This window comes from Leopardus geoffroyi, chromosome B4, assembly GCF_018350155.1.
Source record: "Leopardus geoffroyi isolate Oge1 chromosome B4, O.geoffroyi_Oge1_pat1.0, whole genome shotgun sequence".
In the NCBI taxonomy this organism is placed as follows: Eukaryota; Metazoa; Chordata; class Mammalia; order Carnivora; family Felidae; genus Leopardus; species Leopardus geoffroyi.
The window spans coordinates 27,321,747-27,465,551 of NC_059341.1; the positions used below are offsets into that span (position 1 = coordinate 27,321,747).

Consider the following 143,805-nt stretch of genomic DNA (forward strand, 5'->3'; position numbering starts at 1 on the left):
GTCGGACACTTAACTGACTGAGCCATCTGGGTGCCCCTAAAATGGAGACATTTTAAAAATATTTATTTATTAATTCATTTGAAAATAAACACAACCTATATTTTCAAAAATAAAGATAATTAGAAGAAGAGTAGCATTGCTTTACATTTTTTCAACCCCCCTTCATGCCTGGCTTATAGAAGACACTGGATATTTGCTAGAATAGCTTGAATAGGGAAGAACATTTTACTAGCCTTTTCAGATAATTATGGATATTCTTATTTGTTACTACATCGAAATTTAACCAGTGGCATTTTCTTAAAGATCGGTTGCAATGTAGAATCCAAAATCATATCCATGATCTATTAATACTCTGTTACTTAAAGTCTGTTGGTCTTTCTTATACTCTGGATAGAACTTTCCTTAGGCTTTTTGTTTGAAACATAATAAAATTAGTAATTTTACTGCTTTATCTAAGGTATTTTCAATTGAGGTTTTTCTTCACCCTCTGAGTTTGTGATGGTGAAGATTTTAATGGCTACTGGTAAAGCTGGTTTGTGCTAAGACATCAACAGTGGTACCCACCATTGCTTCTGTATGAATGTCAAGAGAGTGGAAAAGGTAAATAGTATTTTGGTATCATTCAGAAGGTAGTTTTGACTCCATGCACTCTCTGGAAAGGTCTCAGCGACCCCCAGAGGTTCATGGACCACAGCTTGAGAACCACTATGCTAGGAGACTGAGGTAAGAGCTATACCCTACATTTTTATCTTGCTGGCTCTTTGATCCTTTCATCTTTCAGTGTGATTAATAAAGAAAACCCCAAAATCACATTAAAACTCTTCTAATTTATTCATGACATCTAATTACAAGGCAAAACAAATGACCAAAAAAAAAAAAAAAATTGGAAAGTCTCTGGAATGCAATAAAAATAGTAATTAGTAACCCAATGGGGAGTTACCCTCCTGGCAGTCAGATAATGAAATACAGTATAGTCTAGAATATGTGGGAAAATATAAGCTTGAACTTGCTGTAAACTTATGGGAACTATCATGAGAAACTTAAGAAAAGTGGAATTCAATCATGTCTGCTAGATTTTTGTTCTTTCTGTTTGGTGGAAGTAATGGGTATGACTGGAACCTCTGAAAATCCCATGGTGCAGTGGGGGAGAGGCCAAGCACAGAACTAGGGGTTTGAGGAAGACCTCTAGGGAAGGGGTGGGTAGGAGGAACGCTTAAATGTAAGAAGCCCCGACATTGAGCCTAGGTACCCCTGACCCTGAGCTGTGTGCTCTGTTCCTCCCCAGCCACCTGCTGAACTGGATCTGGCCACTCCAGACTCTGCAGAGATCAAAGAGCAGCAGTCTAGCCTCTGAGTCAATTCCGAGGTAGCAGTCATTTTGCATCCATATCCTACACCATCTTAGATCCTTGCCTTCCCCTGACACAGAGGCTTGGCACTCCTTGTCTTGACTTCTTGTCCTGCAGACCTCTAACTTGCCCTTGATTCTATGGCTTTAGAAAAAGCATTCCCCAGGTTTGACTTGGCTCTTGGGGATTGTGGCTCTTTTCTCACCCGTCTCCCCACATAAGCCTGGTCCCTGGTCTCAGACCTGAATTGAAAGCCTTGGCCTTGACCCCCACCTGACTCTCTGGACTATTGGTATTTTGATACAGATATCCAGTCAACAAATTTTCAGGGCCAATGGGATTCCTCGGGAAGCTCAAGAAACCAAGAGAACAATCTGTGGTGTCGGTATGGCCATGATAGTTAATGAATTGTCTCCTCTTAGAGAGTTTCCTTCAAAAAAAGTCTCCTCTTAGAGAGTGTGTTGGCACTGTCTGTGCTGTTGACATGTAGAACCAAGGAAACTCAGGCCATCCGGTTGCTCACCAGCCCCACCCCAACAAAACAAAAGTAGCCATCAGGATTCTTTCAGAGGATTAAATTCAGAGTTTGACCCTTCACACACAGATTGAAATGATTGGAAATGAATGAGTCACTAGCCAAGGGAAACTTTTATAAGAACCTCAAAACTATTCATGATGGAAGCACAACCCTCCAATGACTTGCAAAGGAACTCCAGAGATCACTGAATGCAGCTCCAAGGTGGCATAAATGTTGTTTGCCCACCACTTCATCTTCAGAGCCCATCCAAATGTTTAGCACATAGTAAAGGCTCACTAAAGATCTAACAAGTAAAGGAATGAATTAATGGAACGTCTGGACAAGAGCAAGGGGACCTTGGACATAAGGAAGAGGGATCTCCTGTCTCCCTAGATCTTCTTCCCATGAGTTTGGATTTCGAGGTTCCTAAGCATGATCAATGATACTTCCAGGCAACGAAGATGGCCTTGGCCCTTTGGAGACCAGTAGGGAGTAAGAAAAAGAAGCAGGCATCCTAGAAAGGAGGAGATGACAGTATTTTGATGACACATGGTCTGATTCTGTTAGTTTCTTTGTTTATTTCTCTTTCGTTATCTACAAACTTTTAATTTATTATTCCAGTGCTGTTGCAAATGCATTGTAGGGAATAGATGCAAGAGTTTCTGTCCACATTTAGGTCAAAGCTTTAATAAGGGCAGACCGTTGGGGCGCCTGGGTGGCTTAGTCGGTTGAGCGTCTGACTTCGGCTCAGGTCATGATGTCGCAGTTTGTGAGTTCGAGCTCCGCATCGGACTCTGTGCTGTCAGCTCGGAGCCTGGAGCCTGCTTCCGATTCTGTGTCTCCCTCTCTCTCTGCCCCTCCCCTGCTCATGCTCATGCTCTCTCTCTCTCTCTCTCTCTCTCTCTCTGTCAAAAATAAATAAACATTAAAAAAATAAAAAAGGGCAGACCCTTGTAGGCAGGCTTATAGTAGCCCTAAAAGGAAGGGTCTCCAGGGAGGCAGGCGTCAGAATTACAAGCGCCCAGCTGATCTTCCTTGGAGGTTCTTACTTCATTGATTCTATTTTTTTTTTCTTTTTTTAAGAAAGTCAAAGTTTTGCCCGCCATATTATCTTTGACCAACCTGGCTCTATTACTCTCCACTGCTTGGCATGAACAGAGGATTTGTGGGAGGCAGCGGCTAGAGCACATGCACATGGCATTAACCTGTGAACTACCTCTAACATCTGACTGTGGATCACAGGGTTGTCCCCACTGGATCACCAGTGTCAGCATGGGGGTGGAGGTGACGGGAGTCCCGTCCCAAGTGACGGGAGCAAATGACTACAACTGCTTCGGAAACATGTCACACGAGTGTGTACTGTTGACATCAGCATTGTTGGGCAACCACGCTGATAACACAGAGTGTCCGTTGAGGGCAAGACAGTCTCATGGGCAGCTTTCTGACACGAGTGCTTTTAAGTTTTAGAGACTTAACCATGTAGCTGGATGCTCCAATGAATAGATATTTTTCAGACAAGTGGCCTTCACAAATAGAAGGTGAGCTCTCCTTTTTTTTTTTTTTTTTTTTTTTTTTAACATTTATTTACTTTGAGAAAGAGAGAGAGTGGGGGAGGGACAGAGAGAGAGAATCCCAAGCAAGCTCTGGGCTGTCCGCGTGGAGCCCGACATGGGGCTCGATCCCACCAACTGTGAGATCATGACCTGAGCCAAAATCAAAAGTTGGATGATTAAACAATTGAGCCACCCAGCACCCTAAAGGTGAGCTGTTTCTAGTTCCTGATTAAAACAGCAGTGAGGAGCTCTAGGGCCAATTCAGTTCTGTAGCTGGGTGTCTACGCTTAGATCTCTACAAAGGCAGCCTGATGTGAAAACCCTCTGAGAAACTGGTGGTTGCGGCTGCCATGTTTCGTTTCGCAACTCAGCCTATGATAATATATTTTTAAAGTTTGTACCAGATTTACTTAGAAACAAATGTGATACTGCATTCATCTGTTTGCCCTCACTCCCTAGAGTCCACTGGTGCATTTTGTCACAGATCTTCTTCTCCAGGGCGGTCAAAATCTCCCAACGCAGCAGAAGTATAGTTCCGAGGTTAAGAACATGGGCTCTGGAGGTGGATAGACACGCCCGAGTCCCGCTTTTACTGTTTGTGCCACCTCCCGGGGGATCCATCTGCACAATAAAGATGGTGGCACCCACTCATCAAGCACCCGGAAGGATTAGTGGTAATCTACGTAATGCACTCATAACAGTAAATGCCTGACCAATAATAATAAAAGCTTTGGGAAAATAAATATTAACATTTATGTCATCAATACACAGTTCCAATCCCCTAGGTTACTTCTACTTTAAAATGTTCTGTTCCCTTATCAGGCCAGGTGAGGGAACATGGGTTCAGGAGACGTGCCCACGGTCACTTCTCGCTACCCTCCTCCCGGACATACCTCATGCCTCCTTCAGGCAGCCGGTCAGCGTGGCCCACGTCCTGGGCTGGAAGAAGCGGGTTTGTAAGAGCGTGTCCCTGGGGCTGACAGGAGACTGGGAACTCTTCCAAATACGTCCTCCTGGAAGAGTCCATGGTGCTGTCCGCTGGGCTGCGCCCTGCAGGGAACAAGCTGGGGGCGGGTGTCTGCTGGCCTTAAGGACCATCCATGTGGAGGACTCTGCTCCTCCAGAGTAGGCTGCATGGGTGCGGTGTGGGATGGGTGTGCATGTCACGGGTGTGGCACGTGTCCGTGGTGTGGCGTGGCGTGCGTGTGATGTGTGTGTGTGTGTGCGCACGTGTGTACGTGTGTGACGTCGTTGGCTTCGTAAAGAAGGGGCATTTCCTGGGGGGGGGGGTCTCAACGCGTGCCCGTGTGGGCCAGTCACCCCACGTCGGCATCCGGCCAGCCTTGCTGAAGTACTTCAGGCCCTGGCACCTGTGCCTTCTGGATCGCTGGCCAGCCTCTTGGAGAGAAGGAAGACTGTGCCCCAAGATGGGGCGATGCCAGCCGCGTTCCTTTGCTTCCAAGCAAACCAGCCTTTCCTGAGCTCCACAATGACAGCCCCGCCTTTTTCCTGGCCCGAGAGTTGGCTCCTTTTCCTCCAGCATCCAGGGACCTCAGCGGAGCTGCCTCGCTCCCACCTCCTTGCAGCTGCCTGGGGCGGGCGGCATGCCCAGCTTTGCTCCCCGCCCCCAGCCGTCCCTGCTCCCGGAGACTGGGTGGGGTCTGCTGTGCGGGCCGAGGTGGGGTCCGCAGGTGAACCCGACCCCAGCTCTTGCCTGCTGCCTCAGAGTCTCCAGATTGAACCTTCCCGGGTCATCCGGGGATCAGTAGAGCCTTCAGGAACGTTGTCTCCACAAGGTGTCGTTTGCCACGTGGGAGGGCCCTACAGACCCACAGCTGGGACGGTTGGAGTCAAATTTTCTCTAGGTGGGGGACCCAGAATAAAAACACCGCGGGGAACCCTCGATGCTAGGCCAGGGGTCTGAGGTTAAACTGGCTGCAGTGAGGTGCTTCTGGTCTTTCCGTGGGGGATTTTGTCCCCACGGTTACTTTCAAGGTAGGAAAATAGCAGATTTAGAATGAATGCTTCAGGACTAAATGCATGTTGGTTGTTTTTTGTTTTTTTAATGTTTATTTATTTGTTTATTTTGAAGGGGGGGGGTAGGGGCAGAGAGATAGAGGGAGAGAATCCCAAGCAGGTGTCCAGGGTCAGTGAGGAGCCCAACGAGGGGCTCGATCTCACAAACCTTGGGCTCATGACTTCAGTTGAAACCAAGAGTCTGACACTTGACCAACTGAGCCACCCAGGCGCCCCCCAAATTAATCTGTCTTACAGTGAGCAAAATCACTCCTCCCTGCTGTCAGCAGGAATGAGACAGGCCGAACCCATTTGATGCCGAAGTCAAGGCTTGAGGAAGACAGATCACTCACAGGGACAGGCAGAAGGCATATGGCTTAGAATGAAGGAAAGAGGAGGGCAATAATCCGTTAAAAACATGCTGAGGCACCTGGGTGGCTCAGTCGGTTAAGTGTCTGATTCTTGGTTTCGGCTCAGGTCATGATCTCAAGGTTTGTGAGTTTGAGCCCCACGTGGGGCCCTGTGCTGACAGCACGGAGCATGCTTGGGATTCTCTCTTTCTCTCCCTGTCTCTCTGACCCTCCCTGGCTTGCTCTCTTTCTCAAAATAAATAAATAAACTTTAAAAAAAGAAAAAGAAAAAGATAGATTAATTTAGTTTCAGCCTGAAACTGTTTTGTAAGTACTTATAGTCTGAGGCTATCACTGCTGAATCTGCATCTAGAAAACCACAGACATAAAATCCTAACTACCTGGAAACTTAGAAAGTGAACATCCCATACCCTCACCACAGAGTGAGAGGGGTGCTTTGCCTTCTTTCCTTCCGTCCCCTCCACTTCCCTGCCTTTCTCTTCCATCCTCCACCCCCACCATCCCACCCCCACCCAGTCTCTTAACACCCTGGTGTCTAATTGTCTTAAAAACAAAGAGAGGATGGCTTGTCCTGATGGATGCCCTCAAGGGAAGACTTAATTACTCAAACAGGAACTTCCTTGGTGCCTGTGGTTTTGGGATAATCCCCATGGAGCCTGGTGGGGTGGGACTGGGGACGTAGTTACCAAAATGCTGGGAAGAATCTCCTTTCACATTTTCCCTTTTCATTTGCCCTCCTGGCAAAATGTGAGGCGGGGCTGCAGTGAGGTTCTCAGGTATTTCTATCCCATCAGCGTGTCCTTTATTGGTTATAGAGCGGAGTTTTGTGTTGCTTATGCTTCTGTGTGATGTCAGATTGCCTTAGGACCCTAGGTTTCCTCACCACCCCCCTCCCCATCCAGGCCTCACCCCAGGGTGCATGCCTGTTCTCTGCCATGGCCATCCCTCACCCAACAATTGTGACAAACGGGAGGCTTGCCCTGATCGTGAGTCTGGTGGCTCCTGTCACCTCTGGGGGCTGCCGGAGACAATGTCTCACTCTCAAGCCCTGACCAATCTCATGGTCAATGTGTGGGTGGTTGGACTTTGACAGGACCGAATTCTAGCTAATATATTCTGAGCACTTGTTCGGCTAAAGCACCTTCTCATTTAACCTTCAAATAATCTCACACTGTAGGCACTGCTATTATCCCCCATTTTTCTGATGAGGGAACTAGGGCTCAGACAGGTTAAATGCCTTGGCTAAAGTCACACAGCTCATTGACGCAAGCCAGGTCTGTCACCAGCACCAGAGTATTCTACTCCTGCTAGGGTTACAAGACGGGACAGTAAGCATTTGAGGAAGGAGGGCTGACAGAGACAACCCCAAACCTCTGCCTGCCTTCCCAGGGACAGTGTATCCGACCCTTGGGGCCGGGAATCTTCACTGGGGCTCTTGTTTATGTCCACAGCTGAGCTTCAGGGAGCCCCTGAAAACCCGCCTGAACCTGTGTGCAAGATGTGGTGGGTAACGTCTGGTATGTTTTTTTTTCCTGAAGAAAGAATGCATAATTTCAGTGACCCTTGAAAGGTGGGTGTCCCCCAAATGTTGAGAACCCCTGACATTGTGACCGGGTCACATCAGTTTACCACACTGTCTGCCCCTCTTTTATGCTTTCTCTTGCCCCACCTCATCATCCCTGCTGATCATGAAGAATCCAATGCAGACCTTATTTGATGGTGATGTGAGGTGAATGGCCACAAAGGCGGTCAAGCCTGACTCTCACCTGCCCAGCTGCCACATTCCTCCTGAAGTCTGCCCAAACTCCATGGATTCTGGACCAACTCTGGGTGGAGACTTTGGACACAGAGCCCAGGGAGGCTCCTGGCCAGCCCACTTGGAGGTGTTACAATAGGGTGTGAGGGTCTGGTTTCACTGGTGTGAGGGGCAGTGGGCCAGCATACCAGCTGAGCCAGGGTCCCTGCCTCTGTGTGCTGGGCCCTCACTGGAAGCTTCACTTGGTATCATAGGTGGCCTCACCCCCACTTCCGGCAGGGTCTTGCACTTGAGGGACCCTCCCATGACGAGACTAGTACTGCTGTGCTGAGCAGAGAGAAGTTATGAGAGTCAGGAGACAGACCCCTGGTACTTTTGACTCATTTTCTTAAAGTAGGAGCTTCAAGATGAATTTCACATGCAGCAAACTTCAGCGGGGCAAAGGGTACAGAAACGAAAGCGTCAAACACCAAACATTCCTAAACAATAAATAGTTTTCTTCTGAATAGAGGTCATGTCAGAAATAAAACCCTGTGAATTATGAACAATCACAAGCATGCTGGACCCTGATAATTGCGGTCCAAGTTAAGAGCAGCCTTGACAACAATCTGGCCTTCACTTCCTACGAACTCTTTTTCTGAAACTTCCCCGAAAACCATGACACCTCCATTTAGTTTTGCCAGTTGTTTTTGGTTGAAGAAAACTGGCCTTAATAATGGGGGAACAAATTTCTTTTCATTCTTCCTTCATTCCCACCCTGTTCTCCAACCTGAAAACAGCCTGCCTTTGATGAATTAAGACGATCTTTCACTCCACAAAAATGACCACGATAAACGTGTTTTGTTCTTGAGGCACCTGGGTGGCTCGGTCAGTTGAGCGTCTGACTCTTGGTCTGACTCTTGATCTCGGCTCAGGTCATGATCTCATGGTTCGTGAGTTCTGAGCCGACAGCACGGAGCCTGCTTGGGATTCTTTCTCTCCCTCTCTCTGCCTCTCCCCTGCTCATTCAGTCTCTCTCTGTGTCTCAAAAATTAAAAACAAACAAACAAAAAAGGGGTATTTTGTTCTTTTCCTTAACTTGTGTGATTGATGTATCCTGAAACTGGATAAGAGCTGAGTTTTCCACCAAATCTGGTTAACAGCAGGTAAATATATCTGAAAGTCCTGTGGGCATTGATTTGCTTGAAACCAACAATTGATTTTAGCCCTGAGCTGCCTTAAATCATTTTGGAAAGAAAGCATGTGCAGATATATTAATAAAGGATTTGGACCCTGATTCATAACCAGGATGTGGGTCCCCAGCTGGACCAGGAAGTGAGCCAAGGGTGCTGGGTCACCCCTTTGTTGCCTGTTTACTGTTTGGATGGAAGAGAAAGGTCCTGGGGAAAGGCCCGATGTTAAAAGAATTTCTTCCCTCAACCACAAGTTTTATAATTTATAGAGAATAGAATACAGTGCAAATAAAGTACTTTTTATTCTGGCCTTTTGGGAGAACGGAGTCAGAGATAGGAATGAGGATTGCTTGTTTGGAGCCACCGGGGAGAGGCAGGTTCCCAGGATGGGTTAGCTCAGGTCATTCAGAAACTGACTGCTGGGCCCCTGTCCCTCCCGAGGTGTGACCTTGAAGAAGCAGCTTAACCTCCTTGCCCACCTATTTCCTTATCTGTAATATGCAGATAGTAACTGGCTTCCTGGGGTTGTCTTGAGGATGAAAGGAGTTAACATATAAACTGGCTCCTGGAAAGCACTAGATAAAAGCTACCTGTGATTTTTGCCCATGTAACAAATAATGTAAAAATCACCTTCATTCTAGAGGATGCCAGAGCCTGACTGGTCGGACTTATAAGGGTCCGACCTCACCACCTCTTCTGTCCCCTGCCGGAATTCTACTGTTCCAGACAAAAATCTGTTTCTCCTCATCTTAAAGGTCTTTTGGAAAGGAGAGTCCACCAATTCCCCAGTTATCTGATCTGTAACAATCCTTCCAGTCAGAAAGTTTTCCTTATAAGTAAATTAACCTCTCTTCTTGAAATTAAAGCCATTTCCTCTCATTTAAACCCCTTTAAGATGGAGAAGTGTTCTCTCCTTAAAATAACTCTCCTATATTTAATTGCTTGATGAAATCCCGTTTCTGGCTTTTCTTCTCCTGAAAAGAATTGGAATCATTTAACTTTTCCCTAGGGTTCATTTCCATTACCTACTTGAATTGTTCTTGTTCTTGCCTTCCTGTTTTCTGTACCTCCCTCTTAAAAACCAAAGCCACGGCTGAAAAGAGTCAATTATGACAATTCTTGCTGATGCCGCGAGGGAGGGAGAGATTACTTCATACGTCTTGTCCATTCTATTCCTTTTGTCTTGGTATCAGACTTGTTTTCATGGCCACGGTTAGACATACTAATGAATGACCCCTACACTTCAACTGAGGGGACCCTCCTTGAACTTCTTCAAGGTCTCACCCCTTTCTTCTTGTCGTTCACTATTTTCAATTCTTTCTGTGCCTGTTAAAGTGCTAGACTCACCTCCAAATGTGGACTTAAATCTATTGAGTGAGAAGGTGATAGAGAACAAACTGAGGGTTGACAGAGGGAAGGTGGGCGGGGAATGGGCTAGATGGGTGATGGGTATTAAGGAGGGCGCTTGTACTGAGCATTGGGTGCTATATGTAAGTGATGAATCACTGAATTCTACTCCTGAAGCCGATATTGCACTGTATGCTAACTAAAATTTAAATTAAAAATGGAAAGAAAAAAAAAGAAATTACTCAAAAAAAAAAATAGGTGAGCTCCTTGAGGTAGAATATTTGATGCTCTATCCCTGTACTCATCATGATTGATGCCTGGCTCACAGTAGATCTTCAGAATACATTGCTAGATGTCTTTTCTAAGCCATGCTAGCTATGTGAGGTCTTGTTAGGACTAAGGCTGGTCCTGAAGACTAATGTGGCATTCCTTGATAGACTTCCTCTCTCCCACATTCCCACATGGACATGGCTGGGAAGTGTATATAGATGTGACTTTCCTCAAGCAGTGTGTACCCATATGGAGATGTGGTGCACAGATTTTTTTTTTTTTTTTTTTTTTAACCCAAGCGCTATTTTATCTCAGAGTTGGATGTTCTCAAGAAGCATTTGCAAAACCTCACAAAGGGAAAACCTGATATACTTAGGGTCTGGATTCCATTCTGATGAGCTCTTTGGAGAGATATGGAGGGAAAAAGCCGGACATTGTGAAATCAAACCAACAATTACAATGTCTTATAACTCCAACTTGGTTGGGAATTATTGGTTAAAGTCACACTTTCCACAGGGTCACTGTCTCAGAATAGTGTTCTTCAAAGAGAACTACATAGCCACTTGTTAAATATACATAAACCAGATTTATTTCCATCTATTCCAATATGTGTCCCCTCCACCCTCGTCAGCTGGCCCTAATCCCTGCTCCTGGCTTAGTCTCTTTCCATGGCTTTGCTAATTCTGTTTTGTTTTTGTTTTTACCAGGGATGCCCTGCCCCTTCTCCAGTCCAGGGACATCTCATGTAGCATTTAAATCGACCCTGAGCCCTCCTTTCTCACCGTCAGTATTCTCTCTTTGTTCATATGTGCAAGTTTTGTCTTCCCAATTACTCATCCCTGAAGATGAACCAGGGGATGCACTTCTTTTCCAATTTTAGCTCCCAGCAGAGTTTAGTACAGAAGACAGAGCACTAGATCAGTAGACTTCAAACCCAGTCAATTTCCAGAGTTACCTGAGAAGTTCTTAAAAATATCTACCGAATCAAAATCTCTGGAGGTGAAGCCCAACAATCAGCTTTTCACTTTTTTTTTTTAATTAAAATTTTTTTTTTAATGTTTCAGACAGTAAGTCTGATGATAGGTCAAGTCTGAGAACTACCATGGTGTGAGAGGAATCTGTGCCAGGTCAACGTTTTTGGTACTTAGGTGATACAGCTGCTGAGACTTTGACGTGGTCCCACAAAACCAAAAAGGCTTTCTTCCTAAGAGGTGCTCTTGAGTAATTACCACTGGAGTCCCTGAGAACATTTGGCTGCTATGACACTGTATACATCGAGATACTGGCTTTTCCTTTCCTACAGATATTTATGTACTTACTCATTTTGCATCGCATCCACCTCCAAACTAAATACCACTGGCCTAACTAGCTAATCGATTTTGCATCAAGATGAACAAGGCTTTGCTGGTCAACTATCATTTTTCATCCCTCCTACCGTGAAAGATGGCTTCTCCTTGGCAGACATACAGGATAAATTCTGTTCAGCTTAGCGCTTATTAGTAATGGTTTTGTTCATGACATGCTTGTTCGTTCTCAGAAGGTACAGTCCCAACCACTGTCATTACCACATTCACCATGCTTTTCTAGACGTGCCTACTTACATGTGGCAGTGGGCCATTCATTTGTTCAAGAATAGTCCAGACTGCAGGCTCTAACCTTTAGACACACGCAGCCAGCTTTGCTCAGATGTTTGACTGTAGCCTTTATAAGCTCTGGCTTGGACTCTCCCATAAGCTTAGGATATGCTTTATTTATTTATTTATTTATTTTGATTTGAGACAGTTTTATTTTTATTTTTTTTTCAATATATGAAATTTATTGTCAAATTGGTTTCCATACAACACCCAGTGCTCATCCCAAAAAAATATGGAACGCTTCACGAATTTGTGTGTCATCCTTGCGCAGGGGCCATGCTAATCTTCTCTGTATCATTCCAATTTTAGTATATGTGCTGCCGAAGCGAGCACAGGATATGCTTTAATATGTTGACATGAAAAACTTTCTGAATCTGGAGGCATCAAATTTCACTTCCCATGTGCTATCCATTTATTTTATCTTAAATTACCATAATATCAGTATTAATAAAACCATTTATTGAGAACCTAATACGTGTAGGACAATGTACTAGGTAGGTGTTGGGACTTCAAAGATTAATAAGATAAGGTCTTTGCTCTTTAGAGGACCATACTCTGATGGGAGATATAGGATACCATTCATAAAAAAAACAATTTAGAAAGCCACACAGAAGATATCAAGTATCAGATGAATGGCTCAGGATTCACTAACCACCCTTAGGTTTTGAAGGAAGGCTTGACCATCGAGTACTTGAAAGTTTCGTGGGGAACTTACTACCACATGGAGACTGGCGTATACCAAGCACTCAGTAATCCCTGCCAAATGAATGAATGAATGAATGAGTGGATGGCGCTAAGATAGGAGCTGTGCCTTGGAATATAGGTAGGGAATGTTCAAGAGAAGAAGAAGCACGCACAAACACACACACACACACACACACACACACACACAGCTTCTTTATCAATGGAGCATGAACTTATTTTCAGGGAGTAACAGGAGTGAGAAATTTAGGAAAATACAGCTCTTGTTAAGGTTCACCTTTTTTTATTGGTGGTAAGCACCTACTGAGCGGTAACTACATTAATAGCACTTACTAAATATTGTTCATTTAGTAAGTAAATTATCGGTAAGCAAATTCTTAGTGCTTGAAGAAGTAAATTATCTTCAGTATATAAACACTCACTGTGCAAATTCTTTGATTCACCATAGAACAGGGAGACAAAGAGATACCTATTCAATCAGCTGAGCAATGTATAGTCACTACCTGGTTTATTTTATAATCAATTAATTTCTATTCTACCTCTTTCCAAAACACATTTAATATCGAACAATGTATAAAACCTAAGATAGGAGTCTTCTTGCAGTTTGGGCTAAAAGGAAAGCACATGAGTGACTTAGAACGAGAATCAAATAAGTTTCTGGGAGAAGAAAGAAAAAAAAAAAAAAACCTTTCTCCTTGCTCCTAATTTCTGAAGAAAACTTTTTCATAGGGCTATTTTTATTCCTAATCCCTGGTTAATTGCTGCTATTCCCATTTTTACTAGTAGTGGCTCTCTTCCTACCAGCTAGTTAGCCAACTTTTTATGTGCCTGGCACTATTCTAAACACAATAAAAAAAGGTCTTCCTACAATCGCCCTGTGAGTAGGTCCTCACCTCTTGCCAGCAACTCTTTTTATGTGCAGTCCTTCCTAAAAGCAGCCGGATACTCTCTGTGAGTAGGTCTTCTCGAGCCTGGGAATCCACAGAGGGTGAGCAGACTACGGCCGGCAGGAAACCTGCCCAATGGGAGATAAGAAGATCCCACTGTGGAGACAACTTTGATCTCCAGTGAGGAATAGGCACACAACTATGTCTCATCTGAGCAGCTCAGGGAGATTCAGGAGGAGGTCTCGAGGCTCAACAAGAGAAGAAGCACCTCTGGTTGTCAGGGACACTGGATTGCTCAACCTCCGTCTTAGTTGTTTGGAAGAAACCATGTGTGGAGGCCGATGCCCTGAAGTTGGAGTCGAAGAAGACGTTTCCAGCTGTGCTCATCAGAGCAGGCCACTCCACATCTCTTAGCTCCAGTTTCTCCTGTTAACTGAGGCAGGGGAGGAGGTCTGCCCTCTCTTCCGGGGAAACAGATGAGGAAGTGTGTGTAAAGCATTGAATATGAAAGCTACAACATATGATCCAGCCCCAATCTAAAAATTGATGCGTTCTTGTTTCTACATAAGACCTAAGAGTCACTAAAAGTCCTTATTATCTTCTTTTATTCTCTTTCTTACCTTTGTGTCCCCTTCAATATGCCCCAAGTCCTGGTAGCTGGCTGCCTTTCTGCCCTGCCTGTCCTCTTCCGATCCTCACTTAGGGTGACATGACCCACCGTAGATAGGAAAGGAACAAAAAAGAGAGGAAAAGGAAGAATATTTATTGTTGTACGAACATCCTTATTTAAAAAAACAAAAAGGCAATTGTGGAACAAATAATCCACCCATCAGGTGTCACCCTAACCTGGCAACTCAGTCTTCCCCACACCGATTCTAATTTATTTATATGCATTAATGATTTTCAGATGTCTGTGATCACAGAGAGGGTACATTTTGTGACTCTGTAAGTTCTACTTACTGCACACTGCTATTGACAGTTCCCAAGTTGCTACATCACTTTCATAATTATTTTTGCTACTGGTTGTAAACTATCTCATGGGGCAAAGCATCTCATGATGAAAATCCCAATTTTATTACGGTTGGACATTTAGGTTTGTTTTAATAAATAATGCCATAATGAATACATTGTGTATGTAGCCTTTTTTTTTCTCCTAATGAATTAGAGGAAAAAGTGTTTATAATCTATTTTTTCTAAAAGCCAGGCAGAGTTTTCTAAATTCTCCACACACGTATTTATCAGCCTTCGCTGACCTATTCTGCTTTATCTTGCTTAATCCTCATGGGATCTTCTGGTCAGGGAGGCAAGGAATTAGCTGCTGTTTCTAATCATGATTTTGTTTCTATCAACAAGCCTCTTAGAATGCTGTTTCTTGTTCTCTGAAAAGGACAGAAGAGTTATGTAGATAGCCTGATAGCACTTGCTTCATGGTCACCAACTTTGGAGACATGACCCTATCCAAAGAATAAAAAGGAAGTCTACCCAACAGCATGAACGTGCTGTGCAGAGTCCCACTCAGGCTCCTGGCAGGTGCTGGTTCTTTGACCTAAAGCAGAAATGGCATGGATAGCTGTATCACTAAGGGTCTGACCAGGAAAATGAGAGCAATTATAAGCATTTACAGCAGGGTAGTGACCACAGATAATGGAAAAGCCAAGAAGCCAAATGGGGGTGGGGAGGCAATTGAAAGATCAGCCAAGGTGGAAGCCATACTACCCCCGGGCTGAAGGACAGAGACAGAATGATCTGGTAGAAGTTGGGCCCAGGGACCCTGGCCCCACAGAGCCAAAGTCATGGGGGCAGAGATGTGGCCCTGCTGGCAAAATGATCAGAGGCAGACAGAGAGAGAAGGAGAAATACCCTGGCTTTTCCTCCCTCCAGCTTTCCAACCAATGCCTGTCCTTGGTTGAACCCAGCTGGAAACCAGGTGTCTTGAGAGTCTGTGACATACAACTTGCAGGGGTGAGCATCCCTGCCTCCCCCTTGATACCGAGTGAAGTAGGGAAAGGATGAGGAATGAGCCCACGGGCAAACAAGCTAAGAACAAGCACAGAATCACATTGGCAAATACTCATTCAAAATGGCGCTGAGGCGAGAAAGGAAGATCCTCTGCAAGTGCTGGGCAAGAAAGCAAAAGGTACTAATGGTTTGGTTTTAAGTCACCGTGTCAGCCACACACAAGAGCATTGTTAGTTATAAATGGTACCTCTAGCTACTGGGAGCCAAAAAATTATTTATTGAAGACCATCAGTAGGTCACAGAACCTCCAGGAGACCCAGGTCAGGCAGAGAAGCTGCACGACCAGGAGGGAGCACAATACAAGTTTTGTTAGGGGGCTGTGGGCTTTTGCTACAGAGGCAGGGCCAGGCCCCTGAGCTCACCCAACAGACACCCAATAGACACGATGACTGGCCTTCCTTGGGGCTGCCTCCGAGAGCTGATGACTCCCTGCCAAATGGCACTGACCTCCTGTAGAATGGATTCAACCCTTTCCTGCCTCTTCCTGGTCTTTACGAAGTTGAAGGCAGCTGAACACCCAGCCTGTGACATACACCTGCGCCCCAGCTGCAAAGGAGTCTGGAAGAGAAAGCCTGGTTTCTGCTCTGAGAAAGGGTGACAACCATGGAGTGAGTTGTGTTCACCTCACCCTACAAAAAATTCATATGTTGAAGGCCTAACCCCCAGTATGACTGTTTTTGAAAGCAGGGCTTTTAGGAGATAAGTAAGGTAAAATGAGGTTATAAGAGTAGGTCCTAATCTGATAGGATTTGTGGCCTTATAAGAAGAAGAAAAGAGAGAGAAAGAGAGAGATGTTCCCATACGTGCAAAGGCCTTTGGAGAAGGTGGATGACAGTTTGCAAGCCGGGCACTGAGTTCTCATTGAACCTGAGGCTGCTGGCACTCTGATCTCAGAATTTTAGCTTCCAGAACCATGAGAAAATACATGTCTGTTGTTTCAGCTACCCAGGCCATGTTATTTTGTTATGGAAGCCTGAGCAGACTTAGACAAGGACTCAATGTGAGAAGTCCACGTTCACCAAAGGAAGACTGTTCACAAGCCGTGGAGTGGCCACGCATATGCTAAATGTCCAGCACATCCACATAACCCTCTTTTGTTTACTGCAGAATATCATCAAGGTCTTGCCACCTTTGTGACCATTAGAAAGGATGCAAATAAGAGGAGGCGTAGCGGCACATCTACTGAGAAGGTGCAGCGCTACTGACCCCACAATGCAAGAAATCTGGCTCCTTTTGTGCCCCAGACCCACAGAGGGGACATCTGCATCCTTTGGCCATGCGATAGCTCTGTTCTGATGGGCTCACACCAGGGAAACTAGTCTTTACCAGAACTTAGCATGAGAAGTGAGCTTAGAGAATACACAGATTCTTTTCCACCTGGTGCCAGATCTTTCCAGGTCTTCTGACTGCTCTAGTTGTTACAAAGATTGTCTTTTTCTAACTGCTGTTGATCTTTCTGCAAGGAGACTCTTCCTCCACAAATTCCAAATTAAAGGACCAGCTAACGGGGCGCCTGGGTGGCTCAGTCAGTTAAGCATCTGACTCTTGATGTCGGCTCAGGTCATGATCTTATGGTTTGTGAGCTCGAGCCCTGCATCAGGCTCTCTGCTGACAGCGTGGAGCCTGCCTGAGATTCTCTCTTTCCCTCTCTCTCTGCCCCTCCCCTGCTCTCTCTCTCTCTCTCTCTCTCTCAAAATAAATAAACTTAAAACATTTTTAAAAAAGGACCAGCTAACAAAGGATGTGTAAAAGTCAGCCCAACTCAGGGGCAGTGTTAGAAGGACAGACCCAGCGTCATCCCCAGGAAGGCTATTTCAAGAACACCTCATGTTAAGGGAGTGTCAGACAATCCTTTTGTTCATTTCCTTTAAGACTGTGCTCCTGTGGAGTAAGACTGACTGAGTTATGTTTGTAGAAAACCCCTAACAGAGTGTCCACTTTACATGTCTTTTACAGTATTAGGTTCTGGGGATAAAAAGTTGAATAAGAGGTCATGATCTCGCAGTTCATGAGTTCAAGCCCCGCGTTGGGCTCTGTGCTGACAGCTCAGAGCCTGGAGCCTGCTTCAGATTCTGTGTCTCCTTCTCTCTCTGCCCCTCCCCCACTCAGGTGCGCACGCTCTCTCTCTCTCTCTCTTTTTATCTATTTATCTCTCTCTCCCCCATCCCCCCAAAATAAATAAAACATTAAAAAAATTTTTTTAGAAGTTGAATAAGATATCATTCTTACTCTCAGAAAATGCATAGTGTGCTAAGGAAGGCAAACAGAGAGATAATTGGGGTAGAGCTACAAGAAATGCAAGAGAAAAATAAACAAAACATGATGAAATCCTGCAGGAGGGAGCAGCTAACTCTTTTGGAGAGACCCAGAGAGGGTTTCAAAGACAAGGTGCACTTGGGGATGATATGGAGAGGGCCTGAGGGTGCTTCCAAGGCTGCTGTTTGAGAGAACAGTTGGATGCAGCCACTGTAGTTTCTTGGGGATGAAACTAGGTAAGCTGAGGCAGTGTGCTAGGTAATGCCTGAGCGAGAGTTTCTCTGATGAAAGAATAATTGAAATGGAGACTCAGGGCCTGAATACGGGTTTGGTGGTATGAGTAGGTGCGTCTTCCATATTGAAAGAGACTCCTTGTTCGTTTTTTCTACCTCTAAGACAAGACACCCTAACTCCAATCTCTGCCGCATCCACTCCACCCCGCTGTGGTAGTACCAAAGCAGCCATAGACAGTCCATAGATGAGTGAGTGTGGCTGTATATCAATAAAACTTTATTTACAAAGCGTCTGGATTTGGCCCAAGGGTCATGCTTTGCCAAGCCCACTTCTATAAGATGAGATCTGAAAATGAAGTCATCACTGACTCCTGGTTTGTGATTTTTTAACGTTTATTTTTGAGAGAGAGAGAGAGAGAGAGAGAGCGAGCCTGAGTGGGGAAGGGGCAGAGAGAGAGAGGGAGACACAGAATCCGAAGCAGGCTTCAGGCTCTGAGCTGTCAGCACAGAGCCCGATGCGGGGCTCGAACTCTTGAGCTGTGAGATCAAGACCTGGGCCGAAGTTGGAAACTTAACTGATTGAGCCATCCAGGGGCCACCCTGGTTGGTGATGTTGAGGTCCGTTTTGAGGTTGTATATGCAGGTACTGGGGAAGGGCGCTGGGGGACTCGGGAAGGAAAGCCACGTGCAGATCAGAGAGGTCCTGGCCCCAGGGAGGAAAGGGCCACGTCAGGAGCACGGGTCCCGCACATTCTTCCTCGCCGAGCACCTCTTGGCCTTCTATCTCACTGCCGCTCCAAACTGACTGCCTACGTCCGGGCCAGCTGCTGCTAGGCAGGAGCTGTGGTTCGTCCCCGAGGTGACTGTGCACAGGATAATTTATATTTTGGTGTAAACCCACCTCGAGCTCCTTTGAGATGAAAGAGTCTATATAAAACTGAATTATGACCCTGCTTAATGGGAGCACTGCTGAGTTTTTCCAAAAGTGGAGTTAAACCCCTCTGGCATCTGGGAAGGGCTGGCTGTAAAGGACTGTTGGCCATTTCAGCGGCTCTAGTTTCTGCTGTTGATCTGCGAACGATAAATCATTCTCCTCCTCCGAGTCCAAAGTGGCATTTCTATTTGCCAAGATACTGAGGAGGAAGATCTCCAACTGGTCTCAGCCGAGGCTGGATCTTTGCTTTTTCAGTTGTTTGGGAAGTGAGAACACACACGCACACACGCACACACACACACACACACACACTCACACATGTTAATCTTCCAGAATAACCTATTCCAGAATAGCTATTCCCTTACCCCATAACTTCATATGGCTTGTTCGTGATACCGGTTTTGTTTTTACACAAAAGGTGTGATTTGGTCCTCCTCCTGTGTCATTCCGTACTTTTAACCCCCAGAAGACTCCTTTATTCGTGTGGAGCAAAGCTGTCTCCAGGTGTCACGGTCTCCTATCGGTGGCCCAGGGCTCCTGAGGCCAGCTCCATGCTGGACTTCCCTTCAGACAGTATCAGACAGGGCATACCAACGTGTCTTTTTTTAGAAAAGACCATAAGTGTCTTATCTTACTCCTTTGGAATTTTCCGCAGCTATTTAACCTCTAGTTTAGGAAAAGTTGGTTTGAGGGTTCTTCAAATGTCCCTGAGCTCTTACATCAGATCGGCGAGCTCATTTCACTCGAGGTGGATGGTGCTTCTGCTTGCCAACGTACCTCATTTCCATCTCTCCTCCCTTCTGACTAGAAACCTTGTGGTTAAAATAACACACAGCCTCTATTCACGGCTCAAACTCAGAGCTGCCATCGGAGGCAGATTGGGGATTTCAGGAAGTCTCAGAAGACGATTCTGAGTGGCTTTCTCCATATTCAGTTGTAGACCCTCATGAAGACTTCAGGGATCTGGTCAGGTAAACGGTTTCTTTTCTTTTTCACTGTTTTATTGAAAGGGAAATATGATTAAGAAAATTGTGTCAGTAAGCGTTGGAAGAAGCCAGCTGATTTCTAGCTTTTGACTCTTGAACGGGGCTTGTGTCTGTTTCTCTGAAAGGGGAATCGAGTAAGAATCTCCTGGAGAGGAAAGTGCAGGGGCGATTCTTTTCCCGGAGAGAGGGCTGGGGGTTTGAGGGAGAGATGTGCCTCGGTGGGTCAACAAACCGCATTTGGGTGTGTGCAGGTCGTGAAAATAGGAAACAATAGTTGGGTTGGTCTTACTGTGTGCAGCTTTTGGAGATTGGTCACGTGACCAGGGCACAGGGGAGTGAGTCCCAGCCCTATCTTGTGATCACATCTTTTTATGGAATAAAACTAAACAGATTCTCCTTCCCTTGCTGATTTCTCCTCCACTAGTTGGGTGCCACCATAATCTATCTATCTGTCTGTCTATCTGTTTGTCTATCTATCTATCTATCTATCTATCATCTCCCACTTCTAGAAATCTGTGAAATGTATCTCTACTATCTTATTTTTAAATATTTTAAACTCATGCCTTTCTCCAGTGATAGTACATTAAAGATTTATCTTATGTCTATTTGTCAAATGCATTAACATTTACTTTGAACACCTGTAACTATGGCATCTTGAAACAAAGTAACAATTCAGGGGCACTGGTGGCTCTGTTGGTTAAGCATCCAACTTCTACTCAGGTCATGATCTCACAGTTCATGATTTTGAGCCCCACATTGGGCTCTCTGCTGTCAGCACAAAGCCCTCTTCAGACCCTCTGTCCCCCCCGCCCCCCACCGCCCTTCCCTTGCTTGTGCTCACTCTCTCTCTCTCAAAAACAAACATTAAAAAAATTAATAAAACAATAAAATAATTCATTTGTAGAGTGAGCCATTTTTCTGAAAAATTTTCCACCACCCCTCCAAGTCTTTCTTCAACTATGCATTTTTTTTTTTTTTGCAAACATTTATGCCTATGGAATATTTCAATATATCTCACCCTGGCTGGGTCAGGTTCTGTTTACTTGCTGATTTTCCCTCCCTCTCTCTCTTCCCTTCCCCTGCCCAGACATCTTGTTTCCCTTTATATTTTAATTTGAAGAAAATTCCATTCTTATTTGGTGATAGAGCCAAATCAATCAATCAACCAACCAACCATTGGTCAATTAAACATTTATTCAAGTGTGATCTATATGCTCTGTATTGAAATAGTTACCAGAGTTGGAGGAAGGTTATCTCAAAGTCTATAAATACCATCACTATGTTTATCATGTATTCTGACTCCTCCATACATTCAATCAATAATTACTAAATATTATCAGTACAAAATGAAGTGGGAAATTTCAAACTTGGGATTATAGGAAATGCTGAAGCAGTGACCCGACCACCATTCCTGAGAGTTCATTACATACCAAGTACTAAGCTCAGCACTTTGGTCATCTTGTTTTATTCTCTTAATAGCCCACCTTCGATGCGGCAGGAAACTGAAGCCCAGGGAGGGGTCAGATGCCCAGCCTCACATGGCTGATAAGCAGCAGACTCAACGCTCAGAGCCTCAGTCTAGCAGGTGTTCATGCTCTGGCAGGCATCAGAAAATGTGTCCCAAGAAAAGGGCTTAGTGGGCTGGGCCCTAAAAGTGGCCAAGTGGCCAGAAGGAGCAATTCTGAGGGCGAGGCAGTGTGGGGGGAAGCGTAGGTGTGTCTGGGGGACAGTGCAGGGGTGCGGTGATGGGAGGCGGCAGGGAAGTGCTGGGAGGAGAGAGGCAGAGGTGTGGGCACAGAAGGAGCATTGTGCCCGACTGTGGAGTGAAATGAAGAAAGGGGGTCAGATCACCAGGAATATTGTACGGAGCCCCCGGCATGCTTTTCTAGTCCCTGACTTTCCTGGTAATTGCAGGGCATGAACCCTCCTGCCCCAGGTCTGTGACAGAGGCTTCTCAACTTAGCTGAGAGGTTTCCTGGACTCTGCTGTTCAAGGAGCACCCTGTGGCCACCCCCATTTGCTGTTCTTGCTGTGGTAAAACGCACATAACACAAAAATAGTCTTTTTGAACCATTTTTACAGTGTGCAATTAAGTGGTGTTCAGTAGGTTCACAACATGGTGCAACCATCTAATTCCAGACAAGTTTTCCATCATCACAAAGGGATATCTTACACCCTCTAAATCCTACACTCAGTCCCCACTCTTCCAGCCCCTGACAACCAACCACTGATCTGCTTTCTGTCTCTATGGATTGGCCCATTCTGGACATTTCAGAGAGATGGGATCATACGATATGTGGCCTTTGGTACCCGGTTTCTTCATCTTGGCACCAAGTTTTAAAGTTCATCCGCGACGTAGCATGAATCAATACTTCATTCCTTGGCACGACTGAATGATATTCCGTGGTGTGCGTCCATCACGTTTTGCTCATCCAGTCATCACTCGATGGACGTTTGAGTCGTTCTCGCCTTTCAGCTGCTGCGAACAGTGCTGCGGTGACATTCATGGGCAAGTTTTTGTTGGAGCTCATGTTTTCAGTTCTTTTGGATGAAAGCACAGGAGTGGGATTGCGGGGTCATTTAACTCCACGTTAAACTTTGTGAGGCGTTGCCACACTGCGTTCCACAGGGTCTGCGTCACTTCACGGTCCCGCCAGCATGTGCGAGTGCTTCGGTGCCCTCACGCCCTCGCCAACGTTGGTTACTTCCCGTTTTTATTTTATTACATCCATTCTGGTGGGTGTGAAACACTGTGTCGTTGTGGTTTCGATTTGCATTTCCCTCATGACACCGAGCATCTTTTCACTCGTTTGTTGACCATTTGCTCAGTTCACATTTTATTCCCTTTATTCAGCTCTATTCTTTTTTTTTTTTTTTAAATAAATGCTTTTATTTGTTTTTGAGAGAGAGAGAGAGCATGAATGGGGCAGGGGCAGAGAGAAAGGGAGAGAGAGAACCACAAGCAGGCTCTGTGCTGACAGCAGTGAGCCCGACGTGGGGCTCAAATCCACGAACCATGAGATCGTGACCTGAGCCGAAGTTGGACGCTCAATAGACTGAGCCACCCAGGTGCCCCTCGGCTCTATTCTTGATACATAAGTCCTGTGATTTACCACTTCTTGTCACATTACATGTTTATTTATCTATCTCTCCTGTGACTAGGTGATCTCCAGGGTCAGGGACTCTGTTTTGTTCATGGTTGTGTCTCAGTACCTGGGACAGGGTTTGGTACTGCAGGGACTTGGTATGTATTTGCAGAATAACTAAAGATCAAATTATGCTTATTCCCCACAGCCCTGAGCCTGAGGCCTCACCTTCCTGCTGATGGGTCAGCAGAAGGGCAGCATTGTGAAGGGAGAGCCAGAGCTGGTCGGTACATCAGTCCTGACCATGCTCCCACCCTCCCTACCCTCAGCTCAGGTTGCTAGAGCCATAGTGCCCTTCTGCCATCCACCCACCCTTTGGATTTTGGGGAGAGAAGTGGGAACAGCAAAGTACTTATAGAGATAGTCAAGGTTTGAAGTCATGAGAGCCAGAGCTAAGGCGGCAGCAGCAAGAACAGAGTGGGAGGAATACCTAGCAGGGGGATATTTAAGGAAAAATCAGTAAAACTAGATGACTGGCTGAAGTGTCAATCAAAGTAACTTCAAATTTTGAACTTGGAAGGTTGAGAAATCAGTGGCACCATTAGCCATGAAAGGAAGTTGGGAGAAAGAGTGTCTGGGAACAGGGGAAGGGAAGCTTGCTTTACATTGAGTTTGAGAAGAAAACAAAGAGATGGGAATGTGCATGCTGAGGTGGCAGTGGCAGACACAGCCCTTGACTCGAGGAGACCAGAAGGAAGATCCTCTTGATAAGGGAAGGTCAAGCATCCAGGACATCTATGAGATGTCCAACTCAGAGAATGGACAGAGCTCCAGAGAGAAGGGAGAGAGGCATAAAGAGGGAGGGAATTGCGTAAGTGTTGCTCTGGTGAGTGTGGGTAGTAGAAGAGGGGGGAGCAAAGGAAAGAGGGACAGGGGGCAGAGTACAGGGAGAAACCTAGAGTTGGGCAATGTTGATGCAGAAGAGAGGAAAGTGAGGGGAGGTAGGACACAGATGAGGGAGCACAACAAAGGAAGTGGGGAGGGAGAGAGGAGAGGGAGAGGTGGGTTAGGAAGAGGAGGAGGCAGTGAAGGGTTGGTATTCCAGAATACTTTCCACCTGTTCAGAAGCAAGAGAGAGAGAGTGAGAGATGGGGAACAGAGAGAGATTTGGCAATTGACTTGTGGGTCCACCTTTTTCCCTGCCCCCTCTGCCCCCTCAGTCTCTCCAAACACTGTAAAACTAGCCTCGCCTGACCACCTGCAGCCCAGGACCTTCCAGATGAAAGGCTGGTAATGAGTAAAGTCCGGACTTTTCATTCAGAGAGTTTATAAGAACATTCCTGAGACAGGGAGCCTTTGAGGCTTCACATGGCTTCTTTGTCCCATGGAGCAAAGTTCTGCCCTGCACATGGGTATTCTCTGCACTCTGTGGAACCATGGTAGAGAATGACCTCAGTACACACGACGGAAGTATCTAAAGATCCCTGAGCACAGGGGCATGTGAGAAAAGCAGCCTGGGGAAGAATGAAGGAGCTCGGCCCTTGGAGGATGGTGGGGAGCAGCTCCAAGGGTCTCGGTCTACAGCTCTGGTTCATGTATTTCAACCGGCTAAGTTGGGCCAAGGACTCCAAGCTCAGCTGCATCCAGATGCAGGGGTGGAGACAATCTACTCCCAAAGTGTTTAGTGGGGAGCGTGTTTATGGGAACTTGCCAAAAACATGTGTGAGCTAATTTTTTTTTTTTTAATATGAAGGACATGGAGGTTTTCTCTTCCATCAAAATGTAGGCTGACCTATATTTATGAAGAAGGCACTTACTACTTAGGATGGAAACTTTGACTTGGGAAAGAGTATTTAGTGGCAGAAATCTCCTCTCACAGACTCCATGGAGACTCCAATGAGGGGATGGTCCCTGCTGTCCTTCCTTGCTGGCTAAGGACACCGAGGAGGGTGCTTGGTGTCACCGGGGATGATGGGGATGATGAGCCTCTCACTTTGTGTCCCTGTTCTGAAGTCTTAATAAAGGGTCTTCTGAAAAGAGATTATAGAAGAGAAGTGCAAAGAAACCAGGTGCTGTGGGGGCCAGTGTGTAGGGCTTCTTACATACAGCTCTGGTCTCCCTACCTCCCTAACACACCCAGCCAGGAGGATAATAACTGAGAAATTAAACGGGAGAACGGGCACCTTGTGAGTTATCCAAGCTTAAAGATGTATAGCCCAATGTGTTGATCCAAATTAACCCTCTGTGCTACTGCAGGCTTTGCAGTGATAAAATTCCAGAGAATGTACTCGCTTTTACATGATGCACCCTTCCCTGTTGTAAAACATCTGTTTAAAATAATAGATGATGTTTAAGGCATCATCTATAATAATGGTTTTAATGTTCTGGCATTGTGTTTGAGCAGAAACACTGGTAGGGGTCTTAGTGCCATAGGATGTTTTATCCTAGATACTGCGGCTTCCTAGATATTGCCTCAAGGATATGAGTGATTACATGGGTTAGCACAGTTGGATTAAAGCTGGGTCTGAGCCATTTCAGGATTTAAGATGTAAAACCACCATTGTGGACTTTTGCACACAAACTGTAAAAATCAGCCTTTGATCTTTTATGTTTATCAAAAGCAGTAATGCCAGTTAATGCCAAAGCTAATTTATAATGGCAGATGATGAAAATAAAACAGCTACCCCACTGGCTTAATTTAGGCTTTGAAAAGTATTTTTTTAACGTTTATTTATTTATTTTGAGAGACAGAGAGAGAGAAAGAGAGAGAGAGAGCATGATAGGGGAGGGAGAGAGAGAGAAGGAGAGGGAGAATCCCAACTGGGACTCCACACTCAGCCCTGGAGGCCAATCTCCATCTCATGACGGCCAGATCATGACCTGAGCCAAAATCAAGAGTCAGATGCTTAACCAACTGAGCCACCCAGGGCATGTAGGCTTTAAAAAGTATACGATGAATTATTTTCTAATAGCCTTACCTTGCTGATTCTTAACTTTCTTAAATTAATACTGAAGTCATGTTTACATTTCAGCACACACAAACTGAAGATGAGGAATTGGGCCAGAAAACTGGCAGAAGGAGCCCCTTCGGGGTTAGATGTCACCCACCACGAGACAGGGCTTCGGAGAAGCATTGTGAAGCTCAGCTTTTGTCTTCTTGTCATCCTTTTCGATGCCAGCCGTAAAAGGGTGTCTAAAAATTAGTTTCACCTCTCCCCTGGGTACTCTCCTAAGCGAAATCATTGCCAACTAGACTTAGCAAAGCAGGGCAATATGGCACCACAGTTAAGAGGGTAGAGTTAGAAATCGAACCCACTAGGTTGGCTCCCCAGTCTGCCTCTTTCCTAGAACCTTAACTTCCCTAAGCTTCAGTTTCCTGATCTGTAAAATCAAAATAATAAAAGCTCCTAGCCCTCAGGAATGTTATGACAATTAAGTAAGTTAATGTATGCAAAGCTTTTAGCACATTCAATCCGAGTTAACTATTATTATCTCAGGTAACCTGTGAATAACAGAAGTGAGCTGCAATCTTTCAGCCAACCGCCAGCCTGCCTCTTTTTTTTTCCCTCCTGTGAGTTTAGTTATAAAGCACAGCTCTGATGAAGTTACTCCCCTGCTCAAAACTGGGGGTGGGGGTGGGGGTGGGGGCTGGAATTAAGTCCAAACCCCTACAGCTGCCATGAGGGGCCTCTCCTGAAGGTGTTTCTCTCTTCCTTCCCACCAGCAACCCTCTCCAGCCCTGTGAGCCCTACATTCCAGCACCCCTAAAATCATAGCCCTTTCCTGCAAAAGCCCTATGCCCCAAGCCCTCTCTCTGTGAGTTAGCTCCCAATTCCCTCATTCTTGGTGCCCTTTCCTCCCCATCTCTGCCTGCCGGCTAGTCCCCATCAGAACCAGTCAAGCTGGAGTTAATTCCTTCTGGTGGGTTTCCATACTTTGTGCCTTTACTGTAGCACTAACCATGCTCACTTTGAATTATGCCTCCTGTTTTATACAGCAAGCTCCCTGAAACCTGGAACAAGATCTTCTTCAATTTTATGCCTCATATAGTACTTTGCATGCTACTTTGACCATAACCAAAGAGCAGAAAAGGTTGGTTGAATTGAACTGAAAAGTTGTAGGTCTCTAATTGTAGGTCATTCGAGTAACAATAGGGATAGAGGAAAGGTTTGTTTGGAATCAAAAGATCTGGATATTTAAGTGTGTGTGTGTGTGTGTGTGTGTGTGACTTAAACACACACACACACACACACACACACACACATAATATACATAGATTTCCTCATCTGTGAAATACACATATGACATACGAAGTTCCTTTCAACTCTGAATCTCTGTGTATCTGGGTTACTGGCCTTCCCCCCATTTTTTTTAACGTTTGTTAATTAATTAATTAATTAATTTATTTTGAGAGACAGTTTGAGTGGAGGAGGGGCAGAGAGTGGGAGGGAGAGAATCTCAAGCAGGCTCCTTACTGCCAGCGCATAGCCCAACGTGGGGCTTGAACCCATGAAACTGGGAGATCATGACCTGAGCTAAAATCAAGAGTCATATGCTTAACTGACTGATCCACTCAGGTGCCGCAAAATGTTTACTTATTTTTGAGACAAAGAGAGAGCATGAGCGGGGAAAGGGCAGAAAGAGGGAGACAGAGGATCCGAAGCAGGCTCTGCACTGACAGCAGAGAGCCCAATGAGGGGCTCGAACCCACAAATCACAAGATCATGACCTGAGCCAAAATCTGACGCTTACCCGACTGAGCCACCCAGGTGCCCCTGCCTCCCTATCCTTATACGACACCTGTAAATATTATGGCAAAAGTATAACCAGGGCTCTGCCCTCTAGAGCCATGTGAAGTTGACTAGGCAAGAGGTGAGTCACCAAGAGTGCTCTGAAAGGTAGTGGGCCACCTCATCCTCTGGCCCAGCTGGCCTTTCCCAGGCAGGGGCCACAGCGGAATTGGCTCATTATTTCAGTCCTGCTTTTGAAGTCAGAATGTGGCAGGTTTTCTGTTCTTCCTTGCACTACCTCACATGCATGTTAGTACCTTGCTCACAGGAGACACCCCATAAATATCTCTTTAATGAGTGGATAATCTTTCATCAAATTAATAATAATAATAATAATAATAATAATAATTTTAAACACATCTATGACAGGAGTCTGTGCTTAAAAACAAGCCCACAATTTCTACTGAGTAATGGATCCTCCTCTGTACATTATGCATATACTAGCCCACTTAATTGTTACAACACTCTGTGGGTTAGGAGCTATAAATTCAGACTTTTTGTTGTTGTATCTAGCAGTGATCACATAACATTATTTGTTGAGCTTATCACTATCCAAAATTATTTTATATACGTTCATGTTTATTATACTTCTCCCTATAAATGGAGATAGGGATTCCCCCCCCGCCCCTGTCATCTTATGCATGGCTGTTTCCCTAGCATAGTGCCTGGCCCATAGAAGATACTCAATAGATACTCGCTAAAGAGAATTGTGATTTATATCAAGACTTTGGTACTAAATAAGGTCTATGAGAAAGAGATAATTTTAACCAGTGAAGCAACCTCATTCTGAAAAAGAGAATGCGGCCTGAGGTATAAGTAGTTGGTTGAGTTTAGGGAGGGTGGCGGTGCGTAGACTAATGAAAGTTGTTTTTTTTTTAACCCTTGATTTGTTTAGATAAAACTGTAATGAGGCAGAAAATGGGAAGATGGGAATCCCCTGAAGGTTTTGGAAATGATTATCAGAGACCTTTCTTTCCTAATGTTGTCTGTTTCGAAGGTAGGGAGTAAGATGAGTTGGGGATAATTGTAGGTTTCATTTTCCCCACTTTTTAATATTTTTAAGGGCAAGCATGAAAACTAAGCAGATCAGGATTCCTGGGTGGTTCAGTCTGTTAGGCCTCTGACTCTTGATTTCAGCTCAGGTCATGATTTCATAGTTTGTGGGATCAGGTCCTGTGTTAGGGTCCATGCCAAGAGCACAGAGCCTGCTTGGGATTCTCTCTCTTCCTCTGCTCCTCCCCCATGTAGTCATTGTCTCTCAATAAATAAATAAATAAATAAATAAATAAATATTAAAAAAAATAAGCAGATTGGAAATTTAGAGGAAGTCTACGGAAGAGATAACAGAAAAAGTCCAGGTGGAGGATAAACTAAAAATCTCAAAAGCCAACACAGCTTTCCTGGCAGACAGATGGCAAACAAGAAGTTCAGAGGCTATCAAGTGAAGGAAATCAAGTGAAGGAAACAGTGGGGAAAAATAAAAAAAAAAAAATGCACTGTTAAGAAAAGAAACACAGACGTAGTTCAATTTGCCAGCATGAGAGCTATTTTAAGGAAATGAGAAGTTTGGAGGGTGGGGCGAAGGTAGTTAAGTGGAGCAAATAAGGGAGCAGTAGGGGGATTTTTAGGTTAGAGATTTCATGGCAAAAAGTTATGGGACGATAAGAACTTTGGCATGGTGGTTAAAGATATAAGTCATCCCAGAGACTAAAGAGACTTTACAAAAAGATGTGAATGTGTTAGGAATCAGAGGACACCTGTCATTCTAAAGATCTTACAAACAACCCAGAATTCATTCATTCTTTCATTTATTGAACATAAGCCAGCTACTGGGGCTACAAAGATGGATGAATTGGGCCAAACACAATCTCTCTCTTAGAGTATGCAAATCAATAAATTAGATGATCTCACTGGTGAATATGTATGTTCAAGTAGGTGTTCTGGGCAAAGGAGTTCACATGGAAGCATGAATAACAAAAGAGCCAGGTCTGCATTGGCTGAGGAGGGTTGGAGGTATAAGCAGGCTTTCCAAGGAGTGGCATTAGAACTGGGATCTTGAAAGGGAGAGGAAGGAAGTTGGGTGGAAGAATCCTTCTAGATAGAGGGAACAGCATATGCAAAGCCCTACGGAGGAAGGTTCATGGCACCTTCAGGAAATAGAAGGAAAACCAGCGTAGCTAGAAAACAAAGAGTCAGGAGGTTGGGATGAAGTAAGGCAGGAGAAGTAGACAAAGCCACATAAGGCAGCCCAGGAAGTCATGGTCATCGTCTAGGGATTTATCTCAAGAGCAGTAGGACATCATATGGAACTACAATTTCTTCCTTGTGGGAAGGATGAGATGCACGGAGTGGCTGGGCTTTTCAGATAACCAAAATTCACTCATTTGTGTGCCAAAAATGCCTATATTTTTACCACCTTCTACAGACAAAGGTCTGGATGAGGTTTGCTCATTTTCTATCCTTCCTGAGGTTTATATCCCTGAATTCTTAACATTTTTCTCAATGGAGCAATGCATCAAATATTGTACTTCTGAGGTATAAAGGCTGCTTGTCCTATGCTCAGTAATCCTAGACTATTTGTCTCTTTGAGTCCTGGTCTGTTTTCAACCTTTTTCATTTACAGTTGCTGCCATTGTGTCTGCCTCTCTATATAGTTGAACGCTCCAGTCTGTTGTGGAATGAAAAATCAGAGAACCAAATCAAGAGGCTTCAGATGAGCTTGAGTACATGGGCTTTGTGGCTCCCTTGGTACCTTTTAGGTTTCCTCCTACGCGCTTTGATGCTCTAAGTGGCAAGGTGACTGGAGTGGGTTTCAGCTGGTACCTTAGAGCTGTGTTGTACAATACGGTAGCCTCTAGCCACATGCGGCTGTTTAGACTTCATCAGTTAACATTGAGTAAAGTTAACAATTCAGTCCTTAGTCTCATTAACCACATTTCAAGTGCTCAATGACCACGTGTGGCCAGTGGCCACCCTAAGAGACAGCACAAATCTGAACACTTCTATTATCACGGGAAGTTGAATTGGACAGTACTGTCTTAAGATGTTGGTGGAGACCATGAACTGAATAATCTATAGTCTTGTCATTCATATTTTTAAACATCTATCTGACAGTGACTCTAGGCATGTACCAAATGCAGAACCGGATGTGGCCTTTCTTGTTCCTCCAAGCTTACAAAAATACATCCGTAAATTGTTCCTTTCAGAATTGTTATAATTACTGTAATGCTATTGAAGAAATGCTTAAAGATCTGCTATTTCCAGCAGAGAAATGGACTCCAAGCTCATTAAAATTCTACAGTTTCTCCCTGGAAAATCTGAGCTCTTGCTTGATTCACCTTCCCACAGTGTCTCCAAATAGATACACGTTACATATATGCCATGCAGCCTTAATTATCTGTTGGAGAAATTCGATGGCACCGCCCGAGCCTCCATCAGTTACACCTCAACTTCAGGAAACCAGGTATGTTCAGGAACCTGAGACCTTGGCACAAGCAGATGCTCATTAAAAAAAAAAAAATCAGCTTGTTGAACTGATGAGCTAGTTATCCTATGTTCTGAGCTCAGAATAGCAAATGAAGAAGAAATAGATCGAAGATAGTCTGTCTGAATGTTATATAAAAGTCATGTCAAGGTGTGATGAATAATGCATTAGAGATGCCTTGATTTTCATTATGTGCTAGCTTGAGAATGTGGTCTGTGTCTAGATGCACAGATCATAACGCAGTCATAATGGCATGGATACAGGATCACTAATCCCTGGGATGATGCTGTAAGACAGGTAGCATTCTCGTTTTATAGATGAGGAAATTGAGGCTCAGGGAGATGAGGTTAGGGGCACAGCGGGAGTCCAGCTCAAAGCTGTGGTGACTGTAGGCCCCCAGGGCTAGCTCTCAGATGCTTGTTCCTCTGTCTCCTGGGACAGGACAAGGCAGGCAGGCAGCAAGGCAGAGTGACTGGGAGAGCAGGACTTTATGGTCCAGGCTGCTCAAATTTTTCTGGAATCTTCTCCTCATTGTAGCTCCTCAGGTGACGGGTGGTATGACTTGTGTGCACTGAACCTTGACTCTTACTGACGGTGAAAAAAAAAGTGAAACACGGCATGTTTTTTTTTTTGTCGTTGTTGTCAGCTGACTCAACATGGCATGACTTTCAGAGAGAAGTTCCGCTTTATTTAAAAGCGACAAATAAGCAAACAGAAACAAACAAACCTGCAAAAAAAAGTTCTCCAGGATGAATGGGAACAGACTGCCTCCTGCTAATTTGGTCATTTGTTATTACTGCTGCTTCTGAGAGAAAGTACTGTCCATGGCAAGGCTAGGGTTTTTGGATTCTGCAAGGCCTCTTCCCTAGAGAAACTTAACAGCTAACCTGAGTGACTCATACATGTTTTTTCTCAGCACCTGTCTTGTGTTCGGCACTCATGATCCAAGGGTCAGTGAGATGCAGTCCTTACCCGAGAGGAGTCCGTGGTCTGGCCTGGGAGAACCACACATTGGCAAATAATTAAACACAGCAGGATAAATGTTATGATACCAGGACATAGGAAGCGTGAATGACTTGAGTACTAAATACATACGTTCAACCCCAAATCTCAAGTTAGGTCAGGGTGAATGAGGATGCCAGCTTAGAAAGGGGACAGCTAGGAGCAGGCTGTGGTTAGCACTGAGGGAATACAGGCACGATGTCTGGGACATAGACACCCATTGCTGAGGTCACAGGGCTACTGGGAAAGCTGGCCCAGGACTTAATTTAGAATAATAGTTTTATAAACTGCCGTTCACTCAGAGAGAGAATCAGTTTTAATAGTTGGCTGGTAAATATCAGCAATACTGAACTAGAAGTGAAGAAATGGGCCTGGTGACAAAGATAACTTCAAGAGATGAGAGTCATGGACTCATCCATCGGGGCAAAATTGGGAACTGCAAGTTCATTGGGGGCACGGACCATGGAAGGACCTAGAATCCCAGGGCACAAAGAGCGGACATACAGTTTGTCCCAAGGCCACATCCTACTAGGGAGAAGGATGAAATGATCAGAGGGACTCAGAATCACACCATAGTTTACAATGCACCAGCCTGAACCCATCCTGGACTGAAGTCTAAATCACTGGGTCCAACATCCTACTCAGACAATTTGAATGGAACTTATCTCTGGTGAGAGCTAGATGTTCTCCTTGGCACTTCCGAATGGGGGACTTTGTAGGCTCGTTTTAGAGAGAGTGTGGGAGGAGGAAAAGATGGGAAACTACCCCACACCTCAGTGAGTTCAGGGAGAGAGAAATTCGGGCAGAAGATTGGATAATGAAAATGACGGAGACGGGCAGGCTAAATCTGTGAGATGTGTGGGCAAGAAGAAAATAAGGTAGGAGTGGGTGGCTGGCCTTTACAAAGGCAAGAATGGAGCTTTAGTTTAGAGCAGTGAGAAAACCAGTTTCTTTCCATAAGACCACCACCTGTCTCCCCCAAGACTGTGTGGGGTGGAGTGCAGGAGGCAGTAGAACTCCTTTGCTTTCAACAAGAAGGCAGGCATTCTGTACAGCCCCCTGAGCAGCGACAGCAACTCCACAGCACCTGGTGGTCTGACTCACTCCTTTCTTTGCGCCTCCCATCATTCACAGCCCTGCCATCCTGCACCAGTGCACATGTCATGAATGTTCACCTGGGCTTCAATACCAGTGATGACAAAGCGGGAAGGCAAGTTCCTGCTGACTTCCTAGAGTGACCCTAAAAGAAGCATCACTTACCTTTCTTCTATATGGCAGTGCCTTCTTATGCCCACTGAGTCCCTGGGGGCCTACCAAGGTTCTAGGCAAGATTAGACTGAGTCCTAGGAAGTCCCCTCTAAAACAAGATGCCCAAGCTCTCACATGAAAGCCTAATTATTGCAAACAATAGCCAATAACCCAATAGTCTTTAAAAAAATGTTAATGTTTATTTATTTTTGAGAGAGAGACAGAGCGCAAGCAGGGGAGGGGCAGAGAGAGGGGGAGACACGGAATCTGAAGCAGACTCCAGGCTCTGAGCTGTCAGCACAGAGCCCAATGTGGGGCTCGAACTCACAAACTGGGAGATCATAACCTGACCCAAAGTCGGATGCTCAACTGACTAAGCCACCCAGGGGCCCTGCTGATAACCCAATATTCTACACAACCAACCAGTTTAGAGTTTACTTTGGAGATGCTTATTAAGGAAACTTGACCTCCCGGACGTCTGGGTGGCTCAGTCGCTTAAGTGTATGACTCAATTTTGACTCCGGTCGTGATCTCACAGTTCATGAGATCAAGCCCCACATAGGGCTCTGCTCTGACAGCATGAGACTGCTTGGGATTCTCTCTCTCTCCCTCTCTCTCTGCCCTGCCCCCACTCATGCACACATATTCTTTCTCAAAAATAAATGAATAAACATTGAAAACAAAAAGAAACTTGACCTCCAAGTAGTTGCTGAATCTCAAAGCCACATTCTGTCTCTGGGGCTCCTTTGGCTTTGGTGCTGCCACTAGACTTAAGGCCTGAGTGTCAGAGGACTGTCCTGATAATACAAGAAGGCTACATACAAGAGGCTGGAGTTCAGGAGGTATTTGCAGGAACTCAAGGATGCAAGGCATTCAACCATCCCACATGCAGATGCTCAGCACCCCACCCACCCTCTTTCTCCGTTTGTCCCACAGTCCTGAGGGGGCCAGCTGCAGGCCTTCCGTTTGTCTCACACCTGTCCACAGGCAGCTTATATGCACCAACGATTTTACTGAGTTGCCAATTCTAAACAATCCAAACTGACACGGGTGCCCAGATGTGAAAAACAATGGGCTTGTAAGCAGCCCTAATATATGGACACCAAAAAGTTATTCTAGAGTAAGCATGCCATTGGGACCCACATGGACAGAGTAGGAGACCATCTGTGGATTTGGGTAACATTTAAACCACGGCCAGCGAGCGTGACACCTTAGTTGTGGCTGAAGGCAGATTCCTTTTATTACTTGGTCTCAGGATGTAGATCAGAGCACGGACCTTTCACATCTCAAAATCGGAAAGTACAGTAGACTTAACATCCGGGACCTTGGCATATGTGCACATACGAATTTGAATTCCTTCCGTAGTATATCCTTTCCATTGTTTTCTAATGTATCAAAACCATCTATTTTCTGGCAAAAACCCACGGCTCACTTGGAGCTTTTTGCACTTTTCACTTTCAAAATCAGCATACTTCGTTGGCTTTCTTTACAGAACTTTTCCTCAGCAGAACACTTTCAATGGCGCCTCACGAGAGTTACTGAGCAGAAAAATGGCGAAACCTGAGTTGAAATGCAGATGCCAAGCAGTGAGCCAAGCTGGTCGCCAGCTAAGCGGCTGGCCCTCACCCCAGACAACTGCTCTTGGGCCATTCCAGTCCATGCCTCAGCAGAAGAACAAATTATTACATGTCACAGGCTTTTGGGGTTGTTCACAGAGAGTCCAGACCAGGAACAGTTGATCTGCAAATGTCCATCATCCAACGTGCTGGCGCTGGCACTATTATTGATCCTGCCTTCAGGAAGGAAAAGGCTTCTTTTTTTTTTTTTTTTTTTTTTTTTTTAATTTTTTTTTTTTCAACGTTTATTTATTTTTGGGACAGAGAGAGACAGAGCATGAACGGGGGAGGGGCAGAGAGAGAGGGAGACACAGAATCGGAAACAGGCTCCAGGCTCTGAGCCATCAACCCAGAGCCCGACGCGGGGCTCGAACTCACGGACCGCGAGATCGTGACCTGGCTGAAGTCGGACGCTCAACCGACTGCGCCACCCAGGCGCCCCGAAAAGGCTTCTTTTTGAAGCCTCAGGAGCCACTCACTATGGGGGCTGTGTGACCTACGGCACTGGGCTTTGTGCTTAGAGGGGAGACTTTTGCTGAGGATGTTGGCCATGGGTTCAGGTGTCCATGAGGAGAGCCCTCGGGTGTTTCTTCCCTCCAGTGGGGCTGCTGGCTCCTGTTTGCAGGGCCTGGGGGTTGAGTGGGGGAGGGAAGGGTGGTTGTGATGGTTTTGATGACTATGGAGGCTCCCAGCTGCTCTGTTCTGCCTGCCACCATAAGCCAGGAGCTGTGGTTAGGCGCTGCTGTGCAAATATGTGTCTTTGGCCCTTCCTGCCGCCATGGCCCTACTTGGATCTCCACGTCCAACCGCCCATTCTCCGACCTCCTGCCCGGCCCCTGTCTCCACGCTCCACTCTTCTTTCTCCTTCCAGAGGATCCCTCTGTGTTGTAGAAAACGTACTCTGTGATTTTAGACCTAAAGTAGGTTGAGAAGAACTTACTAGAGTTTCGAATATGGTTATTGCCATCATGAGGACATTCAAATAGCTTTACATGCATTTCCACCTTCTTAACTCCTACACTCATCTGAGAAAATTTGACGTCAGTTCCCATGTGTCAGCCCCCCCCCCCTCCTTTTGACAGGAACTTCCTTTAAAGATAAATTTAAACAGAAATTCCATTATGCCATTAGAATCTCATCCAGAATCGCATCTATTTTTGAACAGTTTTTTCTTAGCGCTGTTTAGTGATCTTTTAATTATGCCAAACAACTGTCAGAACTCAGATTGCAGAGCTGCTCTCAAATGTACCAGTCATCTTTAAGTCACCATATTGTTACTCCTCCAGAGCTTGAATGCTTTTGGTTAGCCATGAAAACGAAGACAAGCCTCTGCACCTGTGGTCCCAAAAGAAGATTCATGAGTGTGGCCCCGCCCAGCTGGGAGGGCCCAGGCCAGTGCTCCATGTTCTCTAGGGGCTGGGTCTGCGCCAGGCTGCCATTTCTAATCTTGCCTGGGGCCTGGCTCTAATTCCCTCTCGCGCCCCCTATCTTATTTATCAATAGCATGTGAATTAGAGCAGAAGCTAACAGACAATGAGCTAATCATGGCCCACCCTTCTGCCTAGTGAGGACAGCTGTGTCCCAGAGGCCCGGATGAGCCACATTCCCTACAGTGACTTGATTTTCAGTTTCTGGAGTCCTGCTTCTCATGATCTGGTAGGACCTTTGGTCGAATATGGAAAGGGATTTAGGAGTTGACAAACATAAGATCTCGAATGTTCACATTTTTCTTCTTTTAACTCCCTCTTCTATCCACATCCCTCTGTGATTTCCTTTCACTTGTGCAAAGATTTTTTCTAAAACATTCCTCAAGCAATCAGCAAGTAAGCAGGTGGTGTCCCGGATGAGTTTTGCACTTTGATTTATTCTTGGGGTATTTTTAGTGTCATTGGCTTTGGAATCCAGGGAATATACAGAACACCATTCATCACGCTCCTGGACCAGCAGCTTTTTGGCTGATAACCCCTAAATTAAAGATGATAATACTTAATTAAATAAGTACCCATTAGGTTGAGAAGGAAAACGTCAGCATATTCTCTAGTCATTAGTAAAAGTTAACCACGTTACAAATCACCGATGTTGACTACTGGGACCCAGACATTCTTTTATCCATTTTCATAAATATAATTGGGAACAAAACAAGCCAGTCATTTTGAATTTATATTGAAACAATTGTGTTTCCATACATTATGAATAACTTTTACAGAGCAGAGTTGATGTGTGTGTGTGTGTGTGTGTGTGTACTTTAAAAGACCCCAAATACAGAAAAGTCTTTCTATTTGCTAGGCAGCCGGCATCTGCTGTTCTAGTCCCACAGATTAACTCATCCACAGTGACTTTTCACTCTTTCGGATAAATCAGACAGCGTCACTGGCTACAAAAATGGTGGTGGCCAGCCTGTGTGCTACGAAACAATTATCCAGCGAACTCTAGATATTTTTATGTGTTTCAGAAGGGACTTCCAAAAAGGTCTTCCAACATTTTGTCCCTAGACAGCCATTAGCAGCAGCTAAGAAAATATGGAAGGAGCATCCACATTTCACACCCCTCATCCCTGATGTTCCGCTGAGATTCGACAGATGGAAGCACAGCAGTAGCTTTGCGATAGCTGCCAAATAGGGCAGCCAGACTAAGCGGGGCGAGAAGAGGTGCTGTTCAAGGTGCTGAGAGACGGATGCTCCTCCTGCCTCCTCTCAGGTAGCCGTCCACAGACACCGTGGCAGCTCCTTCCGCTCACCAGTTAGAGGCCGCCGGAGGCAGAGGCCCAGCCTCACCACCAATGGAAGGAAGCCGCCCAGCCCTTCATTTCACAGATGGGGAAACCATGATGCAGAGAACGGAAAGCGACTTATCAAGGACACGGGACGTTTTAGGAAAGCTCCAGCCTCTTGACTCTCATCCCAGTGGTCAGTCTACCACATGCCAGGGTGCTGTTTCCATCACAGAAGCTAAAAAGGGGTTTAAGAACCAGATCCCTTTTGTCATCAATGGTTTCTAAAATTTGCCCTGAAGACGGGGAAAGACCCTTCTTGATTTGGGTTAATGAGTGTTATTTTTTAAACATCACCTCCCTCCTTGGGATAGAGATCAAGGCCTGGGAACCAAATGAACTTCATCTGATTCCTGCTTTTGAATCACTGGGTTTTTGAACTTTATTTATTTATTTTTTAAAAAGAAAGAAACTGAAATTGAATCTGGGCCTTTATCTTGCTATCTTCCAAACTATTTTTTTAATATGAAATTTATTGTCAAACTGGTTTCCATACAACACCCAGTGCTCATCACAACAGGTGCCCTCCTCAATAACCATCACCCACTTTCCCCTCCCTCCCACCCCCCATCAACCCCAAGAGTCTCTTATGGTTTGCCATAACTTTTTTTCCCCCTTCCCCCCCAAACTATTTGATTTAAAACCCGAACACTGAGCTGGCAGATCTCTCCATTTGCTCTAAGTAAACAAACGAACCATGAGGCCTGCAGTGAGGATCCCTCCAGCTTTGGCTGAGACCAACAGACTGAGAACAGCGTTGTGTTCTGGCACTCCTAAGGGTGACGATTTTATCCTGAACTTCCCGTGGGGAGATACTGCCATTTTGTATTTTAATACTAATGATCTCTCTTTGGGTATTTGAAGCTGTTTCACACTGCCTGTTTATAATGTTCACACTCAGACGCCTTTGCTCTTTTCCACCAGATCCACTCTCTATCTTCATTAGTTTTAAGCAAAACTTTACTAATGGTCAGTGAGGTGCCAGGTACCATGAAAGAAGAAAAAACTCCCCTGACTATTCCTCTCCCACATTCAGAAACAGTTGAATCAGGCAGTTGTGTTACAGATCAAATGATGTTGGAGAATGTGGTTTCAGTCTAGTAGCCAAGTGGGTTTAATACCGTGCCCCTAAATTATAGACCTGCTTTCAACTTCGGACAGTGTTGCTGCTGAACAACCACGGCCCCCACCTTGAGGACTGACTGTGTGTATGATGACTGGGAGGTTTGGGGGAGGAAGAGAGAAGGTGCTGAGCTGTGTTCAGTTCCTCCCAGACTTGACAGTGAAATGCCACCTTGCCTCGTGCCTGGGGTATGGTGTGTGTGGGAGTGGAGAGCCTGGAGTATGACTCTGTGTCACCAGTGGGGAATATGGCTTCCTCCATCCTACAGGTGACCCTAAATCAGAAGGGCTAGGCTTCCTGCCCAAGTCTCCAGACCCCAAGTCTGAGATTGGGTCCTCTATACCTACCCTCCTCTTCTGACAGATAACAGCAAGAGTTCTTTAGCAAGACATAAAAATCTACCAAAACTAAGAAGTTTGCTCTGTTTTTTTTTTTTAAAAAGGAGAGAAATATAGCAATATACCTTTTAGAAAGTTATTTCTGACTTCTTGGGTTGATTGAATTGCTTTTTTGTTAAGAAGTATATGAACATTTCTATTTCTTTTTATTTTAATTTTTAAAAAATGTTTTGCTTATTTTTGAGAGAGTACAAGTGGGGGAGGGGCAGAGAAAGAGGGAGACACAGGATCTGAAGCAGGCTCCAGGCTCTGAGCCATCAGCACAGAGCCCGACATGGGGCTTGAACTCGTGAACGGCGAGATCATGACCTGAGCTGAAGTCAGACATTTAACCAACTGAGCCACCCAGGCGCCGTGAACATTTTTACTTCTTTAATGTTTATTTATTTTTGAGAGAGATGGTGGGGGTTCTAGGGACAGAGAGAGGGGGTGACAGTGAATCCCAAGCAGGCTCCACACTTCAGCACAGAGCCCGATGTGGGACTCAATCTCACAAACTGTAAGATCATGACCTGAGCTGAAACCAAGAATCAGATGCTTAACTGACTGAGCCACCCAGGTGCCCTTATATGAACCTTTTTTAGATCATATGCCTCAAATTGGAAACAATTCAGGTCTACTGAATTCCCCCATCTCTTCCTCCAACATATGAGCTATGGGAAGGATCATGGTTAAAAAGCAAGGATGTCTTTTGTCAACTGGAAAACAAAAACGAAAACAAAACACCGAACAGCTTTTTCAATAGTGGGACTGGATTTACACCCAGGCTAGACAGTAATTGAGGACCCTAATTTGTGATGTGACTCTCAGATGACAAAAGTCACTGTTGAAAATCCAAAGCTAAGATAACTAAACTTCCCAACTTGGGCTACTGATGTCATCCGGCAGGCAAACCAAGAGAAGAGACCTCTTGATTGACTTGTCTAACGCAGCTCATTTTGAACTCAGTAGTAGACTCTATTTTCTGCCCTGTCAGTAAAACACACCCTTTGGGTTAATGCCCTGCACAGCTGACACACAATTTGTACTGATTTGTCTGCCAAAGGACAACTCAGTCCTTTGTGGAGGGGACAAGTTCAATGTCCAAAAAGCGGCAGACAATAAGTAGACATTTCTCATTGTTTTTCTGGGCAGCTCATCTTTTGTGCACTTCATACGTGTTCATCCTTCCTTGAGGAAAAATCCTCTAAAAAAATTTAAATGTACTGGTTTATTTTTCTGGTGGCAGTTTGATGCTAAAAAAAATTCTGAATTTTACATTTTCCAAAAGGGTTGGTAGAGATACAGAGTTTTATATATTTTGTCCATAAAATCCCATCCAATGCTCCATGTAGTTTCAATTTTTAACCTTTCAAAGGAGTTCATCTAAACAAATAAGGTTATATAGAGGGAGAGCTAGATTGGTGATAGAATTTGAGTAAACAAAGCTCTCTCCACTGCTATAGATTTCTACTGCACAGGTGAGCAGGGGAGGCAGTTAGGAGCCCACAGATCAGGCAACATCACCCTAACTCCATGGACACTCTTAGATACAATAGGTTAACTGAGTTATCAGTGATGCTAGAGATTAGGGCTCTTGGCCTAGTTACAGTGATTGGAGGGCATCTTCGAGGTCAACCCATCATTTCCCACTCACACACACAGTTTCCAACATCCACCCTTGGTTCTCATCTCTTTGGCTCATAATGTGTATTATCCCTCACTTGGAAGCCCTTTCTTCTTCCCATCCGGTGAGGGCATTTCATTCCCTTCAAGTAGCCTCTTGTGATTACAAGGCTGTCACTGACCTCCATCTTTGCAGGGTTTCTGCAAAACCTGTGTCCCATATGTCTTCTTTCTAACTTGATGGCAAATTTGTTGAAATCAAAGACTTTTATTCCTTACAGAATTTTTGAACTAGAAGGAATCTCTTATGGTAAAGAAAAATGGACCTATGTAGTAATATGACTACACTTCACTGAAGTGTAAAGACCCATACGAAGTCACTTGAAAATAGTGGCAGATCGGGCAGATGGTCCACCCAGAACTGGGCCACAATGTGCTCATTTTATAGTGGATCATTTTCTTTAAGCCTTGCCTGACTTCACAGTTTGAAGGACTGACTTTAACACCAAGTGTCTAGGTCATACCAAAAGACACCTCTTGAAACAGTGAAAATGTAAAAGCTGAACTTGAGTTCATAAACAAACTAGAAGATTAATGAACAAAAAAAGTTTCTATAACTGGAAGAAAAGTCACCCGTGAGCATCAGAGTACTTATTTCTGTATTTCTAATACTGTATCAGTACCTAATACTGTATTTCCAGTATCAGGATTGGAATGTGCTGCTAGGCCAAGTATGAGGACTTTTACTTTGTTTTTGTGGGGGAAGATGCAAGGGCAAATCAATCTGAAGACCATGTGAAGGCAGAAAGCACAATGAATCGTTTCCAGATTGTAAATAATTTTATGTGAAGCTAATTGGATTTACTCTCTTACCTCATGAATAATAAACATTTTCAGAGTCTTTACAAGTGTTTTAGCCAATTGCATGTTTTCCTTCTTATGGTCTACGTGCCTGATTTCTGTTCTGATTCAGTACTGACTTATGTTCAGGCTGAAAGACAGAAGTTTCATTTGGTTCCCATGTAAAATTATGGATTGAGTCATTTAAACACAGATTGGATGGCTTGGCAAATAGACATTGGAGCTTTAGTTATTAAATTAAAAAAATTTTAATGTTTATTTTATTTTTGAGAAAGAGAGAGAGAGAGAGAGAGACTGCGAGTGGGGGAGGGACAGAGAAAGAGGGAGACACAGAATCTGAAACAGGCTCCAGGCTCTGAGCTGTCAGCACAGAGCATGACAGGGGCTCAAACTCATGAACTGAGATCATGACCTGAGCGGAAGTCGGATGCTTAACCAACTGAGCCACCCAGGGACCCCTAGATTTAACTATTAAATTAAAGCTCTCTTGGCTGTCTGTAGCCCTGTATTTTGTGTCTGTTGAGTAGAGCGAGATGCCCATAAATAAATATATTTGAAATCTTGACAGCTGTTTGTGGTCATGTAAAATGTTGTCTGAGAATCTTTTATCAAATCATTCAGTAGATCCACATACACAGACATCTGCAGAAAATCTAATATGAGGGACTATTTATAGAAATGATCCTTTTGAAAATGCTTGCTCAGCATTGGGTGGAGGTGGTGGGAAGGCAACAGAGAGAATGCTTGGTTTCCAGCTGGTCTACCTCTAAACCATTATCGGACCCTAGACAAGTAATTTGCTTCATCTGTAATCACTTCTGAAGGTTTCACCAATTTTAGAAAACTCTACTTTTGTAAAATAGGAGATTATTTTTTCCCCTCCTTCTTATGCTTACTATGAGAGAGAAAACACTTCTACAAATGGGGACAGGAAAACTATGCATTTCTGGAGACCCCTGGAAATGTGCACCTGGAATTGGTCTGGAATCAACTGCATCATCTTTTAAAACACATATTGAATTAAGTTTCAGACCATTTGATCAAAAGCCTTTTTTTTTTTTTTTTTGCATTTTGTGACATTCCTTAAGAGCAAATTGTCATAGTCGTCCCATAGCAAAATTTTTACAAAAGAATCTGTATCCTAAGGGATTAGAGTAAGTGAGAGCTTTTCTTAGCAGTACCTGAGAACTGACTCTATTTTTCATCCTTCAGGAAGCTGCATTTGACAGCTAATGGATCTGTTTTGTTCTAAAACTACCATCTGCTCATGGAACTTTTAAAGGTTTCTATCATCACCATTATGTGTGAGATGTATAAATATATATATTCAGAATTATTCGTTTCTAAGAAAAAGGCAAAAACACAATTACACTTTGACTTCAAAGGTGTAACATTTAAACAAATGTGGCCACGTGGAAATTGTAGCAAATAAATTTGATACATCCTCCAAATCCTCACCAAGCACACATATGATATCCCTGAAAACTAAAAGAACATTTTGTTGCAACAGAATTGCAGGCAATGCTTGAGGTGATATTACTAGATAGAGCTTGCGAACAAGGGTCTGCTGATTCCAGGAGCTGCTACACAGCGGCTGTGTGCCATCTTTTCAGGGATGTGCTTCTGTGATACTGGTCTCTTTTCTAGTTAGAGGAACACTGGTACTACCATGGTACCTGCTGGCATTTGAATCCCAGGTTCTGATTCAACTCCATGCCTTAACCTACCCAACTTGTTTGTCTACCTTTTCTTCAACCCCGTGATCCAACTACATCCCTGATAATGGCAATGCTAGTTTGAACTGGGTTTTTGTCATCTTAAACCAAAAAAAGATGCCTGACTGATGTATAAAATGTCAAAATAGGGGTGTCTGGTTCAGTCGGTTGAGCATCCGACTTTGGCTCGGGTCATGATCTCGCTGTTCATGAGTTCGATCCCTGCCTTCACCTGGGGAACTATGGGTGGTCAGCAGTAAGGAGGTGTGGGCCGCAGCGAGGATACATTCTATTGTTCTTCAGGGAAGTTGGATTACGAACAATGCGTGATACAACTTTAAAGCAGGACTGCACCGCTGAAAAGAGAATTGGTTTTCCTCTTTCCGTAAGCCTACAGAGTCCTGTCTGGTGGGAGAGGAGCTTAGGGAAACAGCTGGGCAACAGGCGCCACAGACAAGAAGATATGGGCTGAGCCAGAGGAGTTAAAGGAAAGCCTCAGTGTGTGCAGGCCTGGGCATTGCTGCTGGAATTGGAATCGAAGGGGGCCCGCAGGGCGATGATGATGGGGAGCATTCCAGAAGAAGCCTTGGCCTGTAGAAAGGCAGAGAAGAGAGTGGGCCTAGCATAGTGGACTGAGGGTGGTCAGAGGTGGGGCCGTCCTACCCAGGAGAGAGGGTTGATAAACCAGGAAGCATCGGATTAGGAATTTAATGTAGGAAGCAGGTGATGTAGGATTTGAATTCGACAGAGGCTTTACCACAGGTTCACAAACGGGAGTAGGGTGATGATCGGCATTCGATTTATGTCAGATTGTTCTCCAGGCTTTATGTGGGAAATCTGAGGGAGTAGAAGAAGGTCAATGGCAAAGCCCCAGACAGCACATCGTTGACGAAAGGGACAGGTCCAAAGGACACCAAGTGATGACTGTCTGTTAGGGAAGAAGAGGTGAGGAGGGAGGGGCTGAAGAGGATTCCAAGCTTCCAGCCCCAGGAACTGACTGGAGGGCACCATTTGAAGTGGGTGCCCTTTGAAGATGGGACCAGGGGAGGGGGAGAAGGGGAAACAACACTGGATCTTCAAGAAGACAGAAGTGATGCTTAGAAACTTGGTGGTTCTTCCAAGATGAGAATTCCAAAAAGAAAACAAGATTTTTTTTTTTTCACTCAGTGACAATTAGATGGAACCACTGGACACTAAGAGGATCAGTTTGATCTGGATTCATTCCAAAGACATCTCAACTCCTCAACACAGGTAACTCATTAAGGGAACCCTCCTATAGATTTTATTTACTGCCAAGAGATTTGTATGGATATTATTTTTACTCTTGTTCATTCTTCAGGACTGGGATGTTTGAAAAATTAAACAAATGATGAATAATAATTAATGGGAATAATTGTGCAAGTAAGACCTGAGCTAAATTCTTTCTATAATATATTCTCATAATCTCAAGAAACCATTCTAAGTTTTAGGCAGGGGAGACAAATGTGAAGTCCTAGTGTTTGGTTTTCATAAGTGCAGAGTTAATTATGAGCATAGGTATGATACTCCAGAAACCCTCCTGCCCGCTGCCCTCAAGTATTTGAATGGGAGCAGCCATGTTGTGTATCATTTGACCTAGCCCTCCAGCGCCCAAACCCCTATCCCCATCACAGCCAATGGGAACCGGGTCAAGGAGCTGACACAAGGTCAGCCAAATCCATGGCCAGAAATCCAGAAGGTTTGGAAAAACAAAACAAAACAAAACAAACACTCCACCCAGAGATGATGGTGATTAAGTAAACCAATCAGATTGTTTCTCTTGGTAATTTCCCTCTTTAGAAACTCAAAGAGCCCCACCTAGAACAGTAATATCTCCCTCACTCTAAAGTTCACGTGTACCTTTCTGTTTTCTGCTGCCAGTGAGCCAGAAGCTCCTATACTTACTTGACCTACTAACGAAGTCAGATCCCTAGACCAGCATCACCAGCACTTTCACTGGTGTTGAATGGAGGAGCCTCACCAGAGCCTGACAACTAGAGCCCGGAGCCAGATTTGAGGAGCTCTTACCACCCTCTCCACCACACCCAATACAGTTGCCGGCTTCAGGGGCATGTCAAAGAGATGACCAGGACATCTCACCACCCATTACCAAGGTGTATTTAAGAGCACTGGCCACACCCTTTCTCTCCTGGGTGTTCTCCTATCGGTCCCCCATCAGGGGTGTGCCGTCGTCCTGAGGGTCACCAAGGAGAAAGGCTCTGATATATCTAGTTCAAAAGAGGAATGCACGATTGTCCTGTGGCCTTTTTATGTAGGAGTATAAAGGGGCCTGCTGCCATCGGCCAATCACCTGAGAAGCAACTTCTCTGACTGATCGGTCCACATACAGCTCTTTCCAATTATCACAGGTATAATTTATGGGTCTTGCTGTCAGGTCAGAGCAATCAGCTTTTCCCTCAAAAAGCAGAAAACCCTGAATGGTCACCATTTGTCTAGCTTTTCAGCCATTAGAAAATCTATTTCAACTATCTTCACAGGCTTGATGGGTGATTTGCCTGGTTTGCACTAAATGGCAGGTCTCTGATGCCGCGGTATTAAAAAAAGAAACCCTTCATCCAGCCCACTGGGATTGCAAAGTGTCTTTCTTGATTCAGATGTTTGCCTTTCTACAATTGCAATCAGTCTTTGTGTGCTATGTGGTTGTGACAGTTACACGATGGAATCCCTGCCGAGCTGCTCCGAGATTTGTCAGGAAACAGGCTTCACACAGACACTATTTCGTTGACCAGGGCGAGCTTCTGAAATTTCAAAGGACAAGCCATACCTGTCTCAGTGACCAAATTATTAAGAGTATGGAATGCAAATCAAAACCCCAATGAGATACTGCTCTGCACCCATTACGGTGGCTATTTTAAAAAAAGAAAATAAAAAAAATAACAAGTGTTGGCAATGGTAGCGGGAAATTGGAACCCCCGTTTATTGCCGGTGGGGTTGTGAAATGGTTCAGCCAATGTGGAAAATAGTTTGGGAGTTCCTCAGAAAGTTAAACATAGAGTTACCGTGCAATCTGTAGCTCCGCCCATAGGTACATACTGAAAAAAAATTGAAAGCAGGGACTCAGACAGCTATTTCTATTTTTTTTAATGTTTATTTATTTTTGAGAGAGAGACAGATCATGAGTGGGGGAGGGGCAGAGAGAGGCGGAAACACAGAATCCAAAGCAGGCTCTAGGCTCCGAGCTGTCAGCACAGAACGAGACATGGGCTCGAACCCACGAGCTGTAAGATCATGACCGGAGCCGAAGTCCGCCGCTCAACCAACTGAGCCACCCAGACAGCTATTTCTGCACCAGTGTTCCCAGCAGCCTTATTCACAACTGTTAAAAGGTGGGACAGGGGCGCCTGGGTGGCGCAGTCGGTTAAGCGTCCGACTTCAGCCAGGTCACGATCTCGCGGTCCGTGAGTTCGAGCCCCGCGTCAGGCTCTGGGCTGATGGCTCAGAGCCTGGAGCCTGTTTCCGATTCTGTGTCTCCCTCTCTCTCTGCCCCTCCCCCGTTCAGGCTCTGTCTCTCTCTGTCCCAAAAATAAATAAACGTTGAAAAAAAAATAAATAAATAAATAAAAGGTGGGACAACCCATGTCCATTGAGAGACGAGTGGTAGTCTCAACACCCAGTGGACTGTTGTTCAGCCTTAAAAAGGAATGAAATTCTGGCACATGCTCCAATGTGGAATCTTGAAAACTTTATGGGAAGTGACATGAGCCAGTCACAGAACGGGGAGTGTTATAGGAGTCCACTTCTGTGAAGCACCTAGAATAGGTACATTTAAAGACAGAACATAGAATAGAGGGTATCAGACGCTGAATGGAATGATGAGTGGGGACTTACTGTTTAATAGGTATAGGGTTCGGGATGATGAAGACGCTTTGGAAATGGACAGCGGTGGTGGCTGTGTACCATTGTGAATGTACTTGATGCCATTGAATTATAACGCTTAACAATGGATAACATGGTGAAAGAAAGGTACATGTCTTCTGTTCAGTTCCCTGCTGAGGGCAGCCCGATTCCATACACCATCTTCTGCTCAGGGTTTGTGAAAGAAGCCACACCCCGGGTGTCACCTTGTCACAGAGAAGACTAGAAGCTCTGACTCTGGGAGGCAGGTTTCACTGGACAATTCCGGCTGGCTTGCAGCCGCCTTGTTAATATTCTCCACAATTCCAAATGTCTTCTTAGATTTTTTCAAGTTCAATCAAATACATGTCCGTGTATTTGCCTGCCTTTCTGGGCAAGCAAGTTCTGCTGGGGAATGTGCCTTCCCCTCTCCCTGAGAAACCCTTTTAACATGAATAAAACATGGGCCTGAGCAATTCAGCCTTCCCAGCTGGTTCTCACCAGCTTAGAGTATGTCTTTTGTTCCCTTCTACCCTTGACAAGCATGATGGCTTTGCTCTCATGCTGACTTCTATTACTGTGAAGTTGAGGATAACAGGCCTTCCCTCGGTCCCTTCTAATATAGACTCTGGTCATTCACAATGCCATGCTGCCCAGGACCACACGTGTGTCCTTATATTGTCCTACCTGCACACAGATAGCCCTTCACAATTGCACTGCAAAATTCGAGAAGGGATAGCCAGACAGCCCTGGGATGCATCCCCTCAGGGATGAACGTGAACAGGGAAACGTGAACCCCTGTTTCCACATCTGGCTGCATGAGATCCACAGTCTCGGAGGATGATGCTTTGAAACTCAGCTCAGGCTGTGGTTTCTGCAATCAACAAACACCTGTACAGTGTAGCTCTTTTGACTGAATCAAGGCATTGGCATTCTATCTCTAGAAAGAAGGAACTCTTGTCAGATTTCTGGGTAGGCACCCAGTGCTCCAAAAGTCCTGTTTGAACCATATTTATAAATTGGAAGTGAAACCACGTATGCCCCAGGAAGCATCAGGCTAACTCCATTTGTCATCTCGGTCGAGAAGATTCAGAACAAATGGCAGTGCTTGGGACAAAGTGTTATAATGAGGATACAGTGGTGGCAGCCTGTGGAGAACAGAGCACACACATGGGCATGACAGCTTCGTTGTTTTTTACCCCAGTTCTTCCAAGGGACTTGCTTCCCCCCGAGCATGCGTTAGTAAAGCAAAACACAACTGCCCCGATTTTTGACTACCTTCCCCCACCTCCTACCCACTTCCGATTTTTCCACTGGGCTGCTCCATAATCTGATGGCGTGATTCTGACAGGCTGGCATCTGTCAGTGCTTGGTGTTTGGCATTTCTGACATGACACTGGCTTCATTTTATGCGAGGGTTTTCTTCCAATCTAGAATGAATATAAGTTCCTGGAGGGGGTTAGGTGTACCGCTTCGCTTCAAAAATGCAACAAAGTCGTAGCAAGCCTTGGGTACTCTGTCTCCTTGGCTGGCCATCAGCTCAATTATTACATAGAAACTACCCAGTGTCATCGGTACTGACAGGAATGTGAAATCAATTAGGCCATTCCAGGGAGTTGAGACAAAGCTGTGTGAAATGACACCGGACTAACAGGTCTAATGAGAAGAGCATGTTGTTCTTCAAGAATCCTACTAAAAACATATTGAAGGCAACATGTAACAGAGTCTGTCACATGTGGGCTTTTTTCATAGCATTGCATTAGGTCCTCCATTTCCAAAGCACATTTATTTCCTTCAGAGATTAGGACAACCCTAACCCATTCCATTCTGGATTCCAAGAACTTTCTCCCCAGGGAAGAATATGGTGGTGCCTCGAAGTCTACACAGAGTTCCCGTTTGTGCAGCCAGAATTTGAATAAAGTCATTAGAGCCTTTAAGAGCTAGTTTGAGGTGAGAAATGGAAAGGAGTGGGGCGGGGGGTGGGGGTGGGAGGGTCTGTCTTCCAAGCAAGTTTTTGCTTTGCCTCACATATGAGAAGCATCATGTGTTGGGATGTGATGGATACAGTAAAGGGAATGGTCGGCATGCCGTGGGTAACACATGCTCTATGACCTTCCTCCTCCACAACCCTGCTCAGAGGATTCCAACACCCCTTTTGGATTCCTCATCCATGTGGGGATCGCTGGCAGCTGGAGGTGAGCACACAGCTGCGGATATTGTCTTTCCCTGGCAACCGTTGCCGTGGGTTGTTTGGGCAGATGCAGAGCCATATACACACCAGAGCTACCCCTGCCATGACCCACTCATACGTGAAGAGAAAGATTGTCCACCTGGGAATGTAGGAAAAGCCAGGCGCCGATAGCCAGGCTGACTCCTCTGGATATTTAGGCCGGAGAATTTGGCCCCAGATACATCAGAGTATTTCATCTTGAAATCACTGGAAGTTTCAGTGGGCTTATAATATGGTTGCCTTACTTCCACCTTGGCCGGTTGCCTGCTTGGCGCCCTCCCGTCCAATTTGGAAGAAAGGGGTGAAAGGCGGTGAAGTAATGTCCCAGCCACAGGTACGACATGTGTTAATATCCAAAGGAAGAGTCATGTAAATGCATCCTGCTCGTGTAGGCTTCAGAGGATATACTTGGTTTAGTATCAGATGGCTATTTTGTCCACAGTATTTTTGTCAAGATTTCTAACACATTTATTCATCCTCTCGTCACTGGGCCAAAACTGGTCTTCTAAATCCTAAAAGCTAGTTCTTTTACTGCCCTATACACACTTACACACACACACACAGAGCCATATGCTCAGATTAAGCTCGGAGACTTCACATTTTACATTAAGTAAGAGTCCTTTTATTAAAGTGTTCTCTTGGAATCCTGTGATATCTGGGCTCCCTGGAAAAATGAAGGTACTCTAAATATCCTGCTTTACACATTATCTTAACTAAATTCTTTATGATATTTCAATAGCTTTAAGGACTTCTTTTTTTATGGAAGTTTATTTATTTATTTTGAGAGAGAGAGAGGGAGCACGCAAGCAGCAGATGGGCAGACAGAGAGGGAGACAGAGAATGCTAGGAAGGCTCCGTGCTGTCAGCACAGAGCCTAAACTTGGGGTTCAATCTTACGAACTGTGAGATCATGACCTGAGCCAAAATCAAGAGTCAGGTGCTTAACGGGCTGAGCCAGCCAGGCACCCCACTTTGAGGACGTCTAACCTTAAAACACACATGCTCTCTGCAATACCACTTTCTCGTCTGGAGAGAAGGGAGGAAGGAAAGAAATACCAATCTGGCTTTCCATCCAAAAGGCTAAGTGGAACAGTCTTTCTTAAAATTTGTTAATCATCTAGTATCTCTGTAACATTTTTCCTATAAAAAGCAAATGAATTTAGAAATAGTTTCCTCCCTTGGCTCTCAACAAATGAAGGAGCTGTGCTCATAAGTTATATTTAGTGGCCAGAAACTGACGATACTAATAGCTGTCATTTGCAGAGTGCTACGATGTGCCAGGTGCTCTGTGTTTCTCTCATTCATTCTCCTGTGAACCCGATGAAGAGGGCAGCATGAGACCAGCTAACATTTATGGAACGTTGACTCTGTACTGAGGACGCTCACTAAATACCTCATTTAATCCTCATAGCAAGACCGTGCTCTGATATCGCATAAAGAAACTGAGGCTCAGAGAACTGATTTCCCTAAAGGTGCACAATTCATAAACAGCAACATGTGCATCCAACCCAAGTCTGTCTGACTCTGGAGCCCAAGTATTTCCTCCTTCAGGTTTTGGTACCTCCTGACAAGCAGGGGAATTGGGAGGCACCTTTACTGGGAATGCATTCAGCTCCCCCAGGGGGGCAGCCGGTCCTTTTGCAGTTAATGAGACCTACAGAGCCAGCCAAGAGGTGGTACCGGGAGACGGTGAGTAGTAGCAGGTTAATATCAGGCCAGGTCACAAGCTGTGGCTCGCAAACTTTGGTGCTCATTAGAATCAGGGAACTTGTTTTAAGGCAGGTTTCTGGGCCCCGCCTCTATGTTCCTGGCCAATGACAGCTAACCACCTGTTCTTTTCCAAATGGCCCATAACTTCACCAATTCATACTTCAACAGATTCGGACGATGACATTTCTAAGCTTAGTGGTTTATGTTGTGAATGGCAGTCGTCATCAGGTATCTGGCCATTAAGAAACTCACAATGTGGGGTGATGAAGGAGGCCTTCGTGCACATAGGAAGGCTGCAGAAGGCACGCACTTATTTGGAGATGTTAGTAGAAATAGTGTCTGCCATAGCAAGGAGTACAAAGCATAGCACGTAACCTGGAAAATGGGAGTGTTAAATAAATAGACGTAACTCAGCAGCGGGAGTTAGCTGTGAACTAAAGAGGTTTCATGGCACCCGCCTTTCTGCGAAAGAAGAGAGCATTCTGTCTTCCCAAAGAAAGATATATTGGTGTCTGCGGGGATCCTTCTTACTGTCTTTATATTAGCGTTTCAAATCTGCCTCTAAGAAAATCTACCTGTCTTCTAACTTTTAATTTTTTTTTTTTTAACGTTTATTTATTTTTGGGACAGAGAGAGACAGAGCATGAACGGGGGAGGGGCAGAGAGAGAGGGAGACACAGAATCGGAAACAGGCTCCAGGCTCTGAGCCACCAGCCCAGAGCCTGACGCGGGGCTCGAACTCCCGGACCGCGAGATCGTGACCTGGCTGAAGTCGGATGCTTAACCGACTGCGCCACCCAGGCGCCCCTAACTTTTTAAAATATTCTTTTAAAATTTTGTTATTTACTTTTAGAGAGAGAGGGCCAGAGAGAATCCCAAGCAGGCTCTGCACCACCAGCACAGAGCCCGATGTGGGGCTCGAACTCACAAACCATGAGATCATGACCTGAGCCAAAATGAAGCGTCAGCCACTCAACCAACTGAGCCACCCAGGTTGTCCTGTCTTTTAACATTTAAATACATTCCTTTAAACGTAGTTACGAAGACCCTACGATTTTACATCAAATGACTGAAAATCAGACTTACCATCCTGCAACCACTTCAACATTATTTTGTCCTCACGTTCTTCGGTCTGCCAACATTCCCATTCCCCCCGTGTTAGTGCCCTGTTCATACTACAGTTCATTAGGACAGCTAAATAAATAAATAAATAAATAAATAAATAAATAAATAAATAAAACGGAACAATTTACTGAGGGGTAGCCGTGAAGAATTCATAACTAGGAGTGTTCTTCTACATTTTAAATGAATCCTTCAACATACAAAATCCATCATAACCTCACAAGTAGGCGTGCCTACTGGTAAACAGGTGGCCCCCGATACAATAAGCAGGTGGCCCTTGACCACGGATAAGGCAGTGCTCTCTGGAAAGGATAGTCGTTGTGTTTATGAATATCATCTGTTCCAAGAATGTATAATATTATAGCTCCAGTGTATGCTGTATAGAGAAGGGGGGAGAATAGGACTGGATTTAATACTACATCTGTGACTGGTTAGTTATGGTAACCTTCAGGTATTTGGTGGTTTCAGCTAAAGGTCTGATGCACATTCCAGGCATCAAGAACTATAGGGAAGACTATAAAAATGTTTAGACAAAGAATGAATACATTCACTAGTTTGAGAAAACTAGAAAGTACATGCAGTTCCTGCCGTCTCGAGAAAGGCACTCAGTTCAGCCTCTCACCAAGAAAATGTGCTCCTGGTCCCCATGCAGGAGAGGCCCCAGTGACACTTGCAGGAATGGAGAGTCTTGCGGGGCCTTATCAGCAAAGACTGGGGAAAAATGAACCCGGTTATCAGGGGAGGGTGGGTTACAAAAGAAACACGGCAGTAACTATTCTGGAACTTGCTAACCAATGTTCTAGCCAAATGAGACGCTGGGCTACTTTTTAACTACTGTTGATGTAAGGCTGGCTTCCGCCAATTTATTTTCTTTTCCCTGAATTATGTTTCATGTCTGTTTGTTGCCTTCCTACAAACTACTGATTATTGCCTTTGCCCTCTCTTATTTGCATGTTGTATATTGCCTGCTTTTAGAAAATTTAATTTCTGTTGGATTACACCAAAGACACAAATAGCATGCAATCTGCCTGATCTCTATGTCACCCAGGTATTTGAAAGGCTCATCAACAGAGTTTGAGGAGAGTAAGCTGTTTTTAAGACAGAACACGGAAAAAGCAAAAGCAAAACTCCAAACAGATTTAACACAGACAGAAATAATTCAAGAAAACCTAGCCCTTTTCTCAAAGTGCTGGCCAGCCATTTTTCCCGTGGTAACCCTTAGCCCTCACCTAAGTGTTTTGACCCCATTCGTATGGCGAGGATTTACAACTTTGTATTTGCACAGTGCGAGTTTAAATGATCACTCCTCATTTCCGAGGTACTCACCAATTCAATTCAACAGATAGCTGTTTCATCTAGCTGCCAAAGGTATGGTGCTCGGTTGTGGTAAACAGCGGGAGTGATTTGTACCTGGGTCTTAATTTATAAAGGTGACTGAGTGACAACCTGAAGATGTAAGTACCATTGGAAGAAAAGTTCCCGGGCACCTAGGTGGCTCAGTCGGTTGAGCATCCGACTTCGGCTCAGGTCATGATCTCGTGGTTCGTGAGTTCAAGCCCCACATTGGGCTCTCTGCTGTCAGCTCCAGAGCCTACTTTGGGTCCTCTGTCTCCCTCTCTCTCTCTGACCAACCTCCCCCCACCCCCACCACTCACATGCATGCTCTCTGAAAACAAATGAAAGAAAAGTTTCAAGTCACTCACTGTTCCCCTAGAAACAGGCATGGCACGCCATGCTGGACCACAGGGGGAAGCACCAGTGTCCATCAGGAGGCAGAAAGAAGCAAGAGAAAAGCACAGACCACAGCCTTTACTGAGGTCTCTGTGCAAAAGGCAAGGCAGGGCTGGGGAATCAGCGGAGGGTCCGCTGGTTTGAATAACTCTAGTAGGTTTTGAGGCAGATGGAGAGGATAGGGGCTGACTGGGACGATTAGGTCAGGGAAGACACTGACTTGGTGTGTGACAGGTAGATAAGGAGGTGGTTTAGAGGATGGGCTCTACATCACCAGGGGGTTGTAAACAACCATGGCCATCAGGTTGGCCCTGTACTGTGATTGATAGATGCCAAATAGACAAGCAGAAGGGTGAAGAAAACACGGTTAGGATGGGGATGATCCTAGTGGAAGGGGACAATCCCTTCCACTAGGAACTCAGAATCTAGTAGCTGAACTAAACACATGGGTTGATGAAGCAAATGCAAGGCATGCCACGATCAATGCTGTACCAAGAGCTTAAACAAGATGCTAGAGAAGTTTCACAGAGACGAACAAGCAAGCTTGTTCAAGCAAGACATAGAAAGCTTTCTTATATGGGAGATTTCCGATATCTTCAACACTCAACTAGGAGCACTTCTTCAAAATCAGAGCACCCTGGTAACAAATGCTGCCCTTATGTACATGAAAGACAAGTCAAGACCCAGCAAGTACCTGGCACATAAGAAATATTAAATGAGGGCGCCTGGGTGGCTCAGTCAGGTTTAGCATCCAACTCTTGATTTCGGCTCAGGTCATGATCTTGCCGTTTGTGACTTCGAGGCACGTGTTGGGCTCTGTGCTGATGGTGCTTGGGATTCTCTCTCTCCCTCTCTCTCTGCCCTTCCTGCATGCTCTCTCGCTCTCAAATTAAACAAATAAACTAAAAAAAAAAAAAAAAAAAAGAAAAGAAAAGAAAAGAAAAGAAAAGAAAAGAAAAGAAAAGAAAAGAAACATTAAATGAAAGGTAGTTCACACCTCTCCCTCCCAAGTCGGTGTCCTTTTGTGTTGCTAGCCATTGCCAACTTAATAAGAGGCCAATATGTCATTCTCTCCCCCAACGGAAGCATTGCATTTTTTTTCAATGAATGTTGGTAACCAACTTGTATCCTTTTTGTTCACATAGTTCCCATTTTTTAATAAGAAGTCATGTGGGTTTTTTTAATGTTTATTTATTTATTTATTTTTTCAACGTTTCTTTTTATTTTTGGGACAGAGAGAGACAGAGCATGAACGGGGGAGGGGCAGAGAGAGAGGGAGACACAGAATCGGAAACAGGCTCCAGGCTCTGAGCCATCAGCCCAGAGCCTGACGCGGGGCTCGAACTCACAGACCGCGAGATCGTGACCTGGCTGAAGTCGGACGCTTAACCGACTGCGCCACCCAGGCGCCCCTAATGTTTATTTATTTTTGAGAGAGAGACAGAGAATGAGTGGGCGAGGAGCAGAGAGAGAGAGGGAGACACAGAATCTGAAGGAGGCTCCAGGCTCTGAGCTGTCAGCACAGAGCCTGACGCGGGGCTTGAGCTCACGGACCATGAGATCCTGACCTGAGCCGAAGTGGGACGCTTAACCGACTGAGCCACCCAGGTGCCCCAAGAAGTTGTATGGGTTAAAGAAAATGCTAGAGTTGTTTTTAGTTGATCCCTGATTAGCTAGTATTTAATGGCAAGAGAGGCGGCTCAGGGCTGCCCATGTCTGGACCAGTCTGATGTCGGCCACATCACTGTCTTTTTGAAGTCACGTGTGCATCTCCCTTCTACCAGTGGGATCCCAGCCAGCCACTGTCACTCCCTGGAGGACAGGAAAACAAGGTTTCCTTAATGAATCTGGGAAAGAATCGCAGACTGCAGGCAGGGGGATGCTTGGAATGTTCTGTCAACCACTAGTAAACAGAACCCTTTGCTAGGGTGGCGACAGGGCTTGGGAGAGAGGCAGAGCTAGGCTGTTTCCCATTAATGTGTAGCCTCATGGAGGAAAAAAGCCAACAAAGAGATAGCAAATGATTAAAAATGATTTTTCTTATGCAATAACCATGCAGATTCATTCTCCTTAGAGTGAAGGTATATGATTAAAAATATTTGTTATTCTTCTCTTAATCCCCAGGATTGTCAATTTTCTGTCTGGATTGATGCCAAATCTTCTAAGTCAACAGTTAACAAACAACTATTGCATTTTATTCACAGGGGGCATCGCTGTACCATTCCTCACCATCATACAATGATGTTGATGATTACTGTATTTTGTTTTTTTTTAATTTTTTTTTAAATGTTTTTATTTATTTTTGAAGGAGAGAGAGAGCATGAGCCAGGGAGGAGCAGAGAGAGAGGGAGACATAGAATTTGAAGCAGTCTCCAGGCTCTGAGCTGCCAGTACAGAGCCCGACGCGGGGCTCGAACTCACGAACCGTGAGATCATGACCTGAGCCGTGCCTATCATTCTGTTAGGTTTTGGCACACTCTTTCTATTTCTTGTGCTCTATTCTTGCTTCTCAAATTTTATTTGTGTAAGAATCATCTGGACCTTTACTGGACATTCACTTTAAGAGTACAGATTCCTGGGTCCCAACTGCGGTAATTAGAAATTCTGATTGTGTCCGATGTGGATGAGGACCAGGCATTCGGCTTCCAGTCAAACCCAACATTAATCTGAAATTAGGTGGTCCATGGAACGCAGTTTGAGAAACAGATTTCCAGTTTAGGGCTAAAAATAATTATGCAGAATAGCCTCTGAATTAATATAGACCATGTCAGTATCTAAAAAAAATATAAGGTTTATTAGCACTTGTTGACATAAAACCTTTTGTGGTTTTTGTATACTTATTGTCTGACTTTTAGTACAAGCCAACGAGAAGGATTCAAGATTTTATCAAGGACATTAATCTTTAAAAAATGAGAACTGGTAGTGTTTTTCAAACTCAGAAAAACATCAAAGAATATCTAAGTCAACGAAAGGAAACCGTATATTAGGTCATCACAAAAGAGCCCTAAAGCAAGGAGGGAAGAGGGTTATTCTAGGTCCTTGAAAAGGCAAGGAGTTAAAGAAACAAGGGTTTTTTTTTTTTTTTTTTTTTTCGTTTTTTTTTCTTAAGAGGCCATTAAGCATTCTTTCTCTGGTCATCGCACATCTGCCCTGATGACTCAATAATCCAAGTTCCTTCCTGAGTCTGTGAAATCCCTTCTCCAGGACTCAGAGAAAGGCGGAGACATTTGGGCAGCCGGGGCTGGAATCTGGCTCATGTTCCCTAGCCGGTGCTGGGTTTCTAACAGCATCACGCTCAAAGTTGTTTTCAATCATATTTTATATCACATATCCCATAAGCAGCAGATAGATATTTTTGTCCTGTGTTTAAACCTCCCCGAATCAAGTAGGTAGGAACAAGTGACTGAAGTTGCACAGAAGTGGGGTGGGTGGCAATGAGGAGAAGGAACGTGACTCTTCTTACAGTCAAAATAAAACTTACACAGGTGGTTTCTGAGCGACAAAATCCTGACTTACGAAGAAATTTCCTTTCCTCTAAAATCATCACCGCCAACATATGCATACATGCGTACGTACAGCTGGCTTCTCACATATCCTGTCCACCACCTCGTGTCTATGCCCCGGTCACCAGTGTGGCAAATTGCCCAACGGATGGACCTCACCAACTTTCATCCTCATCTGGGGAAGCACCACCCTCCCCTTTGTAACTCAGACAACTACCTACTCATACTCATGTGTCTTTTCAACCTTACCTCCTTCTTCATGTTTCTATTTTCGAATCTTTTGAAAAAATCTCCCACCTTTCTCCTCGCTCTCCAGCCCCTCCACCACCTTCTATCCTCATGTTTTCATTTGCTTGTTCATTTGAAATGGCCTTAGTCATGGTTGGGAAGCAATAGAACAGGGCTGGTGACACATCAGTGCTGGAGAAAGAGGGAAGCAAAACATCTTGAAATGAGGTTGTCATGATAAAGAGCCAGTGCTCAGAAACCACAAAAATCTTTGAAATTGCACCGTCATCTTCTTCAGAATCTACAGTATCTCAATCTCATTACCTTCCTCTAATGAAATCTGCCTTTCTGCTGACACACAATTTCTTATTAAACTTTATTTAGGTATGTTTAGCCTAGTTGCTGGTATTGCTTCCGTGTTTTCTCTACTGTAACTATATAGCATTTCAGTGACATTATAAAACTTCTGCGGGGGTGACCCAGAAACCCAACAATATAACATTGTTCTAATCAGTTTTCGGGCTGAGAAATGATCTCGCAGGAATATTGAGCTCCATATGTGTCTGCATAGTGCTGGGCACGTATAGGCATTCCACAAGAAGAAGAAGAAGTTATTTCATGGATTTGACAAATTGAGGACAAATGGGAATTGTATGTCACTGAAGCACTCTGTCCCTGAAAGATGTGTTTATGGCAAGAAGCAATGTCACCACTGTGTATGATTACGATTTTCCAGAAAAGCCTCTGCGATTCATCATCTTTTTTTCTCATCTTAACTCCTCCAGCCTGGAGATGATACCCTTTGCCTCTGCCTAGACACAACCCACCTGTCCTCCAGGGTGCCCTCCCAGAATGCCTCCCCTGCCGGCTCCAGCCCACAGAACTTTCCATGGTAGGGGCTGCCACTTTCTACATTTTCACTATGTGCCAGGACTATGCTGAGTGCTCAAAAGGCCTTACTTACCTCCTTCAATTCTCATTTCCTAGGAGGTGAACACTGTCATTATCCCCATTTTGTTAGAGAGGAAATTGAAGGGCACAGAAGTAAAGTAACACATCTAGAAAGTGGCAGAAGTACCCCAAATCGGGATCCACACCTTCTTCCTTGAGCACCTGATCACGCTGTCCTGTCTGCACCGTCTCCCCGGTATGCTTGATGTGCGGTAGATAACGCACACACACACAGCATCGGATTTGATTGTTTCTCTTTTCCAGTGTGTTTAGCTCTTTTGCTCTCTTGGCCTATACACTCTTCCATAGTCAGGGTTAAGGGCAAGGGTCTTTGGCCTGATTCTGCAACTTCTGTGTGCCTCCCTGAGCCCCAGTCCTGGTAGTGAGGATCAAAAGAAAACAATCCTCGGACCGGGGTCGCTCATGGTGACAGTGCGAACAGCTTCATGTGTTAATGCTGGTCTGACACTAAATCCACGGTGTGGCTAAGAGGTTTCCTAAAAATTCTGCAGGGATTCCAGTCTGCTCTGCCATCTATGCTTGCCCCTTGGACTTGACTTAGCCAACACCCTCTCTCTCTCTCCAACTCATCAGCAAACTTGAATGCTTCATGTCTTTTCTCTACTCTCCAAAGTATAAGGACTTTTGCCCCTGAGTGGACCTGGCAGTGGTCTAATCACTGCTGCCAGGGAAACGTGGAGTGGGCTATGAATAATTGTTCATTCTGCTCTGAACTCTCCCTCTGACCTCCTCCTTACTCTTGCCTTTAGGCAAATCCTACTCCTAGCCTCAGTTTCCTCATCTATCACAAGAGAGGATAAACTAACTGGCCTCTAAGTCTCCAGCCTATAGCTAAGGCTCTTAGAGGTCTTTTTTTAAACGAGGAAATCCCAAGCACTAAGCTGTTGTCCCCGGCATTATTTACTGCTCCTCACACCTTCCATGATTGTGTTTTTCTGAAAGTGCGTGTGTATGGGTGTTTGTGTGTGTGTCTGTGTTGTATGTGTGTCTTTGTGTAAGTGTGAGTGTGTATATGTGTGTATATGTGTGTGGGTTTGCCTGTGACCGAATGAGGGTGTTTGTATGCATCTGTGTGTGACTGCATATGGGTGTGTTTATGTGCATCTTTGCGTAATTATATATGAGTGTGTGCATCTGTATACGAATATTTTTGTTCTGTGTGTATCTGTGTGTGTGTGTGTGTGGACATTCGCACAGTGTTGAAGCCGCTCAAACCTAAGTGACAGGGAAAGAGAGAGAAGGTCCAGTCACCTGTACCTCTGGGGAGACCCACCCACGCAGGGCCCACCCGAGGCGGGTGAGCTAGGCTCCCTACTCGGGTGCCGCCCTCCCGCGGAGAGAGCCAGAGCCTGGAGGCCGCCTAGCGCGCGGGGCGGGGATATGGGCGGGGCGATACCGGGCGGCGGGCGGGGATGTGGGCGGGGCGAGGCCGGGCGGTGGGCGGAGATGTAGGCGGGGCGAGGCCGGGCGGCGGGTGGGGCGGGCGGCGGCGGCTCCGGGCATGCTCCGCCGCGGCGGCTGCAAGCGGGGCGGGTCGCGCTGGTCCCCGGCCGGCCCGAGCGGCGGCGGCGGCGGCGGCGCGGGGCAGAATGAGGGAGCCGCTCGGTAAGTCCCGGTGTGTCTCGCCCCTCCTGACTCCCGCCGCCCATTTGGCCCGTTCCCACGGCGCTACGCGGGCCTCGCCCCCAGCCTCCCGCGCGCGCCCCCAACTTCTCCAGCCCGGACGTTGCTCCGGTGCGAGCCTCCCCCGGCGTTGGGGGGCGTCCGCACCCCCGCCCCGGGCGTCCCACACGGTGCCCGGCCCGGCCGCCGCGGGCCGCACGCCCGCAGCCTCGGGGTGAGGGAGCGTTCGCTTTTGCTGGGAGGGGACGTCCGCGCCCCTCAGGTGCCCAGCCCGGGTGCGGGACTCGCGGGTCCCGCGCCGAGGGCCGCGGCTGGCGTTAGCGCTCGCTCGGCCCCTTTCGCGGGGAGGGCCCGGAATGGCGGGGGTCGCTGCCTCGGCTCTCGGCGTCCTCCCCGCCGGCCCGGCTCCGGCCAGCCCGCTCTTTCGCCTGCGCGCCCCGACTTCGCGGACAGCACCCCAGGAACTGACAGCCGCTGCTCAGAGTCTCCGAGGTCCCCGGTTCCCACGGTGGCCCCCTACCCGCCCCCCCCCCCGGCAGTCCGGACCTGCCCGCGGGACGTTGGGAGCTCGTTGCCGCGCCCGGCGCTCCCTGCTCGGGTCTCCTCCCGGCCTTCCGCGCCCACCACTTTGCCGGGTCAGGACCCGGGATTAGGGCGCTAATCGCCGCTGCTTCCCAGCAACTGCCCGGGGCTGCCGGGCCTCCCCGGCTGCTGGTGGTTAAGTTGGGGGTGGAGGGGGGGAGAGAAAAGGGTGGGAGAAAGGAAAGAGCCCCGCCTGAGAGTGCTGTAAATCTCGTTAATCAGCTCGTTTATGGGATCTGGAGCCTGCCTGCCTGCGCCGGGTCTTCGCACTTGGATCTCCTGAGTACCCCCACCCCACCCCCGTCGCCATCAGTTCACCCTAGAATGCCCGGGTTTGCCTAGATGCCCTGACCGCAGTGAGGTTCAGCACCGCTCTTGGTCCTTGTCACTGGAGGTAGCAGCCCAGCCCCCTTGGGTTCCTCTGGGGTTTTGAGAAAGGAGCTGTGATTTCAGTACTGGAAAAAAGAAAAATGAGAACTCCTTGCCAGCGCGACCTGGTCATGCCCCATTCCTTGCTCATCCGTGCTCTCTAGGAGCAGAGGACTTTGGGGAATTAGCTTAGGCAGATCACCCTCCCTTTCCCCTCCCAACACACACACCCTGCCACCCTCATGGCCATCCCCAGCATCTCCTCCCTCTACCCCCATGCTCACCTCTCCCTCCCTTAGTCTAGTTGCCTGGCCTGTCTTAGGGAGACGGATGGAGTAATGTGGACCACACAATTTCAAGGGTGTGTGTGTGTGTGTGTGTGTGTGTGTTGCATCTTCAGGTCTTCCTTCTCTGGCTTTTTGTCTTTTCAGATTTGCAAAGAACAGACATCCTAGGGATTTGAGATGAGGGTTGGAAGATGGGGTGGGAGGGGTCAGGCTGCCAGAAATACTTAGACAAAAATGGCAGACTCAGTATTCAAAACTGAGTGGTCACAGGCTATGCAGGTAAAACTTCAGGAAAACAGTGCCTTGAGTCAGGCAGTTTTAGAAGTTAAGATGACTGGATTATGGCCCTTTGGCAAGGCAAGCGTGTATAGTGTTTTGGAACTCATATGCGGATTCTATTTCAGGAGAATTGTGATGGTTTTCATGTGAAATTGGGAATTTGGTAAATTCATGTGGTTTTTCATAATGCTGTGTGGGTTTGAACTTTCTATTTACCTTGCTATTAGGTGTCTAATTCTTAGCCACCAACTAAACAGGCATCCTGCAGGTCCCTAACTATTACTCTGGGGAGGCAACTTGTAGCAAACAGTTTTCACTCCCACAAGAGTGGGTGAGCAAATATTTGTTGAACAGAGGCCTTAATCTGCTGGGCCTTCCTCCTGGCAAACTTCACCCTGTGCTCCAGAGAATGGAAGGTCAGGCCCTTGGCAGGCCCAAGAGATTTAAGGGGATTGGGTGGGCGGAGAAAGCCTGTGCCAGGAAAAAAAGAAGAAAAAAAACAAACCAAAATTTTTTTGTCTTTCTACCTCCTTGGGATATAACTTAAAGTGCCCGAGTGTTCACATGCTCTGGAGGACTTGACAAGCTAATCAGAGTTAGCTAATAACGCATCTGAGTCGTCACAGACTCCAGAGGCATATGGCTTATTGTTCAATAGCTATAAAATGTAACTGGAGATTGGAGGTACGCAAGGAGAGTAAATAAGGACCAGTTTTTCATTTAAAAAAAAACACACCCAAATCTGAAAAGATCCTTGGACTATAATTTTTTTTAAATGCAGCTTAAAAATAAACTAGAAATGCTATCAGTAAAGACAGCCCAGAAGTCTGTGGTTCCGCCAAGTTCCCATTGTCCTTGTTGGAGAGTCCTGTAGTTTGGGAGGACAGTAAACACCAGTCGTGCTGTAGGAGTCCAGAATTTCTCCCTTAATGAGCTTGGCGGGATTTCACGCTAATTAATCTAGAGAGAGTTTAGAACACAGAGTGTTGCGTTGAAACAATTGTTCTGTTGTGGTTTTGATTTTGATAAGCGAAGACTATGCCTCTGAAATCCTTTAGGTCTATCGTTGATCCCATTACCGCTGTTTCTTTTTATTTATTTATTTACTTACTTTTTTGGTAACAGATGTTGTTTTTCACCTTTTGGATGGGAAGGGTTCTCTCACTCATTAAAACCTTGCTGCTGTGTTTTGTTCCAAGAGCTTACCAACTTAAGGAGTGCTGAGGGACACTTACTTGGTAAGGCCAGCAGCCTGGGGTGGGGCGGGGGGGGGGGGGGCAGATGGGTCTCCAGTACTTTGATATATCCTTTAACCACTAACAGTCATGTAAAAAATACAGGAACTGCCCTGATACTGAAACGTCAGTTATCTTGATTTAAATTTGTGGTATCTTGTTTAGAATTTGGACTATTACCTTTACTTTCTTTAAATATATTCTCCAAAAACTTTCTGTAGATAATATAGTTGGGCACAGGCAGGCTAAACTAGTAAAGATTAATTATTAGACCATGAAATTTCCTTGTAAGTTGCTGCTTGTTGGTGATCTCTCTGTAGCTTACCTATAAGCTTGTTTCTTCTGTACGTAAATGAAAGAATGAAGAGACACCAAGATACATTTCGAAGAAGAAAAAAAAAAAAAAGAGAGTGAGAAAGCAACTGCATGTATACAAAGAATAGGAGAGATAGAAACCGAACTGTTGGTGGTTATCTCTTGGCACAGTGGGGTTACTGGGAACTCTTTTTTCTTCAACACTGAATTTTGCAGCGTTTACTTCTAGAATAACTTTACATGACTTTTGCAATTAGAAAATAATTTACGAGTTTTATGAAATGATTTAAACTTTAACATTATTATAAAACCTTGGCTCTTTTGTTCTCAAGATACTTTCAAAGAAAACTAGTGTGTTCTAAGTTTAATAGACTATTCCAGGAATCTTTACATGTGGAGTTTGACATGCATGTTGGTAGTGGGATTAAATTCTAGTCTATTGTAAGTTTTATGGTTATTTTCACAAATAGCCAGAAATTCCAGAAGATTTAAAAAATCTTATCCAATTTCACTCCTTTTCTTAATGACTACTAATCTTTCAGAAATGTTAATGAGGTACTTAGAGTCTCGTAAAAAGGGGGTGGGGTCACCAAAGCAATAATTGTGTGACCCAACGTAGAAGTGAAAGAGAAGACGGGAGCGTGTGTGTGTGTGTGTGTGTGTGTGTGTGTGTGTGTGTTCACTCAGGTCTTGGGGGAAAAGACAAAAAAGAAGTTAGAAGAGATAATATTTATGAAAAAAATAAAGTGCATAACATTTGGTACTTTGTTTCCCTTGTCTCTCTCTGTTTTGGAATCAGTGCCTTAACACCGACCCAACCCAGCAAGATTAGCATTCCAGAAGTCCTTTTGATCTGAGACCCAAGTTTTCCACCTCCTTTTTTTTTTTTTTTTTTTTTGTCACCCTAAAGAAACTTAACTCAGGAATGGTTGCCATACTGAAATTATTACTTCACAGATTAAATATGCTTTTTATGTGGAGAAGATTTTAACAACGTGAGTGCCCCGACAAGAGCTGGTCATCACAGTATTGTGGTATGGTAACAACAGCGTGTGAGCACTTCACCGCGCCAGAGCTTACACTGAAACTGTTGAGTTCTTTCGTTCACTAAGATGGAAAAGAGAAATGGCAATCCTATTGTTCATAATAAAGTACATAGAAAGCAGTAAATATCCATGTGTCAGTTAGCAACATGCTTCATCCTGCTGTTAGGTCTTAGCTATTTACCTCTTGTTTAAAGAAAGTACTTTGTTATATATTAATCATAACATTAGACTGAAAAGTTGTCAGTGGAAGAAGTATTTACAGTGAACTGCCAACAACTTGAGGGACTAATTACATCTTAAATATGGAATGTCAGTGAACACAACTGAGAAGTTTTAGGTTTTCTAGAAGAGTAACAATGTCTAATCAAGACCTTTAGAATGCTGTTTTGTAATCTTGTATTCGATTTTTATAAGCAGAACATGTAACTTTAGGCTTCCTGGAAACAGGTTAAGAAACTCTGTAGCAGATAAGACCCACGTGCCATATACCAGACCCTTAGAACCTTATGTAATTTATTGCTCATTTATTTTTTTCTTCGGTGTTTCTTTTCATTGAGCCTTCCAAATACGTAATATATTTTCACAGATACATTTTCCTAATCCTACCTAAGAAACTGTTCTTAATTGTTTTTCTTTCTATCTGTCCATCTATCCATCTATCAATCAAGTAAACCCTACCCCTAACGTGGGGCTCGAACTCAACAAGCCCAGGATCAAGAGTCACATGCTCTACTGACTGAGCCAGCCAGGCACCCCTAAGTTTTTTTTTTTTTTTTTTCTGATGGTGAGATCATATCAAGTTAAAGTACATGAAAGTGTCAGCATGTGGCCATTTTTTCCTTGAAAACGGCGTTACTTCATATGGCTCTACCAAATGCATTTCATGACAGGTCACTGTAAAATACAGTAAAATATAAATAAGAACATTTAAAAAAAAAGCAAACCAGAATAAAACACCACTGTTGACATTTTGATATGTTTCCTTTTGGTGATTTTTCTCCTGTGTGTGTGTGTGTGTGTGTGTGTGTGTGTGTGTGTGTGTGAAATTGCTATTGCACTGAATGTAGGGTTTGTATCCTATTTTTCTGTTTAACGTGGTACCATGAGCATTTCCCTGTGCCATTGTATATCTGAAAACATAATTTTATACATGTGTGTACATATTCTAGTCTACTGTGTGGATGCATCAGGGTTTTGTTTTGTTTTTTTAACCACATCTCAAGTGGACATTTATTTGGTCTAATTTTTTTGTCATCATAATTGAAACTTGGGTAAGTCTCTTTATAGAAGACTTTGTGGGTATCTCTGATTATTTCATTAGGATGGATCCCAGGAAATGAGATTATTAGAGTTTCAGGGTTTTGAAGATTTTACAACATATCACTTTTAAGAAAGGAAATACCCATTTACACACAGATACTTCCCCCCTCCCCATTCATACGCCCCCACAAATAGGAGAACCCTTACAGCTTACCATGCCCGTGCCAACAAATACTGCCTTCTGGAAACTTCGATAATTTGACCAGTGAATAATGGCATTTGGGTTTAATTTACGTATCTTTGATTACTGGTGAGAGTGATCATTTGTTTTACATTAAAAAAAATTTTTTTTTACATTTATTTATTTTTGATAGAGACAGAGCACAAGTGGGGGAGGGGCAGAGAGAGAGAGAAGGAGACACAGAATCCAAAGCAGGCTCCAGGCTCCGAGCTGTCAGCACAGAGCCCGACGCAGGGCTCGAACTCACAAGCCGTGAGATCATGACCTGAGCCGAAGTCGGACACTTAACCGACTGAGCCACCCAGGTGTCCCAATTTGTTTTACATTTTTAATTGGGTATTTGTCTTTTTCCTTTATTTTCAGTGCATGTTCTAGGCAAATTTTAAAAGGAAGAAGAGTTTTGGTTGATCTCATGAGCTTATTAATAGTTTTATTTCATTGTCGTGGGGAGCCTTACAACTGTAAATACGAGAACAAAAACTATTTTTATTTTTAAGGCTGTAGAGGGAGGAGGAATTGGTACCTGTTATGAAATAACATCCATTTGCCAACGTCTGCCCTGCTGATGAGCCCCTAATCGACATACTACAACCTAGACCATTGCATCTGCAAGGGAGGGTGTTGTTTGGCCTTGTGTCTTTATGTTCTTTAGTGCAGCCCAGTGCCTAGCACATTCAGTATAAAACAAGTGTCCTGACCAACCTACGTTGGAATAAGTGTGCAACACCTGCCCTCCGGGACCCCTGGGTGGAGAGTTGCTGGATGGTGTACTCCACGGCCTCAGCCCCCACCCTCTCCTCTTCCTCTTCTTCGTGTGTGACCATTTTGCTCAGCTCTCTTGGTTGGCCTCTATGGGTGCTAATGGGGCCAAGGTCAGAGGTTCTGTCTTCATGTGACCTATTTAGCTTTGTTCCGTGTCATGGCCACAAGCTGTACCCTTTTTACTGTGGCCAGCTGATTTAGAAACACATGCTGCTCATCACAAGGGTGAATAGGCTAGAGAGACAGACAGATTTCTAGAACGAGAAGGACCCCGAAGAACCTTCAGAGAAGACCGAAGCCCAAAGATGTTCCCTTCTTTTCTGCAGTGTCTCAGGCTCAATTCAACACAACAGATACGTATTGAACAACGTGGAGAAACAGAAATTCATCCCTACAATGAAGGGGTGGACAGCTCTCTGCTTAAATGCTAATGGCTAATATTGAATAGAACTTCGAAATCTACCACAAAATAAGATTACTTTAAGTGGTCTCATTCCGGTTTTTTGGACAGGACAAATAATCTGATGAAAATCCACTCAAAAATGATTTGGAGAAAAAAATTTATGGGACTGGGTTGGTTAAATTAAAATCAAATTACCTGTCATCTTCTCCAACCGACACTTATTTCTGATTTCCGCATTTCCCTTAAATGACCATTATCTTAGTCGCCAAGTAAGACATCGCACTTGTTTTCTTGAAAATTACTTGTGTTATTCCTTTTCCCCCATCTCCTCTGCTACCAGCCTTGCACATTACAAGAGAAGAGACATAACTGCTCATCTGCACGTCTGTCTGTGTTCTAACCACTTTAGTTTGTCCACTTTCCCACCATACTGATTGTCAGGCACACTTTCCCCTGCTCGCCCAGACACTTTTGTGGTTTCTCCTTGCCCAGATGAAGCCCAAATTCTATCAGTATTGTAGATAAGAGTGACTATTTCTAGATCGATAGTTTTTCTTTTAGAATTTAGGTGGCTTTTTTTTCCTGCAGGTTACTCACTCCTCTCCCATTTACCATAGCTGTAGTTTGTCTGCTTCTCCAATTCACACAACAGGTTTCACGATAGCTCTGTAGGAGCCTGAATCCAAAAATGACCAAAGAGGGCTACTGAAGGTCACAGAGCAATGACGTGATCTATGTGTGAATGAGTCCTATTACTGGGCATTGAAAATTAATACAAACACTGCCATCGAAACCTTACAGTCAAGTGAGGCATCAGGCCTTGCAGCTGTGTGTGCGTATGTACATATGTGTGTGTGCCCTCATGTGTATTGGGAAAGAATCCTGCAGAAGAGCCATCTTAACCCAAGAGAAGAAAGGAGATGTTTTTTTCCTTTTAAGTATAGTTTTGCACTTAAAAACTTGTTTTTAATGTTTATTTATTTTTGACAGAGAAAGCGTGAGTGGGGGAGGGGCAGACAGAGGGAGACAGAGAATCTGAAACAGGCTCCAGGCTCCGAGCTGTCAGCCCAGAGCCCAACGCGGGGCTTGAACTCACAGACCGTGAGGTCATGGCCTGAGCCGAAGTCGGGCGCTCAACCGACTGAGCCGCCCAGGCGCCCCTAGTTTTGCACTTTAATGTCACCATGCCTTTCATTTTTCCTTGTTTATGTTTATACGGTATTTGGTAAATTAGGAAACTTCTATCGTCATCACGGAAGGAAATTTAGATGGGTAAGCCTAAAAATAGTAGTGAGGGCTTTGAAGCTAGACAGACCTGTGTGTGAACCTCCAATCTGCACTTACAGGCTCAGGCCCTCAGCCTCAGTGTTCTTGTCTGCAAAATGGAGACATCCGTAGCTACCTTAGGAAGTTTGCTGGGAGCATAAAATGAAATAAAGTGTGCTTTCTCTCTGAACATGTTTGTTCTTACGTTAAATGTTTCATCTGTGTGAATGGTATTTAGATATTCACAGAATGAAAAAAATAAATATTTAAAGTGAGCTCATTTGTCTCTTGTGTCCTGGCCCAGCTGGTGCCAAAAGTCCCCTCCTTCCCTGAGATCTATCCAGGCACCTGCACTGTCCTGATCCCTCTTCCTAGATGAACAAGGTAACGAACCAAAGTAGGGAAGGAAAACATTTCTTAAATGAACTGGCTGGACAATCATACTTACAGGGTGATCTTACAGTGCAGATCTACCTTGAGGTGGATTTCAGTCTTCCTTCCAGAAGCTTCCTTGACCCCTTGAGACTGGGTTAGGGTCCCTTCTGCCTTTTTTTCCTGCTGTCTGTACAGCAGGATAGTAAGATTCTCAAGGGCAAAGTATGTGTCTTCTTCATTATACTTTGAGTGTCTGGTGGTTTCTAAGCACTCAGGAATTGTGCTTCAATGTTTTGGGCTCTCCAAAGTACCACTTACTCTTCTAAGTGACTTGGATGGAGATCGAAATATCCATTCCCAAAAGATGAGATATGTGGGTGATATAAAGCAGGTTTGACCTTGGAAATCAAAAGTCAGATCCCAAGGGATACAAGAGGAATTAGGAAATGGTCTAAACTTCATGGCGAAAATTAACAACTAACATGAAGTCTTTCCATAAGGCAAGTAGTAACCCTTCAGAGACAAACTAGAACCACGGTAGCATGATAAATCCACAATCTTGGATTTACGTGGTGATTTATACTTTTATATATCTTTATTTGGTCCTCAAACAGTCTAGTGGCACGGGCAGATGGGAGCATTGCCATTTCGCAGGTCAGGAAACTGAGGTTTGGTATCGTTAGTGACTTATTCCAGGGGTCATAGCTGGGGCTGGGTGCCAGCGGCATTAGCACTAGGATTAAAAGGATCACCCCTGATCCTTTGTTACTTGAGCCATACCCATACCTTTTGAAGTTGTTAAATCCAATGCTATAATAATTTACATTCATGGCAAATTTTGCTGTGTATTTGTATTTACAGCCACCCTGTGGGTCGGTGGGTGGGTGATCAAGTTAAATACCGTTGATTTAGAATGCTGGGATCTCAGGATCAGAAAGAGACTTTAAAAGGGACAGCTTTTTGTCCAGTTCATTGGATGCCTGTCTCCTCAGCAAGCCAGCTCCTCTAACGGTGGCCGCTGTGACTGACATGTGATGGGGCGCTTGCTACCTCTCGAGGCAGCCCATTCCGTCTTAAGTAGATGAGGATGCTAAAGACAGTAAGCAGAAGGTGATAGGGATTGGAAAACCCATGTAACTGTTCCCAGATCTGTCTCAGGTGGTGTTTAGCATGGGTGGAAATGAGGTGGAGGCCCAGGGGAAGAGTTGGGATGAGAAGGTGAAGAGTGTCAGCCCAAGGAGAGAAGTCCTCGGGGATCGGGTGGTGGCTGGGACTGCCCATTTGGGTTGTAGGGCTTGCGGGTCATGCCCATTCCTCTTTGTTCTCCCGCACGGCTCTAGGCCCGGTGTTCTGAAGCTGGCGTGCGTTGTAATCCTGCTCCGCAGAGGCACCTGGCCTCCGTGAGGCAACACAAGTCCGGAGTTTCCAATAACCAGTATACTTTTGACCTCACACCTGTAAGTTCGAGTTATGGCTCTTACCTTTTGAATCTTTTTGGAAAGAGGTTTATGGGTCGGCCTGGGTCGTCATGCCACTTGAGGGTTTGTTAAACACAATGTCCACGCGGACGTGACCATACCAGACCAACCAGACCATCTCCTTCCCCAGTAGGAAGAGGGGCCGCGTGCGTGTTTGGTGAGGGCCCTCTCCCCTTGCGCACTGGCAGGGGGCTGTGCCGTGGGCGCTGCCTGCCCCCCCTGTGTCCTGCATGGTACACTTGGCTTTTAAAGAGCCTGACACGGTAAGAGAAACTGAGTGTAATCAGACCTACATTCCAGGGCTTACTGTGGTGCCGACTGTATGTGCGACATGAAGCCAGTCAGTGGGGGGGACCCTCCCCGATCTATGGGGACCCTCCCTGATCTAAATGCTACAATGAGATACTTGCACCCCAGGTCTATTTTACATACCAATTCCCTCTCTCATACACGCACATGCAGTTTATCTAGTGAACTCCTAATCATTCTTCAAAACCCAGCTCAAATGTCCCTTTCTCCTTTTGTGCATTCACTCCACAGTTATTTATTGAGAGCAGGCTATGTGCTAGATGCTGGGGGTATAGCACCGCACAGAACAGGGAGCCGCCTTCGTGGCCTTGCCTCTGTGTTCCCGTAGCCCTCTCTGTGTTTGTAATGGGATCACTTTCCCCTGTGGACTGTAGTCCAGTGACTTGCAGTGGAATCCAAGAACACATGCTCGCCTCTCTGGTCCTTCCATTCCTGTGAACGGCCCAAGTGGTACAACCCCTGCGAGCCGTGCAGCAGGAGCGTCAGGAATGGCTTCTGCTACAGTAACCACCAGGGCCTTTCAGCCTTCCATCAGACGTGGGGGCCTCGTGGGAAGTGATCAACTTCCCGAGTTCGATGCTCTCTGCGCTGATGGCCGGGACTTTTCTGCCACTGTAACGGAGCATGTGGTGAGGAGCGAGGACGCGCCCGGTCAGCAGAATTGTGGGATGGGCCCCCGTAAGAATTCCCCCGACAGGAAGCACATGTGTCTCCCTTTCACCTGCACACAGGCCGGCAGGCATTTCCTGGCCATTGTTTGCGGGGGCTGCCACGGCGCCGTTTCCGTCCACCAGAGAAGTGGGGCCGGCTCTGGCCTAGCTCTTGCAGGCCTGGCCCGCGGCCCAACCTCCGGGGCCTCAGGGCTGCTCCCCACTAGCCGGAAGCCACGGGAAAGAAGATTCCCCCGGGTAAAAACAACCACGGCCCCGCCTGTTTTACACCTGTGCTCACAGGTAGGTTCCTTCTGTTCTCCCGTGGTCCTGCTGCCCTGGGCCGGTTGACTTGGGGAAGTTGCCCAAGTAGAATTCATCTACCACGATGGGATTGGGCAGTGGCTCCAGGATGGGAGAGCTGCCCCAGGATTTGTTGGCGAGAAATCTGAGTCTTAAAAATTTCACGTCACAGGGGCGCCTGGGTGGCTCAGTTGGTGAAGTGCCCGACTGGGGCTCAGGTCGTGATCTCGCAGTCCGTGAGTTCGAGCCCCGCGTCGGGCTCAGAGCCTGGAGCCTGCTTCGGATTCTGTGTCTCCCTCTTTCTCTCTGCCCCTTCCCCGCTCATGCTCTCTCTCTCTCTCTCTCTCTCAAAAAAAAGACAAACATAAAAAAAAATTAAAAACAATTTCATGTTGGAAGGGAGAAGTTGGGGATTGTGGAGCGTGCTGGGTGTGTGTGCTTGGCCAGCCGGGCCCGTGGTCTCTCACGATGCGCCCAGAGACCTGGGCTCTGCTCGCAGCAGCCCGGTGTGGCCGCCCCCCAGAGCCCCCAGAGTGCCAGGGTGGATCACAGCTCCGTGCTGATTAGAGATCCGGCTCTGCCCTTTGAGAGCAAAAGGTATGGCGGCAAGATGACAAGTATAATAAGATAAAGCTGGACACTGGCAGTTTCTCATTTTAGAAACTCAACGTGGTAATTGCAGCTTCCGCATCTGTATTTATTTTGCCTTCACTGCTCGTGCCCGTTGTGTGTGGATGCCCGGGGCAAGGGAATGGTGGACACTGTTAGTCATTTCATTGCTTCAATGCTAGTCCAGACGCTTCTGCAAGAGGCAGCCAGCACAGGGTGGGGTCCCCAGGTTTCCCGCCTCATCCTGCAGAGCCCGTGCCACGTGCACCGTCCCCAGTGAGTTAGACGGGGCAGAATTTTAGGGGGAGCGGTCCCCATTCCTTCACGTTCCCAACCGGGGACGAGTTTGGTGGGAGCGAGGGGAGGAGGACGTGTCAGACGCAGCTCCGGGGAGAGTCGGGCACCCCTCACGAACCCTCTCTGTTGTCCCTTCAGGGTGGGTCCTGCCAACGCGACGGTCCCGGCGGCCGAGCTCCCATGAAGCCAGCGCATTATGTACAGCGTAGAGGACCTCCTGATTTCTCATGGATACAAGCCGTCAAGAGGCATCCCGGCGCCACACGACGGTGACCGCGAGGGCCGCCGGCACGCCAGGCCCCGCGCGCGAGCTGGCCAGGGCCTGCTGAATGGGTGCGAGGATGGCCCCGCGGGTCCCCCCCCCAGTAAGCCGTCCCCGGGGAAGGGCCACGTGAGTGCCTCGGAAGACAGCCACCACCTACGGAGAGCCCTCGGGGAGGCCCAGAGCGCTTCTGCTTCTAGAGCTCGTGAGGCGGGGTAAGCTCCCACAAGAGCCCACCGTTTTCTTTTGTCTCGGGGACTTGGCGGCAGGTGTGCAAGACCGATCCTTCAGAGAGAGGTGGGGAAGGGTGAGAGACAGGGGCGCTTCCTTCCATGGGCGGGGGGGGGGGGGGGGGGTGGGGGGCGGGTGCAGGGTTCGCCGCACTGAGCACAGGGCCTGGCCACGGGAGGCCTTCGATGAACAGTGGTCAGCAGGTGAATTCTGTCATGGGAAACCCACGGCATTTTAATACCCACCCTCTGTTTTCCCTTAGAACCTCCTCATGTTGCCTTCGCTAGGAATCGTTTAAAAACCCCGGAGAAGCTAGTTTCTGTCAGGCACACATTCCTAGTGCACCAGGCTTCCTTAGTAATTAGTATGTTTCAATATTGCGTACATTACAGAGTTGGAAGAGGTGTATGTCCCCCTCCGTGTGTGAAGAAGAAAACCTTTCTTCTTGTACATTTGTGTAATTTCGTTGGCTTCCAACCCATCTTTCCCTTGCACACGCTGGCCCTAATGTGGGTGTCCCATCTGAATACAGCTGCAATCTGTGGGTGTTTTCCTACAACAAAGAAGAGGGCGGGTTGCCTGGGGGGCCAAGGGGGGGGGGTAAAAAAGAGGGAATTTGGGCGGCTTGCCACAGAGCCGCATGAGAGGGGAGCCCTGTAGCCCTCATGCACCTAGAGGAGTTTCCACCTCATGCACCTAGGGTTTCCACCTAGAGGAGACCCTTGTCATCACTTCATAAAAGTGCGTTTGTCTCCAGGGCTGCGTTAGGACCAGGCTCAGACTGGAGGAGGAGGGTTCTGCCTCTGTAGAGCAGGTTATGTAATTGTGCATAACTGGCAAGAAAGGGACCAAAGCAACCAGTGGAAGCAGAGGCCTATCTTCAAGGGAAACAAACAAAAAGCCAAGCAAACTTAAAAGGGGAGTGAGTTCAGTCTAAAGGGAAAGAAGCAGGCTTCCATGGTGAAAACTCACCTTTTCCCAGAAAGGATTTTCCATGTTGGTTGACGGCTTTCAGGTGAAGAAGGGAGAGGGTTCATTCTTAAAATTTAGAGCGTTCAGCCCCGTCGTTATCGAGTAAAAGCAAAGGTGATTGCCTTCCACGTGCGCGGTGCGGTGAAAGCAGGCTTATGTTGCCACGTCAGAACCATTTCTCTGGCCAGGGGCAAGGGTTAGTGGCCAGGTTCAGGACGACACCCACAATGGAAAGGGACGTAAAACTGCTTTTATTTAACCTTGCCCTTCAGACTCACACTTGTGTCCACTACTGTCTTGGGCCTATGTCTCTTTTTGGCCACGTTCCCTGAAAAACACGCCCGCCCTGGATTTTGGAAGAGGCTGCTTTCGGATGAGTTGGCTGAGAATTAGAGAATTAGTGTAATTACCACTACACAAACTTGTGCTGGACTTTGTCCTGCCCTCTGTTGCTTCTAGCTCTGTGCTGAGTATATCTGTACCTTCCACCTTGGATTTCGGGGCCCTGAGGCTGTACCTTGTCTCCCCTTCTTGTGTGTTTCCTACAGAGTTTGTTATGGTTGCTGGATACACAGTGTGTTTAATATGTGCTCGTGGATTCAGTTCTTTCTTCCACTGTTGAGGGGCAGAAGTCCTCAACTTGTAATGAGGTAAAGACTGGGGCAGTGGGAACCCTACAAATGGCCCTTGGAGGCTGTGTGGGGGCTCCCTCAATCTCAGAGGGCTGGATCAGAGATCAGAGTTGGGTCCCACAGTGGGAGGCAGTAAAATCCCCTCTAGAATGCTGTGTGGGCCACGTGGCCCCCACGCTCGTCTACAACTTGCTCAGGACTTTCTAGCCCCTTTGTGCTAACAGGTTTTTGGCGACCCCAGGCACTCACAGCCCAGCCCCTAGGTAGGTAGGCATAATCGGATCTGTAGGCAGTCTTTCTTTCTGTCATGAAAAGTGCTCAGTTCAGTGGCTTCGTGTAGCACTGGGATGTCTTCATACAGACGACCGTGTTCTCGGCAGATCTGGCCATGTCCCCCCAGTTCTGAGGGGGGCTGATTACCTTCTGAGATGTACCTTAGCTGTCAGACTGAAGGTTGCCTTGTCGGGTAAAAACAGAATATGCATACGTGTTCGCAGAAATCCATGCCAGTGCCCAAAGCCTCCGAGACCAGCTGCAAGCCTTCCTGGGTTGAAGTGAAAAGATGTTTTCTTTCTTTAGTAGCTTATAGAGACCTGAAAACAGGAGGCAAACAGAAAAGCAAACAGAAAGGTAGGCAGGAGAATGTGTTTTCAGGAGAAAAAAAAAAAGTGCCTTGAGAGGAAATAAAGAGGTGCTAATCGTTAAAGCCTGAAAACTGAAGAAAAAGCAAACCCAACGATACTTTGGCTTCTGTGAACTCTGAATCTGGATGAGCAAATGGTGCTTTGCCAAATCCTAGCCTCCAGGCTGCCGACCAGGGCAGCTGTGGTCCTGCTGCGTGCCCGTCCCACACGGCGACTCTTCTGGGCTGGGCTCCAGGTCTGGAGGGGCAGGGGGGCCCGGGAAGGGCAGGTGGGGCCCCCAACTCCACGCCATCAGGGTGGCTGGGAAGCATCACGAGGGTACCCTCTTGCACTCTCTTAGGAGGGTTGAGGTTTGCCTTAGAGAGTATCCTCCCCACCCCAGGCCAGTCCTCAGGGCCCCATGGACTTCCCAAAGAAGGCGGTGGTCAAAGTGGTTTCCAAGGCCACGGGGGCCAAAAGAAGCCTGGTTTGTTTTATTCTGTTAGGAGAGCACGTTAGCAGAGTCATATTTTATAGCCAAAGGACATGAAGCCCAGAGGTCCTCGGTGACTCTGTAAGGGCCACTCGGAAGGAAGCCTGGCTTGGGCCCCAGGCTCCGGGCTGCCAGGCAGGCCAGCGTCTGCGGCTCCATAGCGGTGTCGGGCCCGGATCAGCTCTCCCCAGGTGGGGCCTGTCCCTGCTTGAGAGGGGCCTGCATTTCTCCAAGCTCCTTTCACAGCTGCCTTGTGGCGGACCGTCCTCTCTCACTTCCTTGTCCTCCGCCCTCTCTACGGGCACGAGGGGATGTGCGGTGGCTCCCAGGGCACAGGTGTGTCCCTTTCCTGTCTGGGGAGCTGCCTAAGGAATGCATCCTGTCGTGTCTAATCTAATCTAATCTAATCTAATCACCTAGATCAGATACGTGTGCACAACAGTGGCTTCTCTCTGTGATATTGTCTGTCATCTGGGGTGTGGCTTAAACATCAAGACTGCCTTGGGAGCACAACCGTGCTTCTTCCTTTCCCTCGCGAATGAACATCATCTTACAACAGAGTTTCTTATGTAAGGGCTGGTTATAGCCAGTAAAATGAAGAAAAAAGAAAAAAAAGGAAAACCACAAATATGGAGCCTTGACTAGATTTCCAAACATGCAGGATGCATGTTTCCCAACTTGGCCGAAGAGGCTGTGCTTTGAGCTTGCACTGTTACCACAGCAAGTGACACGGAGATCCCGACACGGGCAGAGCATGACAGTGGTGTCACGTGGGGAGCTAAAGGAGCCGCTGGCTTGCTGAGAAGCTCTTGTACTCAGGTGGTGCAGACGGGCCCAAGAGTCACTTCCTGCTGGTACACACGTATCCGAATTAGTGAGGAGAGAGCTCCCTTCCAAAGCTACGTGCAGGGTGTTGCACTGGGTCCTTGACCCCCTTCGCCTGCAGCGTCACCCCCCATCTCCGTATGGCCCTGCAGGCCTCCTTCTCCACGCCTCACCTGCCTGCCCTGTGCCTTCTCGTGCTTTCAGGGTGCCAAGCGCGTGGGGCCACCGTGTGTTCCCCAGCACTAAGCGCTGCCTAGAAGCACCCGGGGCCCTCCTCCCACTCCCCTTGGAAGCCCCACCCATCAGTTTGGTGGCTTCTTCAGCTCTCCCAGTCGGAATAACTGGCTCCCCGGTGCTCCTCCCAGGGTTGCCACCAGCTTCCTGAAAGCTGACCCCATTTCTGATTCACCTCTGGTTTTGCTAAAGCCTATTAAGGAACTTTGCACTTATTAAAACACTCAGAAAAACTTCTTTTGATAAATTGGATGAAACCTAGTGCTTTCCACGCCAAGGCAGTCGTGGAAGTGCTGAGCATTTCGGAACATTGGGATAAAGCGGGATGGGAAACGGAGGAGGTTTTTCCAGCGGGAGGACCTGTGTGAGGCTGGGGGTGGGGAGGAAGGTTCCACTGTGACAGGGAGGGGCGCTGGCTTTCCGCGCCGGGCAGCTGAGGTAGCAGTTTTGACGGCTTTGTCCACATGCCAACTCCTGGGGGATGAACAGGGAGGGAGGGAGAAGGAAATGCGAGTCACAGACTCGGCCAAACTCCCACTAGGCCGAACGGCCTCGGTGGTAAAATTCCTCTCCTTTGTAGATTCTGTGGGTGCAAGAATCTACAATCTAGCCCACTTGAATGAGACGGGTCAAGTCTTCGTGAGGCCGTACTGGGGCGGCTCGGGGCCCACCACAGGGAGGAAATGGAGCCTGGCTGGGCCTCGCCGAGGTGGGAATGAGAAAACTAGGAGCCAAGGCTGGTAGTCAGGTGACTTCTCTCAGGGTTGTGAGTTGTTCCCCTGGGGGGCGCTTTCACGCTGGGTCCCACCTTGTCTCCTGTCTCTGCATCTCCCCGCGCTTCTGCTCCGTCCTTTGCAGACCGGACTCTTCCCTTCACTGACGGTCCCTGCTTTCCAGTAACTGGCTCACAGTGACTTTGTTCTGCTCTTGCCTCTACGTGATGGTTTAGCTCCAGACGGCCCTGGTGACTGCCACCCATGTCTCTTACGTTTTTGAGACAAGGAATCAGTAGTTGGGCTTTGGGCTTGGTTGGCACATCTCAGCCCTGTCCCATCAATGGGGACAGGGAGCAGGGGCTGATTAGGGGAAGGCAGGGTGGACGGGGAGGAGGGGATGACCAGATGTGGATGTCTGACCTTTACCTGCCCTCGATGAAGGGGCTACGGATGAGGGAGGTGAGTGCTGACTGTGTACCCCAAACCTGTTCTCTCTTCACAGGCCATTCATTTAGTAACTCTAGAGATTTGGCATTTCCCCCTTAAGTCGGGTACTCCAGAGACCTTCCCCTGATGCTAAACCACTCCTGAGTGGTCTCAGTTGGCAGATTGTGACGATGGAGATGCCACAGGCTTTGCACGGACGTCACTCCCGTGGTGCAGGAAGAACCTCACAGGCAGCGTCAGGTGTCCCTGCAGGACTGATAGGTTCATAGCTGGAAAACCAGGAATGTCCTAAAACTGCACAGTCAGCATTCCACTTATCAAATGACTTGGTGCCAGATTTTTCTTGTATCCTAATATTTGCCGCCTAACCAACGACAGATACTTCTCGAGCTCATCCTATGCGGCATCTCTGTCCTCCCTCTGGCGATATGGAAAGGATGCTTCTGAGAGCTTACGTTTACATCCGTGTTCAGAGACCATAAAGAGAAGTATTCTCTAGTTCGTCAGTTTGCACGCACTTTAGCTATTGGTGCACCTACTGTGTTGTTCCAAGCCTCGCTTGCCAACACACGCACACGCGTGCACACACCCGGGCACAGACACGCGCACGCACGCCCGCACCTGCCAAGATTAAGGAGAGAATAGAGGAAGTGGGCACGGGAGAAAAGCTAGCCGTTATCTATACGTGGAGGAAACTGCGTGCTTAAAATGTAAGTAGCCATAATTGAATAATACTTAGCTACCTTTAAAATATGTAAAAGACTGTTATCAGGCATTCACGGTTTCCTTACTGTGTTTCCTCTGAGAGACTATAATCAGAGGAAGCTGTAAAATAACTTAACGTAGCAGAAGTTTGGATCTGAAAGTCATACCATAATAGGTTCTTCTCTGCTCGGCCCCAGGAATTCTGATAAAGATGTTTGTCAGTTAACCCTGAGAATAACTTGTAATTCTCTCTTGTCATCAGCGGCAGTCATAACCGTGTAGAGACACAGCAATCTAGAAGAGCCTCTGATGTGGCGGTCGGGGGCCTCATCTCGGGAGGTTTATATTTGATTAGCAAACGTCCGTTCTAGATGGTGCTCCCGGGTATGGCAAACAGTCACTTTTCAGAGGCTTTCTAAGCTGCTGTTCCAGACATATCCTGCTTATAATGGTTTCCCAAGAAGGAATGCTTCAAGTTTAACGTCTGTTTCTATATCTCTCTTTGTCTTTATGAAATTACATTTCCACAAACGTTATTTGTCTTTTAGCTGCTTGCTTCGCATCCTAATTATTAGGTGTTGTTGTTTTGACCTCTTCACAGAGAAAAGTGCCAGCTGTTTGAGCTGGTGAGCTCATGAACACACGTGAAGAGGCAGACCCCTGGTTTTTCCCATGGTCTTTTCAAGAACAAACCCTTCTTCTGGGGTGCTTTGTTCTTGTCGTTAGGCAGTGCAACCTTTCGGAAGTGCCTGGAGCCGGCCCCCTCTCCTGCACACACTCTCAGGGTGCTTTCCCGTCCGCAGTTCTTCCCAATAAAAAGCAGGAGAGGAGACTTGTGGAAGAACAGAGACGAGGATGAGGAGGTGCCTCTAGAAGAAATGGGAAGACTCCAGAAGCACAGTCTAGAACTTCATTTGTCTTGGTAGCTGGGCCTCCATCGAGAGAATTGTGAGTTGCGTTTCTTCGTCAGGTGGAGAACCGGGCTCGTAAGGAAGCCAGGACGTTTCCAAGTGAGAGGCACTGGATGGTAAGGATGTGAAACCTGGGTCCAAGAAAGCACTGCAGTTGGGTCTTCGGTTCTGGTTCACTTTGTTTCAGAGATGATGATGCCTCTGAGTTCTTGACGAAGAACAAAGAGCCTTAGACCAGAGTCTAGCTGAGGTACTGACAAGTACTTGATGTACATGACTGTGGGATCAGTGTCCTTATCTGTCTACACAGAGAGCCGACTGCTTCCTCCTAGCTCCTTCTGGCTCCGGTTTACCTTCCTTGGTGGCTGCCTCCCTCACTCTTCACTGTCGTAAGCTTCGCTTCTGAGGCACAGAGTGCTCCATAGACCCCCACGTGAGCGTGGGGGTGCCGACAGACTCGTGAAAGGGAAGTGAGGAACTCGGAGTGGTTTGTTTCGTTTCATTATCGATGGCGGCAGTGTGTGGATTGCGCTAGCGAAGACATTTTACCTTGGTGAAAGAATAACCCTGTTAAAGAGAAAATAGGAAAATACTGAGACAGTCTGCTTCACCTATTGGAGTTATGTGCAAAAAAAGGGATCAGAGCTTGCTTTTCCTGCTTTGTTGTAATAAACTAAATATTGGTTTTGTTCGACATCATCATTGTGGAAACGGGTGTAGCTTCTTCCTTAGAGACCAGCCATCACCGGAGGGGCAGAGTCTTGTTATGACAGTCAGCTATATCATTATTTCCTGTTATTGTGAAGGCCCATTGATTACAACTTCAAAAAAGACAATACGGGCCGAAAATAATCATCGCATAAGACAAACACTCAGTTCTTTCTCTCTTTCCTTTGTGCCCCTTACCTCCTTCCTTGATGTGAGGAAAAGAATTTCAAAATTATCTACTCTGCTGAGAATTTATTTTAATTGGGTTAATAATAGTAGTGATTGTTTAAAAAAAAAAAACCAAGGGCTTATTGTGTGTCAGGCACTCTGCTAAACAGTTTAAATGCATTATCTCATTAAGCCCTCCCAACAAACCCAAAAAGGAAGGAACTACTCCCGTCCCTTGAGTATAAATGAAGAATGAGAGGCAAAAGCCAAGTGAAGTATCTTGCCGAAGACTCTGATTGGAAAGCCCGCGCCCGGGCCGGGGGCTCACGCTCCCTGGCGGCTTGCCTCACTCTCCCCATTGGCATACTGAGAAGTCCAAAGCCACCGACGCTCCCGTCAGCCCTGTCGACTCCGAGTAGCCCTCCCTGGGGGGCAGGCACAGGTACACTGGGCTCCCTCCGGCCTGATTGCAGGCCCCATCTCTTTCCCCTCTGCTCTGCCTAAGCCCTGTCTTCCGGAAGCTCAGACATTCATCAGAAGGTGATTAGGAACCAGCAGTAAATGCAGCCTACGATTCTTGTTGAGATTGAATTTTTGCTAAATAGTGATATGCATCCATAGTGTTTCCAGAACAGCCTCGTCTTTCCTGACTGATCTTTACGGTAACCTTCGTAGGTTAGGCTTAATCTTCTCCTGACTCCTATTTCCCCTTTCCAAAATTACCTTTTTATTACCCTGTGTCAGAGGGTTACTTACCCAGTATAGTGTATCGAATATACCAAGGCACACTGAAAAATAAAATTGCAGGCTTCCGGGCCCAGAGAGCATTAAGAGCAAATTCTGTAGCAGCAGATGGCTGACCCTCTCACGGAAACATGGCAAACATCTCACACGGGGCTGGTGAATATGAGTCACTCTGAAGAGATGCCCCAATGCCTCTGCCAATCTCCAAGAGAAGAGCTTCTCCCTTGAGGAGTATGAGGCTCCTTAAATGACCCGTTCCACCTTTATGCTCAGACTGTGCATTTGGACTAGGGCATGGCTTTTGAAGGAACAGAATTGGCACAGCTGTCCCCTGGTCCAGGACATGCCCACTGGTGTGGGAAGGCGGTCGGCCATACTGGCATCTGCTAGGCCAGCGGGCGGGCTTGCTAACTGGAAGAAATCACTGGACCAGGAGACCACTTAGGTGGAACCTCCCACCCTCCATGCAGGCCTCCGAGGGAAGCCCAGTTGGCTAGACTTTGGGGGCTGCTCACGGGGAACCAGGTTCGGGATTTTGTTCATGGAGGAGGGAGGACATCTCTCCCATGCCCTCCCGTATCGACACAGAGCTAGGCTGTAGTGTGCCTGGATGGTAACAAGTTGGTACAGCTGAGGACCGTGGAGTCAGAAGATTATCCTGGAACGTGTGAAACCATGGTTGAAAGTCATGTCAGAGGGGCGACCTGGTGGTTCGGTTGCTTAAGCGTCCAACTCTTGATTTTGGCTCAGGTCATGATCTCACGGTCTGTGAGTTCGAGCTCCGTGTCGGGCACTGTGCTGGCATCCTGGAGCCTGCTTGGGATTCTCTTTCTTGCTCTCTCTCTGCCCCTCCCCAACTTGTGTGCATGCTCTCTCTCTCTCTCTCTCTCTCTCTCAAAATGAATAAATAAACTTACAACAAGTCATGTCAAATATTGCCATTCTATGTAGGCTTTTACTTTTTTTAAAAGAAGGACAGTATTTTCTGTTGTGGTTGAAAAGGAGTCCTGAGAGCACTAATAGAAATGTCTCCGGAGGTTTTTCATCATTAGCTTTTATTACTTCAGTGAATGGGTTTGCCTGTTTTCCTTTAGACATGTTGTTTTTCACATGTTCACATTTCAGATATGTCCCAAGCAGTTTCTTATCAGTTGTTTCGTTGCTATCATGTCTCTTTTCTGTGATAAGGCATGGAGCTCTTAGCAAGTGTAACTTCTGTCTCACCTCGGTCCTGTTTTCCCAGGGGCTCTGTATAAAGACCCTGCTTGTCTCGTTGAACTTGTCCACACAATTTATTTGAGCTCTCACATTCCTCTTTGTTTTTCTTATCTTTTTCCCACCCTGTATTAATGTGTTCAGCATGTTTTTGTAAAACGTCCCATTGTTAACTTTTTTAAGATGTAAATTATTAGGTCTCATTTTTTTAAAAAGACAAATTTGATCTCATCTTATTTCCTCAAAGGTATTAGAAAACATATTCTTGGCCTTGAAGCCATGTGAGGGAGGACACAATTGAGCCAGGAATGGACATCATGCATGGTAGCCAGTAGATATCCAGGCTGATAACTTGTCCGAGGGAGAAATTTACAAAACTGCCACCATGTGGGGTCCACTCATGCCTGTCAGACTCAGGCTTATACTGGGTACAGAATAGATGTTTGTTAAATAAGGTCTTTAGCACTATATCATATGGCTTAATTTTAAAACAGATTATTTAAGGGGCACCTGGGTGGGTCCGTCTGTTAAGCATCCAACTTCAGCTCAGGTCATGATCTTGCAGTCTGTGAGTTTGAGCCCCACATCGGGCTCTGTGCTGACAGCTCCGAGCCTGGAGCCTGCTTCGGATTCTGTGTCTCCCTCTGTCTCTCTGCCCCACCCCCGCCCCCCCAAAAAATAAGCAATTAAAAAAACAGATTATATAAGATTTCCCAAATGATCTGTGTTTACCTTAAATTGGGATTTTGGTGTATTGTACAAAGGAAGAAAGGTTAATCCAGAATGCTTAGCCATTTGGGTTAGTCAGGGCAGATCTGACAAAGGTTATAGAGTGTAACCTTTTTAGGTGGGCAGGGAAGAAAACAGACTGCGTTACTTGTGTAGGCAGTTAGGGTCTGATTATATTCTTGCCCTATTTATGTCATTTTTTATTTGTCTTCTGATGGTGCTCGTGGCACTTACATAGACAAATAGCACCTCGGGAGTCCAGCTACCTCTTGGCACTTAAGCACGCCACATGTTTACTGAGAAACCAGAATTTCCATTGGGAAAATGGGCAAAAGCGACACTGTGGATTTTTCCCCTAAAGTCGGTGTCCCGGCAACATGTTTATGGGACCGTAAGGATCATGTGTGAGTGGTGCTGATTAAAGCCATTAAAGCCGTGTGGTATCCACTCCCCGTCAGCCGAGGAATCAAGGCAGGAGAGGGGATTCTGAAGCAAGGCATCAGCCACACACGTCAATTATTCGTTTTACTCTCTCTTAATCGGGGCTGTGACAACTGTCACCCCAGAAGCGGTTCATCCCCTAGCGTTTCTCGGCACATCTGTGATGGACGGGCGGTCATGGAGGAGTTCGTAAGGGAAGGGCCCGTGGCCTCTGGGGTTCAGGAGGGGGGTTCCTTGGCTCGCCAGGGTGGGGGCAGGAGATGTGCACGCAGGGCTGAGGGTGGTGGCTTCCACGGGAACCACCCTTATGGAACCCGACCCGAGAGGGGTTCTGTTACGCACTCAAAGCCCGAGGGCTCAAAACGTGATTTTGATAACCACGAAAGCCACGAAGATGTTGACCTTCAGCCACGCCCAGGGTTAACACAGCTGTCACTACGTGTAAGAAGGAAACGCAGAAGCACTTAGGCTGCTCAGTGGCAAATGCTTTACCTCAAATTGATCTGAAATCTCTCCTACTTTTTCAACCCTTTCATTCAGTGGCTGCTTCAAAAGTTATGTGGGAGTGGGAGTGGGGGCAGGACTTGAAGAGCAACCCTCGCTTACTAAGGCAAGGAAGTAATTCCAAGACACTACTGCTACTACTATTAATAATGATGGCATGCCTTGGAGATATTTTGGGTTGGGTTATGAATTTTTTGGTTTTCTGATGCATATTAAAGCAACGTGTACACCATACTATAGTCCATTAAGTGTGCAACAGTGTTACATTTGAAAAAGCAGAGTATATACCTTAATTTAAAATATTACTAGGGGCGCCTGGGTGGATCAGTCGGTCGAGCGTCCAAGTTTTGATTTGGGCTCAGGTCAAGTTCCCAGGGTCGTGGGCCTGAGCCCCGTGTCAGGCTCTGTGCTGAGCATGGAATCCACTTAAGATTCTCTCTCTTTCCGCCTCTACCCCACTCATGCTCTCTCTCCACAATAAAAAAAAAGCAAAAAAACATATTGCTGAGTCGGGGTGCCTGGCTGGCTCTGTCAGTAGAACATACAACTTAAAAAAATTTTTTTTTTAATGTTTATTTCTGAGAGAGAAAGAGTGCAAGGAAGGAGGGGCAGAGATATATGGAGACACAGAAGCCGAAGCAGGCTCCAGGCTCTGAGCTGTCAGCACAGATCCCAACATGGGGCTCGAACTCATGAACCACGAGATCATGACCTGAGCCAAATTCAGACGTCCAACCGACTGAGCCACCCAGGCACCCCAGCACATGTAACTTTTTATCTCAGGGTTGTGAGCTCGAGCCTCATGTTGGGTGTAGAGATTACTTAAAAAAAAAAAATCAAATAAAGCATTAAAATATTGCTGAAAATGCTGACCATCATCTGAGCTTTCAGTGAATCGTCCTTTTGCTGGTGGAGGGTCTTGCCTCGAGGTTGATGGCTGCTGACTGATCAGGGCACTGGCTGCTGAAGGCAGGGGTGGCTGTAGTTTCTAGAAATAAGACAACAGTGAAGTTTGCCACATTATTGACTCTTTCTTTCGCAATTGGTCTGTAAGATGCAATACTGTTTGATAGCACTCGACCCACAGTGGAACTTCTTTCGCTGTTGGACTGAATCCGCCCAGACCCTGCCTCTGCCTTATCAGCTGAGTTTATGGCATATTCTCCATGTTTTGCTGTCATTTCAACAGTCTTCACCAGGAGTAGACCCCATCTCGGGAAACCACTTTCTCTACTCATCCATAGGAAGCAACTTCTCATCCATTGAGCTTTGATCACAAGGTGGCAGCAATTCAGCCCCATCTTCAGGCTTCGCTTGTAATTCCAGTTCTCCTGTTTCCAGCCCAACTGCAGGGACTTCCTCTACTCAAGGCTTGAATGCTCAATTTGTAAAAAAAAACAAAAAAAACAAAAAAAAAAAACGTAGTATCTGTGAAGCACGATAAAGCGAGGTATGCCTGTGATCGTAATGATGGATGTTTACTATGCATTTACCATCCGTATTTACCATCCTGGCTCCCGCAGAGCGGCAGCCTCCTCCTGTGTGTTGGGAGTGGTCCCCCTTCAGCCAGTCCCCACCGTTGTCCCCTCCAAGGCCTTCCCCTGCTGTCGCCCGGACTCCTCCCTGTTCACACCGTCCTCTCTCTACCACCTGTCGGCTGCAAAGTGGGCTGTGTTGTAGAAGTCGTTTGGAACCACAAATGACACCTAAGCACATGGAAAAAAAAAAGGTAACCTCACAAGTAATCAAGGAAATGCAAATTAAAACCAATCAGGAGTTACTTTCACTTCTATAATAAGGAAACAAATTGACTGGAAAAACCAGAGATGGAAAAAATCAGCAAGACTGGTGCCCTGCACTGCAGGTGGGAGAGTAAATTGGAACGGAGGGCAGATCTGACGATATAGATAACATAATGCTCCCAACCCACTAATTCCTTTTCTAAGGATTTATTCTACATAACCTGAGACACGCTCAGTGTTTGTGAATGACAGTGTTTCTCAAAGCGTTTAGAATATAATCTATGTAGATGCCCAGCAGTGGTTAAGTGAGTCATGTGCATATGACACAATACTCTTCAACTGTTAAAATTATGCACTTGAGGAATTTTTCATTACATTAGGAGAAGTAAAACGGAGTGGCTAACTGAATGGGCTTCATGGAGGGTCACACTTCCTGGGTTTGAATCTTTCCCTGTTACTTACAAGCTGTACCACTTGAGAGAGCCGTCAAAAGCTCTCTGTGCCTCGGTTTCCTTATCTGTAAAAGGGAGAGAGAACAGTGGTTATAAAATTTAAAGGAAATAATTCGTCACACAGGGCCAGACACAGCGGAAGCGCCCAAGTGCATGTTAATGTTACATTACTTCTGTACCTCAGTTTCCTCCTCTGTCGATGGGAATGACATCAGTTCCTATCTCCCGAGGGGTGCGGGTGCGCAAATGTACTGAAAGCACTAAGCATGGACTGAGCACAGAGTAACCACCACGCAAGTGACAGCTGCTGTTTGCACTGTGAGTGCAGGGAAACGTTCACAGAAAACCAGATCCCTCGTAGAGAACCAAGACTACTTGAGAACCCACATCATCACCCACGCAAAGACTGGAAGATATACATCAAGATAACTATCTCTGGGGGGAAAGATTCCATGGCGGTTTTGTTTTTTGTTCTTTCCTCTATTTTTCTGAATTTTCAACAACAGCTACATATTACTTTTATAATTTACAAAACGAATAGCAGTTTTGGAGCTGGAACATTGTCCGTGTAGCCCATGGTTAATCAGAGTAGGGGAGTGTGCCAAAGCTTCCTTCCAGTTGATGGTTTTTCTGTGTTAGGGTCCTGGTCTCTGGTCACTTGTACACAGAGCTGACTGTCGTAGACAGTGTAACAGTTGTTCGGATTTTGTTTTCTCCAGCTGCATTAGAGCAGTGATTCCAAACTCTGGCTGATGCTACTAGAATCGCTTGAGGAGATTTTGAAATATACTGGTGGCTGCTGGCTGGTCTGATTAGATCAAGATATTCGGGGGGGTGGGCCTTAGGCATTAGCATTTCGCAAAGGCTCTCGAGGACATTTCTGCTGTGCAGCCTGGTGATGGGGGGCGACCTAGAAGTAGGCTGGCGTTTGCCACACCCTGTCCCACCTGGCAGGGGCTTCTGCCACATGGACAGAGCTCCCCTTCTTCTGGTCAGAGTCGGCCCGAGCCGTATTCCCACATCACCTAAGTTAAGACTCCCCTGGAGGGCTCATTACAAAAATGTGGGCACCTGGACCCTAATCCAGACCTACTGAATCTGAACTTTGACAGGAGTGACGTGGTCGTGTGTGTATTTACTGAGCCCACTGGGTGATTCTTGCCATCGGGGAAGTGTGGGAACCCGGCTAAAGTCCTCGTTCCATCTGAGCTGCACACTGGGAATATCAGGGGTGCCTAGAAACACGCCGATGCTGGGTGTCCCTCCTGCCTCCACAATTATGACGCAGTGGAGCTGGGACACTGTCTGGGCCTCGGGACTTGTGAAGTCATGGTTCCCAACAACTAGCAGTGATGGTTCTCATAGTGGGGTGCTGGGACCCCATCGCTTGGGCACATGTTAGAAATGCACGTTGGGGAGGGGCACCTGAGTGGCTCAGTCAGTTAAGCGTCCGTTTCTTGATTTTGGCTCGGGTCATGATCTCACGGTTTGTGGGATCGAGCCCCACGTTGAGCTCTGCACTGACAGCACGGAGCCTGCTTGGGATTCTCTCTCCCCTCCACTCTCTCTGTGCCCCCAACCTCAAAAAAAAAAAAAAAAAAAAATCAAAACTTAAAAAAAAAAAGAAATGCAAATTGTAGAGCCCCCACCCCCCCACCCAAAGCTGCTGAAGCAGAAACTGGGGATAGGACACAGCAGTCTGTGCCTTAGCAGCCCTCTCATGATTCCTGCTCATGCTGACGAACCACCGCTCTAGGGTGGGGCTGTGAGAAGCAGGTTCCCAGACCGACTCCTGAGAGAACTCAGTGGTCTGGCCTCCGTGGGGCGTGGACTCCCAGTGGCCCATGACCACACTTGAGAAATACTACTTGCGAGTTTACCCTTGCTCCCTTGGGCATTTCAAACTTGTAAGGGCCTTGACATCTCTCAAGTACCACCAGTGGCCTGATGCTCTTGTGGGAAGCCTGCTGCAGAGACTCCTAGGCCCTCGGTGGCAAAACACGTGGCTGCCTTCCAATCATAATTAGTTGGGACGTGTTTTCTTTAAAGTCAGTAAGTACTCTGGTTAGGAATACGCTTTTCAGAAGTACTGACCTGAGTTTGACTCAGAAGCAGACACATCCACATTTCTTCCGTGTGGTTCTTCCCCTGGTATAACTTCCACGCCTCTCTGTTTTGTAGGTTTTATCATCAGCCCGTGCTGAGGTGGTCCTCTCAGCCCCAGACCGCTCACGACCACGCCTACTGGAGAAGAAAAGGACAGGAGGTCGGTGGCTTGCTGGGGCCAAGGGCCCGAGAAGACCCAGAGGTCAGAGGGATGGCCCAAGCCCACAGTCTGCCCGTTCACATGAGGGAGGGCCCATGGGAAGTTGGAGGAAGGACAGAGAACGTGATGAAGAAGGCAGTTTGGGAAGAAGAGCTGAGAATGGCAGGACCTGCCAAGTGGCAGAATATAAGCCTGGAGAGCTGGAACCAGCCAAGGAAATTAGGGAGGCAAATGTCTGATGGTGATGGGGAGAGACTGTTTCAAGATCTGTACCCATTCGTGCAAGGAGAACATGTGCTGAATTCCCAAAGCAAAGGGAAATCCCAGTCATTGCCCAGGGTTCTTTCCCCCGAGGGCCTGAGTTGCATGGAAATTCCCATTCCATTAAATGACGGACATTTTCCAGGTGTTCCTAAAATGCCATTTTATCCCCCAAATTGTGCGCCCAATTTGGAATCCAAAAGGAACCCCGAGAAGGGGGGTTCCTCGGTCCCTTTCCCCCGGCCTAAGTTTGGGAGACCCCTCAAGCCTCCACCTTACGACTCCCACCAACACTCCAGGGCGGGCGTGGACACGGCCAGTGACTCTCTGGACAGTCAGCAGGTGGACTTGTGCGTCTCCTACTTGACCAAATCCAGCGAGCCCCGGCTGGAGCTGTGCGCGCCCGACTCTAGTTTGGAGCCTCCCGTGTACGTGCCTCCGCCATCGTACAGGTCGCCGCCCCAGCACATCGCAAACCCCTACGTGGAGGACACAGTGCCTGGGCCCGTGTGTGGTCCCCGTCAGCAGCAGCATCCGTTGGAGCCGGCCGGTCCCCCTGGCACCGGGAATGAGTATGGTGCAAGCCCACACTCTCCTCGCGGGGTCCCTCAGCAGCCCCGGCCGACCACCGCGTACGACGGCTCCGTTCTGTATATTCCCTTTGACGACCCACGGATACGGCATTTTAAACTGGCCCGCCCCCGGGGTTTCTGTCAAGAAACAAGAGCCAACGAGAAGTCCTACAACTCTAGTCCCAGCACTGCCCCGGCCCCCGCTCATGGAAACGGTCAACAAGATGGTGCCGTTTTGAGCCCACAGAGTGTGAGAACCTCGCCGGGGGGTGTGAGCAGCCCGGCCACTGCCGATCCCAGTCCCTGGTGGCTGTGGGACCAGCTCCCCAGGGATGCGGAAAATGGCGCTCCTGACCAAAGAGCCCACGGCGCCGTGGGGGGACAGTGGCCCGCCCTGGACGGCGGCCAGGGTGGGCACACAGAAGGCCTCGTCTCCCCCCCAAGCCCGCAGGGCGAGAGTACCTGTGAAACTCGAACCAAGCTCAAGAAGTTCGAAACTGGGATTCGGACCAAGAAAAGTTCAAAGAAGAAAATGAACGAGACAATATTTTGTTTGGTTTCCATCCCAGTTAAATCAGAATCACATCTGCCAGATATAGATACGAACAACAATGACTTAAAACAGGGCACTGATAAAAGGAATGGGCTTGATAAGAGCGCAGCTTTGCAGGAACAAAGTCTGCTGAGCATGTCTTCCACCGACCTGGAGCTGCAGGCACTCACAGGAAGCATGGTGGGGAGAACAGAGTTCCAGAAACAAGATCTGGGGGAACCAGAAGAAGGCAAACAAACAAATGACCTCAGATTCATTCACCCTGCACAACACAGAGAGCTCAAGTATTCTGGCTCGTGGCCAGGGCACCAGTACAGAGATCAGCAAACCCAAACCACTTTTGCAGAGGAGTCCAGAAGCGCGCTGCCCCTCCCCGGTCAGAAGCCGGGAGGCTCACCAAAAGCAGTGCTGACTCCAAAATACTCAGACCCCCTCGTCTCTGAGGCTCACGCGCCCACGGAGTTAGCTCCCGGCGACCGAAACCAGAGGCCAAGTGCTCATCACCTGAAAGGCCAAATGTCCCTCAGCCCCTCCAGCAACAGTGCTTTCTCAAGGACTTCCTCCTGCGTAAGCCAGGCACCTGTTTCAAAAGCCGGGCCCAGTCAGGCCTGCGCCGAGGGCCGTGGCCGCAGAGCCAGCCCCGTGCCCCGGGGCGACGTGGTGAAGGGGGAGACCACCGGCCCCTGCAACAGCAAACAGCTGTTTGGTCAGTTTCTCCTGAAGCCAGTTAGCCGCCGTCCCTGGGATTTGATTAGCCAGCTAGAGAGTTTTAACAAGGAGCTTCAGGAAGAGGAAGAGAGCAGTCCTAGCGGCAGCGACAGCAGCAGCGAGGACAGTGACACAGAGTGGCAGCCCGAAGGCAGTGCTGAGGCCACGGGCAAGCACTGGGGCTGCGGGGGAGACGGCCAGGCGTGGAGGGTTGAGGAGCCCGGGGCCAGGCCGGGAAGAGCCAAGAGTAAGTCCGAAAGCTGGAGCGAGGGGCAGAAGCCTGGCTGGCCTGGCCCCCGTGCTCAGTGCCCGGGCCCCGCGGAGGTGGAAGGAGGCCGGGGGGCGGCGGTGGCGGCACACGGAGGCCTGATCGCCGACGAGGGAAACCAGGAGGTGGAGCGCACCCTGAACACCGAGCCAGCCGTCAGCCCAGGTCCTGTGAAGAGAGCGGCTTCCTCCAGGTCAGGTGACACAAAACCAGTGCCCTTGTCGGATCCAGCCTCGCTGAGGCAGCCCCCGGGAAGCCAGGCACTGCCCCGTGTTCCCGTTTCTGCCGAGCTGAGCCCAGCGACCCCTCGGAAGGCCGGTGGCGAGGACGGGAGGAGCCCGCCGGTCCCGCTCGCTCTCGCCAGCAAACCTCGAGGGCTCTCGGCGCCGGACTTGAGGTCTGTGGGACTGACGCGGGCACAGGAGCAGAGCGCCGGGAAGTCAGATGCGTCTTCAGGTGAAGCCAGTGCAATAGAAATCCCCCCAAATGAGTCCCTTCAAGCAAGGGCTGCGAGGATCCTGGGCATCGAGGTGGCCGTGGAGTCCCTGCTGCCAGGCACCAGGAGAACGGGACAGGACCAGCACCCCGAGCCTGACAGAGGTGGCCGCGGGCCGGAGGCCCCCAGGGAGGAGCCTGGGTCCGGTTCACAGCTGGATGACCCCGCAGCGTCCCCTGACGCCTTTTACGGCAGGAGAAAGTGCGGCTGGACCCAAAGCCCTCTCTTTGTAGGGGAAAGGGACAGCGCCCGTCGCGCTGCCCCGGCTGCTGAGCCCTCGGGTGTGGACGGGACTGTCCCCAGCAAGGCCCCCAGCCCCGAGCCTCAGTACAGTCCCCAAGAGTCCAGGTCCTTCAGTCCCAAGGACATGGGGACGAAACCACCCTTCAAGTCCACCCTGTTCCATTTTATAGAAAGGACCCCAAATATGCCAGGCTCAGAAAAGAGGCTCAGAAGCACTTCCAAAGTGATTGAAAGTTTACAAGAGAAACTGGCTTCGCCCCCTAGGAGAGCAGACCCCGGCCGCTTGATGAGGATGAAGGAGGTGAGCTCTGTGTCCCGGATGAGGCTCCTGACCTCCCGGAGCGCTGACTCCACGGAGGAAGCCGAGGAACCGAAGGCCGAGAGGGACCCCGGGATGCAGCCCGGAGGCCCGGTGTCTCTGAACGCCGGGGACCTGGCTCGGAAGGCCGGGCTTCCGCTCGTGGTCTCCAAGGGCGCCCTCCCGCCGGAAGAAGACGGTCGTCCAACGGCACACGGGGAGAAGAAGACCGTCCATCAGGATTTCTGGTGCCCAGGTGAGGAGTCAGTGTGCAGGCAGGCGTTACAGAGTATTAGTGTGGTGCTCTGAGCGTGTAACACCAGGCTGGTGGATGATGCCAGTCCTGCACTGGTAAAGCTGATACTGTGCATTGTTGCCCCGAAAGATTCTCCATTGTCCAAAGAATTATCCGGAGGCTTTCCTTAAAAATCAAGATCCGGTAGTGTATCGTAAATGGTTGTATATTTACGGAAATTCCTTATGCAAGCAGCTATATCTAGGTATCTATACAGACATAGTTTGGGCCCCGTACCGTGCAGAGGTAAATCAGTAAAGTACTCGAACTGTGATGCTGTACCGCAATGAATCTTGTAGGAGGCGACAGTGTGTGCTCTGCACCCTCCCCGAAAACAAGCGCTCCCCCCAGACCCCCCACATGCTCTTTGTACCAACCTAATCATATGATTAAGTAAACTACGCAGCTCAGGATGCTGTCTTACATTGTACTTTCCAAAATCCTTTGACCCTCATTTCATGTTTTTGCTACCGGCCATTTATGAAACTTTAAAAAGCTTTAGTAAACAAAAGGAGCAGTTTGCACTGTGTCAACACCCTAAACAGGGGGGCTCTGTCGGTTAAGTGTCCGACTTCGGCTCACATGATGATCTCACGGTTCGTGGGTTCAAGGCCCACGTCGGACTCTCTGCCGTCAGCACAGAGCCACTTCGGATCCTCTGTCTCCCTCTGTCTCTACCCTTCCCCTTTTCACGTTCTCTCTCTCCAAATAATTAAATACTAAAAAAAAAAGTTCACCCACCAGCCATGTCCCATAAGGTCCCCTATGGTCTTATGCACTAAAGCCCAGGACAGAGAACTTAGGCAGCAGGGCCTGGCACACCTCTGGGCCCTCTCCCTTCTGTCCCCTTCACACCTTCAGAGCTGCTCTGGTTCAAACCACAAGGCGGGTTCCCAGTGGTGGCAACGGGGATTTTCCCCAAACACAGTCTCAGCCTCAGCTCTGACACAAACAGGGATCTCTGTTTCTGGCGTTTTCTTCAGGGCTGGGGAATTATCGATTATGTATCCTAGAACTGATTCGAAGAAGAGTTGTACATGTCAGAAGGCCCACATGCAAACCACAGACAGAAGAGACCATGAATCATTCACACCTTTTTTTTTTTTTTAATTTTTTTTTTTTTTTCCAACGTTTATTTATTTTTTTGGGACAGAGAGAGACAGAGCATGAACGGGGGAGGGGCAGAGAGAGAGGGAGACACAGAATGGGAAACAGGCTCCAGGCTCTGAGCCATCAGCCCAGAGCCCCACGCGGGGCTCGAACTCACGGACCGCGAGATCGTGACCTGGCTGAAGTCGGACGCTTAACCGACTGCGCCACCCAGGCGCCCCAACATTCACACCTTTTTACAGCGAGGCGAATCCGTTCCCTTGTGTGCGGGACAGCAGGGACCCTGGGTCCCAGGCCCACCTCCGGAGCCCAGCCCTCTAGTCTTCCTGAACACCCCCTTTCTCTGCTTCCTGTGGTGAAATCCAAGGATTTAAAAGTCAGTGGACAAGCTCGCTTGTTTTCAGCTAGAAAAATCCAGAATTTTTGTTTCATGAAACGCCTACTTGGCACTTTAAAAATTTTCCCACAAATGCAGTATGATTCTTAGGAGTGTTAGATGGTGTTGCTTGGTTCCTTATACAAAATACATTATTGAAACAAGCCATTTGTCGGGGCTCTGTCAGATCATCTGACTTAACAAAGTTGGTCTTTTCTGAGAAAGAGAATACTAGGATGTGGAACCGTTGCCATAAGGGCGGAAAAAGCGTTACATGGCCCGTGGTTTAAGCTGTTGGGATTTATTAGGTTTCTCCTCCTCTCTTGGTCCCCCCGCCCCCACCTCCCCAAATATGCCCACTTGCTTTTCAGTACGAGTTAAAATGAGTTTCTGTATCAGTCCTGTCTCATCCTGAGAATTGTAAGAATTTTAAAATAAGACAAATCCAGGGCGCCTGGGTGGCTCAGTGGGTTAAGCGTCCGACTCTTGATTTCGGCTCAGGTCATGATCTCATAGTTCGTGAGATCGAGCCCCACATCAGGCTCTGCACTGACATCATGGAGCCTGCTTGGGATTCTCTATCTCCCCTCCCCCCACTATCTCTCTCTCTCTCTCTCTCTGCCCCTTCTCTGCTCATATGTTCTCTCTCTCTTTCTCAAAATAAATAAACATTTTTAAAAAATAAAATAAGACAAATCCTGCTATAATAAAACACCAGGGTGTAAAGATTTCTATGTCTCAGTCCATGGGCACATATTCTGGGCAGTATTTTGTAACACAGAAGTTTTAGTTCAGTCAAGTACCCCTCAATTTTTAGCGTTATCCCTTGGCACGTGAGTGAAGTTGGACAGGTATCTGAAAACATGTAGATCGTGCCAATTTTAGTGTTAGCTAGCCATCTAAAACACCTCTTCCATGACCTTATTTTTTTTTAACCATAGTGACTAACAAGTAGAATTTTTTTTCCTCCTCTCCACCTGATGCATTTGTTAATAAATAATGAAATGACCCAAAATCTAAAGGCAGAGAGATACTCATGATGCCACACAGCTACCGGTGGCATTCTTAAGCAATTGCATAGCAGGACACCCCGAAGGACGGTTTCATACACACATAGGGGCTCGGGTGAACCTCCGTCAGTCCTTCATGGCATGGTCACCAGGCCTACACAAAATCAATCATCTGGAGAGGAATGTGGATTGTGTGACTGAGATAGTCAAACTCTGAGATACGTTCACTTTTCCACTCGTCGTTTTACAAGTTAGAGTAAAGCCTTACTGCGTTTTCACAGATGGACTTCTTGGACTTTGTTTTCCTTTTGATACATTTTATCATTTTATGCGCAAGAATCGTCTCCGCCCCCACCCCTCCCCTGCCCCCCTCAGCCCAGTGTGCAGGAACCACTTCACTGCTCCTGAATTCACAGCCCACTTAGATTCGGATTTTGTTCTGGAATTTTAAAATAAAACTATAGTGTGAGTATCTGTAACCTCCTCCCGCCCCCGCCAACCTACACACATGCACACACCCTTCTAGAACTTAATGATCTGTGTTGTGATGGAGCGCCTACTGTATCATAAAGTATCTTCACGCTCCTGAAAGACAGTCCTTTCAGCTGACATCTTTTTAGTGGTCTTTTGGGGCTCTGGCCAAGAAGTCAGCACCTCAAAACTAACTCAGGTGACAGCAGTCCATCCCTTCTGGGTGGATTGTGTTCCAATTTGGAAGTGTAATCCCAGGCACTGGCAGTGCTCAGAATGTGCTGGCTTTATCAGCTTTGGTGGCACACTCCATCCGTATGGGTGCGGGAGGGAACAAGGAGAGACCAGCCAGGGAGGGTGTGATGGAGCCGTCTGTCGGAAGGCTGGATGTCAGCACGATGTCAAGGGCAGTAGCCCTCGAGGGTGTTAATACACAAAATATCCACAAGGGTTGGGCCTTACTGAATTGTCTTCACCTGAAATATTGCCCACCAGAACCAGGATTCTAACTACTCGGTAACCTGTCTGTCTTCTAGACCTGCTAGCTCCTTATTACATGTGGGTCCTTGAGCGTTTGAAATGTGGCTCATCCGAACTGAGATGTGCTGTACCTGTAAAATACATGCCAGAGTTCAGAGACTTAGCAGATAGAAAAGTTTAAATTTCTCAACAATTCTTATGTTGATTACCTGTTGAAATGATCGTGTTTTTGATAGATTTGGTGAAATGGGATATATTATTAAAATCAATTTCACCTGTTTCCTTCCATTTGCCTTAACACAGCTTGTAGAAAATTTTAAGTAATGTTATGTGGCTTACGTTATATTTTTATTGGACCTACATGCTCCACGATCTGAAGAAGGAGCCCATTGTTCTCCAGAGTTCTAGCCCCAGTTCCCTGGCTCCAGGCCCTTAGCTTCATCAGTGGGGCTCGGGGGTACACGCACAGTCTGTGGAGGTGTCTCCCGGTGCCTGGCCCGAGGTGAGCTGCTCAGTGCCCACTGTCTGTGTACCTCAAGGCTCAGTGGATGCTCAGCCTCCTGGCCTGTCACCAGCTGAAAGCGTGCCCTTCCTACCGTGTCATCCATGAGTGACCGCTCTCCTCATTCTCAGTGGAGAAGAAGATATCTTTGCTCAGAGGAGGCCCCCCATTCAGAAGCAGCCCCACTCAGAGGCTGACTGAGCACAGAAGTGTAGCGCTCAGCTGTTCACATCCTGTGTCGTCACACTGGGCGTCGTTCAGCGTAACATGTCAGAAGGCAGCCGACCCACCTGGACTCCACTTGCTTTCAGCCCAGTGGTGCGGTAAATCACGTTCGAGGAGGAGCAGACTGCTCTTCCTAAACGCAGACGCTTTGTCCTATCTGGCTTGTGATGTCGGGCTCAAAGCGCCGTAGGCACGCTCTTAGCGTCACGGTTGTCTTACGTGCGCTAAACATACGGTGGCTATGCCGAGAAGGTGTGAGGAGACGTGGTAGCACATTTTGTGGCTAGAAAAATTGGGATGTACGTGGCCTTCGTGATGTACAGGGGTCCAGATGGGTTTGGGAAGAGATCGTTCTGCCACCGTTTTTATAACCGTCAAATTGTACCAATCCTCCTAGATTTCCTAAGCGTTTTCTCTTAAAAAGTCAGGACACCTTTGAGCTTCTGTGGCAGGAAATTCTGGCCGTAGGAGGCACACGTGTGGCCTTGGGGCTTATGTGGGTCCTGGAGGACTGTGAATTCCGGGGTGGTCAGATCAAAATCACCCAGCTGTAGGACTAATGGCAGCTTCGGACCATCGTTCTGTATGGCGGCCCATTTTGGAAACGCAGCTCACTCGGGCCCAGGCTGGGATTTTCCAGTTGTGGGCTGTAGAACGGGTCAGTGTGGTGGCCCAGGCTCCTACACCCCTATGCGTGGGAAAGGCCTAGGAGAGTGTGAACAGGCCTGTGTCCAGGCCTGGGCCTGTCTGCTGGCTGATGGCGGCCGGAGACAAGAGGCCTCTCATTGCTGGCCAAGCAGTCAAGATTTCAGGGTCCTCAAGCCTTCCAGGGACAGCATTTGATCACAAAGATGCATTTTTTAAAGCAAGATTTCAGTGGAGTTGTAATTTATAAGAAACAAAAACAAAACAAACAAGCAAACAAAATCCTTGGTATCAGCCAAGCATGCCTTTGCTGGTTTATGTGTTGTATTTAAAGTTAATGTTCCACTGTGGACAACAGGAAAAGATTATCAGAAATTAAGCAACTAACATTTTTCTATCTATGATTAGGTAATGATCATACATGTCCTTTTAAAATAGCCTTTGTAAGAATTTTTTGATTTTTTAGTTTTAGAGAGAGAGCTCGTGCTGGCTGGGGAGAGGGGCGGGGAGATAGAGAGAGAGAGAGATAAAGGAAAGAAAAAGAAAAGAAAAGAGAAAAGAAGAAAAGAAAAAAAAAAAAGAAAAGAAAAAAGGAAAGAAAAGAGAAAAGAGAAAAGAAAAGATCCCAGGCAGAGATCGTGACCTCAGTTGAAATCAAGAGTCTGACGCTCAGGACTGAGCCACCCAGGCGCCCCAAAACAGCCTTTTGGTGATAAGGTTTTTTTGCCTCTCAGCGAAAATAATATTGTTTAATTTTTTTTTTTCAACGTTTATTTTATTTATTTTTGGGACAGAGAGAGACAGAGCATGAATGGGGGAGGGGCAGAGAGAGAGGGAGACACAGAATCGGAAACAGGCTCCAGGCTCTGAGCCATCAGCCCAGAGCCCGACGCGGGGCTCGAACTCACGGACCGCGAGATCGTGACCTGGCTGAAGTCAGACGCTTAACCGACTGCGCCACCCAGGTGCCCCAAAAATAATATTGTTTAAATGTTGAAGCATTAACTCTACACTTGTGGATTTTGCTCCCTAAACATACTTATTTATGGTCTGAGGATTAAACCAAAACACGCAAATTGAATATACTACTAATTTTTTTCTTTTTTTTTTTTTTTCTTTTATACAGATTCATACGACCCTAGCAGAGTGGAGAGGGTGTGAGGAGACGCCAGTTGAGCACGGGACCGCCAGAGTTTACTAACTGAGTGTTCTCTCGTTTAGCCCGACATGCCCGCGTGTAAGCTGGAGACTACTGGCCCTTCGTGTACCGTAACATCCTTTACCACTGCCACCGAGAACTTCGTCATCCCCACGGAATCGCTGTGTGGAAATAAAGCATTAGTCCGTTGAAACCATCTGTTTTTATAATATAAAGAGTGAATGCCTGTATTTGGAAGGGAGTCACATAAACTCTCCTTCATGACGGGTTTCGCCAAGCTGGTAGATAGTTTGGTGTTAATCTGGTTCTATGTGAAAATTCAAACGTGAATGATTTTAAAAGGACTGTGAATGTCGTAAATTCCCCTCTGCGTCTCCACGGCCTGTGGTCCGCACTTGCGTTAAGGAGTTTGGGACGTGGGCCAACTGCCCAGCGTCCCGGAGCTTTGAGTTTAGGGGAGACGTGATGAATACATCTGACCCATTTCTAAGCAATTTGGCCTTCTGCTGCTGCAAGTAACTCTGTTTATAAGTAGCTTGCCATCAGAGGATAAGAGCGATACCTTTTAAGTTTCTAAAAGATTAAAACTTGTACCATAATGTACTCAGAGTATTATTTATCTGGCAGTGAAATCCTTCGATCACTCGCAAACATGCCACTGTCTGCTTTGCACTCCGTACTATTTTTATGTTCTGTATGGATGTTTAGAAATCCTTTATATGAGAAATGACTGCTGGTTTAAAATAGACCATTTTAACAAAGTAACTCTATTTCTTTTTACAAAAATGCTATTTTTCTATGATGTAAACAATTGTGAGGTGGCAGATTTTTAAGGAAGTATTATTTTATTTAAGAGTCTGTATCCCTTTGTGTGAGAGGAGCCCCCAAAAGGGCTCGGATTTTGCTTTAAAGCACACGTCCCTTGCCCACTCACACCTCAGCCACTTTTATTTTGTCTTAGAGATGTCACTATAGACAGTTTACAGGGTTAATAAACTTTTCACGAAGATGCTTTTGCAAATGTAGCTGTAAGGTTATATTTGAAAATAACCCTCTTAAAACCAGCCAACATCCTTACAACTATTTTTGCTGCCATATCCTCTAGGATTACCAAAAAAACATGGTTTCATCTTGATAGGTCCCAGGATCAACCGTGGGACCAAACTTTCCTCCCCCTTCCCCCTGCCCCTCTATGAAATATGTATTTTTATCTGGGATGGTCCTTAATTATTAGTCTCGGCATATTTTTTAAAAGTGCTAAGGACATTATATATATGCCATCACTGAAGTATTACAAGGCCTATGCATTCTGCTGTGTTTACCGTTGCAGTAACGTGCACAGAGTTAATGGGTCTTCATGCTTCTGCCCCTCCTTTCTAAGTAAGGTGTTCTCGTTAGCAAACACTTCCTGAATGGGTTCTTGTCGCCTTCCTTCCTCCTTCCCTTTCCTGTCCTTCCTTCCCCCTCTCTTTCTCTCTCTCTCTCTCTCTTTTTTTTTTTTTTTTTTTTTGAGAAACCACCTTATCTATTTTTAGACATTTCAAATTCCTAAAATGTGAACTGTTGGGTGGTCTGCAATTTGGCCCGAAAACACCTCCGACCGGGCTTTCATGGCCCGTTTTTATCTGTACCATCTGATCTGATTTCCTAAGAACTTCATGCATTTGGACTGTAATAAACAATACAGAACCGAAGTCGTCCTGAGCAGTCGTCTCAAATACGCTTCTCTGCAGTCTTGGTCCTTACCCATTACCCCGAGTCTTCTACTTCCTTCCAGATTTTGGCTCTTGTGAAAAGTTGTCGTGGGCTCTTGCTTTCCCCGCAAAGGACATGGGCCAAGTCTCCGCATTAGGAGTGGCAGAAACTTCTTCCCGGGAAAAGTTTTAATGGGGAAGAGGTCAGTTACTCTGTTACAGTTGGTGAATCGCTCAAGTCATCTGAGAACTAATTGAGGGGGGCCACAGGGAGGTCTTTGTGGGGGGTTCTCCCCTCTGCATTGCAGATGGAAGAAGGTATACGTGTATATATATACGTCCACATATAGGCACATACATATATCCATATGTATTCACTCTGCTCTGACTTCCTCCTAAATTTGCTGATCCCATCTAAAAACTTCTTGTAATCAAAATAATTTGAGATTTAGCTGACTCCTCAAGAGAAAGAAAAGGATCCTGAAGAGAAAAAATTATAGTAACCTATGTAGATCACAAAGCAAAATTTCTTTCAGTTTCTATTTGAAATTGTATCATCTTTCTGGAACCATTCTGAATTTAGCCACAATTATCAATATTTATACTTTGAACCTTAATTTCTGGATTCCAGCCTGTATATAAATCTTTGGTGTGTGGCGAGGAGGATAACTTTGACAATTTGACTTTTAAACTTGCATATTCTGAAGTAAAACATTATCTAATCCAAAATAGCTTTCCTGGAAGTTTTGAACTTAATGCTGATTATTCTCTTATTATTACTGTTTCTCATACATATATAACTCTCCATTATTATTTGTGGCTGGAAAAAACAAGTGTTCCTATTTTGTGTTTGTCATTGTTTTCTCGCACGGATGCTAACTGGTCGTGTCTCGTACTTTGGGGCTTATAAAATTAAAAGCTATAATTTTGACCATTTGGACTAAACGTTACATGCGGCATTGCATATGAAATGTATTTGTCTTTTTTGATGTGCAAAGCAAGGGAAAGAATGTTGGTAATACAGCTCGAGTTCCTTTTTTTAAGACAATTTTCTAAATGATCGAAAACCGAGTATCTTCATTATCCCATTCAACCTTACGTTTCTGCAGACCGCAGAAAACTGCCCGCTAATGGGGCACAGCTCCTGAGTGTGTCTTCAGAATTCTTTTCCATGCCGCTTGGAACATGGAATTCTTTAGAAGTCCCTTAAAACGCATCTAGTCTCCGAGATGCTGGTTTCCTCACTGAAGTCGTAGGTTAAGGTTTGGATCCACGTGCAAATTCGAAGTAGAACTTTTTCTGTTCTGTCGCACTGTTGGTGACGTGTTGTTAACGTGGAGCTCAAATGTGTAATAATGTGGATGGCTCCGGAATCAGACCCTGACCACCTCCTGCAGCCACAGAATGACTTCCTGTGATGGCAGCTCGGGCCTCGGGCTCGCAAGGAGGAAGGGCCAAGCCGATCCGCTGTGGACACAACTGCTTCCCAGCTCTGAGCAGAAACGACTGATGGAAAATCTGATTCAGCCACCATTTCATCCATGACCCCCTCTCCTGCCCCCCCTCCCCGCCCCAGAGATTGTGTTTGTGTGTTTTGGCTATTTTGCTTTGTTTTGTTTTGTTTAAAATGATTAAGCAGTACACAATGAAGTGTCAGGTTAGCAGCTCTTGGAAAGTGACCAGCACAGCAGAACTCCCACCGTCTAAATAACTGAGCTTTAGAGAAACACTCCCAGCTTCCCAAGTTCTTGTGAGCAGTGACTTTTGTGTCTGGACCATTTTCTGCCAGATCCATCTGTGCTTAGGGGACGGAATGAAGGGTGGGAGTGTGTCTCAGGCAGGGCTCGTAGGCCTGGGGGAGTTCTGCGTTTTCTTTTGCTTTTGTTTTTAACAGCAGATTCTGTACATCTGTTTGTAGGAGGAGAGTTGCTACTCAGGACAGGATTTAAGAGACAGATTCCAAGTGACCTTTAAGAGTCTGCGTGGTGGGAGGCCCTTTTCCAGGAGTGGGGGTTGGCCCACTTTGGGACCCACCGAGCGAAGAAGGAGGGGGATGATAAAGAATAACATTAAAGAAAGAACACCCCACCCCCTAGCCTGCACGCTTTGTTTCAAAAAAAAAAAAAAAAAAAGGTTAAGACTACAATTCGGATTGAGACCTCTTAGAAAGGTCGATACGGTCTAGCAATCTGCCCATTGAAACAGTCCTTGGGTTCATCAGCAGTGCGGAGAGGCGGGCGGAGTGCCTGCGGATTCCTGGCTTTGACTTCCGAGAGCCCCTATCGCAGTTGTGTTTGTTATAGAAGACAGGGAGGTCCTGGTTCTGTGGCCTCTGCTCAGTGACTAAAACTTGAACCCGAAGGCAAGTCCAGATTGTCCAACCATTCGTGGCATTGCCTTGACTGGGAGTGAGGAGGAAACACTCCTCATAAGATCACCTGTCCCCTTTTCCATACAGAAGTCAGGTCTGCTGGGGCCTGTGGCTAAGCCGAAGAAGCAAGACATCTCTCTCCTACTACCCTTCACTCCACCCTGTAGCAGGGCCAACATGCGTGACACTCACTGTCACGGAGCAAGAGAGAGACAAGAGCAAGTTCAAGTTGAGAAGCATATGGCAGAAATTAGAAATGAAAACCATATGTCGGAGCCAGGGAGAAAAGCAGTAACCTACGGATTATAAAAATCAATGAATTACTCCCCACTTGGGTCAGCTGAAATTTGAGCCCTCACACTCAGGCCTGTCAGGAATGCTAAGCAGAAGTATCTCAAAAAAAAAGAAAGAAAGAAAGAAAGAAAGAAAGAAAGAAAGAAAGAAAACTCCCGAAACTTGGTGAAAACAAGGCTCTGTAACCCCACAGAAACTTTGTATCTGCTCATCATTTCTTTGGGCACCAATAATAACGTAAGGCAGGTAGAGAGGGTTCCAGGAGAAGACACAACTGGTAATGGCCAATCGCCGGTTGCTGGTCATCGCCCCCAGTTCAGGCAGCACCAGAGGCCTTAAGGTGATGAGGGGTGGAGGTGGGTGAAGAGTAATGCCAGCAGAGCACAGATGAATGTCTCCCAGGAGCTCCTGTATCCGCACAATGTAAAGACTTGCTCTTTCAGGATGGCTGGCCTGCACAGTAGCACACGTATTCCAAATAAACATTTTGCATGAAAGGACCTCTGTCCATTGTCTTTGGCTGTGGGTGCACGTGCCGCCCTGAAAGCCTTTAAGGCTGGTCTTTGGACGGCAGCAGGCTGAACAGGGTGCAGCTCGGGTGGTATCGTAATACAGGGACGGGTGGCCCAAGGGGCTCCGACACCTTTTGGCATTCACCGAGTATCGCCCGGGTGGGTGTTCAAGGTCCTCTTGGATCTCCCGCAAGGACTCGCTGACGCGGTGGAAAAGAGGCCTGTGGTCAATTTGGGGACTAGGTTTGAACTTGGGCTTCATTATGAGCCACATGGTCTTGCACATGTCCCTTCCTGGCTTCTGTTGCCCCATCTGCCCCTCTTATTCCTTGACTATAAGGACCAAACATACAGAGAAGCCCACGTCGTGGGTGTTCAATGAATGGAAAACGGATATAGACCTGGACCTTACGAGGGATGGGGAAAATGTTTGGGAACTTGCAGGTTTTAGAATCCAGGCCTTAGTCCCCTTCTAGGGATTCACTCCTTGTTTTTAGAATCCCAGCTCTGGAAGCACATGCAAAGTCCCAAACTGATGCTCTCAATTTGTTTCCAGTAGACCAGGAAACTTATAAGCTGGTGTTTCTGAGTTTAAAAAGAAATGATTTGGTCCTTCTTTCCAACTTAAGTTCCTTCTTTTTTCCCCTTCGCGTCTGTAGATTTGTCCTCACTCCTTCTGTGTCTCTGCCTGTGTGGGGCTCCATGCTCGAGGGTTCCAGGGCCCTCTCACTAGTCTCTAGACATTTCGGATCATGTTCAAATGCGGGTATGAAATTCTCGGTTGGGTGATGATTGAATCCACATAAGAAAATAAAACTGAAAAAGAAGTCCCTCGTCCAAATTAATGCTGTACGATGAAATACGTAACCTAGGAATCGGGGGACCCATCCCGGGGCCTGGCTCTGCAGTAACTAGCTGCGACTCTGGCCACCTCCCCTACTCTCTCCGGAACACTTCACAAGTAGAGAAAGTGGGATTGGACTAAATTAACTGGTTTCTTCCAACTCTACGATTATACAGTTATTTTTTGGCAAAATTGGAAGTCCATGGGGTCTTTGCCCTGCCAGAAGGGTCCAAGAGTAAAATAACTTGAAAACTACGGCCATACATGACTGAGGACCGGGTCATCGCCGGGGTAGGGAGCCCTGCCATTATTTCTTTCACCAGGGTGGTCCATTTCTCCATTCCAACAACTTATCATACTTCTCTCCGCCTCGCCATAGTCTGGAACCAGCCAAGAGACTGACAATATTGAATTCTCCCAAACATATTTTTCTTATGTTAGAGCAGGGCACTGGGCGTTTATGAGCCTGGCTGGCAGCCCAAGACATTAATCTGCAGTGTCTGTAGAGAGTGCTTTTCTCACAATTTGCCTGCTTGGGGTTCTTTTAAATGCACCGAGGTTTGGAGATGTTTGTGTCTCCCCAGCAAAGTTGGCCTTTCTGCTACTACCCCACGCGTAAATCTTTCCCCAGGTTGTGTTTCGCAGGCTGGAAATGCTGTGTGAGTCACCCCACTGCTCAGCATTTTGGGGACGATGGCTCCAGGGAAAACCGGGGGGCATCGGCGCTCCCAGGTGCAGTGGGCCTCTGGTTTGGCTTCGGCTGGAAGGGAGCGTCTAGCTCTTCTTTGAACAAGAGGAGGTCTGTGCCAGATCACGTGGAGCACCCATTTGCTTCTTCTCTTGGTTACCTCCCTCCGTCCTGTGCGCCCGCTGTGTTAACCGTGGCTGTTTCTCCCCAGCCTGACCCTACTGGTGTTTCCCCAGTTACGATGGCAGGGTCAGCTTGTGGAGACATGAAGTCAAATGTGCGTTCACCCAGAGCCTTTTCTGAGTCCTTAAAATGTTCAACATGGGGATGAGGGGGCGACAAGGAAAGTAACATTGTTGGGTCCCCACTGTGGACCAGGTACGTTGCATGCATTGATTAATCTAATGCGTATCACTTTACAAAAGACAAAAGGGTACAGGGAGGAGACGATAAAAAATTGCAGCCTGCAGCTAGCAGGAGAGGAGAGACTCAAACCTATTTCTATACCCCAAAGTCCATGCTGTTCGTCTTAGCTTGCTGTATCCTGGGAGGATGAGACAAGGATCCTCCAGGTAGGAAATTCAAAAGTCACAGCTTAACGATACTAACTGCATTTGTTAGGATCAGATTCAGCTGCTTACATCAGAGAATTAGAAACAACAGTGGCTTAAATGAGATGGAAGCATATTTCTCTCATGTTTCAAAGGAGTCCAGAGGCAGGTGGTCCGGGACTAGCGTGTCACCCCCATGGCAACGGGGGAGCCAGGCCCCCTGTCCCTTCTGCTCCAGCCTCTTCACACGGTGGCTTCCATCCTCAGGGTAACTTTCTGGTTCGCGGTGGCTACTAGGGTGCCAGCCATCTTGAACGCCTTCCAGGTAGCTGACAGGAGAAAGAATTCTCCTTCCAAACGAGTCACCTTCCTTTATAAGAGACGTCCAGACCATTTGACACCCTTCTGCTTACATTCCATTGGCTGGAACTCAGTCACATGGTCAAGCTAGCTGCAGGGGAGGCTGGGAAATGTGGTTCTTTTTAACCTGGGCACTCTCAAGGGTCTGCATAAAATCAAAGTTCTATTAGTAATCAAGAGAGGAATAATAGTCAATAACTATAGGCAACCACCAAGCAGCCTCTGTGGCATTAAATTACTGACAGGCATTAGCCCCAGGGCGGACAGGTGCCCACCAGCCACAAAACAGAGCAGTCTGTGTGCCTTCCACGTCTCCGTAGAACGTTCGCGACGGAACTCCACAAGCAACACTGAAGATTCTGGCTCATGAAAGATTAAATAGGTTGCTTCAAACGGAGAGTTTTTAATGGTGCCTTTACCCCAAGGAGGGAGCCACCGTGAAGCCAACAGGGCGAGCTGTAGGCAGCCCCCCTGCAGTCCAGCCTTCGGGTCTGACAATGTCCCTTGCTTTCTAGAACATGCACTGTCCGGCGAAGGAAAATGATGTTTCCACGTCAGCGCTGACGAGGAAGCGTGAGGCAAGGTGACCGGCACACAAGGAAGCGGAGATGCCGCATTTGCGGGTTCTGAGGACCACAGACTGTGTCCAGCCGCCTCCAGGCTCCGGTGGCCACTCATCACGCTTTCTGCCCAGAGGCCCCGGGCTGAACTCTGGACTGTCTTCACAGAGGTCCCAACAGTCCTCAGGAGAAAGTCCCCAGGGTAGGTGGGGGAGGGGCAGCTGGTGGGTGAGCCTGCGGTGGAAGGGGGCTGGCGTGGGGACAGCCACCGCGGAGATGGATGAAGCAGCGTCTCCTCCTGCCTCCTCGCTGGAAAGGTCTCGAGAGGGGGGCTTATGCCAGGGCCTTCCTGCCCAAGATGGATGCTTTCAGCCTTAGAAGTCCTGCAGTTGACCACAAGGGAACCGGACCAGAACTCTGAGCAGGTCAGATAGCACGTTTGACAGTAGAATATTCTGCCTCTCCAATTAATTATCTCAGCTGGTAAATGATGCAAGGGAAAGTCCCTGAACCCCCTTCCTGGTCATGGAGATTTGTATTTATAGATGCATCTCTACTGAAGCAGATGTGCCCCAGAACCTTTTTTTTTTTTTTGGCAGACATCATGACTAAAGGCAAAAATGAAACAGGATCCACGAGAAAACATTTAAAGATGTCCAGGGTGTGAGGAAAGGTTGTGACAGGTAGCACTGTTCATGCAGTCTAACAGCATGCTCTGGAATATTCCGAAGGGCGTAGAATACTCTCCCCGGAAGGTCTCCCCAAGAGGAGCAGAAGAGTTGAGCTCCAGTCGGGTGGGCGCGCTATGCTAAACAAGGGAGGAGAGGCTCGGGGAGTCGGGAAAGATGACCACCATATTTTGACAAACCTGGGAGACATGCCATTATTTGGAAGCAAATGCTGTCGGTTAAATGATTAGTTGCCTTTGACTCTAAGTCCATCCCGATTTCAGAGATGTTAAGATGTGAGACAGGGACGTGCCCATGCAGTTGATGAAATGCAGGAACTGACCTTCACTCCCTCTCCCAGTCTGCAGGAACACATCTCTCCCTTGCCGGGGTGCTGCGGGGCTGGTTCTGGAATGACCAGCCTGGATGCCAGGAGCGCCAGGCCGTCCCCACAAGCAGCGGCCCCAGGGCTTCGGCTTGCAAACTTGGGTGTGTATCCTGTTTCCTGGAACTTGTTAAAAGAGAAAAAGAGGCGGATCCAGTGTATCTGGCGTGAAAACTAGGACATTTCTTTTTTAACTAGTAGGCATGTGACTTCCACGTCCGTCGTCCCGTAGACATTTAAGGAAACTCTTCTGGAGACAAGGCCGGAGGGGCACCTGGGAGGCTCAGCCAGTTGAGCCTCTGAGTCTTGATTTCAGCTCAGGTCATGATCCCATGGTCATGGGATTGAGCCCTACACTGGGCTCCATGCTGATGGGCACAGAGCCTGCTTGGGATTCTCTCTTTCTCTCTCCCTCTGCCCCTCCCCTGCTCATTCTCTCTCTCTCTCTCTCTCTCTCTCTCTCTCTCTCACTGCCTCTCTCTCTCTCTCTCAAATAAAAACAAAATTAAAAAATAAATAAAACAAGCCTGGAAGTGTTTTCACCAAGATGTCAACAATTGTTATCTCTGGGGTCGGGATCATGGGTATGGATGTAAGTGTGCATACATCGTTTCACTGTGTTTTCTATAGGAAATCGCTGTTGCATGGACAAAGAGGAAAGAGTTTAAAAAGAGACAGGAGAAAAACCAGCCAGTGAATCGAACTGGGGTCAGAGTTGCCCATGTTAACACAGGGTAGTTGGGATTTGAATGGGTCAAGGTGGGGGGGCTCGGTGGGGAGGCAGACTCAGGGCTGTGGAATCTTAGCCACACACAGGAGGTCCTGGCTCTGTCGTTGGCGTTCAGGGGAGGTGGGCGGAGGGCGTGAGCAGGCATGGGTGGGAGGAGAGCAGGACGCACCCTCCCCCTCCCGCTCTGTCTTCCCCACACAGCCTGGGCTGGCCCTCCCCTGTCTTTTTTCTTTTTTAAAGTTTTTATTCATTTTGAGAGAGACAGAGACAGAGGGCCTGAGTATGGGAAGAGCAGAGACAGAGAGAGAGAGAGAGAGAAAGAGAATCCCAAGCAGGCTCCTCACTGTCAGCATGGAGCCTGACAAAGGGCTTGATCTCTCACGAACCGTGAGATCAAGACCTGAGCCAAAACCCAGAGTTGGAAGCTTAACTGACTGAGCCACCCTGACGCCCCTGGCCCTCCCCTGTCTTGATGGTGGGTCCTGTGGATGCCGAAGGAAGGACCCCTCCCCCACTGCAGAAAGCCCACAGATCCCTCACGGCCTCTTTACCCTATTCACTCTTCCCAGGGCCGTCCGTTCCCCTCACATCAGACCTCAGGTAAACCAGCAGGTGACGGCAGGGGTGCACCCCCATTCCTCCTGGTGCATGCCCCCTCCATACTTTCAGCGTGGGACGACGCCTTTTATTACAACTAGGCATAAGATCAGGCGCTGGTTGATGCGACCGTTGCCTGATATTCACTCTGAAATCTAGCCACTCGATCAGCCGGTGCCAATGACTGATTCCAGGTTGATTTCCATTTCAGTAGGAGAAAGGGATTTCTGTTTAAAAGGCCCCTGACCCTGAGCTGGAGGCCTGGTAGCCAGCTTCACAAAACGGACCCTGTAACCCTTGCTCTGTAGTTTGCATGTGCTTACGGAATCTTCTCCCACATCGAGGAAGGCAGAACTTTGTACCCAACGGCAGGTTGCAAAAACGACGGTGCGTGAATTCTGAAGCTCGATCGTTAAAAAAAAAAAAAAAAAAAAAAAACCACCACTGGGGTGTCTAGCTTGCTGTCTTGGGTACCTCACTTTGAGGGAAGCCTGCCTCCACGTCAGGATGCGCTCCTGCAGCCCGGGGGAGGGCGCCACGCGGTGGGGAGCTGAGGCCCTCACTGCCAGCCAGCGCCAGCCCCCCACCGGGCCCTGCGAGCCAGCCGCGGAGGAGGCAGGCCTTCTGGCCCCCGTGGAGGCTTCCAGAGTCTGCCGCTGACATCTCCAGGGCGGCCTCAAGGGGCACCTCGCGCCACCAAGCCCGGCTGCTCCCACATGCCGGTGGAAATGATGTGGAATAATGAACGTGTCCCGTTGTTTTCAGCTGCGGTGTTTGGAGGGGATCTGTTGCGCAGAACTAGGAAACTGATTCTGGATGTTTGACCTTGAACCCGAGCAAGGAAGTCAGAAAGCAGAGGGAAACTTGTGGTCGCCATCAGGGAAAAGAAGAAGAAACAGAAGACCGGGGGGCTGGGAGGATTCATTCCGACAGCTTCATAATTTTGCCACGGGGTCTGTTCTGGAAGAACAAATGATACAAGCTGTCAGGAGAGTCACTTCCGCCTTTGGGAAGCCCCGCGTGCATGAGCTTGGACGGAACGCTGTGCTGGGATCACACAGGTGTGCCGCGGGGTCCCTACCACGATGTTAAAATGATTATCTTTATCATGAAGGTCTGTTACACAGAAGATGCCCTGTCAGAGTTAAAATCGTGCCCATATTATATTTGGTTGAGATCCGTCCCACGTACGTAAGGTCATACCATGAGGAAAAATAAGCTGAAGTCTGCAGAATTCATTTCGTTTACGACAGAGCATCTTTATTCAGTTTAGGGACCTCCAGTGGATGGTCTCTGTGGAGGGTTTCCGTTTTTTTTCTTAATCCAGAGAAGTTTCAAGTCCCAGAACCATCGCATAGATCCCACACAATAGAGAGAAAACGTCTTGTGCAAACAACATGTGGTTTCCCAGTGCAGATTTCTCCATCATGTCTTGTTGGAGACAAGTGTTAGAGACACTGTGCCAGGCCACCCGTTTCGAGGCGTGAGCGCTGGCCTGAGAACCAGGAGTCCCACGGAGGAACGTCTCCACGGGCAACTCCACGCTGACCAGCTTGAAGACCCGCCTGGGTGGAGAATTCTCAGCCCGAGGAAGCTGGACCGTCACAGGGCCTTTACCAAGCTGGCCTGCAGAGTTTTGTCTATTCTTGAGTGGTTTTTGTGAAGAGTAGCGATGGCTCATAAATAAGGCCTCCTGTGTGGGAATAGGTCACCCATTGGAGAGTCAGCCCAGCATCTGCTTCTACATGGTTCTGTGTATCCCACCCACTGATTAAGTCAAAGGCACACAAGGGTCCAAAGGGGTGTAATTGTTTGGATTACAGCTGAACAAACGTTTAGTCTCTAATCTCCACTCCCCCCTTCTCAGTGCACACATGGAGGGCGGAGAATCCATTCCTGCCCGTTGAGCTGGGGCTTGGCCACACAGCCTGCTTTAGCCAACGATGCATCAGCAGACGGGATGTGAGCAAAGGCTGGAAATGTGTTCACATTGTTGGGCTTTCCCTCTTGTGCTTCTCTCATTGCCATAAGAATATGCCCTAGGCAGCCCCTCATTCCAGGAAAATAAGAGACACAGAGAGGCAGACCACCCCAGTCAACCTGAAGACCCACAGCTTGACAAGGGTCAGCTAACCCACAGATGCATGAGGAAAACAACCCTGAAATCTTTCTGGTTGCTTGTTACGCAGCATTACAATGGCAATGGCTGCTGACTGAGACATACGCTAATTCCATTTTTTATGTATATGCTATTACATTCAAAGGGAGAATTGTGCCTGAGGTCAAGGCCTTCAGGAATATCAAGAATTTCCTGGAGAGGGAGTGTACTCAAGAGATTGTCTCTCTGCCCTTTGACCCTGCACCTGACCCGGAAATATCAGTGCTCGATTAACCTAGGACTGGTGCCTTGGGAAATCTCACCATGCAGGCTCACCCCCATTTATTCCTGGTGGTCAAGTTGAACTCAGGCTTTTCCTCTCACACTTCTTCAAAGGGTAATGATCTAATGATTTTTAATCATCAGAGGGCTCCTCTGCTTTTTGTACATTCCAAACATTTTTCTAAAATCCTAACGTGAGGAGTTGCTTTGCTCCTTAGTGTACAGATCATTTTCTTCCGACCTAGGTTTCTAAAGAGACGGTGACATGATAAAAAATAAAGCGGGGGGAGGGGGGTGCGGCGCCTGGGTGGCTCAGTCAGTTAAGCGTCTGACTTAGGCTCAGGTCATGATCTCGCAGTTCGTGAGTTCGGGCCCCGCGTCGGGCTCTGTGCTGACAGCTCAGAGCCTGGAGCCTGCTTCGGATTCTGTGTCTCCCTCTCTCTCTCTGCCCCTCGCCTGCTCATGCTCTGTCTCTCTCTGTCTCTCAAAGATGAATAAACGTTAAAAAAAAAAAAAAAAAAAAAAGAGAGAGAGAGAGAGACGGCGACATGGGAGAGAATGGGAAATAGATCTGAGGTTTGTGGAATCCGAGCTGAAAATAGTTCCATATCAACACTCGCCATTTGGGAGGTGACTGTAGCCAACAGTGTACAAAAGTCCCCCTCAGAGTCAAACAAAACTCCCTTCTTGTAGAGCTGAGCTTGCAGGGGTCCTGGCAGCCCCACGTGGCACACGGATGCTGGGGATTTTCACACGGGGGGCCTCGCTGTCTGTGTGGGAGAGCCCACCGGGAAGAGGCCCATTCTTCAGAGTGGGAAAATGTGGGCTCTGTGCCGCGCTTCAAGAAAAGACGAGGGGCCGCCACCCTGCGCGTCCTGAACCAAGGAAGTGTCCTGCCGCTCTTTGGACACTAGAGGGCAGCGTATGCTCATGCCACTAGAGGACAGAGTGCCTCAGCGCCCGGGGCCCTGCTGGATGGGACCACAGCCACAGCTTTTCCTGCGGAGCCCACGTGGTAGCTTCTGTAGAGATCTAGGCTGAGGGACTTGGCTGCAACGGGCTGGCACAGAAGAAAGGCTTTTAAGGGATTCTGCTCCTGGACCCCTACCTGATTTGTGGAGATGCGCAGATAACCCACAAGCCCTTGGCTGGAAGCACATAGGATGGGCCTTTGGTGAATTGCGGTTCGGTTACTTACCTGTGTGACTGGAGCATGTCACCGTAGGAATGCATCTTGTGAGGATTAAATAAAGTCATGCCTGCTACGGGCTTGTCACAGCACCGCTCAACCAGTGTTAACAGGCAGCCAAACTGGTGGCTTGGAAAGGGACCCCCCCCCCGTTGGGCATGAGCCCCCTGAAGAGACCCAGCAGGCAGGCTGCTGCTTCCGCACAAACCCCTGCCCCTTGGTGGGGGTGAGGGGGGAAGTGCCACCATATTTGTTGAAGCAGAGACCTCAGTCCCAGGCCATGTGACCTCTTGAGGCTGGCAACCTTCCGCCGCCGCTGCACAAGAAGAACCCCTCAGGGCAAGACCCCTGGGGACAGAGCAGCAATGGGCGGGCAGGTGTGAGGCATTGGCTGACCTCCACCCCCGCAGGCCTGCTCCTCCTGCCCCTCCCAGGCAGCTCCTGGATCAGGAGGCTCACAGAGGCCGATCCCCTGTGGCGCCTGATTGCTCCTGGGTGTCGCTGAGCTCTTTCCTATCCCTCCCTCCAGACATCCAAGTTGGCAGGTCAGGACAGCCCCTGGAATCATTTTGATAACACAGAGCCTAGTTATTCAGCGTCCATATCACCTGTTTTCAAATGAGCTCAGCCTTGGACGCTTTAGAAGATTCTAAAGGCAGTGAGTGCTGAGTGCCCCCCCGGGTGTTACAATCTGTAGATTGTAGTGGAGATGAATGAGTGAGAGATCATCTTGCCAGTGGCCTGGAGTCTAGACTTCTCAGTGTTAGACATGGCAGTTCACCAAGTGGCTGGGTGGCCGTAGGCAAATACTTAACCTCTTCCTACCCCAGGCTCCCGATCCACCTAAGCGACAAAATGGTAACTTCCGCTTCTCCCTCCTCATGGGGCAATTGTCAGAATACGTGAAGTCGGATGCCCTACATGTGCACAGTGGGCACCCTTTATACAGCACTTCTGTGGGGAGATAATTCTCCATGGGTCTCCCACGTGCCCACAGAAGAGCTGACTGCTTTTGTTCTGGACTTTGCTCAGGACCAGCTTGCCAAGGGTGTCTGTAGAGCGAACAGCCTGGGAAGACAGAGGCAGTGCTGTCTCCACAGCAAAGGCAGGTCTGTTCACTGCCCAGTAGAATGAGGAGAATGTGTCTCTGTGGGGCAGAGCTCACACCAGCTCACCACCCATTCTAAATGCCGTGGGCTTCCGGAGTGCAGGGTTCCTGTCCTGCATGGGGGTCTTATGTTGCCCCGTGAACTGGGTTTTAGGTTGGTGCAAGAAATGCTGCTACCCGGCTTGCTGCTATAGCTGTGAGGAGTAGAGTCCTTCATCTCTGACCCAAGAGTCTCGTGTCTTCCACCACCACCCGCGAAATTGGCTAGTTTACAAGGAAGGCGGCCGTGCCCAACCCCTCGTTGAGCTGAACAAAAGTTTGAGCCAATGTCTCCTTTCTGGCCTCCTCAACCCTCTGAGAGCCAGACACGGCAGTATTTTCATTCCCATTTTGCAGGTGAGGCAACAGACGCTCAGGAAGTTTAGGGACATTTCCAAGGTCAGCTAATACCATGGCAGAGGAGACCCGTCTGGACAGTAAGTGGAAACGATATTTCCTCCAAACCTCTCTTCTCTTCCCAAACCTTGATGGGGTAACTAGGAGTTACATGTGTGCTTGCTATTAAACTAATTTCTGGTTCCCTACAGAGAGCGAGTGGTACCAATGGGATTTTGCTTTATTATCCTCTTGCTCAAGGGACCAAAGTACATGGGGGTTTCCCTCGGCCATTCCTCCTGCGTCTGTCTCCCTGGAGCCTCAACAGTCACATACCTGGACACCTGGGCCAGGGGGCAGCTGGTGGCCTCCAGGTGATCCCCTTGGGAAAGCTTCAAGCCACACCCATCAGCCAGGCTCTCTCAGCCAAGGAAATGCTGAAATGCCCGCAGGCAGGGAGCCCTGAAAGGCCCCCCCTCGCCTCACCCCAGCCTGTGGGCGCAGGGAGGGGGCGGGCGGAGGCTGAGCTCCTAGGAGAGGAAAGGGCTGTGACTGCTGGGACTTGCAGCTTCCTCAGCAACAAAGGAGTTGGCACTGTGCGCCTGGAAGGAAGGTGATAAGAGGCGGCCAGCACTGGAGCAGAGGAGGGGCCGTCCCGGCCTCACTGCGGAGGGCAGTACTGAGCTCTCTGAGGGGACTTCAGCCGAAGCCACGGGGCCCCCAGAACGGGGGCTGGAGTCCAGCTATGAAGAAATGCACGAGTCCGACTCTCTCTTCCATCCCTTTGTGTTGTGTTTTATGTTATATTTTATTAATATATTTTAAGTTTATTTATTTTTGAGAAAGTGCGCGTGAGCAGGGCAGGGGCAGAGAGAGAGGGGGACAGAGGATCCAAAGCAGGCTCTGCACGGACCGCAGTGAGGGGCTAGAACTCACGAACTGTGAGATCATGTCCTGAGGCGAAGTCGGACATTTAACCGACTCAGCCACCCAGGCGCCCCTGTTTTGTGTTTTCTGATAAAAGGCAACTCTAATAAACCTCTCACATTAGGTTCCAAACATCGTGCGTGTGTACCTGCCTGTGTATATGCTTTTGTGTGTGTGTGCGTGTGTGTGTGTATATTTGCATGTGTGTGTTTGTGTGCATATATATGTATACGTGTATATCTTCTGTGTGTATATCTTTGTGTGTATTTGTGCATGTATATATTTGTATGGGTCTGTGTCTTTGTGTATCTGTGTGTGTGTGGAGAGTAGGATGAGGGTACACACTACACAAGGGGAAAGAAAGGGCTAGGCTGCCATTTGATATTTGGTGACAACCTCAGGTTCCTGATACTCTTGATATCAGGCTCCCGACCTGAGCTGAAACCGAGATTCGGGCCCTAACCGACTGAGCCACCCGGTCACCCCACGGGTGGGTTTTTTAAATAGCTCTCCAGATGATTCCGATGCACTGCAAAGACTCGGGCCACTCCGTCCGCACGGAGCACCTGGGACGCAGCCTGTCTGTAACAAGACACATTGTACGTGGAAAGAAACTGCACCCCAGTTTGAAGGCTCCATGCAGCACAAATGTAAAATAGCCCAATATTTGTGTATTAGACGTTGAAATAGCATTTTGATATATTGGGTTACATTAAATACATTGTGAAAAATAATTTTACCCCATTTCTTTTATTCAAAGGTGCTACTAGAGAATTTAAAGTCCCCAGTGTGGCTTCATTGGCAGCTCGCGCTGTATTTCTATCGGGTGCTGCGGCTCTAGCAGCCGCTTCGTGTTCCAGAAACGGGGCAGGGATGAAGTGGCCTGCCTGCCATCACGGACCTGTTGAGCCCAGGGCTGGATCTAAGGCAGCGACTCTACTCCCCACGCCTGCCTCAGAGCCAGGCGGCCCCACGCTGGCTCTGGGTGCAGCCCCGCTCGGGAGAGTGTCAGAAGGAAGCTTCGTCTGGAAGCAGAAGGCATTCGGTGGTTTTCACTGCCGGCCCCCTGCAGCACCCGGCAAAATGCCTGGCACCACGTAAGCAATCGACTGAGGCAGCCTGGGAAGTTGGTCCTCTGTGAGTATTGCTTCTGGATGCAAAGTCCTCGCCCTCCAAAGCCTTTGCAATGCTGTCCCCTGCTGGCTGGTCATCGCAAATGCTCTGTGAGGTCCCTCGGAAGCAACCTGCATGTGCGTGTGAGTGCACGCGTGTGTACCGTGAGTCACAGCAGCGTGTGTGACATGTGCGTGCGCTGTGTGTTACGTGCATGTGTTGCATGAGCGTGTTATGTGCACTGTATGAGTTGCATGAGCGTGTGTTACAGGTGCACGTGCAGAGTGTTGTGTGCGCACGTGTTGCGTACGTATCACATAGCGTGTGACGTGCACCGTGTGTCGCACAAGCGTGTGTTGCGTGCACACGCGCGGTGTCGTGTGTGCACGTGCTGTGTATGTGTATCGCATGAGTGCGTTACATGCGTTCCATGTTGCATGAGCGTGTGTTGAAAGAACATGTATTGTCCACGCACGCTGCACGAGCATGTGTTACCTGTGCAGGTGCTGCGGCTGTTGCCGCGAGCGTGTGTTGCGTAGGTGGGCGTGATGATGCGCGTGCGCACTTGAGCTTGCTCTAACACTCCCAAAGCTACAGTGTTCCTTAGCTTAACTCTTCCCCCCATCTCCTGTAGCAGCAGTTGCTGGGGCCAGACATCCTCGGTGGTTGTGGGAAGAGACCTCTGTTTACACGTCAGGGTCCCCAGACTTCAGGAAGGTCCTGCTGCCGTGCTGGGTCTGTCTACAACACAAAATAGTTTCCATAATTGTACACAGATGTCCCCCCCCGCTGGCCACAAGAAGTCTCAAGTAGGACATTCTAGTTCAAACCTGTTTTGTGGTTCAGATGTCCCCTGCTTCGCACTCCACAGCTTGCTTTCAGGCTGGTATCTTCCTGGGGGAGGGGGCGGTGGGGGATTGAGAGCAGTGGGGGCAGACTTGGATTCTCCAGAGTGGAGAGACCCTTGCCTGATGCCAGACAAGAAAAAAGAACAAGGCACAAATGTCTAATGGCCGAGCTTCCCAGGAGACCAAAAGCATGTGGCACAAAATTCACACATCGGCAACGTGTAAACGAGTGACTCGCTCTCCCGCACGCAGGCTCATCCGAGCGCGGCACATGAAGAACGCAGGTGGGGCCCTGGGGACGCAGGTGGCTTCCTCTCGGTCACTTTTGCAAGAGTAAAACTGAATCACATTATCGCTACAGACCGCACAGGCAGGGGCATCCTGTAAATCCACTCTGAAAAACATTCTCTCTTTTCCTCCAAGGGGCAGTTCAATTGTGGTTTCTGGCCAAGAATCAAATGACTAGTCCGCTAGCGATCTCACTTTCAACATGGTTTCCTCATCCATAAAACGGCCCAACTTTTCTCAGTGGGGTGACAGAGGCTCTCTGGAGGTTCTGTATGCCCGCAGCTCTCGGTCCTGGCTGCGCTGAGAATGACCGCGGTTCGTGTCTCCATGCAGACCCATTCCGTCGGAACTTCTGGGTGTCGGGGTTGGGGGGCGCCTGGATGTCTCAGTTGGTCAAGCATCCGACTCTTGATTTTGGCTCAGGTCAGGATCTCATGGTTTTGTGGATTCGAGCCCTGCCTCGGGCTCTGTGCTGGTGACATGGAGCCTGCTTGGGATTCTCTCTCTCCTTCTCTCTCTGTCTTGCTGTCTCTGTCTCTCTCAAAGTAAATAAACTTAAAACTAAAAAGGAAAAAAAAGAACGTCTGGGTGTCTGGATTGGGCATTGATGCTTGCTCTGGCCGGACCAGGCTTACGTCCGTCCCATGATGGACACATCTGTCCTACTGTGCTCTCGGTGCTCCCAATGGCAGGTGACATGGTGAAAGATGGCTTTGGGAGCAGGCTCGCTCACATTTAACCTAATCTGGCCGAAGGGAGTCTTGACTGGGGGCGGGATCAGGACCCACTTTCTGCAAAGGAAATAAAGTCAGGGCCAGGCTTCCAGCCCTGGGCTTCTCTGGGCTTTTAGGTTCCGCTCTCTCCCTCCACCTCACCTCTGTCCTCTGCTCCTGCACAAACCCCTTCCTCTGGTTACTCTTCCCGGGGTTGCCCAGGAGGTGAAGGGAGGGCTCATTTCCGTCCCTGTCTCCAGCCCAGCCAGGTGTAGGTCTCTGGACTGTGCTCACATGCCTGGACCAAAAACCCAGGGCAAGGGAAGGCCTTTTATTCATTTTTATTATTTTTCCCGGGCCTTTGCATTATGTACAGTTAGCTCTGACTAACCGTCAGAGATGGAAAGAGGATAAATTGGGAAGATAATTAACTCCCTCAGCACAGAAATTCTGCAGGGAAGTAGGAAAAATGTCAGGGTGCCCATTGTTGGCATAACCCCAGCCCCAGGCCTGCAGTGTCGCTAGGGAGGGCCCTAAACCCACCAAGTTGGCGTTCCCTCATCTTCTCTCAAATAACTTGTGCCCTCAGAAGGCTTACTGTCTCTTCCCCGAGGCCTATGTTTGGGGGAAAGGCAGATGCCTGTCTTTAAACAATCTTTGGTCCCAAATCAAGGAGCATGTGAAAAGTTTAAGGGGTCAAGTATAATCTAGAGAGATTATAAAATTCCTTGGAGTGCCTGGGTGGTTCAGTCAGTTGAACGTCCAACTCTTGATTTTGGCTCAGGTCATGATCTCACAGTTCATGAGTTCAAGCCCCGGGTCGGGCTCTGCACTCATAGTGCAGAGTCGGCTTGGGATTCTCTCTCTCCCTCTCTCTCTGCTCCTCCCTCTCTCTCTCTCTCTCTGTCTCTGTCTCTCTCTCAAAATAAATAAATAAGCTTAAAAAAACCCACATTAATCCTTTTTTGAAGGGATTCCAGAATTTGAACTGGAATTCTTCATTTGGCAGATGCTGGTCAGAGTTCTCCCAACCCTGATCTTCCTTTCTTCCTTTCTTCCTTCCTTTCTTCCTTTCATAGGACCACAAAACTCAAGTCATTTATACACTTCGCTTCCTTCCTTGTGGCTGGGTGTGGCCACATAGCTCGTTGTCACCCATGGAATGTGAACAGAAGAGGTATGCGCCACTCCCGCCTCACTTGCCACAGACGGAATTTGCTGCCCTGGACTCTCTTTCCCCTTCAGTGACATCTCATGGCCTGGCTTTGGTCTGGCAGCCAAGGACAGTACCCTAGGAGATGGTGGAGTCATAAGATGGACGTCTGGGTCCTTGCCAATAAAGGTCAAAGCTCTCGTTTTTAGCAGAGCTGATCCTCCAGTATGGGGAGAATTAATGAGTAGGAAATAGGCATCTGCCTTTCTTAAGGCACCGATTTTGGGGCTGTTTGTTACCCAAATGCACTCCCTCCGCTGTGGAAGTTTCACGGACCACATCCCCTGCATCTAGGTTAGTCCTCACGTGGCTATTCACGCCTATCTTCCCAAGAATGGCAACTTGCACGCCTCTATTTGCAAAATGCCTTGAATTCCATCCACCTTTCTTATAATCCCAGGTGCAGCAGAGGGTCCTCACAATGGAGTACCCTCCTACTTAGAGGTTGGGGTCTAGTGTTAGAGCATGAAGTGCAGATCGTGGACAAAGTACTCCTTGAAGAGTCTTGTAGTGTTCCTCCACGTCAAGAGCATTCCTCAGGAAGCCCACGACGGGCCAGCTTTTCATCTATCCTGGATAAAATGTTTGAGTGTATTCACAAGTTAAGTAGTAGAACAAATGTCTTTACATATGTCTTTAGATTCTCTTTTTCGTTTCCTTTTTGAGTAATCTCTACACCCGACATGGGGCGTGAGCCCGTGACCCCGAGATCAAGAGTCACGTGCTCTTGCAACCGAGCCAGCCAGGCGCCCCCTGGAAATTTGAAAGTGTTTATTGTGGCAAGATACTCACAATACAGTAAGGTCTTGGGTTCTGAGCACGTTCTCACGCTTTCTCTAGGGCGCTGGTTCCCAATCAGAGGTGGGTTCGTCCCTCAGGGGCACATCTGGCGATGTCTGGAGACCTTTTTGATTGTTATGGTTGGGAAGGGGGTGCTACTGGCATCTGGCGGGTAGAGGCAGAAATGCCATTAAACATCTTACAATGCGCAGGGCAGCCCCTATAGAAAAGAATTCTCTGGCCCCCAGTGTCTATAGTTCCGAGGTTGAGAAACCCTGCTGTAAGGCATAGGCTTGTTGAAAGGCATGGGAGGTTAAGTTGTACATGCACTTTCCAGAGCTCCCCCCAGGCCCTTCCCTGACTTGCACATGCTTACTCTAGTTTTAATTTGAGTAAGTTACATACACCGTTGCTGTTGTTCCTCTGGACCAGACAGGATAAAGATGGCAGGATCATGGATCCTTGGCAATTTCCTTGAGGTACTTGTGTTCTAGAGACCAAAGATGTCTTATTTGGTTCGATCCCTGGCTGGTTCAGGAAGTTTCACCTACAATAATTAATAGTACTCTATCTGTTCTAATTTTTTTTTTTTTTTTTTTTTTTGCTTTCTAAGTGACAGAGGCTCCAACTCTCCTGTTGGAAAAAAAACACAACTCTGCTGACCTGCTGTTTTTTGTCAGGGACACCCCACAACAGCCAGTCTTAGGTTGTCTCCCCTTGGTTTTATCCTGGAGCATTTCAAGAAACACTCTCTTCGTGCTAGGCTCACACCACATTAATAGTTGCTCTCCCGTGGCGTCTTCTGCTCTCAGTGGTCCTTTCTTCAGCCACGCCTTGTAAACCGGCCTGTCAACTGTCCTCACTGGAGCCGGAGCTCTTCTCTGAACCCCTCCAGTGGTCCTGCACCATGTTGGTGATGAGGTGCCAGATGTGAATGGACAGCACCTGTGTGATCTGTGGGAGTCTCTCCAGCCCTGCTCTGGGAGGCACACAGGGTGACAGCCGCTGTGGGGGCAAGCAGGGACACTTCAGAAGGCTTTAGTGCCTCCAGAGCTAAAACAGGCACTTCAATTCACAAGTCTTGTGGGTGCCTTTGCTGGTGGATGGCCCCAGGTATGCCCTCCGTACCTGGGCACGTGAATGTGAGCTACGGACGAGCCACCTGGCAGTGGCTTTTGTCAGAATGATGACAAAAAAAAAAAAAAAAACCCAGCAACCATTCATGAGGTTCTGTTGTGCGTCGGGCATAGTGCCTGCTGCTTTACATACATTATCTCATTTAACCCCACAGCCTCGGGACCGTGACTCTAGGTATCAGTTCTGGGCACTGGGGAAACAACAGGGAATAGAGCAGACAAAATCCCAGCTCTTAGAAGGGCTGCATTCTACCCTTGGGTACCCAAGCCACCTCGGGTGGCTCAGTGGTGAAGCGTCCAGCTTTTGATTTCAGCCCAGGTCATGATCTCACAGTTTGTGAGTCTGAGATCCCCATCGGGCTCTGCACTGACAGTGTAGATCCGCTTGGGATTCTCTCTCTCTCTCCCTCTCTCTCTCTGCCCCACCCCTACTTGTGCTCTTTCTCTCTCAAGATAGACAAACTTAAAACAAAAGAGAGAAGGGCTGAATTCTAGTGAAGAAAATAAACAAAAATAAGCAAAATGAGTAGTTCTTTAATTGAATCCTCATCTGTGATAAATAGAAAATTAGAAGTAGAACTTTCTTAATAGGCTAAAGGGGAACTCTAAAAATACCACCAGCAAGCATCCCAATCAATGATCATCTGATCATTGAAGGCTTTCCCTCTGACATGAGGAAGGAAACAAAGAAGCCTGCTCTTACCACATTTTTTTTATGTTTATTTTTTATTTTGAGAGAGAGAGAGAGACAGACAGACAGACACCGTGAGCAGGGGAGAGGCAGAGAGAGAGAATCCCAAGCAGGCTCCACACTCAGCATGGAGCCTGGTGTGGGACTTGATCTCACAACCAGAATATCATGACCTGAGCTGAAATCAAGAGTTGGATGCTTAACCAACTGTGCCACCAGGCTCCCCTGCTCTCACCACTTACTATTCATTTTGTGACAGGAGGTCTTGGCTGGTGCAATAAAGCAAGAAAAATAAATTGATAAATAAATAACTTTTATAAGAAACGATACTGTTATATTGTCAGGCACAATGATTTTGAACTTAGCAGTTAAACTTTTAGGGTAAATAAGTGAATTTCTGAAGGTTACTGGATTTCAATGTTTTAAAAACTCAACTGCAGGCTGTAACAACACACAGTTAGAAGATTTGATTTAAAATGCCATTTACAGAATAAAAAGTCAAATATCTAGGAACTAAAGTATTCAGTATCTCTACACTGACTGCAAAATACTGTAGAGAAAGTCAAGAAAACCTAAATAAATGGAGGGATATATCATATTTACGTATTGCGCTGAAGACTGAATATCATAAAGACTACAATTTTGTCCCCAATTCTCTCCAAGCTGAATAAAAGTAGATTCAATGCAATTCCATTAAAAACACCAGCCATTTTCTGTAGAAATTAGCGGATTCTAAATTTTATATGGAAGGGCAAAGGGAGAAGAATAGCAAAGACAGTTTTGAAGAACAGAGTTGGAAAATATGCACTGTCAGAAATCAAGTTTATTACAATGTTACATAATTAAGAAAATGTGGTGTCGGCCCAAGAAGAAAGAATAGACCAGAGAAAACGAATGGGAAGTCCAGAAACACATCATCACCTACGTGGTTGCTTGACTTAGGACACTTCAGTGGCAAAGGATGGATGTTCTATTCAATCAATTGTGCCTGGAGGTATTGGATATTCATATAAGAGAGAAATCAACTGCATCCCTCCCTTATGCTATCAATAAAACCAATCCCAGTTGGATTTTAGATCTATGATAGGGAAAGCATAAAGTTCTACAAGCTAATACAGAAGAATATCTTCATGACTTTGGCTAGGCAAAGTATTCTTAAGCACACACACAAAAATGGATTTAAAATTGTTAAAAATTTGACTATATTAAAATTAAGAATTTCTGTCGATTAAAAGCTACCACTAAGAAAAAGAAAAGACAAGGCACAATGTGGGAGAATGTATTTGCAACTCACGTCCCAACAAAAAACCTCAGATTTAGAATAAGAATTCTTTTTTTTTATTAAAAAAAATTTTTTTTAACATTTATTTATTTTTGAGACAGAGAGAGACAGAGCATGAACAGGGGAGGGGCAGAGAGAGAGGGAGACACAGAATCGGAAGCAGGCTCCAGGCTCTGGGCCATCAGCCCATAGCCCGACGCGGGGCTCGAACTCACGGACCGCGAGATCATGACCTGAGCTGAAGTCGGACGCTTAACCGACTGAGCCACCCAGGAGCCCCAGAATAAGAATTCTTATAAATCAATAAGAAAAGGCAGATAGCCCAAGAGAAATATTACAAAAATACTGAATGTATACTAGAGGAAAATATCCAAATGGCCATCAGCATATGAAAAGGTGTTCAATCGCATCAGTCATTAAAGAAATGCAAATTAAAGGGCATTTAGGTGGCTCAGTCAGTAAAGCAGTTAAGTGTTAAGCATTGGACCCTTGATTTTGGCTCATGTCAGGATCTCAAGGTTCTGGTTCTTGAGTTCGAGCTCCACAGCTCCGTGTTGACAGCGTGGAGCCTGTTTGGGATTCTCTCTCTCTTTCTCTCTCTCTCTCTCCCTCTCTCCCTCTCACCCTCTCTGCCCCGTCCCATTCATGCACTCTCTCTGTTTCTCAGAATAAGGAAATAAACATTAATAAAAATAAAAATGCAAATTAAAACCACAGTGTAGTATCTGTATACTCACATCAGAATGGTACAAATTTTTTAAAAGATTGACAATATACAATGTTGGTGAGATATGGAGCAAAGCACATACCCGCTCTGCCCGTCGTCACGTAAACTGCTGCAACCACCTTGGAAAACTGACCGGGAGCGTCTATTAAAACAACATACATGAATCCTATCACCCAGCAATTCCATTCGTCAGTCGCTACCCAATATGTTGATCAAAAGATGTGCAAGAATCGCTCCGAACTAGAAACACTGCAAACGGATAACTAAACTATGGTATATCCGTGCCATGAAATAAACACAGCATTGAAACTGAACAGGCAGCTCAGTCCCGTGACATGAATGCATCTGACACGCAAGAGTAAATGAGAGAAACCAGACACGAAGAGGACGGATTTTCCAGCTCCATTTATATAAAGTTAAGAAATAGGCAAACCTAATCTATAATGACAGAAGTCCAGGTAATGTACACTTGGGGAGACAGCTTGTGACTGTGGAGGGCTTCTGGGGTGCTGGAAATGTCCCATGTGTAGGTCTGGTGGTCATTACAGATCAATGACATACGTAAAACACATCAAGCTGCACACTTACGCATAGGGCAGATTACATACTTTACTGTAATCATGGAGTTCAATTTAAATAATTAACCCATTAAATAAAGTCACAGTGTTAAAAAAAAAAAAAACCTCCGATTTATTCTTTGTGCAAATGGTGTGTGGGGGTGCAACGGGTACAGAACAAGGGGCTGGCGGCGTGGGTCTAGAAGCTGAAGAGCCGGGTTTTTTGTAACCACTCACACAGTCTCCTCTCCTGTCTCTTGAGGGAAGGGAGTTAAGCCTGATGATGCCTTTAAAAGTAGCTCTGCTAACCAAAAATTCTACAACTGACCGTATGCAGTTATTTTTTGGGGGTTGGGCAATTGATACTCCCATACACGGATGACGAGAGCGTAAATTGGAGGCAATTTGGCAGCTATCGATCACAGGTTTTAGGACACACAATGTTTCATACAGCAATTGCAGTTCTAGGAGTGTGTACTTGCCCATACAGACCCACGAACCTGGATGGAGGGTGTTTATTGCTGCCTCCTGAGAGAAAAAGCAACAATCTAAAGGTCAATAGGAAACGATTACGTAAAACACAGAGCACACGCAGAAGGGAATTTTCTGCATGGTGCGGCCGTTTAAAAGGATGAGATGAACAGACATGGAAATGTATTTACAAAAGACATTTTTAAATACAAAATAAGTTCAAGAACCAACAGGAGAGGTGGTCTGACTTGGTCACAAGCAAGAGTTCTACAACCAGACAGCCGGGGCTCAGAGCCTGGCTCTGTCATTTCCCAGCAAGCCACTGACTCTCGGCATGCCTTTTTCCCCCCTCTCTGTGTAATGGGGGTGTAGATAGTACTTACAAGGCTCTTCTGAGACTTAAGTTCTGCACGTTAAGGACTCAGGGCACCGGTGTCGAGCAAATACCTCCAAAATGTTATTTGTTACTATACATGTAGTGTGATCCCATTTATGAAAATCAAGACAATAGCCAATGGATAGGCATCTCGATAAATATGTGCAGATACACTTAAAGAAGAGCTATATCATAGTTCCCTCTCTATATGTATTAGTGACGTAATATTTTTACTGGTGCATTTCAAAAAGGCCACATTCTCTCAACCAGTCAAGCTGTATAAAGCAGAGAAATAGCTCCCAGCCCGGTCAACCCGGTTTTAGGATACAGTCTGCCGAATGCTCAGAGCCTCTCTCCCATTTCTGGAGATGCAGCCTTCTTCACACCCGCCCCACCCCTTCAACCCCACCTTCCGCAGCCCCACCCCCATCCGGTCCGTTTCCTCTTTCTTTTTTCTTCTTTCCACCTCTAATCAGGAAAACATTCATCGGATATTGCAAGAGAGCATCATAAAGAAGCAGAACTGATTTTAAATAAAAAAGTATCGTTCCTTAACCAGTTCTATCAAACCAACATGCTGTTCTGGAAGGGACCACTTTCTCCAATAATGCTGGAGTTTTCTGGAAGTCTTAGAGGCTAAGGAGTGTAAACTCGTACCAAAGGCTCAGACAGGACTATCAAAGTAACTCCCTTAGACACACATGATGCTCCCTTGAATGTTCATCTTTCACACATACCTGCGGGAATGTCTATTACTTGAGTTTGACTCGCTTCAGGTTCAAGGCCGAATTGTGAGAAAGTTTTTAAGATACTTAACAATCTAGTTGCCATAAAGTTTTTAATAGTCAGGGTACCATAAATATGGCAGGAGATGCTAACAGTCGGTGTGGCTGGGATGGAAGAGAGAACAGTTAGAGACATCTGGGAGGAAATGGTACTTCTGTGTTGTCTTGAAAGCTAGATAACATCAGATCAACAAAAAGCTGTTAAGCCGTGTGAGGAAAGATGGGAAGAAGAAATGCACAGAGCCTCCAGGGAAGCCCTTCTCCATGGGCTGGGTTTCTATTTTCATCTCCAGTGGAATAGTCCATTGGATTGATGGCAGGAAGCGGGGAGGAGTTTGGAGCCTAAGCTATCAAAGAAGAAAGTCACCAAAAATACACTGAGCTAATGTTGTTCCCAGTACAGTGTGGTTTTATACTGAAGCAGCAAGTGGCCATGGGAGACTATTATTATTATTATTATTATTTTCATTGTGATAAGTGTACTCTTTAATCCCCATCACCTATTTCACCCATCTCCCCCCGCCCACCTCCCTATCTATGGGCACTTGGACTGTTTCCCTATCTCAGGTATTGAAAATAATGCTGCTATAAACATGGCAGTGCACATATCCCTTTGATTTAGTGTTTTTGTTTTTGCGAGGTAAATACCCGGTAGTGAGATACACTGGATCATACAGGAGCTCTATTTTAAATTGTTTGATGAAACACAATACTGTTTTCCAGAGTGGCTGCACCAGCTTGCATTCCCACCGAGAGTACACAAGGGTTCCTTTGTCTCCACATCCTTGCCAACATTTGTTGTTTCTCTGTGGAAGATTTTTGAACAAGTGAATGACTAAATCAAAATAACATTTGAAAATTACTAGTCAAGGGGTGCCTGGGTGGCTCCGTTGGTTAAACGGCCAACTCTTGATTTTGGCTCAGGTCATGATCTCATGGTTCATGAGTTCAAGCCCTGCATCAGGCTCCACTAAGCAGTATGGAGTCTGCTCAGTATTCTTTCTCTGCCCCTCCTCTACTCGTGCACATGTGCACTCTCTCTCTCTCTCAAAATAAATAAATAAAACTTAAAAAAAAAAAAAGAAAAGAAAAATACTAGTCCAGCAACAAGGAAAGGTCCTTCTATGAGTCAATGGCCAATGGAATCCACTTTCTTTTCTCATTCAAACTTCTGCCTCTGGGTAGATTAGCCTGCTGTGCACACAGCCTTTCGTCCTGCAAGCTTGGGGCCCCCAGTGCTCCGTGTTGGGCCATGAACACACGAAGTTTCTGGGGAGAAAGAATTTCCAATTCTTTTGCTATAGGTGTCGTGGGTTTAATGCCAAGACCTCTCACCTGTGCCATCTAGACTCTTGCTACTCCAAAAACGGTTTAGTGACCAGCAGCACTAATGTCACCTGGGAACGTGTTAGAAAGTTTCTCTGGCTCCCCCCCAGCCCTAGTGAAACTGTACTGTCACAGAATTTCTAAATGATTCATTTGCATTCTAGATCTCTGGGTCTCCCCTCCACCTGCCAGGCTTACCTGGCTTTATCCCCCACAGCTTTGCCTGGGCTCCTCATCCCACCTGTGGGCTCCACTGCCATCTCCCATGCTTGGCTTGGGTCTCTGGATATCTATCTCTGTGCCACCAACCTCTTCGCCATCGACATTTCTCTGATTATCTGCCTATGGAGACCCACATGGTTATGGAGACAACCAAAAAGAAGCCAAGAGTCATCAGAGAAGAAAACAGATCTGTTAGTTGATGCTCGTGACTTCTTTCTTCCTTTCTTCCTCTCTTTCTTCAAATTTTTTTTCTTTTCTTTCTTTCTCTCTCTCTTCCTTCTTTCTCCTTCTCTTCCCTTCCTTCCCTTCCCCTCCCTCCCCTTCCCTTCTCTTTCTCTTTTTTTCTAGTCCTTTCTTTCTTTTGTTCTCTAATGTGCTCTGTGGACCCACAGCACCAGCATCCCCTGGGAACTCGTTAGAAATGCAAATTCTGGGAACCCCAGTACTAGCTACTGAATCAGAAGCTCTGGGGGTGGGGCCCAGCAGCCTGTTAAGCAAGCAAATTCTGCTTCCTTCTATTCAGGAGAAGCTCTGTCTGAGCTGCCTCTCATTGACTAACGCAGCCGTGGCAGGTGAAGTCACCAGCTTTCTTCAAGTGTTACAACTGCTCTATTGATTCCCATCTGTCCTGTTGTATTTATTGATTTGGAAGACAAAATAGAAGATACCTGAATGCCTACTAAACTAGCAGATCATAATATCGTGAGTAGGCTGATGGTTCTGCGGTAATTTAAATACAGCAGAAGGTATTTCCAACATCTGATTATTGATCTGTGAGGTGGAGGAGTGATTTCAGCCCATTGTGTGAACCCAGCTCCCTCTGCCTCAATAGGAGGTGATTCTGTCCCCCAGGTAGATAATTACAGACCCTCCCCCCGAGGCAGCCATCACCCCATCGGGTGGGAAAATGATCATCCAGCTGAAAATTTTTGAGACAAAGAAGAAATCATATTGAGAAGCAGGTTTGTTTTTGTTTTTTGTTTTTTGTTTTTTGTTTTTTGGTGGGCGAAAGATTTCGGTTTCAAAAATCCATTTCCTTCCAGTAATGAAAGGCAACAGTTTTGAAGTTAGAGATGAGCCATGAATGAGCATTGAAAAAAGTGGCTCAGCACTTAAACCTTGCGTTCGCTTGCACTTAAGCTCAGCATATAAAACAAAGCAGAGGTGCAAAATTCCACATAAATGTGTTTCAGAACTTAATGTTCACCTTGACATCGCATCAGAACTTAATGTTCACCTTGACATCACGGTCAGAAGTAACAGGGAGAGACTGTCGGGCCCCTGAAAGGAAACTGAGCCCTTGGGATAATTAAGGCCTGTTCTTAAAGATAGAAATCTGTGTCCGAGTCCTGGGTCTTGGGGCCAAGCTGTTTCCTGTGAAGCTAGGGTACCCACAGCTCCTCCTGCTTCCTTCTCTGTGGCAATTCAATCACCAGGGCCTTCCTATCCCTGGGCCCTTCCGCCCTCTTCCTTCCCGTGGCCAATTCCTACTCATCCTTCAAGGCTCTGTTCATAATCACCTCACACAGAAACTCCGTGGCTGCCAGACTAGTTTCTCTCCCTTAGCTCAGCTGCCCCATGGTCCCCTGTCCTTCTCTCCTAATAGAGGGTGCTGCAGTTTCTAAATGTACTTCTCAGGTCAGGATCTCATGGTTCATGAGTTCAAGCCCCACATCGGGCTCTCTGCTGTCAGCACAGAGCCCACTTCGGATCCCCTGTCCGCAACCCCCCACCCCGCCACCTCTCCCCTGCTCATGTGTGTGCACACACGTGGGATCCCTCTCAAAAATAAAACATTGAAAAAATTTATTTCAAAATCAGCACAAGGTGTGGAATTATTTGTTCCCATTAGTCGAAAGGCTGGCACCTAAGCAGGTATGATCATCTGACACACGTCGGAAACACGTAATCTGATTAAAAAATAAGCAGAGGACCTGAATAGATAGATTTCTAAAAGAGACTTACGGATGGCCAATAAGTACACAGAAAGATGGTCACAACATCACCCATCATCAGGGCAATACAAATCAAAGCCACTGTGAGATATCACCTCACATCTTTTCAGATGGCTACTTTCAAAAAGACAAGAGATAAATGTGGGCCAGGATGTGGAGAAATGTCATTCTCCACATGTGCAATGTGGTGCACATTCTCCAAATGTGCAATGTCAGTGCGTATGTGAATTGGTGCAACCACGGCAGAAAACAGTACGGAGGTTCCTCTAACTATTGAAAAAAGAGCTGCCACATTATCCACTAATCCCACTTCCAGATCTATCCAGAAGAAAGGAAACCAGTGCCTGGAAGAGATGGTTGCTCTCTCACATCCACTAAAGCATCTTTAACAATAGCTACGATATAGAAATAACCCAAGTGTCTGTCAATGAATGAATCAAGAGGTAATATATATATATACACACACACACACACACACACACACACACACACACCATGGAATATTATTCAGCCATCAAATGGGGAAACCCTGCCATTTGTGACAGTTCAGATAAAATTGAAGGGCATTAGACTTAGTGAATAAGCCAGAGAAGGAAAATAGTGTATGATTTCACATGTAGAATCTAAGAAAGTCAGAATCATGGAAACCGAGACTAGAATGGCGGTTGCCAGGGGCTGGGAGTGGAGGCTAGAGAAAGTGGGGATTTGTCGGCAAAGGGGGTAGACTTTTCGTGATGAGATGAGTACGTTTGGGGGTCTAATGTGCAGCATGGTGAGGGCAGTCAAGAACATCGTATTGGATATTTAGAACTTGCTGGGAGAGTAGATCTTATATGTCCTCACCACACGCACACATAAGCAATGGTGTGAGGTGATGGGTGTGTTAATTAACTTGGTTAGGATGATCATTTCATAACGTATACATATAAAAAGTCATCACATGGTACACCTCAAATATACACAATTTTATTTGTCAGGGTACCTCAGTAAAGTGGGGAAGAATCAAGCCATCGTCCAAAGGTGGCCACTGCAAGGTCTTGTTACCTATTCCTGATCAACTGTTCACTCCATTCTTCAGCACACGAAAGGCTATCCTTTAGCATATGAACCCTAGAAATCAGGTTTTTAATGCTGAAAACAAAGGATTATTGACTAGTGTGTTAAATGTTAGCAATAAGCCCTCATTAGTGGAATGCAAGGATGTCGAGATATGTGAGCTATGTGGATAGGAAGAAATATTTTGGAACTACTCCTCACCCTTGTAAAAGGGAGACCCATACCCTTAGGGATGGCCCTGGGGTTTGGCCCCAATGATCTTGTTTCTGATGGAGTTTTTTGAGGACGTTTTTGTTGTCTGATGCCCACAGATTCTGCCCACAGAATGTGCTCTTCTCTAGAACAAGCTTTTCACGAAAGGGGGGATTGGACACCTAAACAGGCAGCAAACTGCCTTCATCAAGCTCCCAAATTAGTTATCTAGGCCATTAGGGGCCTGCATGCTGCAAATAAACACTTGTTTAATAAGTGTTGCCGTGTGCGGTGAAATTTGGTCGAAGGCTTGCTTCTACTGTGAGCTGGTGGAGAGGTGGCGAGGATTACCAACTCCCCAGCACCCTGAATTTCTTCCAGGCTGCAGAGGCCTCCCAGAAAGAACCCGGGGCTGTGCAAGCCCTGACTGTGATCACTTGCCTTCCGTCTGGTTGTTCCTGGTCAAGTGTCAGGCAGGGCAGGGAGACCACGCGTTAAACAACTCATCGCAGTGAAATGCCTTCGAGAACGGATGGCCAAAGTGTTGCGGCCTGCCACTATAGCCACATGAAGATAGCCCAGGAGCACGCGGGAAGAAAATATAAACAGGCGTATGAGGCCTAAGTATGAGAATACATTTGCCAAGAAAATGCTGGGTTTTATGGGATCTCACAGAAAAGAAGGTTGGCAAGTAGAAAAACAGCAAGAGTTTTCATACATTGCCTTTTTTTTTAATTGAACTAATCTTTCTTTTGAGTTTTGGTCCTTCTTTGCTGTAATTTATTTATTTATTTATTTATTTATTTATTTATTTTTAATTTTTTTCAACGTTTATTTTATTTATTTTTGGGACAGAGAGAGACAGAGCATGAACAGGGGAGGGGCAGAGAGAGAGGGAGACACAGAATCGGAAACAGGCTCCAGGCTCTGAGCCATCAGCCCAGAGCCCGACGCGGGGCTCGAACTCGCGGACCGTGAGATCGTGACCTGGCTGAAGTCGGACGCTTACCCGACTGCGCCACCCAGGGGCCCCTTTGCTGTAATTTAAAATTCGCTGCTTCCATAATGGTTGGAGATGATGTACAAACATGGGGAAAGGAACAGATATTTTCGGTATTTTTAAAGTATCAAATTCATTATCAAGTTACCCCATACTTCGGTTTCTGTCATTTTCTCATGATTCTATGTCAGCAGGGTACAGAATACAGCATGTGTAAGGAATTAAAAAAAAAAAAACCCAACAGGAAAAAAGCTTCTCTGAGCGCAGATGTGTGATAAGTATCTGTTAGACTGAATGAAGAGAAGGCCAGAATTCCTTCCCTCTGGTGCTGATTGTCCTCATCTATCATCAGGCCTGAGCTGAACCTCACGTCATGGCCAAAGGCTCTTCCGACGAACTACTGCTCATTCCAGGATGGATGGTTTCTTCTGTCCTGTGGCTCACGTTCTTTTGACCATCCAGGAGCTAGCTGCAGGCTAATCAGTGTTGCTATAGATTCTGCTCTGCAGTTCCCCTGTACAACTGGGTGGCACCCGGCCACATGTGGTTATGGCAGTGTGGCTGGTCCCAATGGAGGTGTGCTCCAAGTACAAATACATACTGGGTTTCAAAGACTTCGTATAAAAAAAAAAAAAAAAAGAATAGAGCGTCTCTTGGTTACGATGTTCATTCGATCACATGTTAAAATACTACTGTGGAAACATAAGGTCAAAGAAAATACATTTGAGTTTACCCATTTCTTTTTACTTTTTTAATGTAGATACCAGGAAGTTCAAAACGACATAGGAGGCTTGCTTTTGGGTCTCGCATCGTATTCCTGTTGAAGAGCATTGGTCCAAAGAGAAGTTCTGTTGGAAAAGTGACACACGAAAGGAAGCTGGGCGTTATCTGGGCTGGAGGGGTCTTTGCTGGCACTTGGCTTTGGCCATCCAGGGTTCCTGCGAAGATGTGCCCCTGGACCTGTCTAAATCAGGCCAGGTCGTTCCGAAACTCCACGTGGTCTCGTGGATGGATAGACACAATGATTTATCATTCACTCATTCAACAAATACCTACCGACTACAGACTATGTACCACATGCATTGTTAGTCCCCAGGCCAGAGACGCTGTCTTCTGAGAGAGAGAGAGAAAGAGAGAATTTCGATGCAATGAGCAAGATTCTAGAGCTCAGAGTTAGCAGAGTTCTCGTAAATAAATGGATTTGGAATAGGGAAGATAGTAGGATTTGATGTTCGGACAGGCCCAGGAGCTAGAGACTGAGAGGCATTTTGAGTAGTGCGTAGGTGATCTCTAGGGGGAGAAGTGAGGAAAGAGCCTTCTACGCGTTCTTTTGGGAATCCTGTCAGAGATGGAGAGGGCTCTCCTCTCTCTCCCCGTTCCCCTGGGTTACTAATTTGATGTGAACATTAGGTTAATCACCCTCTTACTGCCTCGCTAGCCATATTAATGAAATATTCCACCTAGCATGAATGCCGGCCAGGCCTTCCTCTCTCCCCTAGGGAGCCATTCCCTTGCGCATGTGGAGTTGAACTTTTCTTCTCCCCTTTCGTTCTGCTGAGTAAGCAGACCCCGACTAACAACACCTGCATCCGACTCACTCTGCAACTCGAGCCAAAGGGTAGAGAGGCTGGTCTTTGCCGAGGGATGGGCTGGGCGCCGAGGGAGCAGCCAGGCGTCTCTTCCTCATTTCCTGTCAAGGGAGGCCACCGGGAGGTTTCATAGAGACTAGTGTCACAGTTCCATAGATAATGCTGCTAATTGTCACTGGTTGACACGTACCTTCTAACTCGTGTGCAGTCATGGACAGTCCAGCAGAGACCCCTGTTTCCTCGGTGCTTCCCTTTTGGTTGAGCAAAAATTACACTCCTCATTAGAACCTTAGGTAAGGTGGCTCTGTTGGTTAAGCGTCTGACTCTTGGTTTCAGCTCAGCTCATCATCTCTCGGTTCGTGGGTTCAAGCCCTGCGTCAGGCTCTCCACTGACAGTGTGGAGCCTGCTTGGGATTCTCTCTCTTCCCCCCGCCCCCCTCTGCTCCTCCCCTGCTCTCTCTTTCAAAACAAACAAACTTGTTAAAAAAAAAGGCAGATTTTGGAACAAACGAGAAAGCAACACCAAATTGTTTCCTTCCCAAATGCAGCACTTTGAACATTTATATCCTAAAAGCATTTACTCACCACATATAAAGACAGTAGCTGTTGTTTAAATACACCACTAGTTTAAGAATAGAATCATCAACCTTGACCCCAATATCCTTGTAGTCACTGTTAGTGGATCCAGGCTCAGTGTATATATATAAACATTTGCCAGATAAGTCTACACCACGACATCATTATTTCTGGTGCTTCAAAAGGTTGTTGCAGGAGCTTCTTAACATAAAAGTTAACATCACCAGTCATATGACCCTGATTATATTTGTTTTTCTACAGACAAACATTTAGGTCACTTTTTCCATCCCTTTCTCAAGCTGGGCATGGGGGCCATCGGATCAACTCCCCTGCTGACTAAGAGCCTGGGATAGTGACCCAACCCCCCGCCCCCACCCTGCTAGTGGCTGAGCGGTTAGTCCGGAGGGGGGGGGCACACATCCGTGGGTGAACACGCATTTCTTAGTCAAGAGATACTAACTAATGCTAATGCTTATCTGCGGAGCACATACTGGGTGCTGAGCATGGGGCGAAGTGTTTTGCAGATGCCTTGTACCTTTTGAGGTGGTTTAGTGAATAGCAACTGAAAATCCAAACACTCTCCATCAGTGGATGAATGGGTCAACAAAATGGGGTCCATACCTACAGCGGAATGTTATGCCTCCTACAAAAGGAAGGGAATTCCGACGTATGCCACAGCACGGATGAACCTTGAAGACATTAAGCCAAGTACAATAAGTCAGGACAAATACTATATGATTCCGCTTATATGAGGCACCCACCTAGCATGGTCAAACTCCTAGAGACAGAAAGTAGGCTGGTGGTTGTCAGAGGCTGGGGGGAAGGAAAATGGGGAGTTAGTGTCTAACGGGTATGGAACTGCAGCTGGGGAAGATGAAGGGCCCTGAGACGGATGGTGGGAGAACAGCGTGAATATACCTAGAGTGCCACAGAGCAGTGCACTTAAAAATGGCTCATGTGGGGGCGCCTGGGTGGCGCAGTCGGTTAAGCGTCCGACTTCAGCCAGGTCACGATTTCACGGTCCGCGAGTTCGAGCCCCGCGTCGGGCTCTGGGCTGATGGCTCAGAGCCTGGAGCCTGTTTCCGATTCTGTGTCTCCCTCTCTCTCTGCCCCTGCCTCATTCATGCTCTGTCTCTCTCTGTCCCAAAAATAAATAAACGTTGAAAAAAAAATTAAAAAAATAAAATAAAATAAAAATGGCTCATGTGGTAAATTTTATGTTATGCATATTGTGCCACAATAAAAAAAAAAAAAGGTAAAAACATTGTCAGGTGAGAAACTGATATTACCAAGAGACGTTCTTGTTTGATCAGTTTGGGAATTCCTATCCGAAAAGAATCGTTTGTTTTGATCTTGCATTGTCTTTGCTTTTAACACTGAACAGTAGAGACGGTTTCTGGCAACTACCAACGTAATCTTTTTCCCAACGTCCTAAACAAAGAAATTTCTTTCTTCTGTTCATCATGATGGATTGAATTTGCCTCCAACGTGATGGGATAACTTTGCCAAATCCCCCTGAATGTCTCCCTCTTGGGTTTACTACCACTCCCTGCTTAGGAACTCTGGACAAAAAGGATCCAACCTGTCTGTCCTGAAGTACCCTGGCCTCACGCCCACACCCACAGGGCCCATGCATCCGAAAATCTGGACTCTTTCCTCTCCAGACACTGAAGATGCTGAATGAGGGCAGCAGCCCTGCTGAGGATGAGGGATGGGTTTTATCTTGCTGTGGGGACTTAAACTACGGTCGTGTATGGAGACTTCTTCTTGCCCTTCTCCATGATGGAGACCATCCCTGAAACGGAAAGCCCTAATCATTGCCAAAAGTTGCTGATCTCCTCCAGAGATGCCTTAGGCTCTGCACTGGTGATACTTAGTTATTTATTGATAATTTGTTAATGTTCTTTGCTATCTATAAGTGCCTTGACTCGCTTATTCGATACCCGCAACTTAATGGGGTGGATGGGCAACGACATGCGATTTTTAGCGTGTTGGGGGGGGTGGTGGTGAGGAAAATAAGACCAAAGAGATCGAGGGATTTGCTTAAGGCCATGATTCTTCCACTTAAGCATGTTTCCAAATCTCCTGGAAGGCTTGTTAAAGCAGCGCGCTGGACCCCACTCCCAAAGCCGCTGATTCACGAGGTCTGCGTAGGCCTGAGCACGTGCCTTTCTCACAAGCTACTGGGGGATGGTGATGCTACTGCTGCTGCCCCTCAGGGGCCATGGGACGGTCACAGAGACGGTGGGTGGCAGGACCGGGCTGTGTTCCTTCCACTCCCAGTCCCGTGTGCCAACTGATGTTCGAGCGTGTGCAAGGGGTGGTGCTGATTCCTAAAATGGATTCCACAAACCATTTCCCCCAAGAAGTGTCATCGTTTCACAATCAGGCAACTATGCTGTTAGCCCCTTGCAGGCAGGAATCAACGTCGTTTACCCCTTTCCCTCCAAGCTTCCTGCACAGTAAGCCACAGGTGGCTGTTGACTACTAACGGGTGTATAATTCCGCCAAGGGAAAGAATTCACCCAGGCCATCTACCGATTTCTCAGGTGTGCTTTACAAATGGGAAAACCAATGAGCCACGAGTTTCTTACGCTGCACCCTCACCTGCTTGAATGTTCTTCATGATCATGTAGCTCAACTTGGACTTGATGAATCGAACGCCTCCTTTCCTCCTGCCTGGAGCACAGAAGGCTCTCCTCCCGGAGACAGAATCTGGAGCAAAACGCTGTAACGCCCATAAATCTTCTAATGAATCGGGCCTGCAGGCTGCGTTAAATATGAAGCTGGGCAGCGTCTGCCGCTGTTAGCAATGCCAACAACAATATGGAGGCTGCTCACTGTCATCAGGGCATCGGGGAGGGGCTGAGAGGCTCTCTGGCTTTGAACCACCACATCTGCACCGCATTAACGTTGGGCCAGATGACTTCACGGGGTCTGCTGTGTTCCTGGGAGGGTTTTCTTCTCTTCCTCTCTCTCTGTCTCTGTCTCTCTCTCTCCCTCCCCCCCACCTCTCTCCCACATACACACACACACACACACACACACACACACACATACTTACTTTGTTCAAACTTCCATATGAATATATACCCTCATGTGACACAAATCATTTTAACTCTGAATTCTGGGCTCCGTCGGCCTGGCTGACGAGGTCTGACTCTTCTCTCCCAAGCCCACAGGCCTCCAAGGCTGCATGTCTAAATTGACTGGGTGCCATTTTAATTATTTATGTGTTTTTACTTTCTCAGGCTCTGCCAATAACAATGGGAAGCTCTCTGGTTTACATCAACAGGACAAAACAAAACAAAATAAAATAAAACAGCAAAGACTCCATTTCCGAAGCGTCTGAAGGAGAGAAAAAGGACTTTCTGAACATATGCTTAACAATTGGGAGTTTTTGCTAGTAGTTACGCTTCAGAGAGAAGAGAGGAAACGTGTCTGCCCTGGAACAGTGTGAGGTACACCCCAGGGCAGGGCGAGCGAACTTGGATTTGAGGCTCTAAGTTCGTGCCGCTCTGTGTGAAGCTATCTTGGCCCCTGAGGCAAACCAGAAATTCAGCAGAGATGATTCCATTTTTGTTTAAAGTGGTGACATTTTTGTGGCGCTTGGATGGCTCAGTTGGTTGAGCATCTAACTCCTTGATTTCGGCTCAGGTCCTGGTCCCAGGGTTGTGGGATCGAGCCTCATGTGAGGCTCCTTGCTGAGGGTGGAGTCTGATTAAGATTCTCTCTCCCTCTCTCTATGCCCCTCCCCCACTCACACTCTATATCTAAAATAAATAAATAAATAAAGTTGTGACACTTTGTTCATCACGGATTCCTCTGCATTATGTTTTCTTTTTTTTATGGATGTTGAATTGATTAGAAATTTTTGGTGCCCCTTGAAACTTTGCATTTGAGACATGTGCTCCTGACCACGGTCTAACTTTCAGTTTGTGTACAATTCTCAGACAGCCAAGAGCCTGAAAACGTGGGTTACTGAAGAAGGTCCGAGGTAACGATTTGGCGAAATGGGTTTTTTGGGCAGTACGAGTTGAATTCATGAAGAGCTTTGCATCTGCTGGACACGTCTCATGGCTTCTCTTGTTCTGTAAGCTCTGGAAGTGTGGACGCCCTCTGATTATTCCACTGTATTCTTCAAAACAAGGACCATCCCTGGTATAGTAGATCTTCAATAAATATGTGTTGGAAAAACCCTATGAGGTTAGTGTTGTTATTTTCCTCATTTGTGAAATGGTTTTGGAGGAATTGGATGATTTTCTAAAGTCACACAGCTGGGTGAAGCCCAGATCATCCATGCCAAGCCCTGTGATCTTGACAGGTGACCTACCTATTGTCACAGAAAGCTGAGGATTCCATCCCTCAAGGTTACCCATTACCGATAGGTGTTGATGATTGCTACTTCTTGGAAATCCACGAAAGTAACTATGAGAGTAGATGCAGCTTTTTCTTAAGCCTCCTCAGACATAAGCATTTTAAAATTCCTTGGTAGCTGCCAATCTCGCAATTTTATTTTGAACAATGCTTTCAAGCCTGACCTATTCAGCCTGCTGTGGATAGGAGCAGAGATGTTAAGACACCTCAACAGACACAGACACAGGTATATGTCTCTGCTTGCCACCTGTCGGGCAGCCGGGAGCTTCTGAGAGCACCCTCTCTAAATTGCCACCGAGACTTTGTAGGATTGGTCAAAGTACCCTAAGTGTAACTCACCCAGAGTATCAATCTAAGATAAAATACCCGGGCCAGTGGCCTTCCTGTTCTATTTGTGTCTGTCCTATAGCACAAGAATGCATAGAATATAACAGGTGGTACCCATCTATCCACAGAACTTCTTTTGCCTAGGAAGATTGGCAATTGCCTTTACCTCAAAGGCAGAAATGACAGAGGAGCCCTAATGCTCTCAGGACTCGCAAAGCCAGAGAGAAGAAAAAAAAAAGTCAGGAAATTCAGCTTTCATCACAGGAAGCATCATGATCTCGAATGGGGATTAGCATACTCTTCTGTAAAATAATAGGTATTTTCAGCGTTGCAAGCCATAATCTTAGTTATGACTACTCAACTCACTGGGCAAAAGGGAGTTGAGTTCCATAAACAATGTGGAAATAAGTGGATGTGGCTGTGTTCCAACAGAGCTTTGTTCACAAAAGCAGGCATTGGGCCAGTTTGGACTCACAGGTGAGCTGTGTTTTGCCAGCTCTCGGTCTCGAATGCTGTTTCCCACTACTTACTGATGCTGTGTTAATTTATTTATGCACCTCCAAACAAACTACATGGACTACACCAAGAATGACAAGGGTTGACCTTTGTAGAACACTTACTATTGACGGAGCATGTATGCGAAGCCTCTTCCTCGGGCCTGCAGAAACTTACATCTAGCCAAGCCAGTCCCCTCTGTCTCGTCTGACACCCCTAATCCAAGCCCATTCTCTCACCTGGACTGTTACAATGGTGTCCTAACGGGTCATCCCTTCCTCCAGTCCTGCCCTGCACGACCCCTTTCTGCACAGGAGCCAGAGCAATCTTCTAAAAATGTAAATGGGGGGCACTGGGATGGCTCAGTCAGTTAGGCGTCCGACTCTTGATTTGGGCTCAGGTCACGATCTCACGATTCATGAGATCAAGCCCTGCGTCGGGCGCTGTGCTGACGGCACGAAGCCTGCTTGGGATTTGCTCTCTCTGCCCCTTCCCCACTTGCATGTGTGGGTGCCCACACATGCTCACTCTCTGTCTCTCAAAATAAATAAATAAACTTAAAAAATGTAAATCAGATCGTATCCTCTTTGACGCCCCGTAACTTGGGATGCAACCCCTTTCCCTGTCTCCTGCTGCCTCCTCACTCTCTGGGTTCTGGCCATGCTGGCCTTTTTAAAGCCCCTCGACTCACCGGCTCTTTGCCACCTCAGGCCTTCCCACAGCAGTTTCCTCTTCCTGGACCCCTCCCCACCTCCACCCTCTTTCCTCTTGGTGAGTCCCCAGCACCCATCTCAAATACCACGTTCTCGAGGGAGCCTTACCTGACTCCCGAGTGAGGTGGGGAGCCCGTGCCAGTTTGCTTACTCGGCTCCCCAGAGCTTTCGTTCGAGGTGCTCATTTCCAGGGATGAGTAGACCGTCAGCTCCATGAGGGCAAGGACAGTGACTGTCTTATTCAAGCCATGTCCCCAGCACCTAGCAAAGAGCCTGGCACAGAGTGGGCGTTCCACAGACTTCACTAAGGCACACGGAAGCCAATCAAGGCATGAGGTGTCTGAGGGCATTGGTCCCCTCACCCAAGGCACCATCATTAGGCTAAAGGAAGGAACCACAAGGATGCGGGGTAACCGAGAAGCTGAGAGTGTCGGTCAGCCCAGAGAGAGGTGGGAAAGTGACAGATGTACGTAGAAAGAAGGGAATAGCTATACATTTCAGGCCAAGGGAGCAAGCTCTTTGCCCCAAAGAGCAAAGGAGCAGTGGCCTGCTCGGGACTGGGAAGTAGACATCTGGGTCAAAACAGATGGTGTCTGCAAAGACACGTTGCTATAGTCCAGTTAGAAGTTCTCTTCTTAGTGTTTCCTAACCTAGCCGGTTAAGATCAAAGTCTGCCGCTCACTTCTCAGTGATCCGGGAACACGGAGTGTGCCGAAAAGCCACCTGGGCTTTTTGCCCTTCTTGACAACAGTGTGAAACGCCCACTGGATGGTGGACCAACTGAGCACAAGCCCACAGTTGAGGTCCTCACAGAAGCTTGTTGTATACAGAATATATACCTAATTTTTTTTTTACTCCTGGGGTGCCTGGGTGGCTCAGTCAGTTAAGCGTCTGACTTCGGCTCCGGTCGTGATCTCACAGTTCATGGGTTCGAGCCCCGTGTCGGGCTCTGTGCTGACAGCTCGGAGCCTGGAGCCTGCTTCCGATTCTGTGTCTCCTTCTCTCTCTCTCTGCCCCTCTCCTACTTGTGCTCTGTCTCTCAAAAAAAAAAAAAAAATAAAAAAAAAAATAAAAGAAATTACTTTTACTTCTTTCTCTGTAGTGTGGAGGCAACATAGGCTTGAAGGCATGAGACGCAGAGGCCAACTTCCTGAGTACAAACCTCCACTCCACTGCCTATACGTGTCGATCTCGCGAAAGTTTCAGAACCACACTATGTTTCTCTGTCTCCATCTCTAACACGGGGGAAATCAGAGCGCCTACCTCAAAGAGTAGTTGTGCGGATTCCATGGTACAATCCAAAGAAAGAGTGACACAGGACTAGCCCATTATACACACTCAGTAACAGTATCACTATTATGACATCAGATTTAGGCTGCGGGGTCATCCTGGCCTCAAACGACTAGAATGATGTACAGGCCGTGTTAGGGTCTGAAACTTCTTATTTGGGTGTGAGGTGGTCCTTGGGACCCTGATGTGGAATATATCTCCTGGCTCGCCCTGGTCCTAGGACCGCGACCAGACAGGGCCAGGGGAATAGGATTTGGTGAAAACAGATACGATCATTTTCCCTGCCATTGAATTGTCAGCTTCCACTGTCCAGAAGAAACTTCTCCCTCTCCGGGGACCAAATCACCCGCTTCCTTTTAGGCTCCGAAAGGACACACAACAAAGCCTGGGTGGGGGGGTGGGGGGCGGTGGAGGGGCACTTCTTTGATCTCTGTCCCATCCGTTCTCCTCCCAATCACAGAACCGGGATCTCCTGCCAATTTCTGATCTCTTGTCCCAAGTCCATTCATGAACACTCACACGTTACTTTGAAGATAAAAGCACCACATCAGTGTGCCGTGATACCACTATTATTTTAATAAATGGAGCCTGCACATGTCTCTCTGACATATGAGCTGTTCAAAACACTTGTCTAGTTTTTCAGTTCAGCTGCATGGGAAAAGTTCTGCATCGTCTCTCATGTAGCCTCCGACGTCCACCGCTCTGTGGAGTGAGCACCGTTTTCATATAGAACCGTTGGCCTTTTCTCCAGCAAAAGAAATGGATGCCTCTCTTGGGGATACCTCTCTGTGGGCCAAAACTCGAGTAATTATTTTCAGAGATATGTAGACTTCAAATGTCTAATTGATCGCAATGCTTACAGACGCCAGTAGGACGTACTAGAATATTCACGCGGCCAACCAAGTTCCACGCACGCTGGAAGAAATCTGTGCATGCGCATCAGAATGGGTTTATAAACAAACACCAAAATGGAGTCCACTTGAGGAAGAGGACAAGAAGGAAGTCTTTTATTCTCTAGATCTACCCCCGTGGTTATTTTGTACCCGGGCTCGAAACAGCTCCCCCTTCAAGGGATTTCTCCGGGGAGCCTATACTCCAGCAAGACATGGCACACCGCTTTGGCCACCTCTGCCACCCCTCTGCGGGTGTTACCAACATCTCACGTGTTTTCTTCTGCTCAGGGTCACTGGCAGCCGACGCTCCTGGCCTCCCGGGGAAGAACCAGTGCTGACCGGTGTGCTGACGTCCGGGCTGGGCAGAGAACCAGGGAGCCTGCTGGAGTTGGTGAGGGGCCATCGGCGGGAGCCTCGGAAGCACAGAGTCTGCTCATCAACCCTTAGACCCACCGCTGGGAACGTCCCCTCGCACCTGCCACAGGCTGCGGGGCTATCGCTCAAGCCGGAGCATGATGTTCAGGTTAGCCTGGTTTTGCCCCTCAGCCTCGATGAAGGGAGTCCACGGCATGGTCTGACGGCCCTGCCTGGGCGAAGGGACTAGTCCAGAAGGAAGTGGGATAGGTCACCGTCTTTCCGGTAGCCCGGGCTTCTCCTCCGTCTGGGGCTGAAATCCTTGGGGTTCCGACTAGGACCCTTTTCTGGATTCTTGGTGGCCAAATGATTCCCTAGAAGCCCGTCTGACTCTCTGGGGCCCAGACCTGGCCGTGTCAACTGTTCTTGGACCCCTGGGGCCCCACTGACCGCTGACCCCACAGTACCCCCCCCCCCCCCCCCACCCAGCCCTCAAATCTCCAGGCACCCATGGCCTGTCCCCTACCCGGGGTCTGTGGCTCACCGCCTTGTGGCATCTCTGGCATTGTTTGGTCTGTATCGTAAACTTTTCGAGTCTTGCCTTGTGTTTTTCAAATAATTAGTGCAGAGTGGGGAAAGGAAGAAGCAATCTGGTTAGACCCACCCCTAGGAATTCCGATCCCGGGATGCCTGCCCGGGACTGGCAGCCACTCCAAGGCAGTCAGCACCCCACTGGGCTCGATTCCTCTGACATATGTTAGACTAGACATGTCCTAGAATAGTTTAACACCCCCGAAGGCAAGGCTGTGTTCCAGAACAGTCCCTCAAACACCTACTGAGGGAGCGGGTCTCCACGCACAGCAAAATAAATGAATGCCTTCCAAGGTCTTTGATCTCTCAGAAGAGCAGTCAGTCCCTGGTCGTCACAAAGGTGCCCCCTCCTCTCTCTCTTGTCTCTTGCAACGTGGACTGACGTAGCCAGCTGAAGCCGTTAGCTCAGGACGTGAGCGTTTGTGGGTTCTGTCGGAGCCATGGCATTCCTGTGAATAGTTTCAGGGAGTGACAGAAACATTCTTCCCTAGCACCAAGTGTCCCGTTTTACCGATGATTTCCAGACAGTGCCAGCCTCACTTTGGGCACGATTTGGTCTTCAATACGGCCAGAGTTACCGAGGCCATACGTGGGCCATGAGTCTGGGCTACAGGCTTGGGTCTGTTGTGAACCCGCCGTGGCTGCCTTTTGTATTGATCCTCCAGACGTCAGTTTTCTCACAAAACTTGCAGAGGCTGGGTCCCTTTTTCTCAGGGAAAATTCACCTCCAGGCAGCTGGCTTTGCTTGGCTGTCCTGAACACGGGACGGGAAATCTATAACGTTCACAGGTCCGGCCAAGCGAGCCGCGTGCACCCCAGTCCCTGTATAACGTTCTCAGCCGCGGCCTGAGAACCTGGTGTCTCCTCTTCCAGAGAGCTGGAAGGGCCCATGAACACAGACATCCGTCCGTGTATAATTGATGACATAATAAAAGCGGCTCTGGCTGGGGGAGGAAATGTGATACGACATTAATCACCATGGCAGGGCGAGAATGAAATCGAGATCCAAAATGTAAAAATAACGACTGTACTTTTGCTCATTAAATCCTCATGCGATAGGGCATTCTTCTCGTATCTCAAAACCTCTGCTGGGAAGGGGGAACAGCACCCTGGTCCGCCCGGGGATTTTGGAGCACGGGGAAGAGGGACACCCTGCCGGTGAGCCCTGCTTGTGATGCTCCCAGCG

General features: G+C 47.2%; 1 protein-coding gene and 1 non-coding gene across 5 annotated transcripts; one reads left to right on the forward strand and one right to left on the reverse strand.

Moving 5' to 3' along the window:
- Positions 1-12,211: 12,211 nt before the first annotated feature.
- LOC123592251 lies at positions 12,212-12,318 on the reverse strand. Its single transcript, XR_006709651.1, has one exon. It is a non-coding gene; the product is annotated as a U6 spliceosomal RNA (small nuclear RNA).
- Positions 12,319-19,865: 7,547 nt separating this feature from the next.
- Positions 19,866-103,309, forward strand: JCAD (junctional cadherin 5 associated). 4 transcript variants are annotated; one of them, XM_045466523.1, is made up of 5 exons: positions 19,866-19,987; positions 44,868-44,951; positions 72,897-73,235; positions 88,694-92,433; positions 98,418-103,309. In XM_045466523.1, the coding sequence occupies exons 3-5, from the start codon at positions 72,955-72,957 to the stop codon at positions 98,450-98,452; spliced, it is 4,056 nt and encodes a 1,351-aa protein (XP_045322479.1). In that variant the 5' UTR covers positions 19,866-19,987; positions 44,868-44,951; positions 72,897-72,954; the 3' UTR covers positions 98,453-103,309. The 4 variants fall into 4 exon arrangements, with proteins under 4 accessions (XP_045322479.1, XP_045322478.1, XP_045322481.1 ...); XM_045466522.1 differs by lacking the exons at positions 19,866-19,987; positions 44,868-44,951 and adding an exon at positions 60,561-60,674; XM_045466525.1 differs by lacking the exons at positions 19,866-19,987; positions 44,868-44,951 and having other exon boundaries at positions 73,229-73,317.
- The last annotated feature ends 40,496 nt before the right edge of the window (positions 103,310-143,805 follow it).

Excerpts from the sequence above, each read along its gene's own strand:
- JCAD (XM_045466523.1), top strand. The coding sequence starts at position 72,955 with ATGTACAGCGTAGAGGACCTCCTGATTTCTCATGGATACAAGCCGTCA. Across the intron at positions 73,236-88,693 it reads TCTAGAGCTCGTGAGGCGGG|GTTTTATCATCAGCCCGTGC; the intron begins GTAAGCTCCCAC and ends TCTGTTTTGTAG. Across the intron at positions 92,434-98,417 it reads TCAGGATTTCTGGTGCCCAG|ATTCATACGACCCTAGCAGA; the intron begins GTGAGGAGTCAG and ends TCTTTTATACAG.